General features: G+C 38.4%; 2 protein-coding genes and 1 long non-coding RNA gene across 4 annotated transcripts; 2 read left to right on the top strand and 1 right to left on the bottom strand.

Annotated features, from left to right (window-relative positions):
- Window positions 1-475: 475 nt before the first annotated feature.
- ap2s1 (adaptor related protein complex 2 subunit sigma 1) lies at window positions 476-8,294 on the bottom strand. The gene is made up of 5 exons (XM_027147925.2): window positions 8,124-8,294; window positions 7,464-7,613; window positions 4,896-5,009; window positions 3,149-3,208; window positions 476-1,958 (listed from the first exon to the last, which is right to left on the bottom strand). Exons 1-5 carry the CDS (start codon window positions 8,124-8,126, stop codon window positions 1,857-1,859), a joined length of 429 nt encoding a protein of 142 aa, XP_027003726.1. The 5' UTR covers window positions 8,127-8,294; the 3' UTR covers window positions 476-1,856.
- Window position 8,295: 1 nt separating this feature from the next.
- On the top strand, window positions 8,296-9,947 carry LOC113643593. The gene is made up of 2 exons (XR_007144354.1): window positions 8,296-8,469; window positions 8,821-9,947. It is a non-coding gene; the product is annotated as an uncharacterized LOC113643593 (long non-coding RNA).
- A 695-nt stretch (window positions 9,948-10,642) lies between these two features.
- arhgap35a (Rho GTPase activating protein 35a) lies at window positions 10,643-75,859 on the top strand. 2 transcript variants are annotated; one of them, XM_027147923.2, is made up of 8 exons: window positions 10,643-11,057; window positions 29,936-30,016; window positions 48,631-52,747; window positions 57,975-58,116; window positions 65,189-65,266; window positions 67,568-67,699; window positions 71,683-71,788; window positions 72,695-75,859. In XM_027147923.2, the coding sequence occupies exons 3-8, from the start codon at window positions 49,019-49,021 to the stop codon at window positions 73,119-73,121; spliced, it is 4,614 nt and encodes a 1,537-aa protein (XP_027003724.1). In that variant the 5' UTR covers window positions 10,643-11,057; window positions 29,936-30,016; window positions 48,631-49,018; the 3' UTR covers window positions 73,122-75,859. The 2 variants fall into 2 exon arrangements, with proteins under 2 accessions (XP_027003724.1, XP_027003725.1); XM_027147924.2 differs by lacking the exon at window positions 29,936-30,016.
- The last annotated feature ends 29,984 nt before the right edge of the window (window positions 75,860-105,843 follow it).

The following is a 105,843-nucleotide window of genomic DNA, read 5'->3' on the forward strand; positions in this document are numbered from 1 at the left end:
AAAAAATATTTCTTTTCTAAAAGATGTGACCTTGCCATAATGACTACTGACTACTAATGACTTTATACAAACACATTACACACACTGAGCTTGTAAATGTTCGTGTTAGTGTGCACTTATTTATACTGTATTAATGTTTATGGCTTATAAACTTTCTTATTTTTGTCTTGAATTTTCATGGGATGCTTTAATGGGAAGTGAGTAAATTAGTTTTAAGATTTTAAGTAATTATTTGGGTCATATTATGTATTTTATACTACCCACCCTCTTTAAACCTGACCTTGGAGGACAGCTATTTAAGATATTATACGCCTCCCTTCACCAGTAGATGGCGTTGCAGCACAATAATTGTTAACAATCCAGATTCCATACTCTGAGCAAATCATCTCTAATTGTTAATCTAATCAAAATGGGTTAAAATCCAACATTCAAAAAAAAACTATAGATATATACATCAAGAAACTCTTAATATTGCTACTTTTATTTCTTGTTCCTTTTATTGAGTACATATTGATCTGATACATACCTTCACTCCTCAATCTCACAGACAAGTGCACAATATATTTCAGATGAAATCAAAAACAATGAAAATGACACTGAAAAGACAAAAATTAAGACAGATTAAAAACTTTAAACATTTAATGGAGGAGAATCACAGATTCTGATCAAGCCATAAGAAAAGCTAAATGGACTAAGGAATGATCATTTCTTGCATGTAAATGTCCAGGTCTAAGCTTAACCAGAATCCAGAAAACCAGTCCAATGTGGCTCAAGGCTGGCCAGAGCTGTTGCTATGGAAGCACTAGTTGGGAGCAGAGCCACAGAATTTGGAGATAAAAAGTAGATGCAGTCTTTTGTTGTGTATTTTCCCTGTGAGTGCTGCGAGATCTGTTCAGCCTTGCTGGCTAAAAAAACCTCCCCATCACTGTCTGCCTTTGTTCACTCAGCCAACATGCCACAATTACTGCTAATAGCTCAACTTCTTCAAGGTGTCTTAGATGCTCATATAGCCAGTGGGCTAACGCTGAACAGTTTGGGTTCGACGGTGTGCATGTTGGTACTGGTAACTAAGCAAGGTTAGGGAGCGGTTTACCTTCTGGAATGAAGCTGTTAGATTCAGACTGTATGACTAAGCTAAAACACATGGATACACACGATAAAAAAATTCCCAGAACTAATGGTGTTAATCTGCAAGGGATTTTTTTTCTTTCCTTTTAACACGTATGATTGTATAGAGGTTTCACGTATTTTCTCAGAAATTCCAGTTCCATTGTAGGTTTTATGACTCAGGCTGGTTATTAAGCAGTATAGTGTTAATGGTTTAATAGGCATAGAGTCACTATCAAAGACAATACCGACTACCGAGGCCTCACAAAACTGCATGTTCAATCTTGAAATTCATTGGATAATAAACTGAATGCACCAAAAAATAGCAATGGAACAAAATAGGCAGTGCAGTTTTAACTGCAGTTACACTGTGTTATGAGGCATCTACAACATTTATACTCCTGTAGTCAGTTGATAGGGATCACTGAATTTGGTCTTAAATGAAAAAAAAAAAGGGCTACACCTGAACGTCTGAAAAGGCAGTTGAAGAAATCAGGTGCACGCTTTTATAACTGATTTTTCATTCAGTCATCTCTCTCAGCATTATAAAGCTGTTACACACTCAACCTCTTAAAATCTTACGTAGCACAGCTTTAAGAGGCTGAAATGTTGGGGGTTTATATATATATATATATATATATATTCATAATTGACAACATCTATACACAGAAATAAAACAGACTGGCTTTCAGCGGGTTCAAGAGGATCCTGCTGCGGTGGTGGTGTATGGCTGCAGTTCAGTGACATCTCTACTCCAGTGACTGCAGCATGAGCAGCTGCTTTAGGACCTTCGTCTGGCTCGTTTCTCGAATCTCTCCAGCCAGGAACATTTCGTCTACCACTGTGTACACCTGAGAGAGAGAGTGTGAGTGAGTGAGTGAGTGAGTGAGTGAGTGAGTGAGTGAGAGAGAGTAAGAGAGTGTGTGTGAGTGTGAGTGAGAGAGTTTGCAAAATAAATATAGTAAGTCATTGTGTGGAGGTGGCGGCACATTACATGCTAACATTACAAATATTTAAAATCATCATTTGTACAGAGTGAAATTATCATACAGCCCCCTGCAGCTGCATTTGTTATCAATTAAGAACTGGGAAGTATGCTGACCCAATAAAATATTTCACATTATATGTGCGTGTGCGCGCGTGTGTGTAACAAGTTAGTTCCTGTCATCACTGACCTTGCTATATTAGTGCTCCCCCTTTTTTTCTTCTCTCTTGGCATAAACTAATCTGTTAATAAGACTAAAACCCACAGCTTGTCATCTTATTGAGAAACAGGAAGCTTCACTCCATCAGAGATGTTTAAATAATGAACGTTTTAGTGTTCGATTATGTGGTGTCCCTGTTTGTGTAATGTTATTATATCAGAGCAAGTGCATAATATTAAAACTGTGAATTATAGCCAGAACTGACGTTGCACAAAACTGATCAACAGCTGACCATTATCTATCATGATGTGTTTTGTTTTTTTGCTTCATCACCCTGCCTTATTAGAATTTTCCTAACAAATATTTCATTAAGTGAAACCGCAGTCTGTTAGATCAGGCTCAGACGAGAGCTTCCAATCCAACACAACAGCCTAGGATATGATGTGAAGTCCTTTAGCGTCTGACCAGTAATTATGAGCGAACAGGCTAATTTTCGGCACCATGTTTATCACTCCTGCCGTTGCGGCTGTTAGCGTGGGTGCAGCTTTGTTAAGTCTCGTCCATTAGGCGGTTTTGTAAAAAAACAATCCGGCAATTAGCAGTGGAGAAGCTGAATGCAATTATCACAGGCTCTTCTTAATTGCTTACAATTTTCCCTTTATATGAAGCCTCCTCCAAGCTGAAACGATGTGCATGTGCTTAACTGTTATGATTGTTGTAATTATGCATCAAATACCAGTTGCCATGGTAATCCTATACTACAGGTTCAATATGTTTTTTTCCACTTCCTTATTTTCTAGAGTGCTTCATCTCGGGATCATCTTAGAAATTCTCCACCCTATGAATATCTCATCATTGTTAGTGTGTGGTAGGCCGTCATAGGGTTTTGTACTCACCTTGTAGAAATTGAAGACCAAATCTAATTCGCAGACATTGTGGAAATACTCATTTAAGACCTGTCGAATGGCGAGAATCAGAAGAAACGATGTGAAACAATGAACAAATGACTAATTAAAATGACAGTCTAGCAAATGCCATGACAAAAAAAAAATTCTCAATTTGAGGAATAAATCATGGGCTTATCCTTGCAGCATCCATTTTAAAGGTGTAGTGATTTTGGCAGAAGTGCGAAGGCTGTAATGCGCACACACTACACAAGATACTTGACTTTTCTGAATCGACAAAATATGATGATTGACAGGACGAGAAAGACGGCACCTTGTCCTGATCGGTTGGGTCTTTGTAGGTTTTTTTTAAATCTAGTTTTCAGTTCTTCTGATTTTGTTAAATGCATAGATTAAACCTATTACATTTGAAGAACTCAATAGGAAGTATAACTGTAATAATGGTAGCTTGTGAAGTCCACAGCTGTATTAAATAAATAGAAAAACCCTGAGTAAAGGTTATTACAGGGTGAATGGAACTGAGGAAGAGATCTGGGAGTCGTGTTTAGAGGACAGAGGAAGTGCCAGCATTTCAGGTCACTGTGCTCTTAAACTGCTGGACAGTGGACTCGCTCACCTTACAAATGCGGAAACACGCTCGTAAAACATTACTGCAATGATAATTTAATATGTTGTGTTGCCACAAATGAGAGTGGTTATAGATAGCGGACTTGACATAACTACTGCATTACTGTCATCCAAATCTACAATTCGGGTTTAATAAATGAATCGATGTCAATCACAGCTTCGGCTAGAAACGTAAAATGAATCAAAAGCGTTTTGAATTGAATCGACTGCAACAGTGAAAAGTTTGTAGGTAATTAGCTGCAGTTCGATCTTGTTCATTTTTAATAGACTTTTAATCACCTCAATCATTCATATGTTGAACTGATGTTTGGTTGCATACAGCTGCTGGCGTACTGAATGAGTCAGTTTCAGATTTAAAATTAGCGTTCGAAAGATTAAAAAGTTGTAAAAATTTTAGCCATTCTTGTGGTGTTATACATTGCGAGGCAGATCATGATGTCTGGTTGCCAGATATTTACGTTTGATACCATCAATAGTATCCATGCTGTTATATTGCTCGATTTTTATTTTTATTTTTAACATTTAAGCTTCAACATTGTTGTAGTCTGGTATTTGCTGTGGTCCGACTCACCTTTTTGTGTGTGTTGTTATGCACAGTTAAGGCATTTCATCTATTATGGTAAACATAGGTTGTGAAAACTAATAAAGTCATCATCAACACACACACACAAAAACACACACACACACTCAAAGGTTAATTTACTTCCTGTAGAATTGTAGACCCGAGTACGAGTTGCCTTCACGGGACGTTCCAGTGTAACCTACAGGCAGTCTCGGGTTCGGTACCACAAAGCGCTTCTCGGTCCACATGAGAGATTTCACATTACCAATTTTTACGCTAACTGTAAACTTTTGGATTAAGCTGCCCTTGTGAAAGCCACCTAAATCTGCAGCGAGATGCTACCTGCCGTGTTTCCTCAGCACTGAGCTAAACATTCTGCTCAGCCCTGCTTATTTAACTCCTCTTTGTTTCGCAAACAAATTTACGGTTTAACTCATGGAACCCAATTTGTAGTAATAAGTACTAATAATGTTTTAACCCTCTGAAACCAAGCAGATGGTTTCTGAAGTCACGCAAAGATATAGAGGTAAGCACTGATGTAAAACTTACCTCCACAAAGTTATGAATGCCCTCCAGATAAGCCAGGTTATTGTCAGTAACGTCCACACAGATGCAGAAGTACAGACCGGCATAGCGTCTGTAGATAATCTTGAAGTTCCTGAACTGCAGTGAAGAGAAACACATGGTCAGGGGATGAGCTTATTCACCACATACAGTACTCCTGATTTTGCTTATTGTTTTTTTTTGTGTGTTAAACTGTTGCATCATTTCAATTATGTAGATTGGTGTGTGTGTGTGTGGGGGGGGGGGTGTCACCATTAAGTTCCTGTATTAATTTATAACTGACTATTACTTCATTACTCTGTCCGTTTGGGGGTGGGGGATGAATAATCCTCTGAGCATTCTGTACAAGCTCAACTTGTGATCTTTTAGCTTCATCCCTTTACATCTGACGTATAAATGATTACACGATCATGTCATTGGCACCAGGACATTTTTAGCTGCATAACCAGCAAGCAAAGCTAACTTTGGGGCTATAAAGAATCTATAGTTTTGGTGCTGTGCTGTTTTGAACAGGTAAGCTAGTCTACAAGCTGTTAGGTGGCTGATTAGCTCTCTGGGGTCGCAGGATGGTGTGGACACGTGTCCCCATATTTCAGATCAAACCTTTGGTTATTGTGTTTATCCAGGATTTAAATGCACCCCACCTTTCTGCATACAGACAAGTAAAACTACTTTCAGTGCAAATCCTCCTCCCTGTTCTGAAGCTGTTTCTTTAACTGTACACACAGGTATATTCTGAGTCTATGGCAATGTAAATTCTGTTAAAGGAGTAAATATGTTCTTTTTTTGGTTCCTGAGCTTAAAAAGAAAAACAGTGCCTTCTACCATACAGCATGATGTGTTGGTCAGTACAAAATCCTTTGGACAATATTTGCTACAAGCACACAGTACAGATAAAAATCCTACCATAACAGTGCAATATTGTCCTTTATTCCTGGCAGCTTTAGGATCTTACACTTACTCTGATTCATGCCATGTTCACATTGGGCCAAATCATTAACTTCCAGAGTGCGTTTGCTCACTACATAATGGCACGGTAGCGTGCAGCGCACCACATGCCTCAGAGAACAAGATACGAGATTCAATCAAAGAGAAAGAGTGAATATTTGTTTGGATTTTGTTCTTATTTCAGTGTCAATAAGCATGTGTATTACCATTAAAGTACTAAATCTTCACTAAGTTTAATATTAGAGTTGATCAGCTATGATAGCTTCACAGGAAGCTTATAGACACTTTAATATACAATAAGCTGTAGTCCCATTTCTGTGGTCGTATTCTCCGGACTATTCTGTTTTCTATTTATATGTGCATAAAATGTGACATCATACAAAGGAAAATGCAAATCATGTGTGACCATTTGCATTTTCCTTTACATGACCGTACAACGTCTGACGAATTTCGAACCTAAAAGTAAACTCCACTTGCAATTGCATTTCCCATGTCTTATGAGTTATGACCTTGTCATATCAATAGCAGAACCTTTCTGCTGTTTCACTTCATCAGCACTGCGTATGGAGGCTGGCAAAACTCAAAGAGAATAGAAGATTCCCTTTGCAGTTACATTTCTATGCCATGCACAGAAACTTGTCCAACAGTGTTGGAGAGGGGTTTAAACTATTGGAAATCTGTGGTCCACAGCCAAAAAGTAAAATGTCATGAACAGATGACTGTTCTGACACCTTCTTGTTATCCTGATATATATTTTAATCTCTTATTCAAGAACAATGGCTTGGTTTTATTATTATATTTAAATTCATTTTCATGTAATGAACCTGAAAACAGTCATTTGCATGTTCATTTGAATGACGTCACAATTTATGCTTGAACAAACAGAATCCAATCCAATTTGCTATTAGTTTGAAAAATACTTCAATTCAGTTTTGGTCATTTGGATTGTAATAATGTACATCAATAGTTACCATCACACTAATTTCAAATGCCACATGCCCTTGAACCGTTGGAACCAAATTGAAAAATCATCAGGAGTTTCATCCGACTGGTTGGATTCTACAGGATTTCCAGGAGACTCGTGTGTCTTTTTTTAATTTTTTTTTTTTTACGTTTCCACCTGGAAACCGAACCGTCACAATGCTCTAGTCCCCTCATGAAAGACGGATGCTGTCGTGTTTACAGCTTTGACATCGATCACTTATGAAGAAGTCACGTGTCTCATCAACATTCTGAAATGAACGATCTACGGGTGCTTGCCAGTCTGTTTCTTTACTGACAAAACTTTACATTTTCATTCCCCTAAACGTAACGCTGGACAAAATGAGCTGCGATTGGGTACTTTAGATGTAGTACTGAGTACCGCTATTCTTACTCTGTTAATCTCTTACTTTCATAAGTATTATTAGATAGCGAAGTACAATCAACTCATGTGATCAGCTACAGACAGTCGTAGTTTGGCGGGGGGACGGGGGGAGAGAAATAACCAGGTACAATTATTCCCAAGATCTATTTGGAGCTGATTTGGATTTTATATCCCACGGCTCTATAGAGGATCAATTAAATCTATGTAGAGAGGCAGGAAATGAGTAAGGAGAATGTTACCTCTACAAAGTTAGTGTGTTTGGCATCTCGGACAGTGACTACAGCATGAACCTCCTCGATGAGCTTCTGCTTCTCATCGTCATCAAACTGCATGTACCATTTGGCCAGTCTGGTTTTTCCTGCTCGGTTCTGAATCAGAATAAAGCGAATCTACAAAAGCAAAAACAAACACATACAGTCCAGTGTAGAGGAATAAATGGGGTGTTATTCACTAACTCAGTTGTGTCACCACGTCAGACATCATCATGGATGTATAGTAATGTACACTAAAAGCTGGGGGAGTTTTCCTGCACAGGAAAATGTATAAAACGTCTCCCAGGATCCTTTAAATAATGACACAGAACAACAGAAGAGGACAAAGACAGTTACATTAGACAGGGAGGTCGTTTAGATGATTAGATGAGAGATAGTGGATGTAGCGTTGGTATGAATTAGTTCTCGTTATTTTAGACCATTTTAGCAAATTTCTGAGCAATTAATATTGTAATATATCAAATAAAAAAAGTAGAATTATATATTCGTTGTTTTATCGCTGTTTATTTATTATTTCTCCGTATTCTACTTATCGTTACATTAGTTAGCAAGGCTGCTAAAGCTAACTAGCCTAGCCACATTAGCTACACTGGATGCTAGTTATTAATAACACAGAATCGAACTTACCATGTTTAGAGATCTCCGGCCAGATAAATGACGCTAATTATTCAACAATTCGTTATATCTGTATAGAAATTTTTTTGTATTTTGAAGAAGACCTCCAATATGCTGGCTTTTCCTGCCACTAACCTGTTATTACTCCTGCTTACAAAGCTTTAGAGGCCTGGAGAACCTGAGGAATTATGGGTAATGACGTTTTTTAACGTCAGTCGTTTAACGGCAGTTTAAGAGAAAGAAGCATATAGAAAACTACAAGTACCATTCTTACTTAGCGCGGGGGGTGTGACGTTGAATCGTAGGATCATGTGAGAGGAAAAATGTTTGGACAAAAAAAAAATCTTTGGACTTTTATGTACGTTTGTACGTTTATATGAAATTATTTCTTATAATTACATAATTTTATTTATTTATTTCGAAAAGACTAATTCTAGTTCTAAGCTTTACATAGGGTGTGGTTTGGTCACTAAAAATGTGTAGGTCTTGTAAGCAAAAAATTATATATTATTATTATTAAAATTATTTTTTTTTTTTTATTTTAAATATTTAAAAATAAAAAAAACCTTTTGTTTTTTTACACGTTGTGTAACATTTTACAGTGTAACATGAAACTGCTGATCTTGTGTGTCAGAAAACAAAATAATCATAAGTATTGATTAAAGTAATGAAATAACAGCTGATGGTGTTAAAATCTTCCTTTTATCAGCAGCTTGTTTGGCTACAGACTGAGAGATTGTCCTGTGTACCATGACGTGGTTCAGTGTGGAGTTTCTGATTGCACAACTGAGTGCAGGAGGAATGCAGCTGCCCTCAAGAGATTTTACTGCTTTTTTTTACTCCTGTTGTTGTGTGTTGTTGTTGTTGTTGTTGTTGTGTGTGTGTGTGTGTGTGTGTGTGTGTGTGTGTGTGTGTGTGTGTGTGTGTGTGTGTGTGTGTGTGTAATATGCCTGTTTTAGAAGACAATTACTGTCAGGAAACTTATTGTAATGTTTTTGGTGCTCAGCTCACAGTATTCACGTCTGAGTGTCTACAGGCCCAACCATGTAATGGACCTTAATTGTGTTGCAATAGGATCTTTGTGCCACTTATTTAATAACAGTTTTCCTGAAGGTCATTGTGTGGTCAGTTTGATTAGCATAATTGTACCTCTGTTCTTCATTCTAGAATTTTATTTATGCCTAACCCAACGTTGAACACAAAAACAGACCCGGTGAAAGCGGAAAATAGTTAAAATAAAAAAAGAAATGTTGATTTCTAACAAATGTAGAGTGAACAAATAAATCAAACCAATCATTTCTGCACACACACAAGCAGGTTGAAAAAGGTTTTAAATAAAATGGGCAGCACAATGATTACACAATGATAACAATGATTTTGTCCTAATATATTCATCTGTGAAATAGCATTTTTATTTGTTTGTTTATTATTGCTGTTGTGTCATTGTATAATGTGGGTTTATGGTGTAATTCTATATGATCACTAATAGCCACTGGGGTAAAATGAATTATTACTCAGCAAGAATCCTATGACAGCTTGAAGACCCACAGCACTGCTCTCTCCAGTGCTCTCCAGAATGATTAATGTCCTTGGCTGTAAAACACATCTGAATTCAGAAACTTCATTTTCATAACCAACAGAGCCTTTGGGGACAATAATTCTGACCCTTGTTTTTTTTTTTTTTTTTTATCAATTGATTAAAACAGGATTTAAGTGCCATAATAAAGGCAGAATGGGTGTCTCCTGAGGCATACAATAAGTACTTAAAATCAAGGAAGTAAAGTCAAAGAAAATGTGTATACATGGATAAAAATAAATAAAAATGAAAAGCATACACATATAACATCAATACTGCAATTATTATTATTCATATTATTATTATTACTATAACTACTATTTTCATTACTATAACTATTATTCATAATTATTATTATTTTTTATTACTATAACTATTATTCTTATTCTTATTATTATCGCTGTTGCTGCTGCTAAATTAAAATAGGTTCTTTAGGTGGTCCATTTCTTAGGCTTTTTGAAAATATGCAGCATTTAATGGACTTTGTGTATTTGTGTGTTGCTGTGCCACACACCGAGGCTGCGCTGTCGTTGCCTATTGTGTGTGTGTGTGTGTGTGTGTGTGTGTGTGTGTGTGTGTGTGTGTGTGTGTGTGTGTGTGTGTGTGTGTGTGTGTGTGTGTGTGTGTGTGTGTGTGTGTGTGTGTGTGTCGGAGTGGTTGAAGGGAGGAGAGGCTGGGAACGGGAGAGGATCCGCCATTATTGGGAAGCTGAAAAACCCCGCACTTACGCACACACACGTTCAGGCGCACACACTCTTCAGAAATGATCGCCTTGCGCGTTGCGTCAGCTCCGTTGTGTTTTCCGCAAATAGAAATCTGCGCTTTGTTGCTGTAGAGTTTTATTACACCGTCCTGCCGAGACGCTTAAAAACACGGACACGGAAAAAGAAGTCGGGATGTTTTTTTGGGCACAACAAAGGAAATAAGAAGTGGTGGTGAAAAGAGCGTGCTGGACGCAGGGAGCACACGCACAACCCGATACCAGTCTCTCTCTCTCTCTCTCTCTCTCTCTCTCTCTCTCTCTCTCTCTCTCTCTCTCTCTCTCTCTCTCTCTCTCTCTCTACGCCCCCCTCCTTTCCCAGCAGAAACACAGGGAGAGATCCGGACATTCCGGCTTGTTTTTCTTCACTGTTTGATTCGCCTGTTTTCTGTTTCACTAACAATAACAGCAACTCGGGCGCAAAACAACAAAAAACGCGCAGAAAACTTTGTTCCATGGATTCATAATTGTGAGAAGAGTATTGTTGAGACTCCAAAAAAAAAAGGAAGAGAATTAAATGAACGTGACTACACGAAGTGTTAATTCTAGTGTTTCTGAATCTAAAACGAGAGAGAAAAAGGAGTGGAGAAGACAGACAGACAATGCTGTGGTATGTACCGGTTCTTTTCTTAATCTTGTTTATTTTTATTTATTTTTATTTTTCAATGGAACAAATAAACAAAACTCTAAACTCTATTGGACCAGTTTCACCATCACAATTCATTTTAACACCAGGTTGATATGAAGAGAATTGGATTAGTAGGAAAGTGAATGTAGCTGTAGTGCGCAGGAGAGACAATGTTAGAAGTGTGTTATGGGATTGGGATCAGCGATTCCTTCTCCTGGACAATTTGCAAGGCACTTTAAAGACATTTATGACCGTTTTACTTCCTTTTTGTGTGCTGTTTCTTTGTTTGATATGATCTTTTGAGTTACTGTTACTTTCAGTCATGGATGTCATGTGTACAAATGGGAGAAGGGGAGAGCCCATTGTTATTTCTAATGGAGTCCATTCTGATATAGTTAGATTATCCAGAGCTCAAAATAGACATGTGTATACGTACGTTGATAAATCTGTGTGTATATATACAGCAAAGTAGCTTTAGCCTTCGTTCATGTACATTGTCTGTTGGTTAATTTCCAGCACTTATCCTATATATATATTTTTTTTACTTGTATGATTATCAGAATTTCATTGCGTTGAGACGATCTGAACTGTTTGTCAATCCCATAGACAAACTCTTTTTTTTCTGCTAACAGAGTTCCCTATTTTTCTATATACACATCTGCAATGTTTGACTGACTTACTGAGTGAAATCAAAAATATAACCCCAGTGTAAAAAAAAAAAAACTACAGCTTTTTACACTAGGGGAGTAGAAAGGTCTAAGAATTTTCTTTTCTACAGATGCCACAAATTATAATATCCTACTTTCACTTAGCAAGGTCACTGTCTGTCGCTTGGAAAGTGCCACATCTCTTATCCTAAACATTTTCAATCATGGCGTGTTCTGCATTATGTTTCATGCACGTGTGTGTGTGTGTGTGTGTGTGTGTGTGTGTGTGTGTGTGTGTGTGTGTGTGTGTGTGTGTTTGCTCAAGTTAGTGACAGTAGCATGGCCTTAGACTTTGGATGTTGCTTATTAACTTGTATTTGGTCCAAAAGTCTTTTCAGGATGACAGAGTGTCATGTTCTTGTAAGCATTCATGTCATTTTAAAGACTCTTTGGCCTGCGCAGTATCTAAATATGGTTTACTGGCAGCCCTGCAACTCTGAGGGAACACAGAGAGGAGTTTTGCACGTCAAAGACCGAGGAATTTGTTGACTAGAATTAACGGAGCAGAAATGAGTCCATGTTCCTCGGCTAAGGTCATGCTGTCAAAAGTTTATCAAATCAGGAATGACTGATAAGGCAGAATGGAATGTCTGCCCAGTCGGCCTTTTTATTTATTATTTTTTTTAATAATCAAACAGCAGTTACTGTTAAGTTCCTTTTTTATGCAGATACTGTTAATTAGTTACTCTTCATCTGTTATTTTTCATGAGATAAATTTGTGCAAGTGTGTAGTGAGTCTGCTTAACCATATTCTCCCATCTGGCCAAGCATTCATTAAACAAGAAACTGTTGTAATACTTATGTAATTGTATGAAAATACAGCATAAGGTGTTAGGAATAGGTGTAATATCAGTGTGGAGAGGCAGAAAACATTCACTAGTAAATTCTACTTTCACCAAATTGATGATTGGGCATTATTCAGCATGTGCTCAAATATGAGTAGTAAGATGGATAAAGCAAGTATATTGTTTTTCATATTTTCATTCTGTCAGTTTAATCACATGCACATACAAAACCAAATATTTACCTCTAAAAATACAGGAGGAAGTTGAGTATTTTTTTTTTTTTTACATTTATGATTGATCATGAGTGCAAGCTCAGACTGGCTATTTACAGATTTGCTGTTAACAGTAAATGATTAGAAAAAAGCATGTGTGTATTCGATCCCGGAATATTATTGATTTTTTTGTACTTCAATATTATGTGCTGAGTTGCTTATACAAGGTGTAGATCTGCATTTCTTGACCACACCCATGCTTTTGGCAGGTTGTGTAAAATAGGAACAAAACAACATATGTCTGAAATGGTTAGTCTAAATGTCTCAGTTAAACTTTATGCTTGTTTTCCACTGAAATATTTTTGTCATATCTTTTATCTCTTTGCTTGGCTCTCCATGTTACTGCAAACACACAACTTTGAGCCACGAAGGTGGAATATTAACAGCATGTTCCTGTTTTATTGTGAACGACCTTCCAGGACTGAACATAGTTTGTACACTGTGTTCATTTTCAGAAATGATTTTCCTCCCAGTGATAAATAGGTTTCAACTGGGAATGTGAGTGTTGTTTTTTTTTTTTTTTTTGTTTTGTTTTTTTAGCATTACTTCATCTACAATTGTAATCAGTGTTCTAGGAGCAGCTTTTCTCTCTGAGTGGCCTGATGAAATTGTGTGATAAATTGAATCAAGGCTTATGAGAGTTTGATCTCTCATTCCTCAGCTTTATCTGTATCTTGCTTACATGTATTTCTGTTGTGCGCACTCCGGTTACAACTCAAATTTGAGTGTTTACAACTAGTGTTAGTGCTGCAAGGGACTTTCAGAGCTAATCAAATATTAAGGCTATAGGGATTGACTTGAGTATTAATTAAACCATTTGCTGGATTGCAGATCTTTTTATTTTAGTATAAATGATGTCATTTGGAAAGGCAGAAGCTGCTTAGATCACTTCATGATCTGTGAATAATCCTGTAAACCATTATTACAATTTTGAATTACCTGATCAAATGTCTGCCTGTTTATCTGAGTTATCTTTTTACTAATCATCTACCTACGTCCATAACCTCTAAACATTGTATAATTACTGACACGGTTCAAACTTCTATAATACCGGTTTTTTATGTTGTGTCATTCCGCCGCCACGTGAGCCAAAACCGCCTCATTCAGGTCATGGAGTCATTCGGTTTTCATTCAGTGAAAGCAGGTGGTAGCCTGTGAATCTAGTCCATACAAGTCTTGACCGCACCCTCACTCAGTCTTTGCCTAGTCTCAATTTCATCCAGTGTTAAACACTTCTCCTAATAAACTTCCATCATCATCAGATGCTATTAAGTATATATTTTTGATAGTTATTCAAAGAAATGTTTCTAAAACGGTTTACTTAATGTAAAATCTGACACATTTGATTTTTAATTGGCTGCTTGTGTTTGATAAAGTGAGGACCTAATATTAGTCGCTTTAGAATGTCTACCCCAGATTACACGGTTCCTGTTCTGAATGGCTGCCTTGTTCCAGAGTGGATTACACTAGAAGAAAGCTTGCATTTTGTAATGAGGAGCTGAATTTCCATTAAGAAATCTGCTTGCATTGAATGAGTTCTCCTGACACCTCCCAATTCCTCAAATCTTTTGATAACACTTTACTACCAGGGAGTGCCTTGCAACAAGGGGATTCGAATATGAACCAACATTAACAGTCGATAATGCTCCGAAAAGGCTACCAGAAAGCTCCGAGGACACTAGAATCAATACGTGATGGTCATACGACTTTAATGGGTATCACGGCCCCAATAGACCAGATTAGAGCTGGTGTACGCATTTACCACAAATGATCACATCTGCACTGGTCTTTTGGGGGAGGTGTAGCGAGCACTCTCTCTTCTAAAGAAAAGCGGCTATCCATTGTCGGAGTGTTTCAAATCACCCGCCATCGGTCTTTGCAACAATGGAGGGCCACGTTGTTTTAAAGAATGGTGTCCATGGTGATGTACTCGGAGGACGTTTGGACGTTGTGAAGTTATGGCCTTCTTTGCAGTGCTGTGTTTTTTGTAACATGTGTCAGCAAAGAAGTAGAGACATGAACAGGCCAAAAAACTGAAAGCAGTGATGGTGCTTTGGAGGGTAGTAAAGCCAGACACTTTCTGTGTTCCTATTTCCTGAATTTGTGCTGCTGCACTGGATTGGATAATGAGTTTTGTCAATAATCTGTCCCTTCTGCATTCATTTGATGACACAGAGTGTGTCTTATAGTGACTCAGCATTTCACCTGTGGACAAGAGGGGCTTTAATGGGTAGAAAGTGCAAGCGTGTGAGGAAAAGAGTACACAAAAAGGAGAAGGAGAAAAGGATATGCGCAGACACAGGCCAAGCCCTGGCTGCACCCCATGCAATAGAGCTCCGTTGCAGGTGTGTTGGGAATTTTGCTCACGCCAAAAATGTGATAAGGTATGAATAGACAGTTGTCATGGCCACATCCCATTTCCGCCCTGTTCTTAGGGTATAACTGCTGTGATTTACTTAGTCTTTGTATTATTCTGTTAAACATTTAAGCTCTATAGAAAGCTGTTCAAAGGTGTTCTTGCAATGGTTTCTTTCTCTTCATGCAATATTTCCTTCTTCTCTTTCTTGTTCTCTTGAGTTCCTCCTGCAATTTTGTTTGTGGTGGGTTTCCCCCCTTCAGCACCACCATTTCCTGCAGGATGTCCACCAAAGATGCCCCTGGTAAGGGGAGGTGGGAGAGAGACAGTGTGTTAGCCAGTATTCACAAGCAATAGACTGTAGTATGAGAGAGACTTAGCTGGATTTAGCACTCTCTGTGGGAGATATCCTCAACATTATTTCTTATGTCTGTGCTTTTTGCTTCAACATAAAACCAGCCCATGAAGACGAAACTAAATGGTTCTTTATTCCTCAAAATGGTGATGTTGATTTCACAGGAGTTGTGGTGAAGCAGGAGGTTGTTTGGATTCCCCATCTCGTCTGGTAAACGATTTATTTCTAATCAGTGATGAATTTGATTTGATGTAGATGAACAGTGGCTGTGCAGCATTCACATATTTACCTCTACAGTTTGATGACTTAATTGTGACTGTCACTCCCACCTGCCTGTGCAAGGTAATATGGTGGGAATGTTCGAGCGGAAAGTAATTAAAGATGGCAGGTTTAATCACTGGTAGATAGTAGGTAGTTATACGGGTATAGGGGGAATAGACAAGAAAATATTACAGAAATGAGATTAAAGGCTTTGGGAATGTTTGCCAAACATACAGGAATGTTTTTTGTGTTTACCTAGTTAGCTTAAAACAGTATAGAGAGCTACTCTTGTTGCTCATTGAGATAAACACAACAGAAATGCTAGACACTGCACAAGTGACAGCTGTAGCAGTTGACATGAGTGACTATCTTGCTGGTTTGAAGGCAGGGTCGGCCTATTTATCCTTTACCAGTCTTTTGACCAGTGTGGTTCGCTTTAACGCTGCCAGTGATTTCTGTGCCAATTCAACCACAAGGGTGGGGCGATTGCATCAGCATGGTATAAAAACAACCTCTCTCGAGCCCACAGTTTAATCAAATAAAGACTAGGAAGTATCTCTATATGCATTTTTTTATATACATTTCTGACTTCTTTGAATGAAAGTTTCCTGAACAGACAGCTATCTGCATGCATTAGTCACTTCTGTTTGCCGTCACATAAGCGAGAAATTTTTGACACATTTCTTATCTTGCGCCAGTCCAGGCCGCTGGTCGATGACTAAGCACGGCTGTGTGTAAGGGTGCCGGGCATGGCTGAATCGATCCACTCTGCAATGGTTTGTCAGCCTGGCACCATATAGCTAATGAGGTACTTGCTGTCGTGGGCAATCTGGGAAGGCAGCCATAAAGCCGAGAGGCACGGTGGCAAGGGAAGATGAATTGGCTTCATGTAGGGCAAAGAGTCAAGTTCTGTCTGGCAAAAAGCATTTTTCTATTTTTTTATTATTCTGTTTCTTCCAACAGGGCACGAGGAAATAGATTCCTGTTTATTTAGTTCCACCTCCATTAGCTGCTAAAATGTTATCTCTGCAGTCGGGCTTGAAGTTGCCTCTCTGGCATGGCTGTAACCTGCCCCCAATGACTTTATTCGGATACAGTATGTCCTTTAGTCTTGCTTTATTTATTTATTTGTTTTTACGGCTGTTTGTCTGACCAGTTCGACTTTATAGAGCGGCACAGCAAAATGCTATTACAAAAGGGAAAACAATCCGCAAACACCCAGTAGGTTTTATTGAAGCTGTATCAATACTGGTGGCTGTGGGCAATGAATTTTGTTATTATGCAGGATTTCAGAATTAAACCTACTTATAGCTACTTGAGTATTTACAAGTGAAACATTTATTGGTTAACGTGAGTGAAAAGCTTTGAAAGTGTACGGTACCTTCTTTCATCTACAGAAAAAAATGAAGAAATGGAAATGGCCTATTATTTGTACAAGAATCAATCACTAGCCAATCTTCACCCTTTCTGTGTACCATGCAAACATGTTGCAGACAAAATGTTTGAAGGAAAAGTTCAACATGTGGATTATCTTGTTTAAAATCTTGTAGCCTTCAGCCTTACTACAGTTCTAGCAATCACAAGCGGTGCACTTGTATAAAATAAATATACCTTAAAAAAAAAAAAGATATTACATCAAGTGATTGTAATGATGACTTCTTGCTAATAACAGCATAAAAAAGCAACGATTGGAGCAACATGACAAAAATGAGACGAGACAAGACATGTAAACATTTCTTCACCCATATCATGATGTACAGGTTTGTTAACATGATTAAAGCCAACAAAATTGTAGTATTGCATATTAAAAACCCTGTTTATAACTTAGTGCAGTGATATTTCTATTCCACAGCTTCAAAATACATTTACACCACGAAGGAATAAATAAACATAAAATAAAAGATTCAGTACACAATTTTAACATTTAATAAACTTAAGGAAAATGGTTTGTAGTTTTTTATGTAAAAAATATGAATAGATATAATAAACAGTGATATAATTAACCATAACAAAAATTGTATTGTGACATGATATATTACAGCATTGTCATTATATCATTTTATTACCCAGCAGCTCATTAACAGTTTCTTGCCAGGACAGTCAGGAAGCATAAACATTTGAAGGCTTTTATTGCTGTATGATCAGGAAAGTGACCATTGTTATTAGACTAGCAGGTATACAAGATCATCTAAAAAAAAGAATGCCTACCATCACATAAACATGTATACCAAGAGGAACTTTGGTTTTTGTCTTGCAAAAGCTATTACACACAACAATGACTGCATTATGTTTATTTGTTACATACAAGATTGTCGGGAACAACATCAGGTATGGCACAGAGTAGTATTAAAGCTTGCATCTTCTTTGACAGAAGCTAAAAATCTAAACCAAGCAGTTGCAGATATGCTTCTAAAAAATGCATGAACTATGTGCAATGCATGTAAATTTTATTTTTCAACGCATGAAAAACTTCAAGTAAAATCCACTCGTTAGTTCTGCAGGCTTTGAAAGCAGTTGTGTTAATATTTAGCACCTGGTGACCCGATGTTACCTTTTCTGTGTACTTGTCCTGCTTCGCCTTTTGTCTGGTCTCTTACGATAAATCTGGTTTCAGTAAATTATCAAAATTTGAAAAAAATTAAGCCAAAGATTAATCTCAGGATTCAACCCAGACCCTAGATGTATGCATTGTTATGTCTCATAAGTTAAGGGGGGGTGTCGGGGTCGGGGACGGGGACTGAGGTGTTTTATCATGTACCACAGCTTCGGAATGCTGATTGAACAGCAGTGCCTTTTGAGTGTTAATGCTTTTTACTGGGTTTGTCTTCCATTTATGTGTGTTGACAAAACGGGACAGAGTCAGAGGAGTTACAGTACAGACAACAATTATGTTGTCTTCATGTTGTCGTCTTCTCACAGTGAATGTGTGTAGCTTTTCCGTGACCCAAAGATGTGCTGATAATGGTAATATGAACTCTCTCTCTCTCTCTCTCTCTCTCACACACACACACACAAATACACACTGTCTTATCTCTCACACTTCCTGTTGTCTCCCATAGTGTAGGCCGTGCTGCTCAGCAGATCCTGGACTTGAGGCTTAAGAGGTCAAAGGTGACAGTTCTGTCCGTACTGGACCTGTAGTTATTCCGAAGGCGGCTAGCTGTCCTGGGATTAGGGCCGAACAGGAGGAAATAAACATTGTGTACTGGATTTGTTGGGGCTTTTTCCACATCAGTGTAAAAACCCAGGCATAAATCTCTGTTCTTGGGTTTGGATCTTGATGGGACTTTTGTTTGCCGGAAAGCTGGATTCCCCGTGGTACTTACTTGGCTTTAAGAATGGCTCCCAGTTTGTGTCCTATTCTGGCTCCTTTGACCGTGCAGCTGTAGCTTTGTATTCACCATGATTTGCCACTTCTGCTCTGCTGTTTTGTTCATACATTTATTTATTCATTTATTTTTATGTTTGTCAGATTTCCCTGCTTTTATCAGGTCTGGGTCTGATTCACTGTTAGATGTAACCTCATCTTATGTTACATGACATACACTAGTAAATAAAGCAGAGTAATACAGACTGGCATGATGAGTCTTTGTACTGCGCTGTGGAGGAATGTAGAAAACAGCATACTGAGAGAGAAGGAGGAAGAGAATGATACCGTGACAGACTACAAGTTTCTCTGTTGGTGCCAGTAGTCTGCTGCCTGAAGCAATGAAAGCATGTATGTTTCCATCGCTGGACTTCACAGCACTGTGAAAAAACATCACCCTTCCCTCAAAACAGAAATGCTACAACTTCCCCACCATAGTCAAATTTATGACATATTCTGTGTGTCTGGTGTTATTGTTACTCATTTTCAGCCGTTCCCTTTCATCTGTGGGTCAGTACTCTTCATAGCATAGCAATATTCCACTGATTGATCTTGTGCTTTGTGTGGACAAAAACAAACCCTGTTTGCTCGATGATTACTATGACATGCACAGAGGTTGGAAGCCTGACATTTTGACACTTTGACACAGAAAAGATCAATATCAAGCCTTGCTAATGCTCACAAGCAACCATGACTGTAATATTTGTAGTCTATTCACTGATTTGACAAATTAAAAAAAGCCCTGATTTATAAAAGTGTTAATTATTAGTCTCCCTCCTTTAGATGAGTCGGCATGTTTGTTTTGTTGCACGTTAAGGCTTTTTTTAGGCTGACAACCAGATTTAAACACTTATCCAAGACCTACACCTCTAGATGTGTACATTTTCATGTTGGATTGTGTGTTTTTGGCAGTTACAATGTGGGCTGACCAGACGAACCGGTTCCAAAACAGCCAACATGTTGTCAGTTCACCGTGATGTCAGTAGGCACTGTACTGTTGTCCTAAAGGCGGTGGTTAAAGCCTTTCTACTGTTAACACCCACCTTAGAGAACCATACAGGAATTTCACCTGCTTTTGCAAACAGGCTAAGCAGAAACTACCTGCAAAACCCGTGAAGAAAGAGCGTCGTCACTTACCAAGACAAAAAGAATGAATCTGAAGAAATGGCGGAAGCTCTGGGAAGCAAGGTGTGTCTGTTTTTCACCGCCCATTAAATTTGGGATAATTACAGATCTGAACACAGTGAGAATCCTTTTGCTTGTTTGTGTTAACACGTTAAAAAAAAAAAAATCACTTTTACGTAATACTACGCTTATCATTAGCATCTTGGCTGCTAAACAATAGCTGCATTATTTGCAAATGTTCTAGTGTACAAATTCATATTTCCTTAAATAGAAACAATTCTCAGTTGCTTATTCTAACACTGTGTGCTAAAATTGTGATCATATAATCTTTTATTGTTACATCTCTCATTCTCCTCTTCTGTATACTCGGAGATATTATCACAAGCCATTATAATACATGGACTTATAAGCCTGAGTATATTCTTATGTTCATTATAACATGTAGAGGTAGACAGAATGCTAGAAATTACTGTTTTTATGTACTATGAATAATATTATTTTGTACTGAACACATTTGCAGATATTCCAGTTGAGAATCATCTCTTCAAAGGGCCTTTTTTCCCCTAACATTAATGCTAATATTATGGCTAATATGTCTTAGCATTTTTTTGGCACTTCACTGGTCTTAGACACAGGACATGTCTTTAGGATTCAAGGGGCATGAAAGTCTGTGTGGGTAAAAGCCACTTTAAGCTACTTAATTAGCCATAATCTATAGACTTCTGTCTGAGGCGTAACTAATGAACTTAAACGTACAGAATTTGTTCCACTGTGTAGAATCGAAAGTGTTGAAATGGCTACATGTACATCTACATGTTTTGTGAATTTATGACAGCTGCAACAGAAAAAAAAAGGATTTATTTTTTCCTCCAGAAATTGAAGCTTCCCTCGCTGATGCACAATACATTTTGGCAGCACTAACTGTGTGGCAGAGAAACCAATTTGTTTTCCACAGCGCATCTTAACCCATGCTTTTTGTATATCGTTCCACGCTTTCCCACCCTCCAGTTCTAATCATGTTACTCGCTTTAGGTTCATGTATTGCTATCCCAGAATGCAGATTCAATCTGCAGACCGTAAAACTCGGGCCAAAAACTGTGACGACAAAATAAACAGACTTAATTACACTTATTAGGCATTAAATGTTGCCTGGTTTATTCTTCATTCTGAACAGACTGGAGATTTGGGAGGGGAGGATTTGGAAGTGTCACACTCTAAAAGAAATCTTGAAACAGAACACATGCCTTCATTGTGGATCACCACACACACACACACACACACACACAAAAGGCCCATTTAAAACAATGTAAATTTATTGTGAATGTGCTATAAAGTGTTTTTTTTTATTTAATTTTTTTTAAGTGATTGTCCTGACCAACTTTTGCTTCAGTGAGCTCTAGCCGAGCCATACCCCTTGTATGTACATAAGCTGGACTGTGTTCACTTAGTACGCAAAGGCTTAGGGGAGGATTCTGTGGTTGTATGTGTGTGGCTGGGAGATGTCCCACCTTTAGGACCTCAGGATGATTTTGTATGGCTTCTGTAATGTTCATTCCAATGTTAATAGCATTCGCCAGACTGTGCCATTTTATATAAACGGCCTGTATATTCTACCTTCTTCCGTAGATTCACTGTACTATAGAGGTTTATTGACTATTCTGTGAGTCAGTCGTATGTCCTTGTAAAAGTCAAACGCTTCAATGTTTTGTGTAATTGGCATATAGTACATGTCAGTCTGTAATTACACCCATCTCAGACACTTCCTTGAGAGCCTTATAAAGCAAGGGCATAACATAGTGAGCAGAATGTAAGTAATTGCAGACTATACCATTTCTCATGAGGTGGGTGAATCTTAGAAAAAAATGTATAATTACCCTTCAATTTAAAGGTAATGTATTCTTTTTACCTTTAATTTAAGGGTGATATTGTTTCATTTAAACCTTTTGCACACCTATTTTAGCAAGCCCTAAGTAATTGGACACTTGAATTGCCAATGAACTAAAGAATATCACTTCATCTGTGAAACCCTGGAAGCACGATCATGTCTGGCTGAAGGTAGATCAGGATTTCTTGCCGTGATTGATGTGATGCCAATTGTAGCAGTGGGCTAAATTCTGAAGTGAGTGTTATAAATCATTTTATCTCAGTTTTTATACACAAATCCAAAGAAATACCTCACATCTTAATGGATAATACTTTGGGTTAGGGTTAGGGTTAGTGGATAATACTTAATGGATAATATCAGTGCAGGGATATGCTACAAAATTAGCTATACTTTTGTATATTGATGGAATAGGTAGAATACTCAAATCAGATCAACTGATCCAAGTGGCAGTTCATTTCACTTTATAAATATAATGATAAAAATGGATTGCAAGACCATAAACTGTGGACTTTAGGGTGGATGATTTCCAGTTATTTATGGTCATTGTATTAAATGTGTTGACTGAAATATCATTCTTTCAGTATAAAGCATGGGCCAACAGGACACGGATTAAAGACCACATTATATAGGACTGCTAGCACACTGTTGCACTGTGTTTAGCACATCGTCTTAAATTAAACACAATTGAGTTTAAGTATGTGTTTATTTAATGTTTAGAGAAATACTGGTGGGAAAAAGGGGGGGAAGTACATTTCAGAAAAAACTTTCGTTTTAAGGTTCAAAAGGATAACATAAGCTGCCGTCAGTCAGTTTGTGATATTTATTTATTTATTTATTTATTTATTTATTTATTTATTTAAATGTGAGAAGCAAATATGTCAATTGCTCAAGATATGTTATTGGCTATTTTCTGGTTTCCTAGCTCTACAAAATAGATGTAAATGTGCTCAAATCAAAATAGAGTTTCTGTGCTAATGGGGTTTAATTTCAAATCCAGTATTAGTGAGAACAACAAAAGTCACTGTCCAGATGTTAATGGACATTATGACACTATCATGCAAGTGCATTAACTGGAACACCAGCATCTGTTCTGCAGTGGTAGCAGTAATGTCGTGGACACTAATTTTCATTACAGGCCACATAGTTTTAGTACCTGTGGCAGGCTCGATGGGCCGGGGGTTGTAATGCTTTCTCCAGTCAATAAGCCACTGTAGATTAGATGGTGCATTCATTCAGAATATAAATGGTTTTCATTGTAGATTGTTGGCTCATGATCTGTCTTAGACGGAATGTTTACTTGAAGTAAACGGAGCTTTTAATGTTAATGGCTCCTTGTCTCTCTCTCTCAAACTTCTAGATTACTTCTTGCTTCCTTGTTCTAGGTCTCCTCTTTCGTATAACAGCACACAGGGTTTCATACCCATACCCATATAACCAAAGGCTGTAGGGAGCAGAGAGGGGGTGGGATACTGGGTGGAAGTGGTTGATTAGAGTGCAGAGCGCTTAGGGCTGTTTTCTTTGGCTCGGGAATGGACCACAGTCTTGGGATGAGTGCCGGATCAAGAAAGACTGGGTGAAAGTGACCTCTCCCCTCATAGAGATGGAGCACTTTCCAGGAGTGGACAGAAGCCATATCTTCATTCAGCAAAACACCTGGTTGCCTGCTCTTTAGACAGAGAAAGTGAATGGGTGCACTTTTATACACCACAGTGTGCTTCTAAACCTGGTGATTGTGAAATGCTGATAATCCTTTGCATTTCCATGTGCTTTAACTTCAATACAGAGTGAAAAAGCTGAAATCTGACATTACTTTATTTGTGTAACGTAATAAAAGCAACAAAAGTCTGCCACATGTCTTTGTACTGTATATTCCCTGAATGCTGTCTAGGAGTGCCTAGTTTCACACATTTTGGCTTTGAACTCTCATTTATTTATTTTTTGCGCTATATCATGTACTTTATATACTTTGCACCCCTTTTCAGGGGTGGGCAAATCTCAAGCTGGAGCTCTTGTACAATGCAAATTGTGCATTCAAGGGGCTAGTCTATAGACCAGTCTAGACCAGGGGCGTCGTAGGTGGGGGGGTGACTGAGTACATAGGGCCCTGGCATCATGAGGGGCCCTCGACGATCATTTGTATTAATGTTATCTTATTATCTGCACGATCTATATGACAGTCGAGCTTATGTGCTACTTCTAGTTCTCTGCTGCTTTGACACGATTCTACGTAGACCCCTCCCACCTCGAGTGTGCATGCAGCAATGCACAGACTGGACATGATTTTATTGGTTGCCTAGAAGCGATGCAAAGCTGTGGCTTTGGCTGTGAGGGATAGTAGTGAGTGCCTGGACTTGGTGGATGATACAGGGGAGTTTGTGAGTGTTCCGCCACTGTTTATCACTGACGCGATAATCATGCTGCCGTTGCACATGATGTCAAAACCAAAATCTGGCTATCAGAAAAGAAAGGAGAGGGAGGAGAGAAAAAGTGAGAGCAAGTGAGATCTAAAGCACTGCACAATGTCAGTGCTAGCCAGTAAAATAAATGCTTGCTAAGTTGCTGCACAATTGTTTCTATTTCCATAAGACACAACTTGTTTCCAAGCATGTGATGAATGTTCTTATCATAATACTAAACTCTGAAGTAACACGGAAAGTGTGAAGTATTTTTAGAGATTAAATGTGAATATAAAACAATGTTTGCACTTTGTGTGTTTTTGCATCAAAACATTATGAACGTGGTCCAACATTTTACATGAATAATGGTATATAGAATTGTAAACTGGCAAAGTATGAATGAATTAAAAAATGAAGAACATAACACTCTGTTCCAGAAACAGCCACAGAAAGTGAACTGCAATTTTTTTTTATAAAAAGATATGGAGTTGTTCCATCTATTTTAAAGGTTAGGACATATTATGATCAAAATATGATATACAGTGCTGCTGCACTGACATGAATGCAAATAACACTTTGTTATACTATTTTATACATGATGTACGTCAATGCTGTAAGGCAGTAATTCACAAGTGGTTACTAAATCACTGAATCATATATCCTGTCTATAGTAATGCAAATTTTAATATAATAATTGCTATTCATTTTACATTATCATAAAAAAAAAGTGAAATAGGGGCCCCCAAACAGTATCTTTGCATAGGGCCCACAATCCTGGTCTAGGCTATTTGTTTCTATTCATATTTGCCCGGGGGAAGAGAAGGTCCAGACTATTTTTTATTTTTTTGTACAGAATATCGGATAATCTTTTCAGAATCAGAAACATGGAGTTCTGTAGCAGCACTAACAAAACTGGAAAAAAAAAAATTTGTGAAAAAAGTCATATAAAACAATATGCGATCATATCATGGTTAATCACGTTGACGTAAAATTTGACTGACTGGACTGTCGATAATGTGACGTCTCTAATGACTACTCTGCTGACTTCTTGTCTAGGGTGCAAGCAATAAGCTCAAAGCTACAAGCATTATTTAAAAGAGGATAATAAACATATCTGTCTGCATCCCCTAGTTTGTGCTAAGGCATTTAACTAGTGAACTAGCTCAGCACACATTGATATAATATTACCAACCACATTTTAGCATAGCTTCCAGGCAAAAAAACATGGGATGGGCAGCACTTTGACAGATCTGTCCAATGATCTAGCTTATTAATTTCTATTATGTCCCTCTCTGTAAAATAAAATTGATGACTTTTATCCATCTGTTTAAATTCTGTATAAGCATAGGTTCTAGCCAGTTATGAGAAAATTGAACTCTGTGACTTCTTGTGTATTCAAGAGACAAACAGAAGTCAGATAATACCATCTTACAATAATAATTACCAATATGGTGGTGTTAGAGTACATGTAATAAAATAATCTCTTTAGTGTCTAAATCTATTCCACTCCTAAATCTTATTCCATTCTATTCCTGTATGTTGGAAACCCTGAATATGTCTTTAAATGTTCAGTATGTGTACAAGATGTTTTTGAAGAGCAGTTCATTCCCCTTTCCCCCAGATAATTTCGCTTTCATTTAACCCTGACCTCCAACTATAAACAGCATTTCAACATAATTTGTTTGCTTACAGCTACATTTCTGCTCACCGTCCAGGTTAATATGGATTAACCGAATTACACACCTGCATGTACTATCAAATTCGTGTGAGAAATGTGTGTCGGGGCGGAGTGAGGGAGGGCATAACCTTGAGCTTGAACTTTAAGAAGACTTTTTTGCAGCAACCAGCTTTCATTTCTTCCGCTCATTCCAGAGCTGACAAGTTTCAGACAGGCCTCGTTAGCGTGACAGAGTTCAACTGAAACCTTTATGACACTAAATCTAGATGCATGACTATAGGATCTTTCTCTCCAGGTCCTGCCTGCTTTATGTCACTCCCACCATTTGCTACGTCTCATAAGCCCTTCTTCGTGTATCACATATCCCTGAAATTATTATCCACCCACAAAAGTCAACTTCAGATCCTTTTGTCTCCACTAAGGGCTGTTTACGGGGTCTATATTGTTAGTATTCTATAAGCTGTCCTCTCAACCCTGCCAAAGCATAATCCCTGCGAGCTTTCTTATTCATCTCTGCTTTGCATTCAGCAATGGACCAGAATTCCATGTTATGTTTTAGAGTGGGATTGGAAAAATAATCGATCCCTGGATTTTTAGGTGTCACTTTCTCTCTTGAATGGGGCACAGAATGTCATAATTAGGCTTGTACATGGGCTTATGCGTAAACTTTTATTAATATGAAAACTGCTGCTAAGGAAAATACATGCAATTAAAAATGCCATTCAAATTGTAATTACTTTATTACAGTGTATTTAGTTGATTTAAGTGTATTACAAATGTGCAAAAATCTAGCCAGATTAAGTATATTCTTATCATTTAATCATTCATTTAAACATAATTCTGTATCTGTCTATCTCTTTGTCTGTCTTTGCATATCCCAGCTTGTTAGGATATTGGGGGTCTTGCATGATACAGGGTCTTGCATGATACAGCCCCACTGGAGCAGAGTGGTTTAAGGGCCTTACTCAAGTGCCCAAAAGTAGCAACTTAACCTTCTGATCAGTAGCCCAGAGCCTTAACCAATGAGCTGCTATAATACAAAAAAAAAGTGTCACAAAAAGAAATGCATGGTTTGGTCAACTTGGCATTATGTGAGTAGAAGCAGGTTACTTTTTTTTTTGGTGTCGCTAAAACATGCATATGAAAAATTTTTGAGCAGTGAAACATGCTGTTAGCCCTAATGGAAATATAAAGCTTAGCATTTTTTTTTTTTAACGCAGCAAGCTATTACGTAAGAAAGAAAAATCATAATGTGGGCTATAAAAAGAAAAAAAGGTGAATAAAGAATCGTTTTATAATAGCATAGTGGCACCCTGAATTGAAATCAGATTAAATTGTGAACTCCTGAGATATTTCTATGCCTAATGACGGAGTGCTCTGCTTATGGATGATGATGAGGGAAGTGAGTTTTGGTGTTGTAGTAATGACTAACTCCTAGTTATTAAAACTCTGCAGTGATGAGGAAAAAAACTGGTGTATGTTTTTTTTCTAAATGCTTAATCAGTGGTGCTGGTAATATTGATTAGTTAACCTTATGGCGCACACATGGCGCTAACGTGTCCTAGATTGTAACATCTGCACTGTTGTTTTCATCATCCCCTCTCTCCAATTTGTAGTCCCATGTGGTATGTTAGAATGTCAGACTGGCTTTATTATCTGTTCTCCTATTTGCTGTATTTGTCACTTATGTATACGAGTCTGAATGAAAGGAAGCCTTATCATCCAAACCAGACTCGCACATCGTTTTTTGCAGTTTCATGCAAATGAATAAATGTTCAGTGTTCCTTCAACTTGCTGATACACACACACTCAGTGGGAGGTGCTGTCAGGCAGTCATGCTGTGGTTGATGAATGGTAGCGTTGTCACCGCAGTCAGGTTTAGCTCTTTTGTGGTGTATGTTTTATGCTCGTGTCCCCACACAATACAGCCAGACGTTGTTGCTCGATGTGGGGGTGTGTTTGTGTTTTCATCTGAGTGACTCTTCGTTTGTTTGTGCTTGGGCAGAACTATTTAGATCAGAGCACTCATTTCTTCCCATGCTAGTGCCTGTGGCTATAACCATTTGATCAGATAAGTTGCAATGTTTATATGAATGGGAACTATCTCAATTACAGCCCCTGCCTACCGTACATTTACTTTCTGGGGTTTGGAATCGCAACATTGAAATTAGTCCATGTTGCTTTTTGGCGTCCACAGTCTTATGAATGATGGACTGCTAGAAACCACCCTGATGGCAAAAGGCGAACAGGAGCCCACGCACAGGTTCACTCTGTGTGATTAATGAGCAGGATCGAGGCAAGTAATCCGAGAGACTCCTCCTGTTCTCTCTCTCCCTCAGGACCTGCGTGATGCATATGCTACGGTCTATATATATATATATATATATATATATATATATATATATAGAGAGAGAGAGAGAGAGAGAGAGGTAGAGATGGAAAATACACCTTGTTGCCCTAGTAGGAATTTATAATAAATTTGTCTTGTAAATATTTTTTTATTCAAACTTAGTTACACTGGTAAATAATATATGAGCTTGTTTAAGGGACTCGACTTAAATTCCTTCTCAATATTTTTTCTTAAAATGCTGTCAAAAATCTTTCTCTTTTCTATGTCTTTTTAGCTAACGCTTCTTTTCCTGTAGAGCCTGATCCTCATCAGTGCTGATGGCAAAAAGAAGGAACTTGTTTATAAATCAGAAATTTTCTCTAACACAGTCAACCATTTTCAAGCAGTTTTAGTGTCTTATTGCTTATTACTGCAGCAGTCAGTCCTTCTTTATAGCTCAGGGGGAACTATGAAGTCTCCCTCAGTCACTTGAATATTAAGGGTCCTATGAATCAGAATAGAAGTGAGACATAAAAATAGATATAAAATCGGATTGTGTCTTCGATCTTTTTGACAGCTTGACCAATAAAATAAGCAAGTATTACAGTACTGGGGTTCACAGGGGATGGTGCAGAGTTGATCTTTCAGTGACTCTGTGCAGCCGATAACGTTTGCCAGCAACCGTTTGGCTAATATTTTTTTCTCTTTCCTGTGTTCTCAAAGCTCTGATGGCATCTTCCTTAGGCCTGTCAGAGATTTCAAGACCTTCATTATTTCTCTCTATTTTGGTCATTGTTTCTATATTGCTGAGAAATTCTGTCAGCACAGACATCATTAGTTATCTCGTTATTCTGGTGTTGAAAAAGTTGCAACACAATTACTTTTATAGCCTTTAGTCATCTCCAAAGCTGTTCACGATATTTGAATACCAGACTAGCCGTTTGAGGCGCCAGTATGCAAATAGTGTAATCAGGTATTTGTTATGCCCTGCATGCAAAAGTGAATCTCAACATGATTATGAGTCAAACATATTTCCAAGTCAACACCAGAAATCTAAAAGAAACACAAAAACTTATCCAGTGACTAGTTTGATCTCTGATTTTAAACCCTGCTGAAAACCTGGGGTGTGTATTGAAGAAGAAACTATAAGATTATAAAGGATCAAATGTTTCGATCCCTCTGAGTGTCTCCAAACATTAGACTATAGAAGACACTCCGCGCATGTATTCTCTCCAAGGCAGGCATCATAAAATTGTAATTATTCAATTTTCTTATGGCAAAGCTCAAAATATCCCATGTGGTGCTCATTTTTATCTCTTATTTCTTTTGCTCATTTTTATGAAGGTGCTAATAATTCTGGAGGGCAATTGCGGCAGAAGGGAGTTGGAGGAAGAACTGAAGAGACAGCAACTAAAGACAATTGGAGTAAGTGCTAGAAGATAGGCATGCTTCTGATATTGGTCATAAAGCAGCCAATTAACCTACACATGATGTTAATAATGCTTGATTAAACATAATGAGAAGAATAGATTATATATGATAACTGTAATTTGCAATATATACGGATAGATAAATGTATACGTAGGAGCACACAAATGGAGGGAGTTGTGGTTATTTTCACAATTGTATTCAAGTGCTTCATGTGTTTGTCGAAGATGTCTATCATCGTTTGATACGCCAAGGTTGCTGTTATTAGTAGTGCTGATGAAGACTCATTTAAAAGTGTGTTGTGGTTTTTTTGTTTGTTTGTTTGTTTTTTAAATGAACAGGGCTTTAAAGAAAGAAAGAAAGAAAGAAAGAAAGAAAGACAAAAACGAACATTTGAAAAAGGCTTAACGTCGCAAATGCGTCTCTGCCAGAGGGTTTACTGCTGCCTTCACACTGCTTGCACTGACTTTTTGCTGTGTTTAACTTGCTCTTCACATTCTATGACACATACTGCTTGACTGTATGATATCTCTTTTTCTGGAGCCTTTCAAAATGGCAGTTAATGTTTCAGTTCACCCTGACCCATTGAAAACCTCAAAACTCAACACTCGGACAATCCGGAGCCAATGACTGATTAATAGAAATGACCAGTGCATAAAAATACGTAGTTATGGATACACCATTACCGGCTTGGCAAGCTTTATCAGAAGCAGATTGAATTTGATCTATTTTCTGATTTGATCCACTGACACATTTTATACCATGAAAGATGATGACGTCTGATGCAGCACAGATCATTCACATGAACCTAGAATGCTTTTTGAATGTCATCTTTTTCACATGAACCTAGACAATGTTTAACAGAAAATAATCTTGCAGAGAATAAGCTGAGGGCTAGCCAGGGTATAAAGGGGATGAGGAGAATCTCATGGTTTAACTGTATTAAAACTGTATCAAATAAATTCAGCAGTATAAAAACAAGAACCGGCCAATTTTGCTAAAGTGACCACTTCTAACTACAAATTCATAAATCACATTTGGTTCCAAAATAGCATAAGGAGCAGTTTTTACTGGGTTTAGTTCCTGCTTGATTACATTTTCTGCACCACTGCTGTCCCACCTTAAGGCATATCTTTAATCACATTTGCAGCTGTAACATTGTTAAGGTTTTTTTTTTTTTTGTCGGTTTGGTGCTCTGCGGGGGTTAAATTATGCTGCGCTGGATTCTGACAAGCATTTGAAAGTGAGCAGAGAATATAACAAGCAAAAGGCAATCAAGCACCCACCAGGTGGGCTAAATCTTCACTTTATATCTATTAAACCTGACATATCTTTGGGTTTTTATAGCTTTTGCTAAAACTCAAGATTTCTGTCCTAAATTTCTTCTCCTTATCCTTTAACGCACACCTCCATTTTCTCTAACATTCACGTTTTGGTTTTTCTTTCCATAATTGCTTTGGAACAGTGATGGCAGAAAGTTGGACCAGTCTTTCTGCTGCTCTCCCTTTCCACTTCCTTTTGATGTTTATACTCCAAAAAGACAGTATGTGTAAAGGTTTATCAAAGGCTTTTGCTACTTTTTCCTCCTCCCTTATATGAATGGAACTATAAAAATAGCCTTTCAAGGTCATTGTGCTCAGGAGGGCTTTAAGGGAATTTCTCTGTATCTCAGGAAAAATCTAGAAACCAACTTGTCTCTTATCCCTCCCCTTTCTCTGATGCTTCATATCAGATTCTGAACATAAACCATTTACCACCACCAGAACCCAGCCAGCTAACAGATGGCATAATCCTTTTAGATCCACCACGATGATCGCTGACTATGAGAAATGTTAGTTATGGAAAGCATAACATCTTTGGCTGGACAGCGAAAACCAGTGAAAGCAGATTGATTGAAGAGAGATGAGAAAAGCGAGATGTCGGCCTACACAGCAAAAAAGTCTGAAGGTTTCTGGACAGCGTTACATTTCTTTCTTCTTAAGAGCACAAAAGATATAATGCGATTAGCTTCTGGAAAGCTCTGGGTCTTTGAGGGTTCTTTATAAGTGCATGAAATGTACTTATAAACCTAATTCTAGATGGGGGTTACAAAACTGATCATTTTAGTCAAGGTGTCCGAAACCCTGCCTCATAAAATATTCTGATCTTCTGAAGTGATAAAGAAAATATGGGCAGCCTGGCTAAAAATAAGGCCTGGGAAAATTGGTGGTTGTGGGAGGCAGTGCCAGTCAGGAGCTTGTAAAAGCGTGCTGATAGAATTAGGAGAGGCATACTAAAGCTATGCAAAGGAATTTAGCAGGATAAACCTCGGATTAACACTGTAAAATGACACCTTTTTTCCTTTTACTCACTCATGTCCTACAAATGGGGCAAAATTTTTCACCAACTCTCCCAACAGTGGCACATTGACCTACTTTAACTATTGCGAATCAGCAAAGCTAGCACTTTCTATAATAAGTCTCTTTACAAGGTGTAGCTTATGTAGTCCTTATGTTTGGTAGTGGCTCGGGAAAGTGCTGATTTGAGTCTCTGTACTCCTAATGTGTTGGTTACCGACGGCTTTCATGTTTTTCTGGATTAGAATGAAGCGGAAGCGTTGTGTGGCAGAATGCTGTAGCTTGAACAGAGCAGAGTTTGAGATCTGCCTTGTTTGCCTGGGTTTTCATTCCGGTGAAAGTTTTCCTGCTTTTGACACTAGGGATCCAAACATGTGGGACTGATAGTGTCGTTGTTATTAAACTTGCAATGTTCCTGAACAGTTGAGATTCTCTAATTGGCTTCCATCTTGTTAATATTCTCCTCTGCTGGGGTGGTCAAGATTTGACTTGGAGTGGTGGTAATGGTTTCAGTAAGTCTGTGGGCAGCGCTCTGCTGTGGTAAGGAGACAGCAGATGGGCCTAATGGTATTCCCCATTTGACTACCCATTTAAAATGGACAACGAAGCACAAAAAACCTCCAACCTCTGGCCGCCGCAGGGCAGTTTTTGCAACAGCTGAAGCCAGTGTCTAGAGTGACGGGGCAAGAAAAACACTCGCACACTCCTACACACACACTATTCTTGCCCTTTCACTTTTAGTTTCTGTCTTTTGGCATACAAAATGTATAAATGCAGTGCATGTAATGATGGAGAAAAAAACATTCTCCTGCATGATTCACACTCTAAATCAAATTAATAGGAAACATTTTTGCAGTTATCTGCAGTAAGAAATGGTTACTGTGGCAACAAGTAAAAAGTCACTATCTTTAATTGACACTGTGGCTTGTTTAGTTTTTTCAGGTGTATTGCTTGTAATATCTCCCACAAGCATGACTCATTCATCTTTATCTTGCTGTTAGAAGTTTTCAGCCCTCTCTTAACCTCTTGCACTGTACTTAACTCTAGTTTTAGGTTAGCATTGAATGGACTTTTGAACTATAACCCTGTTTTGAATCAATATTTGATCATATCACATAATAAGTGATGGATAATCCATGTGTGCCCCAATATGTCTCCACTGATGACTTGTGATTGCATTTTGTCACTCGGCGTTTCCAATTCAGTCATCACTTTAAATCCAAACCAAAATTAAAAATGAATAGAAAATCTGACTGTTTATATTGAGCCATTGAACTATTTCCTAATTAAATCATCAGGCACTTGGATCAGTTGATAAAATCTTTACTCATATCCTCATTCTGGATTTTTGTGCAGGATTTGTTAATCTAATGACTTTTTGTGCTTTCAGCAGTCACTAATTTAAAAGAGAGATTTATTTGCATGCTTTCTGTTTTCCATTTGTGTGCTTGATGGCTTTTATATGGCCATTCTAACATATTATATTAATGTTAATGGTTTCTTTTAGCAGTGAAATCCTGTATGCCTCCAAGCTCAGAATTTGCCCTTCCCACAGTCTAAATACTGTTTTAAAGCATCAAGATTATCATTGCAAAATGAATAGTAACAATTAGTAATATCATTCATTGCTTCTTAATGAAGCTTCATTAGGTAGTAAAATGGAATAAATAAACAATATCTTGAGAATGAGCAGGTCAATGATCTTCAACTAGCCTGCATTCAGGTAGTAGTATTTGAGTGTTGAGAACAGTAATATAAATATAAATTATATGAGAGTAAGCTGTGTAGCCTGTATGTACAGCTGAATATAAGGTTTAACCAAAATAACGTAGCCACTTTAAAATTCAAAATCCACTAATAAGACAATTAAGCTGTGCATGCATTACAGAGTGTATCAACAGTGATGGTGGACATTTGGACAAGTGCCTTGTTTATGTGTGAAAACAACAAACTGGTCATACTAGCTAGTCTTTTGATGTCAGGGAAGTATCAGGATGCATCACCAGTCACACTGCAAATGCAATGTGGCCACTTACATCCTAAATTAAGTGTGAGTGGTTGGATCACAAAAGTGTTTGACCGTGTTCAGACCTGCATTTAGCGATGTTCACTTGTGATCTGATCACCCGAGACGCATGTTAGTACGAAGTGTGTACAAGCCTTATGTGAAGTCTTGCAGCCTTTAAGAATCCCTGTGCTTTTAAAAGGTAGGTGAAGGCTCAGAGTCATCGACCCTCCACCTACCCCCTTAAAAATGACAGCATGTCAAGACATGTTCACACAATCCTCAACACTCCTTAAGGAGTCAAGACCCATTAGTGAGCTACTGCTGCTGCTCATCTGCTCCTAAAGCCACGTTAACCCCCATTCAGATCATTACGTTCTCACTGTTCGTATCCAAGTCACTTTCTCCACAGTTTTCGAGTGCTTCTTTTCTCTCCACAGCAGGGGTGTCTCACAATAGCCCTGGGGGCCATCGCACTGCGCAGTGTGATGTTTTCCCTGCTCTAACACATCTGAATGAACTCATGAAGACCATGTTAATTAACTGAGTTCAGGCAGATGTGGTAGAATACTGTTTCTGGCACACTGTAATTAAGCACCTATAATACTTTACCTGGGCTGCAATACCATTAAGCAAAGGTGCTTGAGCAGAAGTGTGCTCATACAGAATATTGGCACGGCTGTAATTTGGCCATAAGTACACGTCCTGAAATCCCGTATATATTCTACATGGTGCAACAGTGATATTTCTTTTATACAACAGCTCTAAAAAACAAGAAAAGTGTTTTTTTCCTACTAATGCAAATAAATCCTGAAGCAGCCGCACACTGCATGTATAGCATGTTGTTAGCTTGCTAGCTCTTTATTTTTAACCAAGACATTAAAAATAAGATATTCAAGACTTGTATTAAACCCTCTCTGTTGTATGGATTTAATCTTAAACACAATATATCAAACACACCATGATTGTTGTCTTGGATTTGTTCAGATGTCGTCAGGAGAAATACAGTCCACTATGAATTACCTGTGTGTGTAAGGGCCTTTTTACACCTGGTCACTTCCTGTGTTTTCTCTGATCCGATAGCTATCTGATTTGTTAAAACTGTTCCATTTACATTAGGCCACATAAATGCGTCTTGGCGAATCGGATATCAATCCGATCTTTCTACTCCCGCCCAATATGCAAATATATTTCACGTCATTTCTGGGGTAATTGAAATGGAACACATTTTGGTGTATGCGGTTGCTACAAAAAACAGCATTTACTGTTTGCTGCATTTTTGCTGGCAGCAGCAGTGCATTTTAAGACCAAACGAGACACCTGGGTGAAAGATCAAAGCCAGCGCTGGTGGGAAAACATATTTGTTTCTGGTGCGATGCACGACTCGTGAGTCACCTGCGAGTGACGTACTTCTTTTTGGGAGGAGTATCGCACTGACGTATGTGGCTTGAACAACCACATGCATTTACACCTGTCCAGTTTCATCTGAAATGTGTCCCAGACCACCTCCTGAAGTGGTTTGAACAATCGGATTTATATCCGTCTCAAAACCGTTTCGGAGGGCATTTACACCTGGTCTTTTTACGATCGGATAGCTATCGGATCACAGAAAACGCATGAAAGTGGCCAGGTGTAAAAAACCCCTAAGAGTGGAAGCGTAACACCAGCCACACTTCATGCTGAACTCACCGAATAAGAACTTGTTTACTTGGTGCTGGTTTAAAAGGACATGGAAGAGAAGAAAACTTTGGTTTGACCAAGCAGTTGCATTATTGAATCGTAAGCAGTTCAGTTCCATACCAGTTTTACTTTACACTTAAATCTCTCATTGTTCTGTATGCAGGTTGTGAGTTTAAGGCCTATAACCACTGCAGCGAATTTGATGGCTACAATCAGTAGAGACCACTGAAATCCATAATTTTCTCTAAACCAGCCTTGTTTTTTCAGTAGCTGCAATTATTCACATGGGACATTGCTATTGATTTTCTTTTTAAAAGCAATTGTTACATGTGCTTTCTCTTTGATACATAATACTGTGTTGTTCTGGATTTGTGTTAGAGCAGCAACGTGTGTGTGTATATACTTCTTTTACTGTGTGATATTTGTTATAATAATCTTCCAGCGTACATTAACAGCATTTAGGGAGATATTTTCTTTATAGACATCTAAAGGATCAAAGGTAAAATCATATATTGTCTTTTCAGTACACAAAGTGTTACGATACACAAAAGCTCTTTGAAATCTCTTTCAATGAGTATATTAGAGTAAATATACCAGGAGTCTAAAACTCTGTTGGGAAGAAATATAGCACTATATATATATATATATATGCGCCCAAACAGTGCATTCAGAAAGTATTCAGACCACATTCACTTTTTTCAATGTTGGTATTTTGCAGCCTGATACAACAATCGTTCAAATATAACTTTTTCTTATTAAACTACGCTCATTACCCCAAAGTAACAAAGTGAAAACAGAATTCCAGAAATATGTGTAAATCATTACATTTTCTTGTAAAAGATAAATTAATGTTTTGATGATGGTGATGGTGGTGGTGGAGAGCGCTATCTGTAATTATTACGTCTTCCCTGTGTGATCTGGTGACTGCAATGGAATTATTTTCATATTCATTAAACTGCCGTGTAACCCACAAACGTGCATTGTGGGTGGTGCAGGATCATCCTAGAACAGACCACTCTTCTCAGAATACAGTTGTTTCATCATAGGATAAAGGTGATCAGTCAGAAGAACTTATAATTGACTTACAAGTAAGCTATTTATTTATTTATTTATTTTTATAAACCTGTGTAGCAGGAGACAATGGCACATTAGTTTTAGAATTACCATGAAAAAGAATGATTCTCTCTCTCTTTTTTTGGCCTTAATGGTTCACCTGTCCGTATCTACAGCGATGTGATATTCTAATCTATTGAAACTAGCAGTATTATGTGTTTTGGAACTTAGCAACCATTTTCACATCACTGCGAATCTGTTAAAATGGCTTAAATCTTATAGTTAATATGTATTACTTAGTTTTTTCGTTAATAACATTATTATTAAATAAGCACAAGCAGACAGATAATAAGCAGAAAGTGGATGTGTGTGTGATTTTGCTTACTGTACTTGTCTGGGTTACTCTGTGATACATTGATTCCCTTGATATTCTATGAGGAGCACTAACAAAGACCAACTGATACAGAATGTAAATTAAACTTTCGGGCAGAAGTTGGCCGTTGAAACTCTGTACTGTCTTACAATCGTCTTGGTTTGGCTCTCTAAGATTCGTAATAATGGAAAGGTGACAAAGCCCATGATTTTTATGTCTCATATCTTCCATTTTCATGAGAAGACTCGCCTTCTGAATGAAAATGTTTGTTTATTACCAGTGGCTTAATGTCCATGTTCAGCCATTTCTGGAAATTTTGGGTAGGCTTATGCGCTCTTTTGCCTCAGTTACTGTTCTTGGCTAATAGAAGTTGAATCTAATGTGGTCTTCTGCCTCAAGGTTTGGCATATTGTCCATTCTAAGATGCTTTTCTGCTCACCACGGTTACAAAAAGTGGTTGAGTCACTGTAGATTGCCTGAGGGAGTCAGGAACCAGTCTGACCATTCTCTGACCTTTCTCAACAGCATTCTGTTTCCACCCACAGTACATGCATGAATGTTTTTGTTTTTCTTACCATTCTGTGTAAGTTCTAGAGAATGTGTGATAAAGTCATTGAGATCACATTTTTTTCCCTAGTCTGATGTTTGATGTGAACATTAGCTGAAGCTCAGGATTGATTTGATTGATTTTATGCACTGTGCTCCTGCCACATGATTGGCGTTTTCATCTCTGTTGACTGTGACTTGTGTCTGTGTGAATGTAAGGTGTTTGTGTATGTTTGCTGTCACTACTTGACCATATGTTTTGGCATAAGTGTCGGTGTGTGGAGGCCATCTGTCGTAGAGTGCTGTGTGCCTTTGAGCATGCGTTTGTATTACATAACATACCTGGCTTTATATATTTGTCTGAGTTGTGATTAATAGTGACAGAATTTTAGGATCATATTTTAGACCCAGGTGATGGAAGTCATATAGTAACCAGTGACCCTTGTGTACTACTCGTGCCTGGCAATCCATAGTGTAAATGTAGATAATTAACACCTGCAATATCTACCCAATTAACAGGCCAATTAGAATTAATCTCTGCCACAAGCATGAGAAATGGCATCTGGGAATTGAGAGCTTGTTTCTGAAGGAGGAAGCAGCACTGCTTTCATAATTGTAGCTTTTTGTTCTCATTTTTGATGTGCACAAGTGTGTGTGTGTGCGTGTGCGTGTGCATGTGTGGGCACGTCGTGGCCTAATGGTTAGAGAGTCTGACTCGTAATCCTAAGGTTGTGGGTTCGAGTCTCAGGCCGGCCATGACTGAGGTGCCCTTGAGCAAGGCACCGAACCCCCCAACTGCTCCCCGGGCGCCGCAGCATAAATGGCTGCCCACTGCTCCGGGTGTGTGTTCATGGTGTGTGTGTGTTCACTGCTGTGTGTGTGTGCACTTTGGATGGGTTAAATGCAGAGAACGAATTCTGAGTATGGGTCACCATACTTAGCCGTACAGTATGTCACGTCACTCATGTGTGCGAGAGATGGAGGGAGAGAGGGAGATGGAGGAAGAGAGAGAGAGACTACTTTAAGTGAATTTGTGTACTTGCACCTGCATTGTTGAAAATGACTTGTTGAGACGGGGTGTTTGTGTATGTGGAAGGGAGTGTGTTTGTTATTTGGGCTGCTGTCTACTTGCAAAGTGTTTCTCCTCGATATGATAAAGAATCTTACTCTGTTTGTTTACAGTTTGGTAAAGAAGAGACCACTTGGACAGAAGAACCAAAAAAAGAAAATCCAAACAGAAAATTCTCAAGATTCTTCTATTCCCGTATCGTATTGAACGCTAGCTAATAAGAACTTTAAGCAAGGGTGGCTGTAGAGACAGCAATGGTGATGAAAACAAAATCTCTTTAATAATGATTATAGCCATGGAAACCAAGGTCACTAAGAAACTACTCTAACACTATGACAGAAGTGTGTAGGAAATATTGCTTAAAAAGTTGAGAATAATGGTTTTAACTAATCCCAGAGATAGTGTTTGGTCTTGTACCACATTTTATGCGTCTTGAATCAAATTGCTCTGAATTAATTGAAGAAATAATAAAGTTTTACATGCATTTATGAGTGCAGCTCAGTGTTTCTTCCAGTCTTCGGAGCTGTCCTTGGACCTTTGGTAAACTGAACCGTATCATGGAGATGCATTGAGTAGTCTGTGACTTCAAGAGAATATAGTATGAAAAAAGGGTGAAGGTTGTAGTAAGTGTGAGGTCACTGTGAAGTGCTGGAGTTTGCCACTGATAGCTGAAAGAAGGGGTCTCAATTGCTCTTCGTTACAAGGCGCTATGCACTGGTGTGACGGATTAATAGCTGTCATCACACTTCTCTCCCTGTGGAGTTATATTTAGTGTCCTTATCACAAAAGTCCCACAGTGGTGTAAAGGAGTAAAACCAGGTAGTAGCTGCCTGCTCTGCCATTTGGACTCTCTTTCTTTCTCAAGTTGAGCAGGACTTGTGCATTAGCATGGCCGTAGTATACTATCCTAGTATCCTAGGTAGTGTCCTAGGGTAGTAAAAATATAGTGCCTTGAGAATTTGATATTCAAGTCTAATCAAATTTTCTGTAGACCTGTCCAAAGAGTAACATTAACACAAAAATAAAGATAAAGAAGACAACAACCGCAAAATCAGTAAAAGTACCAAGTAACACACCATTAAGACCTTAACTTCTCATTAAACAGGGAAAATGTGGCATGCCGGAGGGGAGTTAGAAGGATAAAAGGGGTATGACTCTGCTTTCTATGGTTTCCTCTTTTTTTCTTTGTCAGTGTCATTATCTGTCTTTCTTCCCTTTTCGTTCTCTGCTTGTCAGAGCAGGCCAGGCTCTCTTGTAACTCTCTGCCTCTCCCAGGCCTTGGGCTGAATTGATTTTCAAAACCAACTTTTTGTTTGCCTCTTTCATCAAGAACATAACATTGGTATGGCAAAAAGGCTCCTGTCCAGTGTAAAAGGAAGGGTTTTACGATTGGAAGAGATTAGAGAGTAATCACTTTAACACGTTTGCAAAAACAATAGAAATGGTGTGTGTCCCCCCGCACGTGTGTGTCCCCCCGCACGTGTGTGTCCCCCCGCACGTGTGTGTCCCCCCGCACGTGTGTGTCCCCGCGTGTGATGTAGGAAAGAAGCCAGATTGGGCTGAGCCAAGTAGCTCAAATCTACTGATAAAACCCCAGCCGCTCCAGCCACTGCAGATTTTCAGCACGAGGAAATGAACTTGTGCTGCTTCCTGCACTCCGAACTGCCCATTCAACTGAAAATTTCTGTCATTACATGATCAGCAGGAGGGCACTGATATTTGCTGAGGTTTGAAAAAAGGAACAGTGTCTCTTGTTGGTGAAGGGATTGGCAGAGAATTCAGGCTGAATTAAAATCTCTGTGCTCATGAGTGCTGCGTTTCTCTGTTGAACTTCATCAGATTATCTTTTACATGGCCAGAGATAGAAAACACAAACATTTCTGAATCCAGACATGGAGATAATCCAGGCAACAACTGTCCCCAGTCTAGCTAGCCATCTGACACAGAGCTGTCAGATGTCAACTCATTTGAGTGACACATGTGATGTGGATTATGTCTGTATGTGCTTTAAGCTGTCCTTTAGAAGTGAATGTAAATATATGAGTGCATAATGCATAAATGCCAGTATGAATAAGTGCACTGTTTGATACCTTTGAAAGCTTTAAAGTCACTCTGCAGTTTAAGACCATTTTCTATAATGAATAATACATTTCAACATGGCTGGTCTGTGTGTGTGTGGGGTGGGGTGGGGGATCATTAGAGAAAGAGAAATGTGCAGCTTTTCTATAAATCCAGATTGTATGCACTCATAAACCCAGTGTATCATTTGCATTTCAGTCATGTACTTCAATAGTGCTTCAGTAATACTTGTCATGTTCAACTTAAAATATCTAAGGACATTTTTACAGTGTATCTTAAAAGAAGGCAGGAAACCAGTAATTGCTGCTTGTAATAGTAGTTTTGGGGAGGTACAATCTGATATCTACCAGCAACTCAACAAAGAAACCGTTAGGGTTGAGAAATTCATTATTTCATGCGGTCTCTTCAGGCATAGTAGGATTGATTCGAAGCAAAATATTGCACACACTGGCTTAATGTCATGTTTCCTCCAAATACCAAGCATGATAAACTCATAACCCTTAGCTCAAACCAAAAAACACATGCTTACATCTGTCCTTTTGTGTAATGGGTTTGGACTCTGTGCTTAGTCTGTCTAGTTTTAGTTTTGTCTTCCAAAGACATTTTTTGGGTGAAAAGGATGTTGGTGTAAATAATCTATTTATTTCATTCTCATTCATTACACTCATTAGTCAGTACCGCAGTGTATCAGCTGTTTCACTCTGTAATCACCTGTCACTGATGACATGCATGGATGTACAGTCTGGACTTAAGACATCAGCCCCAGCCTTGTGAATTCACAAAAATCCAAAGAAAATCTACTTTTGCTGTTAAACATTTGTTAACTGTAAGCAATCTGATGTCTGTTTAATAAATGCTAGCCCGTTTCCATCAGCCACCCTTGTGCACTGCAATGACTTTTTTCATGTTTTGTCTAGCCTGTACACTTAAAGTAACCATGTAATCACAAAGATGTTGTTTTCTAAAGTTTAAGGTCACTTTGTTGGCTGTAACCTTGTAGTTTATGATTTGTCTTATGGAGTAATAGTACTAGTGCTTAATGAATTGCTGCATTCATGAATTAAAGGGTTGTTTTGTTGTAAGCCACAGTAACAATAAGGTTCTGGTCTCCTTGAACTGCATATAAATAACACTGTGTCTCTCTTCACTAACACTCTCTACAGCTGCACTGAATATTTCATGCCATCTTTCCAATCCATTCCTCTCTCTTATACTCTTCCCTTCCCCCATTCTTGTCTGTCCGTCTTTCTCGCTAAGCTGAGACCTCTTCTCGTGCAGGAAGTGTTGTCCGTGCGAGGGCTCCGTTCCTTCACTGCCCCTGGCAACACTCTAATGGAGTCCAGGTCTCTTGAGAGTGAACACGCGAGAGAGTGAGAAAGGAAGAGCGAGAACGAAATGGAATAAGAGAATATCCTCCTTTACCACCACATTAGTACTGATTCACTGAGAGGAATGGGCTGGAGAGAAACATCCATCAAGCTAAAGTGTGTTTGTGTCTCTGTTGCCTTAGTTTGTCATCATCACTATCATTTTTGGTTAGATTCTTTTATGAAATATAGCATTGCCAAGAACAGGCCGGAAATGGAAGGAGCCACTGGAGTGTTTGAATGGCATCTCATTTTCTGCACTGTATATATTCCAGGAGATAACACAGAGCAGGTGCTGGCAGTATTTCACCACAAACTGATGACTCGTGCAATAGCATCATCATTTTATTACAGTGATATGTTAGTGGGAATAATGGTCCAAGCAGCACATTATTACTATATGTTAATATCCTCTTATTCACACTGACATCCTCAGCACCTTTACAATACACTTCATTGGTTTTACTGATGCTCCACAACTTGTTGAGGTAAACTAAGAATAAACTAACATCCTATTATCTGTGATTATGTTGGCAAGCATTTGTTTGAGAAGACCTTTAACCAGAAATTAATGGTAGTTTTAAGCCTTATTGGTATTTTTATAGTACCTATATTGGTATAATTATAGACTTTGAAGCATTTCTTGTCTTCAGAAAGGATTGTGAAGTTGTCACCCAAAGATGCCTTTGTCTTTGTCATTTCATTTTTGACTGGCATCAGTTCAGTTTATATTGGCTCATACACTTTGTGATTTGAAAAGCAATGTGAAGCATAATTGCTTGGCTTGCAGGGCAAAAGGCAATAAATTTGTGCTATGTATTTGGGCAGATAACGGAGACCCTGATGGTGGCTACAGCTGTCCGATTTAACAGCAACGCAGATGCTTAAATTGCTTAAATTTAAGCATTGTGGTATTTGGAATTGTTAAGCATATTAAGGAATAAACTGTGTGTTCCTTCTTATTGTCCATTCTGTGAATTGCTCTGTTTCTTTTTCCCTTAACTCATCTCATAGCTCTTTCTCCCTGTCCTTTACTTATTCAGTCATTCATGCTATTTGAATGCACCATTTACCCTTGCGGTGCATTAACCCCTCTGTATCATGTCACTAAAAGCATGAAGTTCAAGCTGTAACACAAGGTACTCATCTCAAGCTGTCAGGATTTGAGTCCAGCTCTGTGAGTGGTGTCCAGCACAGTCAGCGGACAGCATGACCTTGATGACTTGGAGTGAAGCGTGTGCAAATTCCAGTCTCTGTTCCACTTGCCTCGGCCATTTTAACAACTCTCATGCACATGTGCAGGCCAGGCTGAGGCGTATGGAATGTGACCTGTGTTTAAGAGCAGCCAAAGGCTCCAAAGGCCATCCGGAGTTGTCTCTATGATCACGTCTTTACTGTGTTTTAAACTGCAGTGGTTCCTTTTAATGAAGCTGATGGAATACACTAATCCTGCATTAATGTTTCCTCTCTGAATTTTTAGCACCTATTAATCCTGATGCCCACTGCTAGGCACAAACTTGTGTGACACTTATTGCTCTTCATTATGGTTTTCAGCCTGCTTCTGGCCACACGAGTCTTGTTTGTCCAGTGGCTCTTTCTCAGGGGACATGATTCAGCGGGAAAAGTGACACATGCCAGTTCTTTTCACTTTGCTGCTCTGCAGGTGAGCTGCAGGTGTTTGCTAGCCCAAAGCTACTCTCATACATAAGCAGACGTGTCTGAGGTGGTTGGACACTCTGAAGCCCCCAGGCCAGCCAGCTGACTGTAAGTCTATCTTTGGCGGGCCGGATACAGTTCAGCTATATCCAAATATGTTTATGAACGCAAAAAATTTCTGTCTCTGATTGGTGAATAGTGCATTCCTGATTGACAGGTTTAGTGTTCTGACTCCTCAGGCTTATACTTCAGCACACTTCTGCTGTGCTGAGGAAAACATATTTGCTGCAGGTTTCAGAGAATGAAAAAGATGAGCTTTTTTATCAAAGCCAATTTTACGGTCTCTGAGTTTGCTATTAAGAGCCAGCATTCATAGATTAATTCTGTATTGATTCAAATAATTCTGGCAATTTGAGCTAAGATAACAGCAAAGTAGATGTCTTTTTGTGGTAGCAAGAACTGCTGTCAGAGGGCTAAATGAAAAAGTGATTCAGTGCATCAGAGAAGTTTATTGCCCCAGTAATCAGCAATTTATCAAACCAGCAAGTATGAATTTAACAGAACTACAAAATATGTAAATCTTCTAATAACAGATAATTCATATTAATAAATAAGCATTACTGGTTATTTGTTAGATATTTCTTATTGTTTCTTAAGATTTTAGTGTGGCAACAAAACAGAGTAAAGAGCTAAGACATTTTGTTTGGTACTCATTTTTATAAAGTTTCCTGATTATTCTTTTGCATGCCAAATATGAATGTTGCGGAAAACCGTGCAAACACTCTACCGGGAGTGATCAAGCAGATGTGACTGTGCTTGCTTACACTGAACTAGCATTTGCAAATCTCACTTGTGGATGGCACATAATTAAGATGGGTTTCCTAAACTAGACAAATGACTTAGTGGATTGATTGTGAACCTATAAGCGTTGCATAGATTGTTTGCTTTGGCTGCCCTAATTGACTGCTCTCATATTTAAGCTGGGCCAAGAGTGTGTGCGCGTGCGTGTGTGTGCGTGCGTGTGCGCGTGCGTGCGTGTGTGCGTGCGTGCGTGTGCGTGCGTGCGTGCGTGCGTGCGTGCGTGTGTGTGTGCGTGTGTGTGCGTGCGTGTGTGTGCGTGCGTGTGTGTGCGTGCGTGTGTGTGCGTGCGTGCGTGCGTGTGTGTGTGTGCGTGTGTGCGTGTGTGTGCGTGTGTGCGTGCGCGTGTGTTTGTGTGCGTGCGTGTGTGTTTGTGTGCGTGCGCGTGTGTTTGTGTGCGTGCGCGTGTGTTTGTGTGCGTGCGCGTGTGTTTGTGTGCGTGCGCGTGTGTGTTTTTGTGTGTGCGTGCGTGTGTGTTTTTGTGTGTGCGTGCGTGTGTGTTTTTGTGTGTGCGTGCGTGTGTGTTTTTGTGTGTGCGTGTGTTTGTGTGTGTGCGTGTGTGTGCGTGTGTGTTTGTGTGTGTTTTGTGTGTGCGTGTGTGTTTGTGTGTGTTTTGTGTGTGCGTGTGTGTTTGAAAAAAGGAATTTATATTATTCTTTTTGATTATTTCTTTCTTTATTTTTAAATAGATCCGTTATAAATGAGCAACTTTGCCACCTTTTTCCTGACACGGAATAGGGTGTTTCTATGCCTTCAGTCTGTCTAGATGGTGTAATCAAATCCTTAGAGCCTAGTAATTGATAAACACTTCTCATATGTATGGTATTACTGCTTGATGATGGTTACAGTGATAATCAGGAATATTTTACAGTTCTTCTGCCAAATTTTGAACAAAATTGAATCCTAATGAGTGATTCTTAGTCTTATTAATCATGTTACATTTTTAAAATAAACACATCAGGAAATTGTTGTAGTTGTAGATCTTGCCTGCTTGCCTAGTGATCTTTTTTCATAACTGTAAAATTGGAAGAAAATAAATGTCCTACTGTGATTTGTTAGACAGTTTAAAACACAGGAATCAGGAGGCGGCGATTTAACATGTCAGAATCAATAAACACTGATATTTAGTTAACCAATTAGATGACTTTAGCTTCTCACACCAGCGATGCAGTCGGCTATGGTCAATTAATTAAGGAAGACAAAATTTGTGATCACAATTAAAATGATTTATGAAATGCAGTCTCAGTGTGGAACAGAAGTGGGTCATGTTGTGTACGGGGAGAAGAAAATGGGCACTGATATGATTTGTAGTCTCAGTGGCAGGAGGTTATTGAGCTGAACAGATTTTTTTGCTGTGTTCCTTTTCTGTTACCAGAGCACAAATAAATTGGGAATCAGGGATAAAAACCTACATGTAGCAATTAAAGGATTATAATAGTACAGGCAATTATTATAACAAAGCTAACAATAACTATTTCATTATTAGTGTGTATTTTCTTAATGTTTCTTACCAGACAACTTAGTGGTGAATGTCAGCAGTCACTTTCATACAGTTTTTTCCCCACCTGCATTCTTAAGATAACACTGGCTTGTCCCACCCCTGATACTGCACCACATGGAAGCTTCTCTCCTTTATTCTCCAGGGAGTGGGTGGAGGCAGTAGAACTGCAGTTACAGGCCTTTCAGTCGTACGTCTGCAGGTGAGGCCACTAAAGCTCACTTTGTGTTTGCTCAGTGTTCATTGATTGCTGGGTAATCACACAGCAACATAAGACTTCTGAAAAGCTTTGTTGGGAGTCCTGTGTATGAATAAACCATGAATCCCTTCGCCTTATCACAAATCTTGAATTGACCTGCAGATTGCCAGTAATGAACCATGTGTTGTTACGGGGCTTGTCAATATTTTACAGAATAAAGTGTTTTGGTTCATGTTTTTTCTATTAATGATAAAACCATGAATGGCTGCATTTGATATAGATTTTCCTTTGTGTTGCTATGAAATTCTGGCTATAAATAGAAAAGATTTTGCTGCATGCTATATTTGTTATGGTGTCAAAAAATCACTTCAGGTTTTCAGCAGGATTTCAAAAATTCAGTCCCAGTAAAGTTTTGCTATTTATTTTTTTGAGAATTGGATTTTAGAGAATATTTTCACTGCCAACCTACTTTGTATTATGACGAGTGCTTATTGAGTTCTGCTTTATGTATTTTGGAAGTTCTGAACCATCATAAACTATTGGAAAGCAGTACTCATGATCCACAGCGCTTTCGTTGAAATATTCACTAAACAAATGAACAGGGCATAGAATCTTGATTCTGTCTGACTGTTCAGTGATTATACCCCTTGTCTGTGTTATTCAGCTTCTTGTTGAGCTTGGCAGGCTATTGTGACTTCAGCCAGAGTATAAAGGCCTATTCATGCTGAACATAAATGTTTGCACCAAAAAAAAAAAAACCTTTTGAGATTTAAAGAGAAATTAGTTATCTATATGAGCACCTCAACAATGGGGTTCTACATTTTTCATAAATTTCTTGCGATATAGTCCTTTGTGTCATGGACTCCTCTGATAACCGTGAGCATCAGTAAAACTCTGCTTTACAAAGAAATATATATGTAAATATATGTGGGGACGACACAAATGTTAACTTGACTGAAAGTAGTGCTGAGCTATGCCAAAACTGGCAAACAGTGTTTTAGGGGAAATTCCAGTGAGGTATTATGGCTCCAAATAATTTTAAATTAAACTCCGTAGACAATAAGAAAGGTTTAGACAAAAATCTAACAGTGCAGCCAATTGGTACTCGGAGTTGGTCAGTTTCTGGTAATTAGTTTGTTGTATATTTAGAGATTGTGCAGCACACTCAGTAGCACTTCGAACTTGCCCACAGTCATTCTGATGTTCACAGCACATTTTTTTTTTATTCCACTTTTGGTTGGATGAACAGGTACTGCATATTTTCATTAATCTGGTGTTTACTTAGAAGAGAAATTATCATCCTTATTGCTGCTGTCTGTGGTGAACCCTTGCTATTTATTTTGGATAGCAAAAGTAAACATCAGTATCGTTAGGAAGCACTGTGGTTAAAAATGGTTGGGATTATTTTAATGACATTTACCTACATGATAAACTTCTCACCTATCTAGTCATCTCATTTGAAAAAAGAGCGCTCACGTTAAACTCCATTGTCTAAAATTTTGTTCTGTTTTTTTTTTTTTTTTAAATTCATTTCAGATTTCGGATTCTGGAAAGGATCCAGGTTGCAGTTTTTGAAAAGCCATTTGGCCTTCCTAGTTGCTTAATTAGTCCTAAGTTGCTTAAGAAATCTTTCATCTTTGTATTGTGTGTATGTACCATGTACACAAACAGTTGATATCCAAACAAATGTTGCCACACATCAACCATGATTTGCCATGTCTTCTAATTATCTTTTGTACAATTGCATCAATTTGCCATGTAATTATTGGTATCCTTATTTCATTTTTTGTTTTGTGATTATGGAAAAAACCTGCTGGGTTAATACCTGCATTGTTATACAAAAACACAAAGTGATGAAAATTTACTCACACTTGTTTTCTTCTTTCTTCCAGGCATATATTTCAAGGTGGAAAAACCCAAGAACTTGTTTCTGCTACAGAACACTTGTGAAGAAATGGGCTGGAATTGTACTGCCTCCATCACAGCATTCTAAACACACGTTGGAGCTTCTCATCTTCCTCCCAATCACCCAACCTCCCACTCACAGGATTTTTGCCTCGTTGCTCTACAAAGATCCTGCATTTTAGCTCTAAGTGCACAAATGACACTGTATTTAAGATTTGGTCACTAAGAGTATTGAATACACTGTACCCAACCCTAAACAATTAAGAAGTTGAGGACCTTTTTATGTTCTGAATGTGCTTGGATGGATTAACAACCCAGTAGCTTTCAAACTAGAGCTTCTGGGAATGGCAAGATGAGTGGCTTCAAACGATAATTATGGCAAAAAAACAAGATCCCCGGGCACCAACCTACAACCTAGTTGTAGTAGGTTTGTCCGGGACCGAGAAAGAGAAAGGGCAGTGTGGGGTAGGAAAGTCCTGCATTTGTAATCGCTTTGTACGGCCCAGCGCTGATGATTTTTATTTGGACCACACCTCCGTTCTGAGCACTAGTGATTTTGGTGGTCGAGTGGTAAACAATGACCATTTTTTGTTCTGGGGTGAGGCAACACGAACATTGGAGGAGGGACCTGAATGCCGAATACATGTGGTGGAGCAGACAGAGTTCATTGACGACCAGACATTCCAGCCACATCGAAGCACTGCACTGCAGCCTTATATTAAGAGGGCAGCTTCCCCCAAACTGGCCTCTGCTGAAAAGCTCATGTATTTCTGTACTGATCAGCTGGGTCTTGAACAGGACTTCGAGCAAAAACAAATGCCTGAAGGAAAGCTTCTTGTAGATGGGTTTCTTCTTTGTGTTGATGTAAGCAGAGGAATGAACCGTAATTTTGATGACCAGATGAAATTTGTTTCCAACTTGTACAACCAGTTAGCAAAGACTAAGAAACCAGTTGTACTCGTGTTGACCAAGTGTGATGAGGGAGTTGAGCGATATATTAAAGACGCTCACACCTTTGCCCTGGCCAAGAAAAATGTGCAGGTAGTTGAGACTTCAGCACGCTCTAATGTTAATGTTGAACTTGCCTTCCTCACCCTAGTGCAGCTGATAGATAAGGGTCGAGGAAAACCGAAGATCATCCCTTACTTTGAGGCTCTGAAGCAGCAGAGCCAGCAGATAGCATCTGCTAAAGACCGCTATGAGTGGCTTGTCAGTTGCATTGTGAAGAACCACAATGAAACATGGCCCAACATCAATCGCAGAATGCAAAGTTGCACAGAATACAAAGACTATGTCTTCCTTGAGGGTACTTCCAAAGCCAAGAAATTATTTCAACAACATGTGCACAGGCTCAAACAGGAACACATAGAAAAACGACGCAAGGTTTATTTATGTACACTTCCACAGGCTCTATTTTCTTTGGTACCAGCTTTAGATGAGATTGACCACTTGAGCTGGTCAGGGGTACAGAAGGTTTTAGAGACGAAACGTGGGTTCTCAACCTGGTTCGTTATTTTAGATGACACACCATGGGAAACTACGCCACATATAGACAACATGGAAGATGAGCGCATACCCCAGGATCTTTTGGAAACCCCAGCTGCAGAAGTCATCTATGAAAGTCATCTAGAGCACCTGAGAAATGAGAGGAAACGAGCAGAAATGCGGAGAGAATTCAAAGAGAAACTGGTTGCATCTCCATTTGTCACTCCTGGCAAGCCTTGGGAGGAGGCTCGCAGCTTTATAATGAATGAGGACTTTTACCAGTGGCTGGAGGAACCGGAGTATCTAGATATCTACAACAAGCATCAAAAGGAGATTATTGATCAAGCCAAAGAGGACTTCCAAGAGCTTTTGCTAGAGTATTCGGAGCTGTTCTATGAGCTTGAGGTGGATGCCAAACCCAGCAAAGAAAAAATGGGTGCAATTCAAGAGGTTCTTGGAGAGGAACAGAGATTTAAGGCCCTCCAAAAACTTCAGGCTGAGAGGGATGCTCTTGTACTCAAGCATATCCATTTTGTCTACCATCCAACAAAGGAGACCTGCCCTAATAGCCCTTACTGTGTGGACAGCAAGATTGAGCAAATCTTGGCCTCAAGATTTCCTACTCGGTATGCATTTGATGGCACCTTAAAGTCACAGTATGGTGAGGGAAAAGTGGACAGGATTAATCTTGTAATCCTCGGAAAAGATGGACTTGCAAGGGAGTTGGCCAATGAGATTAGAGCAATGTGCACCAGTGATGACCGATATACTCTAGATGGAAAAACGTATGAACTAGCGCTTCGGCCTATAGAAGGCAATGTACGCTTACCAGTTAACTCTTTTCACACACCTACTTTTACCCCACAGGGATGCCTTTGTCTCTATAACTCTAAAGAATCATTATCCTATGTCGTTGAAAGCATCGAGAAGCTTAGAGAATCAACCATAAGTCGAAGGGATAACAGCATAGCACAGCTCCCCATGTCACTTCTACTGGTCACCAAGAGAGGAGTTGGATCAATTGGGGATATTGGAGGAGAAACTGCCCAAAGTTTAATAACACAAGGGCAACAAGTTGCTGGTAAACTGCAGTGCACTTACCTTGATCCTGCTTCTCCAGGTGCAGGCTATGCACGCAATCTAAATGAAAAGCAGATCAACCAAGTCCTAAAAAGCCTCTTAGATATACAGAGATCATCTAGCAGTCTTGGAAGTAGCTCTCCTCCTTTGCCAGCTCCACGTGCCCGTTTTAGAGACTCTCATGCTCAACAGACTTTGGAGGCTGATTTACATGTTGTAATGTGCATCATGTGTGGAGACGTGTATGATGTAGACCAACTTTTATCACCATTCTTACATTCTCAGCACTGCAGACCTTCTGCCAACCTAACAATTGGCACATCAGTGTTGTTGGACCTTACTATTGGTAGCCAAAGACAAACCATTGACCTAGCTGTGCTATCATATCATTCTGCTTTTTCTTTACGCAAGAGCCGCTTAGTGCATGGATACATTTCAGTATACTCTGCAAAACGCAAGGCTTCCCTAGAAACACTTTGCGCCTTCCTTTGTGAAGTGCAAGACATTATACCTGTGCAGCTGCTGGCAGTTGGGGAGAGTCAAGCGGAGCTAACCGAATTGAATGTAGCACGTGATCAACTGCTTGAAGGGGAGGAGTTGGCTCATGAAATTGAGGGCCGTTTCAGTTCTGTTGTCTGTGGACCTGGTGGGGTAGTGGGTGGCTTACATCGAATAGATCTCTTCCAGCCCTTCTTAAAGGAGGTAGTTGAAAAAAGGACAATTGTAGAGGCCACACATATGTATGACAATGTAGCAGAAGCCTGCAGTACCAATGAGAGTGTCCATTCACCTCGTTGTGGGTCACCAAGTATTCCCTTGCTGGACTCTGAAGATGATGTCGAGCCCTCACCACCTTGCCCCATCTATAGAGATGATAGCACTTTGACTCATGGCTTTAAGTTTTCTGAACTGGAAAGTAGCGATACCTTCAGCGTTATTTCTGAAATCAGTACCTTTGAAAGCAAGCTTAACAACAAAGTTCCGCCACAGGTGCGACCCAAGCCTACAGTTACATTTGGGAAAGTTAGTCTCGGCTCCTATATGGACCATGGAGGTAACAGACGTTCATTACCTTCAGTCACATGGCCTCCAAGCAGTGATGGTGGTTATGATCCTTCTGATTATTCTGAGCCAGTAGATGCTGTACCTAAGCACCGCCCCACAGAAGAGGAAAACATTTACTCAGTCCCACATGATAGCACACAGGGTAAAATCATTACCATTCGCAATGCAAACAAGAGCCATTCTAATGGTGGGGGAAATGGCTCAGACAGTGAGGCAGACAGCAGTTCACTAGAGCGCAGGCGCAAATTGTCTGCTGTTGGAGTCAAGCCACGATTATACCGGGATCGCTCTAAACGTCTGGGGAAATTCAGTAATTTCCGCACAAGTTTTATTGGCAGTGATGATGAGCTTGGAGGTCCACCCAAAGCCAAAGAAGATGACATCGGGATACAGAAGGGGGATAATTCTTTGAACGAAGAGGGTGAGGACCCTAAGAGAAACAAAATATTGAGGAGTCTACGCAGAACTGGCAAGGTACGTTTCAATCTGTGAATATATATGGTTTTAAGGATTAAATAACTGAGTTCTGCTCATTTGTGTTTGCTGAGAGTGTTATGATGAGAAAATATGTTCAGTATAAGCTTTTGTTTTGATGAAGCTGTAAACTATAGCGGTTTGAATTAGGCCAGGTAAACAGGGTTTTGTTGAAATCTGTGTTATAGCTTTGAAATGGCATTTTTACGTTATCATTTGCAACATTGTCTGTTCATTTGTCCCATATTTTGTCATTAGCCTAAGCATGCTGTGCAACACACTGCTATTCGGTGAGTTGAAAAGATGTAAGGCACAGGAAAATATTTTCCCTTTCTCAGGCATCTGGACATATGCTTAGAGTGAACTAATATTGGCCATGTGTTTGAATTAAAAGGTATTATCTTTACTCATTACCTTATAAACAAGGCAGTAGTTTGTAGTTTAAGGTTGCATAGCCTCATGGCTAAAAAAAAAAAAAAACATCTGATATCAACAACAATGTTTAGTTCACACCATTGATCTCCATTTCTCCAATGAAGTTCCACTTGCATAATCAACAGTACCAAACCATTTTAAACAAGAATTTACTCTTTTTTTTTTTTTTTTTTTTAACAAAAGCAGTAGGGTGATAGTGATGCAACAAAATGCACCAAATGCATTTAAAGCAATTGAACCTTCTTTTTGACTGGAGGTCATGATGTACGTTGTGCGTATCTAACAGTTGAAACATATAGAGCGCATGCTCGTTATGTGATTTCTTTCATTCATTGGAGAGCCTTCGCCATTACCAGTAATCTTCACTTGTCAGGGGACCACCTGATTCAACACCCAAAAGCATTATTGGTTATATGGTTATAAAATCATCTTCATCAATTAAAACAAGCTCATACTTTATTCAGACATAAATGCACATATATTTGTATTTATTATAATTCAGAAATTCGTCTTTTCAATCATAATTTTCTTCATATTCATAATTTCTTATTATTTTAGAGCTTAATTGTTTTTGTAAAAAGTAAATGGTTGCTTTTACTTATTGTAAGAGTTCAATATTAAATATATCTGTCTTTTTTTGCTCTTCCTCTCTCTCTCTCTCTCTCTCTCTCTCTCTCTCTCTCTCTCTCTCTCTCTCTCTCTCTCTCACACACACACTCACTCGCACACAAGCAAACTGCATTGCTTTATCCTGGATTAAGGCAAAGCTTTGACCCATGTTCTAATCACAAATTACAAACCTGGCGCTGTAGCCGTATAGTCCGCTCCCACTCCCCTGCCCCCAAAATTACCTTAGCAAACCAGTTGCCATTTTAAATGCCTCTAAGGTGTGACACATTATTTGAATCCTGAAACTGGTTTGTCTGACTTTGTACCCATGTCCAGCCCAGTCAAGCATTATTCTTGGCTTGGGTTGAAGTACTAAAAGTGTGGTGAGTGTTGCATGACCAACCTCGGCTTTGTGTTTTAGTTGTTGTTAATCTGAAAATGCTTCAGGTTGCCCGAGGCGAACAGTAGAAGGAAATGAGTAGGACAAGAGAATTGTAGTGAAGTGAATTTAGTTAAAAAACTCAAATGCATATCAACACTCAAAACTGATTTTTGTAGCTGTGCCCTCCATTCAGGGTATGATATAATTCAATTATAACTGGAATGCTTATACAGCCAGTTATACAGCAGTTTCTCAGACCATCTGTCTGAGAAGCTGCCGTCATGGGTCTGGATAAGCCAGCTGTTACAGTCATGAGTGTAATGTCCAGCAATGCTCTTTTATATAATTGAGTTATAATTGTGCCACTATTTAAATTGTCATTGTTGCATAAATACCCTTAGGAAAAAACATCTAGTAGCTTGAAGGAGCTGTATTTGTTTAGTCTGTTTATCCACCCCCTGAGCCTTTCCTGTATTGGGTTGTCATCACTCACACATGCGCGCGCACACACACACACACACACACACACACACACACACACACACACACACACACACACACACACACACACATACATACATGCATAATAATAAATTTTTTATATATATATATATATGTGTGTGTGTGTACATATACAGTATATACACACACAACTTCTCTTGCTCACTTTTTTCCTCTCATTTTAATCTCTTGATAGGCCGGAAATGTTTGTTTTTCTCCTGCTCCCAGCCAGGGGAATGTTTTAAATTCCTGCATCCCCCTGTTCCACACTAATGCCCCATTAGTATGAGGCTGCAGTAGAGAGAGCTTAAGTAGTGAACCTCCTTACACCAGCAGGAATTTATTCAAATATTTTGGTGTGTGTGTGTGTGAGTGATATTCATGATCTTGTCATATAGCTTTCGATGTTTGTCTTTTGCAAACACATTTTTTTTACTAAGGCTTTACATGATATGAATGGGGGAAAAAACTTAATATGCTTGATCTAGCAATATCAAGGATGAGATGCAATAAACTAAGACTATTTTAATGTCTTATTGGATGTGAAGCAAAACCTGACGTCTAATGCTAACATTTCTCCTCTTAAAGCAAAAAAGAAAATTCTGCTGACATTATGCTGAGTGTATAATAAAAACATCGGCAAGACATCTATTGGCTTCATTTTTCAATGTATGCACTCTGTATATAATAATTTTATTAGCCATAGAAAAATTTACATATTTATTCAAGAAAAGCAAAATTGGTCCATGCTTTTACTTCTATTCATGCAATATTTCTTTACTTATTTATGCAAGTCACAGACATGGCCCTGAGTTTCAGTACCAGTTTCTCATCCACATTCTTGTTGCTCATAGTCTTTTTGGCATTTGACCTAAATTTTTTTCAGTCTAATAGCAAATAATAGTGTGTTTGGCTGACCCTGTGTGTGGCTGTTCGTGTCTCTCTGTCATGTCACGTGTTAAACGTCTACATTTGATGTCTGCACCGAGTCTTCACTGCAATTTTGATGTCTAATGCTACAAAACATTACAAAAATAATATTTAAAAAAAATAAATAATTGCATCTCTCCATACATCACGATAAATATAAAAACACGATTCATTTTGTAGCCCTTATTTATACATTATACTATGATGACACTAATGCTCCCAAAAATGGATTTATAAGGCAGGGTTATTTATACCAAAATCCATAAAGGTCAAGCTACATAAAAGAGTATTGCTTGCAAAGGTTCAGATACGTAACTATGGTGACTGAATGGTGGCAACAAATAATAAATACTAAAGCATTAGTGAATAAATAAGAGAATTTGATTGTTTTGATTAACGTCACAGACACAGATGAGCCATGTCAGTTTTAAATTTACACAAGCAAAAATAAATATAGTTCTTTGTCTATTCGTTTCTAATTCTGTTTGTGTCAGTTTAATCATCAGAAAAGAGAAGGTCTGAACTAATTTTTTAATTAATTATTTCTTTTTTAAAAATCTGGATGTTTTGCTTTGATAAACTGGGGCTAGTTTTCTCAGAGTTTTATCAGTTATACTACAGTATTTTTTGTTTTTCAGTACTCAGTTCAGTCTGCTGAAATATTTTTGCTGCATCAGAACCGTGAGCCCCCATGTGACAACCCCTCTTAAAAAGGCTTGGAGCTGCAGTAGTTATTTTGCTGTTCTCTTAATATGAGACGATGAGATGGACTGAATTCATATCACACTAGAGGAAACGTATAAAGTGGCTATGGCTAGAGTGCTCTGTGATGGTGCATATGAAAATATATCACTACTCATAATCATTGATTTTAAAGTTGCAGAAGACATGAGGCTAAGACTGTTAATGCAGGTTCTAGTCTGATGAGCATCAGGCTCTCATGCTCTCTGTCCTCCTCTCTCCCTTTGCATTGACTGACAGTGCTGCAGACACAGTGTGACGCTCTGCTGCAGAGCTTTCAGAGACGGCAGGGTAACTGGACATCCAGATCATTTCGAAACAGAACCTCAATTATGCATGAACCGTCTATAGCCGGGAATGTCAACACATTCAGTTTGATTTGTGTAGCACAAATAGATTTAGTCACAAAGAAACTTAACAGGAATAAACGAATTCCGAAGATACTTTTTTATTCATCCCTAATTTTTATTTTTAAAACAGAGGCAACATTTGCAAGGAAAATCTTCCAGAGATGATGGAAATTTTTGGTCCAGGTTTCTGTGTACTGTATCTGTATCACTGTTTCAATAATGAAGCCCTATTTACTATAAAATCTGTTAAGTAATAGTGCCCAAAAAAATAAATAAATAAAATACCAGTGTACTCGTTAATTCCCATAGGTAGGGTGTAAATTATATACCCTAGCGTTTAGATTTTATAATCATTAAGTAATTCATCATATTCTGTTTAGTTTATGATTTTTTCAGACAATGTTCTGATGTCATTGTCTGAAATGGTTTATTAATCATGATTTTTTTAGTTATTTTTTTATAATTGTTTTCTTTGAATTGTTCCATATTTTCTTGGTCTTTCTCCAATCATTCCAAGTCTATACATTATTAACCTCTTAGTTGGCAAATATATTTCTATATTAATAACTATCAGTATTGAGACAATATTGACTTGAAATGCTTGAATGTTATCAGATCAGACATGATGTATTTTTTATTCAATCCAGTTTGGTGTATTTTTTGAGTGTTGTGAGCATATATAGTGTTTAAGGCCATGATATGAATCATGCATGTGAACACACCACATGGACATGAAAATGTATGTAAATTTTGACAGAACTTGGCAACATGCACTTGTTAGTCACCTTGCATACTAAGATGATGTCAGTTTTAGATCAGTATCTGGTATCAGCCAATGCTCAGAGTGCTGAAATTGATATTGATAACTGATAAAGCTACATTGATGGATCAATAGTTTATTGATGTACATCCTGGCCAGCAGAACTCCCAGCTGTAATTTGCTACTCAACTGTTAGGAGTTCATGATGGGTTAAGATGCAGTGTTAAGTTTCTCTGCTCTTGTACAAAGTGGTAGTTGATCTCCTTTCTTAAATTTTATTTCCTGTAATGCATGATGGGGGGGGGGGTGTAAGCATGATGGAGATATCTGATTTCTGGTCAAATTTCAGATGTTTGAAATGAAATGGACCTTCCATACATTCTGTACATTTGTATTCTTTAACATTTATCATTACGTAACAATCTTTTTGATATGTTCATAGGCTGGTCACAGATGCAGTTGATGATGGTTCTTCTTCTCTTATTTATTTTGTTTTATTTATTATTTATTTATTTGCAGAAAACCAGGCCAAAGCCACGCCAGTCCATTTCTAAACCACTGGAGAGTAACTACTTTGGTGTGCCGTTGGTCAACGTTGTCACACCAGAGCGTCCCATCCCACTGTTCATTGGGAAGTGCATCCGTTACATCGAACTGACTGGTGAGCCCCATTTATTCCTTAACAGCAACCACAAACAACAGGCTAGATCACATCGCTCATACTGACAGCACAAAGATTAAACGGTAAAGATGGAGCTTTTAAGAAAGAGGAGGAAAGAGCTAAGCATATCTAGAGTACATTTATCATTATACATTAAAATGTGACAAACTTCTAAGAAATGTCCCCCAGTGTTGACTTATAAACAGATTCATCTTGTCAATGTAATCATGAAAAGTCCTGATCAGAGATTAGCACTCTTGCTGATTAGGTAAAGGCTGCCAAGGTTAGTGAGGCAGTGTGACACAGCAGATGGTGTTGAAACTCCATTCAGACATGATGATGGAGATGAGGATACAGTGCTTGTGGGATCATTACTCTGTGGATAACAATGTTTGCTTGTAATTTCATTTCCTCCTCCGCTTTCTCTTCGTGTCCGGTTCCTTATTGGAGTAATTTTGATCCTCCACTCACCTGCTTGAAGCTATTCAACTTCCTGTCTATTATATCATGTCGGACATGTTGCTTTTTCTTAATTTATATATTCCTTTTTTCATGCCCTTGCCTTTTTTTTCTTGTTAATTCACACTTGTTCCTCATGTTGATTGTTTTCAGTTGGATCAGTCAGCTTCGTTTTGGCAGTTAAAATCTCATCGGCTATACACACCATCGTGCGTACACTCTTCCCTCCTCTGGTTTTATCAGTCGTTCAGGAAACATTTGAACATTGTGACAACAAGCTTTTTCAGAGCAAGATAAAGTGGCTGAAATAGCTTACTGTCCTTGTTACAACCTCAGACACTCTGGAAGTCTGGCTTGAGAACAGCTCACACAGCTGCTGTTTTTTTTTTTTGTCATGCATCTTATAATAAAACGTATACCTTTCCTTTTTACAAACAAATTAACACAGCATTTCAGTTAGACATGGCGGTCACCGTGCTGCCTTTTTTTGTTTTGTTTTTCCCTCCTTCATTTAAAGTGTCCATTTGGAGTGTCCGTTTGCACCTAGGTGACAATAGCATTGACCACACAGTATTTTATAAAGCTATTTTTAAATATTGAAGTATGCATGCATAACATTGGGGAAAAATATTTTTAGCAACATTAAATAACATTAGTGAAAGTAGAGCACTGTGCTAATTTATTAAGTTTTCATATTTACTAACAAGCTAGCTAGCTTAAATTTAAGCATTATGCAGTGCAGTTAAAACCAATCACTAGTGAGCCAGCTAATATTACAATTTGTAAATCTTTTACAAAGGCCATTAGCATGTTTACTGACCTTAGGCTTGTTATTGTGTAGATCAGTTGCCAAAAGCCTAATAAACAATTGGCTAATTACTTGATTGAATAAACCAGTAGCGAAGTTTAATAGCATTCCGATGAACCTTAGGCTAACTATTATATTTTACAATTTTACAAACTAGTAATCTAATTTGCTAACAAGTGTGAGCCCTCCAGCTTGATGACTGAATCAAATTACAGGGTAGGAATTTTTGTCCACTTAAGAGAAATCAAAGCTTCATACAAATCTCATACTTTCCATACAATGACTTTGTGACCCTGTAACTGCAAAATGTGTTTTTTTGGGTAAAATACTTATAATAAATATGCTGTTTAGCTCAGTCCCATTGTTTCATGTAAGGTTAAACAAACTGAATTGTAATTACAGCTGGCTCAACATACTGTACATAATGCTGGTGTAAATGCACAAACAGTGACTTACACTTTGCAGATGTTTTGCATACGTGTCGCATCAAATTGTGAATTCAAGATAATTGCAAGCCATGATGTTTCCAGATGTTTGTGAGTGTTGCTTGTCGTGAGCCTCTTTCACAATCCACTTTCCCTTTCGTCACACAGATTGCAGCCTAGAGTTTGTCTCTGTCTGTTAAATAGCATCGTTCTGTGAAAACACGTTTCATTGACATGCTAAGGGACAAAACTACCAGCTATGGTGAGAGCTTTTCAGCAATCAGTCACAGTGAGGTCTGATTATTATGGTGTAGGATGTTTTGAGATGATGAGCAACATACATCCTCACAGATTGGGATCTGTAGTAATGCTGTGTTCCTGTAGCTTTTGGTGGGGAATGTACAAGTGTTATTAACATCTGTTTGAGCAGCCAGCAGAGATTTGATTTGGGTCAGCACCGTTAGCATGGTTAGGGATTAGGGTTGTCCATGGGGAATTGGCTCTTATATGTGACTATAGTGCAATTCTCTGTGTTGTTGGAACAGATAGCGATTCCTTTGGGAAGGCAGATGTCCAGCACTATCTAAAATGAAGTCGTAAACTGTGAGCCATGCACAAACGTTGCTCCCGTGGTTTTGTAAAACGTAGCTGAGGATGGTGCATAGACAGACACTACACTCTGCATGCACAGTTTGTAGTCTGTGTGTTTATATCTCTGAATAGAAATAAAAAAATCTTTAACTTCAATGCTGGTGTTGCTTGTGAATGTAAACCCCACCCTTTGGACCAAACCTTTTTACCACTAGGGGGCATAAAGACGTATTGATGAGATGTATCCCTGTGTGTGTTTCTTCAATAGCAGTGGAATGCAAGGCTCAGCAATGTAATTTTCTGCTCAATAGCTTCCCCATAGAGATCGATATCTGAGACCCGGAAATGAGTACAATCTTTGGTCTCAGTTCATTTCTGGAGTCTCTGGGTGGAGCCAACTGCTACAACTCACCACACACTGATGCACTGATAGCAACAATAGTGACAAGCTCACTTGAATTCACTTCCTTGCCTTCTTAATTACCGCATCTTCCACATCACTGCAAGCAATTTGGATGGGAGTTTAAATTCTTTTATAGCAACTCCATGACTGTGACAGAATCAGACATCCTTCTGGCTGTTAGGATTGTAAATTAATACAAGTCCGAAAGAACATGAAAAACAAAAAAGTGGGGAAATCGGTGAAGAAGTTCAGATGTTCAGTGATGTTCTCTAAATCCGTTTTTTTTTTTTTTTGTTTGTTTGTTTTTGTTTTTTTATAAAAATCAGCCATATGATTTGCAATAATTTGGACCTTTTACAATTAAGTAATTACAGAGGACACAGATAATGATTAATGTGCATTTAATTCTATGGCCCATGTTTTGCTCCACATCACTCAGGCGAACCACACTACCCACTCTGAGAGCTGTTACCCTTTTTTTTTTTTTAATGATCACAGTTATGTAGCCAGATGTGCTTAGTCACAGTTGCCAAAGTGTATTTTTAACACACACCAGTACTAGTTCTCTTTCATATTCATTAGGAAAGTAAGCACAGACCCTGGTAATGAGTCATTACTAAACCCTACGATTGGAAAAAATGTGAAAATGAAGACCTCTGACCACCTGACATTACCCCTAGAATGGCATACATGTTATGTGTTAAGAAGCGTTTGCAGTCTGACTTTTATTTTGCTCACGCGTGCACCCATCTTTTACGCTACCAAGGCTTTGTCCACCAATTGTTCTTTAGTCTTCCTGTTTGTCATATTTTTGTACCCCTATCTTATACTCTATTTTCTTTATCCCTTCATTTCTTCATCTTCACTATCATTCTATTAACATGCTCTAGCATGTCTGGGCATGCTTTATGCAGTCTGGTATTCATGGTTGACATAAAGGCCAGCAGGCTTTGCCATTCTTTCAGCCTGGTGACCTTGTCACTACTGCAAGAAAGTGTAACATTTAGACATTGCTTTGTATTAACATGCATTTCAGGTGATTTGATTAGAAGTGATTAGTGTTAAATGCAGCTGTGAACGGGGTCAAATCTTTTGAACCTAAGAATGGAGTCACGAAACCTTTATTAAGCAAAATACTCGTATTAAAAATTGCATATCCAAATGATAACAACTTAAGGAAGAGTAAGAGTATCCAGGCATACAGGACTTTGTGAATAGCCCATCACTTATTGTACAGAATTGTATTATTACTATTTTAATTAGTTTGTGGATGCTATATGAAAGGTGCATTGTGATTAAAGAAAACAATGAGAATTATAAAATTATATACTTTGGTAATGTTCCATCTTCAGCCTGTCTAGATGCATATTAATAGATGAATATGTTTTTGTTTGATTTTAGCTCCTCATATACAGTTATACCAAACTCCAAATGTCTTTACACACTACACATGTTCACAGAATCTGTGCACTGTATACTCCATAGACTTTAATTTGGGTTTCGGCTACAGAAACAAATACCCTTATGTAATGAAGGAAAAAGGAAAATAGCACAGGATTGCGTGGTCAGCAGAGCTATTTGTGAAATCCGATCCCAGCAGACATGATTTCTACACATGACAATACCAGGTATAAACAGTTCTCAGTGGTGTATTTGTGATTTAATACAAGCTCTGAAGAAGACCATAGGTGTTGGATGTATTACAGGACGAAATCCACTCTTACATATGAAGAAGTGGTGTACAGATGAGCATGCTTCTGTGCGATTTTGCATAGTTCACATTTGTGTTATACTGCTGAAATGCCAGTGTAATGCATAGCTCAGAAAGGATATGCATAACTTGCCTACAGGAAATGACCTCGCTTTGGGGGTTACAAATGCTGCTCAGGAAGCTGTGCATCAGTGGTGCTAAGGGCATAGTGAGCATTTGACCTCTGTGCTTTGACCCCTGTGTGAGCATGGAGACTTCTCCTTGTGTGAGTGTGTGTGTGTGACCTTACATTCACTGATATTTGGAGAATAATAGACTGTGATTATGACATGAACTCACAGAGCAAGAGAGCGAGAGCTAAAGATATGAAGGAGGACTTCCTTGTATTGTCCTCGCCCCGACACTTTCAAGCAGGATGCAGTGTCTCTTCCCCTCTGTTCTCTCTCTCTCTCTCTCTCTCTCTCTCTCTCTCTCTCTCGCTCTCGCTCTCTCGCTCTCTCCCTCACTTTTTAGAATGGTTAAGCTTTTGAAAACCTCTCCTGAAACACTAGGAAATACCATTGTTATGGTTATTGAAGACAGTGTAGAGAAATATGAGTAATTCTAGCTAGTGAATTGGGCTTTTTTATTTTTAAAAGCTTCGTGAGGCAGTCTTTTGTCCCAGCTAAGTACAGAAAAGAGAATCTGAGTTTAGGGTTTATTTTACACTCTGACAAGTACTTGTTTTGAGTTTTCATAGCAACACCATTCTCAGTTGTGTCCCGAGTTTAGACTGGTCCTAAACAATTATCTTTCTTATATTATCCTGTGGTCTGGGATGTGGAAATCCAACCTTAACCTCTCACAGACCATGTCCAATAAAAAAAAGAATAGAGTCAACATCCTGGGTAGATCACTGGTCACTGAGGCAATTGGTAAAAAGAAATTCACGAATCCAAGAAAAGTCATTGTGTGACGACAAGAGCTGTTATGGGGGAACAATTTATGAAACACTGTATTTAACTGATCAGGAATTTTCATTTTAACACAATGTTTGTGATGTTTTTAATTTCAGCAAATTTTCTAGCGTGGAGGGTTCGATGAAAAAAACAACAATACAGCATAGCAAAAGTTAAATGTTTTATTCTTTGTGTGGGATTGATTTTCTTATTTTTTTTGGTTGGCATTGTAAAAAATGTAATGTGTCCCAAGCCCATTTCTGCTAAAACTTGTTTAAAGGGTGGTTAAAGTTTGGACCATCAGTTGGTGCGGTCAGACTTTGTTGTCATTTTCTCCACCTCACCACTGCTTTAAATTAGTTTTGGCTGGATTTAGAGTTAAAATAATAATTCGGCTTGACATTCAGATCTGGAGTATGTGAATCAGTAGAGGAAATGTTCATTAATGAAAATAAGGGATAATGAACTGTGAATTAGTCATTGTGGCAAATGATGTCCCGGTATATTATATTCACTGATGTATTGCTTTGTGTGACTTCATGCTGCATTGTAAGCTGCATTGGCATTCAGTCTAGTAATCACATCACATGAGCATAAAAAGCAGTCAGATCTTAATGTCATGGTTGGTTCACCCTGCTGGGCGTTATTCTGCCACAGTGACTCACACTGTTATTTTCCATTGCAATTTGCCTCACTGCTTTTTCTGTCACTGTCTTGCTCTGTCTTGCATTCCTTTTCTCGCTCATTTTTGCCCTTTGTCTTCTGTTATGATGTATACAGATGTGGAAGAGACCCTATCTGTCTGCTCATACACAGAAACTCGTAGAGCCTGAGGCTCCATAGAAAGGAAGTTCACTTAGGAGCAGGTGGCAAATCAATGTGCTTCACTACTATGCCAAGCTGCCTTGTTTCCGAGGTTGTCTTGAGCTGTCCATCACTGCAGAAGTGTTGTCAGCATCTGTAGAATGAGGGTCCAGGCTGTAAATGCCTGGGAGAAAAAAAACAAAATGATATCATGTTTGTGTGCTGTTGGTGGTTGACATCCTTTTTTTATTGACTTGTTTTGATTGGCTAAACACCGCAGGCAGGTTTTTTTTTTTTGTGATTAGATGAATGGAGCCTTCTGGGGTATCACCTTCCCGTAATAAGAACCTCGGGCATCTGTAGTGCTTGACAGAAACAAGGAGGAAGTTGAATGAATACTCTGGACTGTTTAGACTTTTGCATTAATACTGTCTGAGTGTTTGCTCTGTCATTTAGTTCTTATATATTTCGTTCCCAGGCTATCTGTGACTGAGATTTCAGGAGAACTTGACCTTCTCATCCTTGGACAGAACTTAGTCATCCTAGTGATACAAGCCAATCACGGTTATCTCTTGACACATGTATACAAAATTGGTGTGCCAAGCATTGTGAGATCTAGCTTTACACATCTTGGGCCTCCCATCCAAGTGTTTTGTTCAATAGGAAAGAACTTTGTCGCTCCAGGGACATGGGTCTAATTACTGTCTGTGCCGATTTGCTTGTTTTACCCATGTCACTCTGGGTTTTTGCTGGGATCTCAGGTTTCTTCACCTATTCAAAAAATATACCAGTCAGGGGATTGGTTTCTCTAAATTGCTCCAAGGTGTGAGTGACTGTGATGGTCTGCAGTGGACTGGCATTCAGTACATTGTGTTTTCCTTCCTTGCAACAAGATCTGCATCAAAATTAATAGGTTCTCTCATTTATTTCCAGGGCTGACCACAGAGGGAATCTACAGGGTGAGTGGCAATAAGGCTGAGATGGAGAGCATACAGCGGCAATTTGACCAAGGTGAGTCGTTATTCATTAGTTCACATACATCAACATAGTTGGGTTTTTTTTTTAAGTAAACAAATTTAAAGTGGCTTGCAAATACCACTGAAAACATGAAATGAAAGAGACTGGGTAGAGCATTTACTATTGCTTGTATTGTGCTAGCTGTTATACAATAGCTGTTTTAGCGTTAACAATTAAAAATAAAGGGAAAACTTGCAGAACTTTAAGTGAGGCTGATTAACGTGTGGACCAAAATCTGACTGCTGAAAAAGTTCGTGCTGGTTATGACTGAAAGGTGTCATAACACAGTGCATCACAGAAGGCTCATGCTGATCCCTGGAAGGAGGCCCACCTCAGTATTAATATAGTTGTTGCTAACAAAGTGCTCTGTAAGTGCCTGTACCTTATATCCAGTACAAGACCACTACCACTATGCCCCTGGAAACATGAGCAATGTTGAAATGCCAGCACTGTCAGCACTGTTTGTGAATTCTGGCTCTGAGAGTTCCTCAAACTCCTCTACATCAGAGTACAAGTTAATAAAAGGTCACTAGAGATGCATTGAGCTGTTTTGTTGAACTCCAATGTTTTTGCTTGTACCCACGAACAATGTTATTTCTAATTTATTTGGTTCTACTTCTCAGTATATTTAAAAAACTATTAGCCTAATTTGAGTGACTGCACCCCTGATCAGACAGTTACTAAGGATGAATGAATAAACGGTGCAACTCTTGTCTTAGCCGGATACACTGTGAACCTTTCTGGCAAGCTTTCAGGCAAGCCTTTCAAATGTGCTGAATATTGAACTTGTTTATTGCCAATGATATATTAATATTTAGTCAGATACCTAAAGCCGTGTTGCTAAGTAGTGTAAATATTAGCATCCTGACCCAAAAACTGTTCTGTCATTAATGATAATCGGCAGAAACGCTTTTTTTTCTGTGATTATACATATGATTATACTTATACATGTGCTCAGTACAACAAAATAATACAGCCTGGAGTTAAGGCTTGGGTGCTGCAGGAACAGTGAGGGATAAGGAGTCTGTTCAACAGCCCAGAAGTGGCAGATTTCAGTTTTAGACTCATAGAATAAATGACTCATGCACACACAGCATATGGTTGCTTTGCACCTTGATATAATCTGAACCGAGCACTTTCGGGATCTCCTGTATTTCCAGCCTTCTGTTATGAACAATTCACATTCATATTGACAAGAGCATCGTGCAGCAGTTCTGCTTAATTAACCTGACGTTTTCTACAGCTATCGATTCAGCTCCAGAGTCTAGATGGATCATTATGCGTATTATGAGTGTGAGTGCATTACAGTGCCAATATTGAATTGAAATTCTGAAAACTTTCTGCGTATGCATCCATATACATTTGTTGTGTGCATTGACTGTGCTTTGGCACCTTTGTGTCTAGAGAATAGGGGAAGAGGGTCAGTTAATTATTCGCGTATTGGTTTTTCGTAATTAAGCATGTGCAAATACATGCGCTGATGCACTGCTGGGTTCTGTCAGGGTTGGTTCGGTCTGGCGTGAACTAATAGGAGATGAGGATCGGAGTAATAATAAGAGTTTAATCGATTATGCCCTAGCACAGCCGTGTTTCTACAGAAGCTACTGCATGCAAGTAGCAACTAGCATGCGGACAGTGTGACCTATTCTGACCTTATAAAACACTGTATATTTAATGATTGTTGAATAATGTATCGGGGGTGGGGGGGGTGGGGGTCATTAGCTCCCTATCTCTAGCACTGCTTCTGGTCTCTGTATAGAAAAGCAACAAACCCTAATCAGAAGGCAACATTTTAATTAAGTTTTGCTTTTTCCTTCTGCAGTCAGTAAGCAGCCTCACACCATTGATTTGTTCTTTCTTCTGCAGAATATAAACTACATTCTTGCAGCGGATTCAAATGCTCTGATAACACTTGCATGGTTTTAATCAGATCGCTTTTCTTTGTCCTTGCATCTGTATTTTTTCTTCTCTGTCTCTATTGTTCTTTTGTACACAAAACTCTTCTCACTTGGTATGTGAGTCCTCCAATGAGACACACATTCCATGGGAATATGGGTAATTTAGCAATTTACAGAGACTGCACCGAACACAATGGTTGTTTATCGCACAGGTTTTGAAACAAAAGTGCTGTCCTAATGTCTTGTCAGCCAGTGGGTGGCTTCTTCATGTTAGCATACCAGCTTCTTTTCTTGTAGGTTGTATGTGATGAACTGTGTTTGCTATTACTTGTATTGTTTGCTGAAATTGTAATGAAATCTGTGTATTATCTGACTATTCTTGATTTCTGATTGTTAGATCCTTCCTTGGACCTGGTGGAGAAGGACTTCTCTGTGAACACTGTAGCTGGAGCAATGAAGAGCTTCTTTTCTGAGCTGCCAGACCCTCTTGTGCCCTACAACATGCAGGTGGAGCTGGTGGAGGCCTTTAGTAAGTACTGCCATAAAGTTACAAAAAGAAAAATCATTTATTTGTAAAGAAAATATTTTTTGTCATTCATTGAAGCTGTGTTGCATTTTTAAATCTGAAGCTGTATCTCAAACACCATACTTCTCATAATTTGGTGTTCACACTAGAGAACTCCGATACATAGTGCACTGTTAATGCCCATAGGATGTGCTAAACCTGTTTAAAGATTAAATATGAACTGGTGGACACTTTTTCCATTCGGTGGCCTTAGCCTGCACTGTGTTATGGAAGAGGTGCTGCGATCAGAGGGTTATGTGTTCCACGTTTCGCCAAATAGCTGACACACTATGGCAGGGATTTGAATTCAGCAGGTCTCCTTGCAGTAAAATAAATGTCAAATATAACTGGAAGCACCTTCTCAGTGCAGACTGTTGTATGAATTTTATCCAGCTAATCATATATTAGGTTCACTGGTTAAACATGTGCATTATGTCTATTTAATGAAGCAATACAGCTTTCTAACACATCAGACTCCTGTAGGTATGATTTTGAGACCTTTAGAGAGTTAATTGTGGATTAACTTGAAATTTGATCAGTTAAATTGTTTAACGGCTGTTAGAGCTAAATATTAAATACAATAATTTTGTGAGTAGTCAGGGACAGTGCTCTACACTACCTTTTGAGTTTTAAAATAGACTGTTTGTTTATTCGGGCAGTTTTGGTTAGGTTCAGTGATGAGATCTTCTTATTCATTTCCAGTTAGTGCAGTATATTGTCAGTTTCTCTCATCAGTAAGATGAAGAATTTACTCTTCACTTTTGTAACCTGATTAGTCTAATGGTGCTATATACCATCTGCGTTCGTTTTGTCGCTATTAGTCTACTAGTTATCAAATCTTGCCCAACTTCCTTATGAAGAATCGGAGAAGGTGGTCAAAGAGGGTATTTCTGTGCAGCCGAGGTTTGTGTGAGCTCTAATGCACAGTGATTTCAATTCCACAACTGTATAAAAATAGCAATGCAGAACAATGCTGCTTGCATAGCTGCTGCATCCACATGCATAGTCATGGTCTAAATATGCTCCGTGCTGGCTTGTTCAAAGGGCTGTATATTAAAAAAATGAAAGGGCGAGGTTTTGTGTAATGAGGGCTATCTGCAGTGGGGGGTTGTTTTGCTCACACAGCACTGAGCTTCATCTTCATGCGGTGTGAAATTCTGTGTTAGGTGCTGGGCATTTCTCCAATTCCAGGATGCACCAGCAATTAGACTGAAACTGCAGCTTATGCCTGTAGTTAGCCTGCTACTTGGGAACATTTGAGCATGTTACCGAAACACTTTTAAGCACTTCAGTCCTTTGGAGAAACACTCCAGCACGATGTCATTCTGCCAAGTAGAAGACTGAGAGCAAGCCCAAGCAGTGTGACCGGCTTTAAGTGCATTTTTTACATGCAGTACTCTTAGGCTGTCAAGGATGTCTTAGTATATGTTAACGTAATAGAAGCTAGTCGAGCTGAAACCATAAATGCAGCCCTTCTGCCTTTTAAGACATTTATTACTCCCAACACTCAGCAGGAGACAGTGAGGGGAAATATGCACTTATCAAGCATAGAACACTCTAGAAAAAGCGTACACATAGTGATTGTAGTGTTCTTGAAATGTTGTTGGGGGGATGATGAGAGAGACTGAGGGGAAAAGGACAGACGGCAGGTTACGTGATTGCAGAGTCACTCCCTGCAGGTGGTGGGTGGAGCTCCAGGCTGGCCCGTCTGTCACTGAGCGTCATGGCAACAATGCAGCAGGCTTGTTCAGTGTCAGCGGCTGTGAAGCTAGATGTCTAAAATGTCTGCATTGTACCAGCTTTTACTCAATACCTTTGGCCATGAATAACGGATAAGCTATCTCAGGGAGTTCAAGATGGGGAGTTTGACATATTGCGTTAAACATAGATGAATTGCCTCGGCAGACGAGTGTACAGTGAAGTTTGTCTGTTGTGATCTGATTCCGATTGATTACAGACTGTTAATATCTTTTGAAGATGAAATCACAGCAATGCTGGGAATGTTTACGCTGGTGTTACTATATTAAATTGTGCATCAGTGGATGTGTGAGGGTGTGTGTCTGTGTGAGGAATAGTGGAGTGTTAAACTGACATCAGTCTGTGTGTCTGTGTTTGATACTCAGGAGCAGCACATCTGCCATAGTGGTCACGTGTTTTGATACAGAGCTCTCTGAGGGCTGATGTAAGCCGATCTGACTCAGTGCATCCATCGTTCTTGCACCCAGGGGACGCACGTGTGTGCGTATGCGTGTGTGTGTGCGCGCTGTTTGTTTTTTGCCTCATCCTGTAAGCATCTCTCTGTCTCCCCTGATGACAGTGATGGGAAGTCAGGCACCATATGCAGTTCTAGAAGGACCCACCCTTTCTTAGTGCTAGAGCTGAATATTTGCTCATGACCTTTCATTCGGGTGTGTATCAGGGCTGGCAGAACAAATTCGCCTGTTTGAAAATGACTCATATGTATGCGCGCGTGTGTGTGTGGGTTAAGGCAGAAAACTGTTAATGTTTTAATACGGGTAAATCGTATTTTATTGATTTTATTTAACCATATTAAAATGAGTGTAATATGGACTGCTTGTGGTTGTCTAACACAATATTAAATATTTGCTAATATACACAATGTAGGTCTATGAATAAATGGATGTCATTTGTGGCATACTTCATTTTAAATTTATTTAAATTAAATATTAAAAACAAACAAGCATTGTATCAAAATTGATGTTACATCGAATTAGATGGATTTATAGATTTCCAGCCATCACTTACTGGAGCAGTTCTCTCTACTGCTTTTTATTGAACCTGTAGTGCATTAGGTAGCTTTTACAACATTATAGGATAGCCTTTGCAGTAATTAAATATAGTCACAGGCCTCTTAAATATGAATACTATGCTATCGACCCTTACTGATTCAGCAAAACCAATGCATAATATCATGCAGATACAAGTCAAGACATCAAGATCAAACATCTTTACTGAGGAAAAAATGTGATCTCAGTGAGTCTGAACATGACATGGTGGTCAGTTAAAGACTGGTTTGGTTTGACTATTTCGGAAATATCTGGGGATTTCACACACAGCAGCATCTGGAGTTTGGACAGAATGTGCTTCCATCTAATATCACTGATTGACGTTTTACAGTTTTATTAAGTCAATGTAGCTCGAGTGAATGTGAAAACTGACATGGTCTCCTGCAGTTGTAACTCATCCTTCTTAAGTTTCGGATGCTTTTCTTCTTTTACTGTTGTACTGTTGAGTGGTTGTTGGAGTTATCGTAGACTTCCTGTCAGTTTAAACCAGTCTGGCCATTCTCTTCTGACTTAATCAACGAGGCATTTCAGCTCAAAGAACTGCCCAATGTTGGATTTTATATTTCCCACTGTTCTGTGTGCTGCTGTTTGAATTGTTCACTGATTGGATAGTGGCTGGTTTAGTTAATACAACATTATTTTGGGTAAATCAAGAGAAAAAAAAAATCTGCCAAGTACCTTTTTATGAACAATAGTTACTTTCTGTGTCGCACTACTGCTGTTTGCTTTGGCAATATTTAACCCTTAAGGTTGAAATTATGCTGCAATCTACATTTATTTTTATGTAGTAATTAAAATAGAAGATCAATTTTAATTTGTGTACGCATAAATGTTAGACATGTGACCACATAAAATTTCAAATCTAAACTGGTAATTTTATTTCTAACTATAAAATCCAGAATTTTACATTAAAATGTTTGGAGGTATATTTCTTTGAGCGTGTATGTAAGTCTTTTTGCAGGATGAACTTTATCATGCTGTTTTCTGTTTGTCTGCCTTCTCTTTTCTCCTTCACCTTCGGCTGCTTGCCCGAGTCATTACTTGTGTTGATGTGCCAAGAGGCTGTATCTGGATGGGTGTCTTATTTTTGTGTCACTTTGTCTGTGTGTCTCATTTTCATCTGTGTCTTGCCTCCCACAGAGATCAATGATCGAGACCAGCGGTTCCTCGCCATGAAGGACGTGCTGCGCAGGTTCCCCCGAGAAAACTACGAAGTCTTCAAATACGTCATCAGCCACCTGAACAAGTGAGACTTATTACTTTGCAGCTTCACACACAACCCTGTTTTTCTCATTCCACAGAGGATTAAATTGCAGAGCTTTAGAAGTATTTAGTAAACCTTTCACAGTTCAAATTCTAGATTATCCTTCATATTTGGTGGCACAGAATTATTTAAGATTTAATTTTTTATTGTTTTAGGTCATTAATTCGTCCATCTTGCTTTTTCACTTTATCCTAGGCAAAGAAGTGTCATACTTTTTTATATTTATAATATTTTTTTAAATGATGTACCAGTTTTCCTATTTTTTCATTGTTTTCCTGTCAATGAATATCAAGTAACTTTCTGTCAGATTGTAGTGTATTATTATTTTGGCTGTATAGTGTCTATAGTTATAACATGTATAGTGGGCATATACATCAATAAATAACGGTCTGAGAGAAAGAAACCATAAAACGTTAATTTTGGTAAAATTGAAAATATTTTTTCGCACTCTTTTTACCTTTCACCTTAATCGGTTTCACCTTATGAAATGTGACTATATGGAAATACAGGCAAATGTTACATTCAAATTTCTAGCATTAAGAAGATAAGCACTCTTATCAAAAGTGACTTTGCAGTGAAATTGAAAATATCCTCACAGTAGTACAAATCTTTTATGAACTAAGAATACCTTAAGGCTAAAACCTTGCTACATAAGAGTTAATGCATGAGTAAAAGAAGAAGGTACAAGTATTTTATTTAAATCTTAATGCTTGTTTAAGTGCTTAGTGAAGAGAGACTAATATTCAAATGCGTTCTGGGATCTCTGTCAGTTTCAAAAGAATTTTGTCAGCCTAAAAGATTTCCATGCTATAATTTAAAGATTATTTTTATAGATTGTTTGTTTTCAATTACATTCCTTGTAAGTCTTTTTGTTTTTCTCTGTCTCAGGGTGAGCCAGAACAGCCGTGCGAATCTGATGACCAGTGATAATCTATCCATCTGTTTTTGGCCCACACTGATGAGGCCTGATTTCACCACCATGGATGCGCTGACAGCAACGCGCACTTACCAGACAATCATCGAGACCTTCATCTACCAGTGTGCTTTCTTTTTCTACAATCAGCCCCTGATTGACAACCCGAGCAGCCTGTCTGCGCTCCCAGGATCCCCCACTGCTACCCTGTCCTCCACTTCATCCGTGTCCGGCTCCGCCTATTCATCCTGTTTTAGCCCGGCCCAACACGTAGCCACGCCCTTCAGCCTGTCTCAGCAATCCCCACCCCATTCTCCTCCCCCTACTCCCCAATCACCTATCCAGAGTCTACTGCCTCCAATGCACCCGCACCACGCACCGACAGAACAACACACACTGTGAAGCAGAGAGGGATGTAGAAAGAGAACGAACATAACCAAGAAGTTCTGAAAATTGGGAAAGAGTTGAGTTGAAAAGTAGCATTTACAGAGATTACATAAATGGAAATTGATTTTTAGAAAAAATGAATGAGATTTGAGGAAATGTGCCTGCAAGTGATAAAGAATGCAAAGAGGGAAGATAGAGAGTGTTAGACATGGCGAGAAGGTCAAGCCACTTCAGCTGTGAGACTCTCCGGTGACGCTCATCTTCCTCATTTATAGATCACTGCACTCAACTAATTTCTCTTCATAATATAAATGAGAATCATACACACGTTTTTACCTTATATACACAAAATAGGTCTGAGAGCATGGGTCAGCACAGCACAGACATAAGAGGAGTGTGTGGCTGAAGCCTGTGGTACCTGACCCATACTGATTTACCGGAGAGGTTTCTGAGTAGAAGCAATTGATATGTGGGGGGAAAAGATAGAAATCTGAACTAAAATCTCCACACAGTCGATTATCTGCTCTACCTAACCTCTCAGGCCCTTGTCCTGTCACCACCAATAGGAAGAAAGCTAAATCTGGCAGGAAGCCATTCTTAGCATTCTCAGCATTTTTTCACCTTTCAGCCACTATCATCACATTTTAAAGACTTATTCCAGCAACTGAAAACACAACAACTCTGTCAACCACATTCCTCTTTTTTTCTGTCTGAACGAGTCTCATTTAAAGAGGAACATGGTTAAAGAAAAGTCTGAACAAGAACTTGATAAACTGGATCTGATTTCATTGGCAGTGGACTACAGTAAACTTTGGTACTTTTTTTTTTTGCATAGCAATCTGAGATTTGAAGTCTTCTTAGCATCTCTTTGCCTTTGCAATGAACCAGAATCTCAAGAACATGTTAGGAGACCAGTTTTTGTTTATGTTCTGGAAGAAAAAAGAAAAAAAAAGAAACTGTGTTTCTTGATCTGGAGTGTGTTTTCTTGATGCGTCAGTCAGGGTTCAGTTTGTGCTCCACTTCGATAACGGATCTCAGTGAGATTCTTCATTAGAACTGATGTGGAAAGATAATGCAGTAGTGAGCTGAAACATTAATGTGTCTGTGCGATTATGCGGTCATGTGCATACCTGCCTGAATGTACACTTTATGCTTGTGAAATATCACAGTGAGATTTTGGCAGCTTTCAAAAGTGTGTCCAGTAGATTGGTTTTGACGGAGAGTATGAAAGAGATGTGAACGTTTAAAAGTATAAAGGTGGTGATTTTGGTTGTCTGTGTGTTACCATTGAAAGGAAAGCTGCTTTGTCTAAAACATACTTGCATCACTCATTCCAAACTCTGCTGCACTATTCCTTTTAAGAAACTTCCAAAAAGATTTTAAATCGACTTTTGCTCAGTCAGAAATGTTTTGTGTCTGAAGGAGAGTAGTAAGGAAGAGAGAGACTTAAAGGGAAAGACCCTCAGTGGTTTGGTTTTATATTCTTTCTTTCAGATTTCATCTTTGTGCTCATACTTGGGTGTGCTACTGCCATCTCCTGTGCCAACAAGGTACTGCACCTCAGACTGAGGCAACCTGCAGTTTTTCTATCTACCTTAGACAGAGTCCATTCCCCATCTTTTTTTTCCCTATCCCATCAGAGAAGAGCTTCACACAACATCACAGAGATATCTTTAAGAACCTGCGTTCCTCAACAATACTTTTCACCGCTTCATGTTCTACTGTGTATTCTCAGGTCACTGCAGTGATAATGGCTCATTAACCATCAATTATTTCTAATTGTCCACTTCACAAAATTTTCTGTCGTGCCTGATGTAAATTCTATAAAAATCATTATGCTGATGTACTCAACAGACTGAGTTTTGGAACTAAACAGGAATTTTTAGGACAATAAAAGTAGATATTTTAATTGGAATTTGTAGGTCTGTAATGAATCTGACCTGAACTGCTCAGTACATTCGCCCTGCCAGTCAGCATCACATTAAGCGACTGATCGGCTGTTTGAAAACTCAACATGATTTCTGCCCACTCTTATAGCACGACTTGCACCTCAGCTATTTGTCTTCTTTTCAGTTAACATGGTATTTTTTGGGAAAATAGGTAGAAAGATCCAAACTCTCCTGGTACTTTGCAGTTGATTGCTGTCTTGCCACTTTCTCTGTGAAAATCATACATTAGCGTCATAATACAAAGTTTATCCTTAGCAGCCAAAGAGCAAAAAGGGTGAGAGACGAGGAAGGGCATCAAATGGGAATTAAAATGTGATGTTTCAGCAATCTTATGTGGCTGCATTTTTTTTTTTTGCAACAGTGGTGACCAATTAAGTTAAACAAGATGCAGACAAAGCTATATTCAACATGGTTGTTTATTTGTATGTTAGGGGGTCTAACACTTTGCCCTGTAGTCAATGGTGATAGAAAAAAAAGGTTTCTTTTTATGTTTTATTTTAATAATTAAAAAAAGACCATTTTTAACAATTTTGTGAATGGTGTAAAGGCCATATGATGTAGTGCATGATTCAACTCCAAGTCTGGGGGTTGGGACCTTCACCTCTTCGTATTTAATGGAGAAAAAAACAACATTAAATGAACAAAAAGGAAAAAAAAAAAAGAAAAAAAATCATGAAGTAAACTGAGAAGAAACAAAAATCATGACTTTATTTGCTATGGTCATTTGTCTCAGTGGGAATGGTGTACAAACTGTAAGGCCTTATGTGAGCTGTATTATAGTTAATAAAACAATCTTGTAATATGTTTCTTGTCTCTTACATCAAATCTGCTCTTAGATGTTTTAAAATATTCTCTATCTATCTATCTATCTATCTATCTATCTATCTAATAGTCTAAATTCTAATAAGATATTCGAAAGCTTCACAGTATGTGAAAAATGTTTAAATGTCATATGGATTATATTGAATCTTTATGCAGTACTTAAGTTTAAAATATAGAAGAAAATGATCACACTCTCTTTGCATATTTTTCACCATAACAAACAGCAAAAGATTGGAATATTCAAGGAATATTCCAGTGCTATTCCAGCTAATCTCAATTGACTGAATTTCACTTATTTATTTTGTGCTTCTGTGTTTTAATTTGAGATCAGTTGAATTATTCAATGAATCAAACAAAGCTTTCAAATGTAATGGGCTTACTCGGTTCTTGTTCGTTTCAGATTAAATGATTTTAAAAGCTTTATGCTGTGCTTACTCAATCTGGATAAATAGTGCTCATTTTTTTTCCAGTTTATGTGATTGAAATGTGTAATATTTCAGCACAATAGTGTAATTCCTGAGGTACTCGAGTAAATGTATAATTAAGGTTGTTTGTTGTGAGCAAGTAATCATGTCGCTGAAAAGATTAACTGTCAATAGCTGAAATAGATTATTGATCGATACTTACTGACTAAATAATTGCCCTTAGTGAGTTTTGAGTAAACAGGTTTTCCTTTTATTTTCACAGTACAGAAAATGGTGTCAGGATTGTTGTCTGTGGTAATTACACAGCCTACAGATACAGCAGGCTGAGATTTGGTTGGAAATCACTGGAATAATCCATTCATTCATTTTCTACCGCTTATCCGAACTTCTCGGGTCACTGGGAGCCTGTGCCTATCTCAGGCGTCATTGGGCATCAAGGCAGGATACACCCTGGACAGAGTGCCAACCCATCGCAGGGCAACTGGAATAATCCTTTAAGAAAACACTCATTCAGCACTTGTTTGGTTGAACAGTAAAATATGTTTTATACCATTTGAAACAAATTGATCATTTTAAATTAAATTTGTATAGTGTCCTCTGACACTGTATATTTTAAAGACAGATATTTATTCAACACTCTGTCATGTCCACACAATTTAGCTATATTTAAAAGCTAGCTTGCAGGCTAACATTTGCTATACATAGATAGATACAACTTTATTGTATTGTACAGGTACACAGCAACGAAATGCAGTTTGGCATCTACCAGAAGTGCAAAATGTAGCAGTCATGCAAAAGTGCAGATAAATATCTAGTATATTTACAGCAAGTGGAATATACAGTATGAAAGCGTATACAGTAAATAAATATTACAGAAATGGTTATGGTTACAGAAAAGGCTATGGCATTGAAGAGGAATGTGCAGAGTGAAAGGTGTATGCGTGTGTGTGTGTGTGTGTGTATATATATATATATATATAGACTGTTTATTCAGCTTGCTAACTCCTTAAGTATATACATACATACACACTTTATATACACATAGATGAATGTAAAATGTTGGGCAGAATGTACAGTAATGATATAAAGATACATATAGGTTACAAAAATAGTACAGATATACATAATGCTCATGCTGTTGTAGGAACTAGTGGCTATTAGAACTGTTATAGCATCTTAAAAATATTGATAAAAGGCATTGTGTTTGTCAGTTCTTGAAGACCTTAATCCAGTCTACATACAGTATCAATCTTACCTGGTTTTGCTCAACCGATCCACTCAACTAAAATTAGCTTGTGTGTTTGTATAGAAGGCATTTTAATAATCAGCAGAAAAAACAGTATAATTGGTGTAATGGAAGCAAGGCAGATGATCCTTTTTAAAAGTTATTGTTCCATAACAGGTGTAAGTACTGCTGATGAAGTTGCTGTCATTGGCAGAGCATGTCATCATCTGATGCTGTGACCCAGGACATCTCTTAATGGAGGTCAAAAGACAATGACTAGATCTTGGATGACCATCTGTCCTCCTGTTCTGTTTGTTTACAGTGAGGACACATTTGAGCAGCTTTACTTTAGTGTCTGGCAACAAAGTGCACATGACATGCCTGCCTGTGGCCTGCCACTTGTGCTCATCGATTGCCAGGAAACTAATTTATATCATGTGGTTATTTTTATTCAGTGACCAAAACCTTTTGAAAGGTCATCAGATAAAAGCATAATCTAAAGCCATTACATATAAATGACAAACATGATTGTACTCATGGTAATATGGATAGAACAAACTTATCTACCAAAATTCTCTACTAAAATTCTCTACCAGTATGCACAATATAACCAACTATTGTACTGCAGAACATTGATCCAGCTCCCAGTTTACACACCCCAAGTAAGTAATGTTTTTTGTCTGTATAAGAATACATAAAGTACTACAAAATACATAAATAAATAAATAAATAAATACATAAATACTATAACTGGAGGTGTTTGGGCTAGAGCAAAATGTATACAGTATGTGGCTACTTTCCAAGAATATAATGTATATTGTTCATCCATTTTCTGTTCCCTTTATTGTACAAAGAGTTGCAAGAGGCCTGGGATCAATCCCAGGGCACAAGGTGCCCAGACCACTGCAGGGTTACACACACGCACACACACACATACTCAGACACACACAGAAACACAGACAGTCAGCCGACAATGCATGTCTTTGTACTGGAGGAGGAAGTTCCTGAAGCTGAAAAAAATGTGAACTCCACACACACAGGGCAGAGGCAGGAATCAATCCCCCAATCCTAGAGGTATAGGTCAAACATGCCACTAAACTTTGCCCCCCTGTATAATTGTGTGTTCAACATCGGGGTTGAGAAACAAAAACTGAGAAAGCAACCTAAGAAAAATGTTTCAATCACTACAAGTGTCTTAAATAGAAAGAGGTTAGTGACTAACTAGTAGTTTCTATGACAGGTGTTAAATTAGGTAGCTAGCTAGTTAAATGTGTAATTTGACTATAACAAATGAATCATCTTCCTTTTTTCGAAGGTTTCTACATATTTTGTGCATTTTTATTGGTATTTAGTCATTTTAGCATGCTAATTTAAACCATGTTAACGGTACCATGTTTGCTAGGTGCAGTGCATGGAACAGGTTCTTATTTTTGGATCTGTATTCTATATAATTTTGCTGCTGTTATTACAAAAATATTTCAGAGTTTCAGAAGAGCAACCTGATTCATGTAAATTCAATGCCAAATTCATGTCAATTCAAACTCAAAAGTAATGGTTAAAGGAGAGAAAAATGTAGCTTTTGAACACAACTGATTTAGTGACACCTACAAACGTATCACACAAAAAAGTTTGCTGTTATTTTTCCTGAAAGAAATGTAATGCTAAAAAAAACTAGCTTGGTCTACCATCTGAAAGAAACCATCTTTCTTGCCTTCTTTAAGGACAGACTGTACTTAATCTTTCTACCAAAGACTCTTCCTTTAATATGGTGACATTTCTTTTGTAAGAATTAAATGACTTGTTTAGACTATGATTATTTTTATGATTATGATTGTTTAGACTATAGACTATGATTACTGAAAGCTACTCTCTCAAACGGTAAACTCTAATAACGACTGTGTTGACAAGGAATGACCACTAGGCGGCTCACTTGTCTCATATTAATTCCTTTAGTAGAACAACTTTACAATCTCTTTTAGGGTCATGTTGATAGGGTTAACAGTTCTATTAATCCAGGTGTTTATAGTAAATACAGCAATATAAGTATTGCTGAGGTGCAGATAATCACAGTATGATATTTGTATTTCAGCAGCAGAATTGAAATAGTTTAAGCAATAATGTTGAATGATGAATTTAAAGAGCCTCCTGTCTCTTATTGTAACAATTCCCTTCTGTTTCTTTGTTACATGTGAAAATGAATTTTTCATGTCCAGTTTTTAGTTCTATAAATGGCGTGTCTCGCTTCTTATCATGTCTTTGTCTAGTCTCTAGACATCAGATGTAGTTGAGCAGCCGCGTTTAGGGACGTTGTGATCAGACTCACCCTCTTGTGCCTCGAAGCCCACCATTGATTGTCTGGGTGATTGTGGTATTTTTATATTGATACCTACACTGATGGCAGAGCTGGCAAAAGATGCACTATTGATCATTTGAAAGTAAGATTGTCAAATTGATGAATGTCTTTATAAAGAGGTTTAACACACAGCTGCTAAAGCCATAAGTGGGTAGAGCCTAAACCATGATTTTAAATGAGGACCTGAAGACAGATATGGGGTGTGTGTGTGTGTGTGTGTGTGTGTGTGTGTGTGTGTGTGTGTGTGTGTGTGTGTGTGTGTGTGTGTTATGAGTCAAGGTTATTTATTAAAAAAAAAAAAATAAATTCCAAACTTTGAAGATGTTAGTTTGATATAATTATATCACATTTCTTTATGGTGTAAACAAACATGGCTATACCTTGTGAAGGCCATCCACCAAACTAGTAAATAAGGCATTAGTTAGAGAAGAAATCAGGTTTCAGAAGCAGGTTTATTGGTCAAGTTTGTTTTTACACGCACAAGGAATTTGGTACGAGCTGTTGGTGACCCTCAAAAATACAGATAATAAATAATGACACTATATATTTAATTTATAGACAGTGGTATACAGTTAAATAAAGACAACAGTGGTGGCTCAATCAGTTAAGGCTCTGGGTTGTTGATCTTAGAATTGGAGTTCAAGCCCCAGTAGGCCTACTGCCGTTGTTGCTTGTTTGAGCAAGGCCTTTGACCCTCTCTACTCCTGGGGTGCTGTATCATGGCACTGACCTTGAGCTCTGACCCCAACCTCCGAAGTTGGGATATGTGAAGAAAGAATTTCACTGTGCAGTATTGTATATGTAGCTAAATATATGCTTCTATTCTAAAATATACAGAGTATGAGACAGGTTAACAATGTATAAATTGTGATAGTGCATAGTGCAAATAACAGTAGTGTATTACACATATGACAACTGTTTGTACAATACACAACATACAGTACAGAATGTGTGAGTAGTGCAAGCAGCATTAGTGTGTGTAACATATGGGCTGAAGTGATGAGTGACTGTTCTTACAGTACACTGTTTATGGATGGACAGTAAAGAGCATGTTGGTGCTTTTAAACGGCAAGATGGATATACAGTAGTCTAGGTCAGCTGTTTATGATGGTGATTGCCTGTGGAAAGAAACAGTTCCTGGCTGTTTTGGTGTACAATGATTTGTAGTGCCTGCCAGAATAAAGTGCTCAAGTGTAACTCTGGAGAGATCCACAGCTCAGATGCGAGAAGCTGTTCCTTTTTAACCATGACTGAAACACATTTAGAGAAAACCGAACACTGCTTCACGCCTGTGAACATCAGTAAAGCTAACAATTAAGCCTGGTGGTGTGAGCATCATCTTAAATGTTACCCTTCACCTCTTGGTTAATTCTGTGATGAATCCTTACTTTACCTGTTCAGTGATGGCGGGTGGCCTTATTTTTGCGGGTACAGTTGTACAGCCATATTCTTTACATTTTTTAAATAAAAGATTTAATGTTTGTCTGCAGGATGTGCAAAGCTTGGATCTTGTATAGAATCTTTAGGATCTTATTCTCTTATCTTGGAGTGCATTCTTGAATTCGTTTTAGTCAGAGGTGTTTGTATATCAGTGTAACGTGTTGGGTTATGTAGCAACATTCTTTAAATTGAAATTTGAAGAATCTAACAATTTTCCTAAGTCTTCTATTTTCAGCAAATTTTGAATAAACAGGTTTTCCTCAGTACAGAGAAACGTCAAAATTATTGAGCATGGTAATCACACATAAGCTACAGAGGCAGTAGAAAAAGATTAGGTTGGAAAACCGCTGTAGTATTCTTTTAATAGCTTCTTCTTGCAAGAGCCCAGTATCAGTTTCCACACAGTCTGTAAAACTGATCAGAATTACACAATTTTATGTTTATTGCCAGATTTAGGAAAAACAGAGGTACAACTTTTAATTAAACAAGCTTATACCAAAACATTCTCACTTCTTGCTTTGATATGCATCGTTTAATAGAATATGTCTTCAGGTCAGTAGTTTTTTGCCACCTGATTGGCCTGCCAGCTGTGTGGCACAGATTACTCAGACTGCTGATTGCATTTCCTGATGTGGAAAAGAAATGCAATTATTAGTAAGTGTATGAGCAATGTGCTTGTTTCTTAGCATGATTAATTATGCTGTTTAATTCGGAGATCCACCGCAGCTTTGCTGTAATTTCCCAGTGGTCTTCTCATACTTATTTATTTATTTATTTATTTTACTCTCATTTTGTAATGAGCCATGAATCTGAGCGCCAAGTTCACTCCTGGGACTTGGGAGTAGAAATGATTGCAATGACCAGATATTCAAAACACCAATATGGATGCGTGGCACATACTGTAGGATGCTATACAAAGAAGAACGGAGCAAAGAGAGCACACCTAGTCTTCTCTGAGACAGCTTCTTCTTCGACTTCTGATTCTTGCACTTCTGTGCCTTCCATAGAATATTGAATAAGGTTGCCATGCTGTTTTGAGCTTATGCAAGCAGCGCCGCGCATTGAAGCGGTCCCTGCAAATGTCCTGCCTGGATTTCCAAAGCCCTTTGCACGCATGCACTTGACAGTTCCAGGTTAGCTTTTCTTTCCCTTCCTCTGGTCCCAGGGCTCCTGAGGAGGATAGAGGAGAGATCCAGGCCTTTGAGCCCCAAAGCCTGGCCTTAATCCCTACCATCGATCGCCCTGAGAATTTCCTCCAGGGCACAGTGCGCTGCCCATAGCTCCAAGCTGCACTGTACCTATGCACTTCTTATCTGACTGACTTCTGATATAGTCTATGGACTTTTGCTCATGGAGCAGATTTTCTTTTTCACAGTAACCTTTTCTCCTACTCAGAGAGTGATCAGGATTTTACGTTCTGTTACAGTTTCACTGACAAGAAGATATATAAGATTGTACCAGCAGGCAATGAACATTCTATATAGAATGTACAGTTACAATAATCATGCGATGTGTATTTAGAGCTAGTATTTATGTCACTTTAGATAATTGTCACTTTAAGCTACAGTGTACCAAAAGAAGCTTTCTTTTTTACAGTACACTCAATGCATGCAGCCAAGATCTTGCATGTTGAGGATGTCTAACACCAGAGATAGTTAATACTACTCGTTCTATACTAAATCCTGTCTCAGTTACAACAAAATGAAATGTATGAACATGTCAAGGGAAATGAACCTCCTTGATTTTTGAAATTATCTTCTCTTAAGTATAGGATTTTTAACCTTTCGACAAGAACCGAATGGGAGACAGTGGAACCAGTACGTTGTATATATCATATATTTTTCATGTGCATGTGAATAATAAAGTGATCATATATATAAAAATAAAATAAAGCAACATGTCCAACAATTTTATGTCAAAATACTGTACATGATTAATGTGAAAATATAGTCTAATGTGTACTGTCTAACAAATAGCATGTAAAATCCACACCTGAATCTTTTTTATGTGACGTTTCTGTATTGATTTCCAGCCACAGGAAAGACAACGGTCATACTGATCAGTACAAGTTAATACATCATCATTCTGGGACACAATATCAACACGGTATACTGTGTTAAATGTTCCAGGGAAGAAAATGCTTAAATGAATCTGATCTGATTAGTGATGTCTATTGGTGGGCTGTAAGAAACTCAGTCATATGGCCTCCTGCTGTGAAAGTAAATGATTCTTATTTAGAATAGACATATTTAGAAACAAATGCTTTTAAGACCAATCAAATGACTACGTGCATCTGCATTTCCTCACTGATCTACAGCACAGCCACTAAATATACACAGTCTGAAGAATGTGTTTTGCGTTGTCGGTATGTGTTGTTGGTATCTGATATTGCACATGTGATGTAGTGTGTGTAACCAGTCAGAATGCAGAATGTTGCAAACTTTTATAATCATGTATGAAAAATTCTTTCATGTGGTATCATTACTGGTCAGCAGAATGCAGTAAATAAACTGGGCAGAATGATGATGCATAAGACTGCAGTGCTCTAAAAAACATACACTTTCTCCCATAACATTTTAATAATTCATTATCACACCAGAGTGCAAGGTTATGCTGGAAGAGTTTGAACTTAGAGAAACATACACATTCACCTCCAGATATGTTACACGCAAGAACTGGTACTCAGTGAAAAATAATGCAGTATCTAATCATAAAACTTTTTAACTTATTTACTTTTAGCACATTTCAGTCCAAACTAGAGTGAACATATCTACTGTGTCTGACATACCTGATTGCGAGTTTTGCAAAAATATACCTGGTCCAATTAGATGCTGTATCCTCCTCCCTCTTGCATCTACTTTATTCATTTATGCTGCTGTTATGCAGGCAGTGCGGCTGCACTAATGAAGGCTTGTATGCAAATGAGGGTCTGAGGTCGTCTCCCGGGCAACGCTGCTCTGTCTGACCCGACGACCTCCACTGCTGCTCTTTGACTGCCACAGGTCAGTGGCAGCTGTCAATCACCTGATAGGTAAAGACACACACACACACACACACACAGTCTGGGTTAGATGCATTTTTTGCATACAGTATATGCTTAAATACACACACACACAGACACACACACACAGACACACACACAGTCAATGATGGTATATTAAAGATGTCTTGCAGTTTGGTCACATAGGTAAATGTGATTAACATTGTTAAAATAAACACATTAAGTACACAAAGCAAATACACGTGCCCACTCACATCTTTCCAGTGGCACACGGGCTGTCAGAATCCTTTAAAAATGCATTTTAATTACTTAAGTGGTTTAGTATTTGAATGCATTTGAATATTAATCAAGCTGTAATTTTATACTGCCAAAGATAAATATTAGCAGCACTACACTATGCATTCATATTGAATAAACCACAGAAGGTGGTGCCTTTGGAAGAAAAGAAAATCACATCAGACAATATCACAATTAAAAAATTTGAAACGGGTTCAATTTTGCTTTTCGTACCCCACACAGAAATTTGCCAGCTTTAATTTGGCTTTACGTTGGGATAATTTGAAAGCTCCAATGCAGCACAAAATTGGCAATATTAGGTTGTGTGGGAAAATTTGGGTGTGTGTGCTCTTATTCTATGAACTATTACCACTATATGGGGGTAGGCCGGATGTTGTAATAGTGTTGAGCTATAATATTGTATATCGGCATTAGGTCGTGTACGAGTTATAGGGAGTATAAGAGCTATATGGACTATGATATAATAATATAATATAATAATAATATATATATATATATATATATGTATAATTATGTATAATATTTCATTTCTATATATAGATATCTGAATAGATGACGCGTGAGGCAGAGATAAGGGGTGTAGTTGGTTTATTGAAGTCATAGAACTCAATAGGCAGAGCTAGGCCCAGGCACAGGAGACGTAGGAGAGTAGTCAGGAGATCCAGGAGGTGGGGAGGAGGAGGTTGAAGGAGAAGAAGGAGATTTTACTTATTTTACTTATTTTAGTATTAAGTGTGAAGTGTATTGACTATTATCTATTATTGATTATTAAGTGATTATTAATTTGGCTGTAATTCACCCCTGGCATATGTCCACTTGGAGGGTGGCTCTCCAAAAAAATTTTCGACAGTTGTCCAAATAGATTCCTATTCACTTTATGTGCTCACTACATAGGTGCAACATTAAGGTGTTGTAGAAGCTACATACTGCCCAATGTGCATCTGATAATCAGACAGAAAATGTGATTCAGGCCAGAACTTGCAGGAAATTGTTACCTACTTACAAGCAATATCACTTTTGCAACATATTGTTTGATTTTATTTAATTTTTTAAATTATTTAAATATTCTTAGACAAATATTTAAAAATATAGCAATCCATGAACAACATCGTCAAGTGATATTTTGCATACAAATAACAATTGTTAAGCAAATAATAGTGAAACATTAAATCAGAACTATAGATCTGATGACCTTTGTAAAAGTTAATATTTGAACAGTAAACTTCATTCTGACAGACCTAACACACACAGGCACTAATAATTAGAGCATGCTGAAAGAGACCCACAGTTCAGTAACACTCTTTGTCCTCTGCCTTTGCCCAAGACCTGCTTTCTTTAATGTCCCACACAGGCCTCCGTTGGGTCCTTAGAGTCTCACCCTGATATTGTGAATGTCGCAACACTCAAATTCAAACTGCCTATAAGGTCATGGACCCACATTTCACTCTCTGTGCATGTATTCTAATGCATTTGCGTGCTTCAAAGTGCTCTAGGCTGTGCTGTGCTACTCTGTGTGTGTGTGTGTGTGTGTGTGTGTGTGTGTGTGTGTGTGTGTGTGTGTGTGTGTGTGTGTGTGTGTGTGTGTGTGTGTGTGTGTGCATGAGAGAGAACACATATCACCTCCTGTATCTCTATTAGCAGTACAGTGGGCACCCTACTCTTCATCTGCCGCTCATATCTATGCAAAGCCAGGGTCCTGCCAATCAGTGGCCCTGTGACACAGGGCTCCACCTCTCCAATTAGACCTGACAGGGCAGGATTAGGAGCAGGGCGACCTGCCTGCGTGTCAATCACGCACAAGGCATCCGCCTGGCTGTTTACTGTCAGATCCCATCTCCGTCTGTCAGCCCAAGAGAACTGCCTGGGGAGGGGGGTGTAGGGGTGGGTGGGGGGTGGGGTAAAGGATCTGATCGGAATTAACTATGCCTCTCCCTGCAGACCTTTTAATTCATGAAAGAGGGTGAGAAGAGAGGGTGGGAGAAAGGAAATAAGAGGGGAGGAGAGCGACTAAAATCTTAAGCAGGCTCAACCCTGCTTTTAAAAAATTTGGGATCTGCTGTTTGTAGGATTTGAGTTCTTTGTAGGAAGACTGAGGGTAAAGTTAGCACTGTATGAAACTAACTGAAGGTCACTTGTCACTTACCATTGTACACTTCTGACAGTGTACAATGGTCCTGCACATTTATCTTTTATGGAAGCACTTTACATAAGCACCATTCAGTGCATATGAAATGAAAGATGTCAATCAGTTGAGATCAAGTGTTACCTGTATACCGTATGTTTAGTATACAGGATAAATAGGGTGTTTTGCAATGATGCTGTGTATCTGGGCATGGCCTCAACCTCAGCTACATCACTGGAGTTCATAATTGCTAGAAACAGAAACTAGAGATGTTTGTGGGACATTTTCTTTGTTTGTTTCATTTCACCTGTGTGGTAAATAATAAAACTATATTGTTAGAACAGGAATAAAAATCGGGATGTGTCAATAAGGATAAGGACGATGACGACCAGGGCCAGTATGATGTTGTGGCTTTCTCTCAGGTTATCTACAGATCAGCAGATGATCTTTATTTGGAGCCATTTTACATAAACATAAAAATAGAAAGATAAAGCATCACTAGTGGAAATGATTAAAGTAAAATGTCGGTGGAAATAAGAAGCAGGCAGCTGGTGAAAAATTCCAGAGATGTCTAACTCCGAACTTCTGAAGGCCAGAAATCTTGTTAGTTTTTGCAAAAATGTGTCTAACGATATTATATTAGTCCAACTGTAGAGGAGCAACATCGGCATCCTAATAAAACTCACTCTTAACTCTTGACAAGTCTACTACAGATTCTTTGTTAGTGCAGGTTGTGATTACATATTTCAAGCCCCCTTGTAATACCCTGTAAGGAAATGGAGTGATTCTCCATAATCTCAACATAGTGACTGATTAATATGTGTGCTTTTGATGCCAAAGCTGATACACATTCCCAAGTAGTTGCTGGCTTTCCTCATGGTCCTCTGAAATGACTCAGCCAATTATGCTATCTTCAAAATGCCTTTTGGAGCATTAATAACATACATTAATTGTATCTAATTACCATTTGATAATCTACTTCTCTTTCTGTGTCACTGTGAATAATTATGAGTATTTAAAAATCCATTACATGTTCATTTCAAATATAAGGTTAAACATACCCAACTATAGTAGGTGTTGTAGAGGTGGCTTGTTGTCGTTCCATTAGGTTTGGAGCTACTTTTCTAATGATGTGTTCTAATTCATTCTGAGATATTAAGCAAATCAGTATATGTTTGAGGGGAGTAACTTCAGCATACTGAGTAATCTACTGAAAATGGGAAGTTTTTAATAACATACTTAGCAACAACCACTAATATTTCAGGCATAATATATAGATTATATAAAAAGAAAATGTTCTACTTCTTCTTTACCGTTTGGCTTTCCTTTTGATGTCGAATTCAAAACAGTTATGTCAAATGTAGTCTTACAATAGTTTGACATGCAATTCATACATATTTAACAGAAATACCTGAATATATGATATTACCACAGCAAAAGAGGTTCACTGCAACCACCTTAGCTGAATCAAACCTGCCATGATGAAGATAGTCCAATTGAAATTAGTAAAATAATACAATGGTGAGTCCTGACATTGTAGAAGTTATGCTACTGTATGATTGCTAACCTATAAACCGAAATATGTTTATCACCTGTTTATAGGTTCAGCCATTCTTTTGGTCTTCTACTTACAGTAGTTATCCTTTTCTTTTAAGGATGTTAAATACATATGAGATATTGAACTTCCTGCCTAGACATCTTTGTAGATGTTTGAGCTAGATTTTCAAATCTCAGAAGATGAGATGAGATGATTTGAAAATCTTCTGTCCTTTGGCTCCCTCTCCAGTGTCACCACAGCAGGCCATCCTATTCGCATGTTTTGCTTTGGCACAGGTTTTATTTGGATGCTATTTTTGACACAAGCCTACCATTTTATCCGGGTTTGGGACTGGCACTGAAAGTTAATCCCTCAGTGGCTGGGTTGGTTATCTGTCTGATAATTGGGACATTAAGGGGGAGATTTCCCAACCCACAGTGGACTTACTAGATGACCTCATCATCACAATTTGATCATGATGCTCCTCATCATAATTTGTTTTACATGTTTTAATGACTGTACAATCCCTCTGTTTAGCAGTATTGAAAGAGCATCCGTCAAGGAAAACACAATCAGTTCTCTCTGCAGTACTGATCCAACAACATAATGATGTGCTACAAACTTTGGACTAACTTTCTAATGTCATCACTGAAGCAAGCCTACAATGCCTGCACAACATATGCTGTATAGCAGACAACCCAACAATTTGCTTATGTAACTGTATCTGACAAGACCATTTTGCTCTTACCACACACGAGGGGAAATTACAGCTAAAAGACTTTGAAAAAGGCAAAGGAATGCAATTTCCCATGTGGTAACTTCTCTTGCATAACAACTTTCAATGTGGGAAAGAACAGAATTTCTGTGTTAGGCCAAATTGATGCTCAGAGATAAATGAATCTCTTTGATATATCAGACGATGTGAGAGTCTCCTCTAAAGGTGTAACACAATGCCACTAGGTGTATCTGGATATGGATTTAAATGTGAAGTGGGCATGGCCAAAACAAAAAGGGTTGTTTTTTTTCTTAACTAGACACCCCGTTAACCTTTCTTGTTTTCTGAAAGAAAATACAGCTCATATTTGTATCAATATTTGTATCTTTTTAAAGAACGCATTATCTGATTATACTAAATAATGTACATTATACAGACATAAGCATATGGGCACCTGATCATCATACCCATATGTCACTCTTCCCCAAACTGTTGGTACAAAGTTGGAAACACATGATTGTCTAGAACATCTTTGTATACAGTAGCTTTACAATTTCCCTTTACAGGAACTAAAAGGCACATGTTGCTACATGATAATGCCCCGTGCACAAAGCGAGTGCCATGAAGACATGGTTTGCCAAGGTTGGCATGGAGGAAGAGTGGCTGTATAGAATCAATCTGTTCAATCATCCTATTGAACACCTTTGGGATTAATGTCCATCACTGTCTTTTTGTCCAACATCAGTGTCCAACCTCGCAAGAATAATAGGGGTTATAATACCAGCAAAAGGGGACCTAATGCATATTAATGCCCATGTTTTTGGAAAGAGCTGTTAAATAAGCACATCTAGTTTTGAAGGTCAGCTTTACATCATGAAGGCAGTTTGAAGCTAAGAACATTCAGAGTGTTAGTAGAATCTCTGTTTAATGAGCTACACAAAACATCAAAATGCTGGGAATAAAGCAGAGATATCATGTAACATACCAGTCACAATTATCACAGTGTTGTGGAAGGCTGAACTGAAGTGGTAACACCAGCTAAGAAAAAGATCTAACCTGTTGGATGATTTGACTATTATGCAGACTGCAGACTTTGTTGATTCATGACAATAGATGGCACATCTTTTGCCATTTTTTTAAAATACTAGATGTTTATAAGACATCAAGAAATTGAAGCAAGTTGCTAACTACTGTGAACAAACAGCAAAATAACAGGCTGTACTAGATATAAAGTCAATATATAAAGTTGTCAGTGGGATAGTGTGTATAAAAGTTAATGCAAATTGGGCAGCACTTTTTTATATAATAGCTAAAGGGAGTTCTATCACTATACAGAGTAAAATTACAAATGAGGAAGAGCTGGATAAGTGGGTTTATGCTTCTGCTTGTACCTCCTTGTTCCCAACTAATAACAACTACCAGACAAGACATCAAGAGATTGAGAAAAGTGCTAGTAATCACTCCTAATAAATTAATGTTTTGTAATGTAACTTTGTTCTGATTATTCATCTCACTTGATTAGCTTCTGCTTATGTTGTCAAACTGCTGTGTTAATTTTTACTAGATGTTATCTCAAAACAAGTGGGAAACAACATGCCACATCAGAAATTAGTCCTCTTAATTAACCAGATTAATTTTGCATCAATTAATTGCTTAAGAACCAAACACAAGTGAATGAATCAGCAGGCATCTTTTTTTTTTATTAATTATTTTATGAATATTACCATTTAACCTCTCGTACTTGTAACTGTATTGTTTGCAAGTCTGTTTTTTACTCCTAGGGGACATGGATGAATACTGTATGCTTTGCAAGGTATTATATTCTTATCTTTTTCCTTGCATTGTATTCATATGTTTTGTTTTTTCCTCACTGCCATTTATCTGAATCGGATTCCTTTTTAGATCACCCCCAACAGTCTTTCTATGTTTTATAGATAGATAGATAGATAGATAGATAGATAGATAGATAGATAGATAGATAGATAGATAGATAGATAGATAGATAGATAGATAGATAGATAGATAGATAGATAATTCTGCTTATCAGACTTGTATGTTCTGCTGTTACCTGTAACCTATTATGTACAGTATATGTATGTAGGAATGCTGTTATTTCAGAAGAATTTTGAATCACCAAGAAGAATTAAAATTCTTGCCAGCGTGGAGCCACAACATAGTAGGGTAATTAGAATAAAAATCAGTTCTTCTCCCTCTTTTTTACTTTTATTTATTTTAACTTCACTTGAAGCTGTTTCCCTCTTGTGTGATTCATGCAATTCATAATATATGAATAATATATGTAACTATTTTAAATCATTATTAAGCTACTGTTGTTTAATGTCTTGGTAGAATACTAGGGTCTATATACATTTGACTATTTGGCTATATAATATTAGCATATGCTGTATAATATATAATGTATAGCATATGCTGCAAAATATAGAGGTTTCTATGCACATTTTAAACATCTTTACATTCCCCTTAAGAAATTAGTTCTAATCAATTTCTCGTAATTCTCCAGGTGCATAGGCAATGTGGTATCCACTTTTTGGAGGTGAATCAGTACCACTATGAAAAATTTGACATATTAATAGATAGATTAATATCGGATATTACATTGCACAAGAATTGTTACGGTTCCCAATAATTACAATTATCTGTTGCAGGCTTTTGGGTTAATATTGCTTACTTGCTTTCCTACACAAATCCCCTTCAGCCAACATCTCATAAACCCCTTGGCCCATGCCCTCTGTGGGTCAGTGGGTAACCATGGAGACTTGGTCCTATGCCCCCAACTCTGTTCCTAATCCAGGAGCAGACCTGCTTCATTGGGGATTAGAAAGTGATCAGCCTCCAGGAGAGCCAAGAACCACCAGGAACAAGTAGCACCCTAACCTCTGATCTGACACACACAAAGGTTTAGAAAAGAGAGAGAGAAAGAGAGAGCAGGGTTATGAAAGTAAAATCTGTATGTATGCATTTACATTACAGTAAATGTTAGAGTAGTTTAGTGTATCTGCGGTCTCTGGTGAGTATGTGTATTATACATTATCCACTCTGAGTGTTGTGAACATGAAGCCAATATAGAATGGAAAATATATATACTGTAATGTATAATGTAAAGTTATTTATTATTTATTTATTTAATTTTTTGTTTTCAACTTTTGAGATTAAAGTGTTTTGTGTATGGTTCTGACATTACAGTACAATATTGTAAAATTCTAAAATATACTGTACGATCTCGGATCGCAAAACCCTGCAGCGGATAGTGAGGACAGCGGAGAAGATCATTGGGGTCTCTCTTCCCTCTATCATGGACACTTACACCACACACTGCATCCGCAAAGCCAACAGCATTGTGGATGACCCCACACACCCCTCACACACGCTCTTCACAAAAAAGATACCGAAGCATTCTGCATAATAGTTTCTTCCCACAAGCCATCAGACTTCTCAATAACTGAACTGTACTATACTGAGCACAACATACACACACATCATCTTTATGGACTGCATAGACCCTCACAAAACACACACACTGTTTTGCACACTTTTCTGCTGTTTTTGCACATACTGTCCAACACTTCAGCTGCTTTTGCATATATTGTGCAATATCTCAGCCATTACGCACATACTATACAATATTTCAGTCATTTGCTATTTTTTGCACAACTCTATATATTATCCAAAGGACCTGCTGCTAAGAAACTGTGTTCATTCATGCTACTGCACAAAATATTGTTTGAACATTCAGTATTTACACTGGTCGATCAGCGCTGTTTCTGTTACTGTTTATTGTCTTTTGTGTATTGCATTTTTTGGACTTTTTGTATTGTCTTGTAACTTAATGTCTGCACTGTCTTTTGTCCTGCACTGTCTTGTTTGTCTTGTCCTGCACTGTTTGCACCAGGTTGCACAGTTGCACTTTATGTGGCTAAGACTAATTACATGTCCTTAGCCCTGTCTTTGTTTTATGTAGCACCTTGATCCTGGAGAAACGCTGTCTCATTTCACTGTGTACTGCAACAGCTATATATGGTTGAAATAACAATAAAAGCTTCTTAACTTGACTCTTGACTTGACCTGATGACAAATATGGCTTTTTTTTATTTATTACTGAAACTTCAGTACATGGGTCATTCGTTTTTATGCATTTTGGACCTCAAGAGTTTAGATTTTTTTTTAATTATTATTATTATTAACTTATGCTATTATTTTTGAGAATATTTGAGAAGAACCTGGTATGTGATATTGTGATATTGCACATATGTGATATTGAAGCATAGACTAATAGAGAGGAATATTACAAGGAGAAAAACAAAAGCAAGATTAGGCCTTGTATGAACAAAATGTTTCATTGTGGTGGAATAATGTTTGACCTTTACCAGGGTTTTAAATATCCATATTTGACATATTTAAAAATTCTGAAAAAAAGGGTTTCCTGTGATTTTCTATAAAAAATAAATAAATAGTTGAACACACGTAAAAGAAATATACAGACTGAAAAGTTAGGATTTAACCAGATTTGTTCATTCATCCTTAGTAACTGCCTGGTCAGGGCCATAGTAGGTTGAACAAATTTACTAGTTTCTTTATATTTTGGGAAACATAATAGAAATAATAACTTAAAGAACAGGGTTTAAAAACATATTTGTAATCTATAATGAAAAACACTCCTGCCATTTTTACACTTTGGGTATTTCATTCATATTAATCAAATTGTTGTTTCATATATAAACATAAAACTAAACATTGAACTAAAACAATTAGGAAGCAATTAGAAATCATGCTTTACAGTTCAAATCAGATGTTTTTTTTATTATTAAAATAAATTACCAAATTTTTAAAGACATTTATGATTTTTTATAAAATTCGAATGGTTCTCACAGCTGCATCTAAAAAAAGAAAAAAGGATCAAAAACCTCTTAACACTAACACACAGCTAAAATAATGGGGGGGGGGGGCATTTGGGAAAACTTCATAAAGGGTAGAAAGATGATGGCTTCTGTGTGTTTCAGGGGAGTTACATCATGCAAGATATGCCAACCAAAATGCGTAGTATTTTATACTGAACATTTATACTTATGTAGTGTACATTTAAATATGCTTAAAGGGTGAATTCCATACTTTACTCCAAATTCATCTTTTCATATTAATTCCAGTTAAAGCTGTTTTTTTTATTACCTTAATCCTCATTTTTACAGTAAATCCATGCAATCAAAATAACAAGCAATGTTTTTTAAATGAAAACAATAGTTTTTGTATTGCCACAAAATCAATGCTGAACTATGGGCTGTGTAATGGAACCAGAAACCCAATCTCACTGGCACGTTAAGAGAATGAATATCAGAGACGCGGATCTGTGGTTTCACAAAAGATGTTAACAAGTCACCACTTTAGACCAGAGGGCAGAAAACAGGTCACATCTCTCAGGAACATTCTTCTTCTTATGTTTGTTTATCATTTGTTTGTCAGCTCTTTTTTAATCTAGCTGTGTGTTTTGCATGTAATTGGTCTCCCTTTGCAACAATTTGCTTACTTTATTATTGAACAAGACAGCCTTGGCCTAAAGGGCTTGGCTGAGTTCTTGTACAAATTAAAGTGTGCTTAGCTGTGTGATGTTGACATTTGATTTTACCGAAAAATGGCTGACTTAAATCAAATTTCACTCCCTCTGCCGGAATCAACCTTGAGATAATTTTCTGCAAATTAATGTTTTTCTTTTTTTTTTTTTTTGGCAACAGCTTTCCTCTATTTTGTGATGGTCTAATAATAGCTCCTTCATGTGCTCTGTTTGAATGAGTATTCTGTGTATGAGTCACCGCTCCAGTCAGGCTGGTAGCATTAGCCTAAGATAGGGACATCAAGTTAATTGCTTTGTATATTGCTAAGCAGTCAGCCATGTCCATTCGCATTCGCTGCATATAACATACAATCAAAGCAGCATCCCAGTCAGACACACTACACGCAATGCTAATAATGACTCACGTAATGTCCTGTCCCCCATTCTGTTTGGTATTATGTCTCTCCCTGTTTATTGTGGGTCTGATTCATCAGCAAGTGAGTAAATATGCAATAAAATTTCTGAATATCTGCAATGAAAAATCTGAATATAAGGAAACCTGGTATAAAGAGTCTATAAGGATTAAGCCCCCCCCCCCCTTTTTTAGCCTTTTTTAAGTTAAAAAAGACAGCAGTGTAAAGTTTCATTTTTTGGCATCCCAATACACTTATATTCTATTATTATTATTATTATTATTATTATTATTATTATTATTATTATTATTATTATTACAGCACCACTAAATATATAAATGGTATGAAAAAATGAAATTACACAAAAGAAAAATTCTACAGCATATGTCTCTGGATTGAGGAAGGAAACAGGAGTTCCCAGGGAAAACCCCAAAACACACAGAGAACTCTGTGCATACAGGGCGTCATTGCTATACTAAAAGATATAGAAGTTTGGGGAATCACACAGTCAAAATGCTTGCTTGACTTTTGGTCGAAGAGGACAGACTATTGAATGAGAAACGATATCCACAGGAGCAGTGAGATGGTTTTAGTTTAATGGTCCTGGCAGAAGAGAGGAAAGCTAAAGGAAGTTGTCATCCATCATGGTTTCAGATGTACTCTTTCTGATGCCACTCAGACTCCATGATTGATGTGCAGAGAAAAGAAGCATGAGTAGTGGGGGAGGATGACTGAAAAAGACAGAGCGTTTTTTTTTCCAAGAGGTTAAGTGTAAACCCCTGATGATCAAAACGTGTTCACCGTATATAATTTTTTTTATTGTAATATAATACATTTACTTTGTTGAAATATATATATATATACAGCACACTGTATGCTGTTGTACACTTTTATATGTTTTCACATGCTAGTTCAGATAAAGCCTACATCACTGCCCCTGAAAGAAATACAGCCAAGGACACACTCCCAAATTTCTGGTACAAGAAATAGCCAAAGCCAGAGGCATCAAAAAACATAGAAGCTTTTCACCTTTAACAAGACTGTCCTTTAGCTAGCTAGGTAATGTTAAGCAAATAGCTTGTGATAATCAGTATCAAAGACACAGAGACCCACTTAGAGCTTCTAAATTCATTCCACAAGCCTATATGAGCAGCACACTGCCAGATCTTTCCCTTCAACAGGGCCTTGTTTCTTAGATGGCTGGCTAGCATTAGCAGGCCAGCTTCTCTGTGTTGTGTTCTTATCTCATGGAGTTAAATCAGCATTGGCAGCCAGGTCAGTGATTCACAAACAATGCTCAGGGACCTATTACACATAAAACAGCCGATGGTAGTGAGCTATGAGCTTGCTTTAGTACTAAGTAACTGTGACAGTCACATTGTACTACTAAATTAAACAGTAAATCAGTACAGAATTGTGTCTATACATTTAAGGAAACGTATTAGAGAGGATAGTATTCCCAAATTTGAAATTTAATCAATGTTTAGATTTGACTTTATAAGATATATGATGTGTTTTATCTTATCAGAGAGAATATATTTATATATTTGGCAGACACACTTACCCAGAGTGACTTACATTTATTTAATTTCAGCTTATACAACTGAGGGTTAAGGGCCTTGCTCAGGGGCAGCTGGGTGGACTTAGGATTCAAATTCAAGACCTTCCGATCAGTAGTCCAACACCTTAACCACTGAGCTACCACATCCCAGAGAGGGGATGTGTTTAGTGATGTTTTCTTCAAAGATGCATGTTTCTAATTGTATTTCTTTCAACTGATGCATTTGTCTGTGTCATTGTATTTCCTTTCAGGGTAAACATGTACCCAAGTTAATTCTTCAATTAACGTGAGCTAGATATTCAAAAGAGATTGGAGATTCTTGACAATCGATGTCTAATTAGCTAGGGTCTTTTAGCAAATGTGCATGGGGGTTGGGTGTAAGGCTGTGTCTCTAGTGGAATCTTCTCCAGCAGATGTTATGGATGCTGTGTTTTTCCAACAGACCTGGCTTGGAGGGAGCTATTAATCCAATGCAAATGCCAGATTGTAGATAGGCTCAGCCTCAGATGCTCCGCCCATGGGATAAGAAGCACCTGAAACCTTTTGTACACTTTTCTGTCCACAACCTTAAAATGTTCAGCATTCAGGTAATCTCACTTCAGTAGTCTTTGCACTTTGTGTGGTGTATGTTTTGTGTGAAGTAGAATCTTATATTTGCTGACAGGCTATGGGAAAAAATCTGTGATTGGTCATGTGCCATGTCAGACAAATGGCCTCTTTCTGTCAATGTTGGTGGGTCTTAACTACGTTTATTGATTACATGTTAAAAAAAAATCTAGTGAAAGCTTTTGAGTCTAGAATGTAGCTGATTTTGGGAATATAACTGCATATGTGGAGAAAGAGCATGCTAAAAACTCCCAATCGCAGTTAGCAGAAACATCATTCACGCCTTGTGTTTTTGCTGAAAATGAAGTGCATGTGTTTTGTTTTGTTTTTCACATTTAGTTGATGTTGTTTCTGGTAAAACTTCTGATGATATTATATAATAAACAAATTGTTTTTACCATGTAATGTATGCCAAGTTAAAGTGGGTTACAGTTCTTGAAAACAGAGAATTTCTCTTTAGAGGTTAGGTAAATGGGAGACCTTTTAGTATAAGGTGGCACCTGGTAACTATAGGAACCTAGTGAGCTAAAGTTAGCAATGTGTGCTACATTTGACTGGAGGTTATACCTGTTAATTCCTGACCTCTAATCAGTAAAAGCATAGAAAACAACAAGTGACTTCAAATCAACATATGATCATCATCGCTTCTTACCTTTTAATTAATTATGCTTTATATACAAGCATTTGCCATTAGTGCTGGCCCCCTGAGTGTTAATCAAACTATTGAATGTGGCTGTTCATTTACACTCTTGGTTAAACATTTCATGACAAAGTTTCAGACGAATAGCAATAGCTAAAATATGTAAGCATTTACATTTGTGTCTGTTGTGCGATGGGGAGAACTAGACATTGGGTGTGAACTTGCACTGACCAAAGTCAAGAAGAAAAATAAAATAGAAGAAAAAAGGTATTCGCACACTTTTTTTTAGACATTAACAACATATTTAAAAAGCTGTTATTCTATACAAATAAACGTATAATCAATAGTGTGGCAGTACATATTTATGCAAAAAGGGGGGGGCTGGCTTTTTATTTATACAACTGGATTGTATAAATGTTTTCAGTAATAAAATATATGGAATTGTCCAGTGTTTAGACACGGTGTTACTGGCAATCTCTGTTGTCTGATGTATTCAGAGTGACTGTCCCATTTATGTGGGAATGACATTGGCAGAGTGAGAGAGAGAGAGAGAGAGAGAGAGAGAGAGAGAGAGAGAGAGAGAGAGAGAGAGAGAGAGAGAGAGAGAGAGAGAGAGAGAGAGAGAGAGAGAGAGAGAGAGAGAGAGAGAGAGAGAGAGAGAGAGAGAGAGAGAGAGAGAGATTTTGCTTGTCTCTCACTCTTACTCTACTGCCATAGGCACCCAGACGGCTCTTGCGTTCTGGGAATGCTAATTCTTTTGTTTCAGCTTCTGTTTTTTTATTCCTGTCTGGGAAGTTGAGGCCATCACAGGACATGTTAAAGGCACAGGCAGGGCGGTCAGCGGCAGACACAGTCCTGCCACATCTCTCCAGCCTGACTGTGTGTGCGTGCGTGTGTGCATGCGTGTGTGCGTGTGCGTGTGTGTGCGTGTGTGTGTGTGTGTTTATGGCCAAGCTGTCCTCCCTATCCGACCCCTCCCCCAGCCGCTTATTGCCTGCTCCTTTCTCCTCCTTCCTCGTGGATGACATCATACATGTTTGTGAGTAGGTATCCATGGTGACAGTCAGGGCACTTGGGGCAGATCAGCAGGGAGCAGACACCGGTGACCTTTTTGACCTATGCTGTCTGTGTCACGGGTTGTCACCTCTGACCTCTGATCTCTCTCCTCAGAAGCAGCAACAGCACAAATCAGGTATATAATATACACATATATGTTAATAGTTTTGATTATATTAAAAGCAACATCATGTATCGTTCATATTAATTCCCACGTTTAGTTTTTCTCTATCTATTTATTTTCAGTAACATATCAGAAATAGAACAGCAGGATGGTTTTCTGTAGAAGGGCTTCTTGCGCTTTGGTTTATTGGTTCTGTGAACATGCGAAAGTGGAGAAAAACGGTTGCAGAGGCCTGAAGTGTGATCTATTTAGATAGCACAGAGTCTCCCTCTTTCTGTCTGTCTCTTTTGCCTGATAAGCATGAGTGACAGAAAGTAAATATTTGACAATGACTGGCTTTGGCCAAAATACTCCCTTTCTATTACTGTGTTTAGATAAACCCTGATTTTCATGTTTAAATAATAGCATTGCATTATTGTTTATTTTATTGTATCTCCTCACATCTAAAGGCTTGCCATTTACACTCAATAATGTGTGCTTTGTCATGGAATTATCTGAAATTACAGGTTTTTCCCCTCTAAAACGATTACATTTCGTCCCTGCAGTCCACTCAGTCTCAAACATTTTATTTTGTTCCAGTGTGAACTTAATTATTTTATGTGTATTGTATTGTGTCTTCGTGGCTTTTTATTAGTTATTCCAGTCTTGTTTACTGTCTCTCTCATATTCTAGGCCCGTGGCTCCCGTGTCCCCTCCTTCTACTTTCTTATCTGTTTTCTTTTCCTCCCTGTTTTCCTTTCACCCCCACCTCTCTCCTTTCCTCCTCCACCTCTCCTCTCTCTCTCTCTTTCTCTCTCTCTCTCCCTCTCTCTCTGTCTCTCTCTTCCATTCTCTCTCATTCATTCTCCCACTCCTCTCCCTGTCCCCCTGTGGCACACCATGTCATGTCCCTAATTTATTTATAATTAGTGCTCTTTGTCAGAATGCAGGGGGAATGTTAAAGTACATGCTGCTTCTGCCTGAGTACAAATGGCCCAGTCTTCGCTCTCTCTCTCTCTCTCTCTCTCTCTCTCTCTCTCTCTCTCTCTCTCTCTCTCTCTCTCTCTCTCTCTCTCTGTCTCTCTCTCTCTCTGTCTCTCTCTCTCTCTCTCTCTCTCTCTCTTTCTGTATTTTCCTTTTGCACCTCAAGCACAGCACACTTAAGTCTCCTTCTCCTCTTCTATCTTTTTCTAATCTTCTCTTTCACTTCAGTATTTCTTTAATTTGCTTCTTCCTTTCTCACTCTCTCTCATTCAGTTTGAGCATTACCTCTCTCTCTCTCTCTCTCTCTCTCTCTCTCTCTCTCACTCTCTTTCTCTCTTTCATGCACCATCAGAATGTTGCTTCTTTTGAAGCACCCAATTGAAACTCATCTGTCTTTCTTGATATTGTGATCACAATAAATATCAGCCATTTAAAATGTGTAAGAGAATGTAGCATGCTGACTTTTAGTGTGATGGCAGCACAACTACATGAGTAAAGGACAAAAATGTAAAGCCTCAAACAAAGTTGGATAAAACACAAAGGCTGAATGCCTGTTACCTCGTATGTGAGCGATCAAGGACAAAAACCTTTCATGAGGTACTCATTGATAAGTCATACCCTTTTCATTTTAATTTTGTATGGTGTTAAGTGTGGTGGAATGCCATTCAATGTCATGGCAAGTTTTAAAGCTGAGTTTATTTTAATACACCAGTGGAATGAATGACCAGTTCTACCTTGGATTTGTAACCATTAAAATATAATTATGCCTAAATATAAATTTGTGTGTATGAACTATATATGCCAAAACTAAGTAAATGAAATAATCCTTAGAGGGACCATTACAGGAGTGATTTTTTTAAGTAAAAGACAGCACTTAATAGGCTCTAATAAGAGAAGTGGCGGCTCAGAAGTTAAGACTTTGAACTACTGAACCGAAGGTTGTGAGTTCAACCACCGAGCTGATACTGCTGGGCCCTTGAGCAAGCCCTGAACCCACAACTGCTCAGTTGTATAATTTTTTTTTTGCTCTGGATAATGATATCTGGTAAATGTAATAAGAATAACAAAGCTGCATTTCAATGAGAATAGTCTATGTTACATTCAGCTCAGCTTGAAGCGATTTACAAACAGTGGAGAGAGCCCAGTAATGGAGAACCGATTTGTTGATATTTCTGGTAATACTTTACTTAACAGCAGGCAAATTGGATGCAGTGAAATTGTTCAGTTGACAAAGAGAAAAGAAAATTGGCTATGGGCAATTTGGCTTAAGAGCAGTGTATACTTCAGTCCTACATAAAAGCCTAAGCTCTTCATGACAAATTAGAGAAACCTACATAAACATTTCTGAAAGCTTTTTTCAACAGGTTTCAGCTGTCAAAGACTTCTTTTTTCAATTCTTATATTAAGCTAATATTACACTTTAGACAAAAAAATATTTGTAACATAATTGACATAAGGCTGTTTAATGACACGTTTATAGCCTTATCAGTAATACTTTATTACAGACTGGTGTTAATAAGGCTTTTTGAGTCCTACATAAGCCATTCATGTAAACGTATCTGTCTACATAAACACAGCTAAAGCACAGTGTTGTCAGTTTATTTTCATCCTTAACTTTCAGTATCCCAGAATGTGTTTGTGGTTTACAGGAAATGGGGATAAAACCATGTGTCCCACATTCTTGCACAAACTGACTTAAACACTGATTTGCTATACGTTGGACTTTGAACTATTAGTGTCTTTTGAGCTACAGGTTGTAAGAAGATTGTGTGCTGTAAGACTCATGAGAATCCATAAGTAAGATTCAAAGCATGTATGTTGTGCATCAAATTACCAATCAGTGGCTTGACTAACTGAAATCATCTCTTTGCCCTTGGAGTGAGGAATCACCTGGGTCTTCGCTATGCTCTCCTTGTGATCTCTCTATTCGTTCTTGTGTGCTGCATCCCCCTGCCTGCCCCTCTCTTCCTCTACTCCTTCACCATCGATCCCTTCATCCCTCACTCCCGCTCTCCACTGCCCACGGCAATGCCGTCCTGCAAGCTTTGATCACAGGGCCAGGGAGGAAATAGGAAGTGGGTCAGAAAGTTGGGCTGGAGACTGCAGGAGAACAAGGCTGGCATATCGAGTAGGTGAACAGAGAGAAGGATGGAGGAAGGGATGAAAGGCAGGGAGGAGGGAGGAAAGAATGATGAAGGAGAAAGGGGGACAGGAGACACAAATCGTCAGAGCACATAACATGACAAAAATAATAAAACAAAAGGATCATGTGAAAGTCATGTGATGCGTTATTTATTTATTTGTTCAGTTTTCACGATGGCATAAAAAGTATCATGCCAAGTAGCATAGCTGACAAATCAATACGGGTTTGATAGATGTGCCTATTATTTAAGCAGTGATGATCTTGCAGGTTATGTATTTGGACTGTTTTCTGCCGCTGTCTGCATGCACTTCCCAACTCATTGAATTGCATATGTTATTTGTATTTAAAACAGCTCATTAATATTCAGAGCTCGTTAAACCTCCTGATGTCGTCAGCTAACCTGGGACCAGGTTTGTAAGGAAGCAGCTCTGGGAGCAGCCTGGTCAGGGAATGGTGAAGGGGCATTCACATGGGAACATGAGGTTTGTGCTTGAGGTGGGGAGGGTTTATGAAGGGATCGAGATTAAGGGGTTTTGGGTCGGAGGTAATTGGACCAGTGGGAGGTTAGCCAGGTACTATCATGCAATATGAGCACACATTTATATGTGCATTTACACACACACAGAGCTGGATACAAAATCGCACACAACACACAGCCTGGCATGTTCACTAAAAGAAGAGTAAATTATGGTGGTAATTACTTTTTGTGCTGACAGAGCTGGTGAAAGGTACGAGATGTGGCGCAGGACAGCAATGGGTCAGTGCTGAATAGAGAATGAGAGAGTGCAGGAAAGGTCTAAATTAATCCAAATAAAATGCATCAGAAGAAGTGCTATGCTAACATGTCTGATTTTGGCTGCTTGGATGTTCTTGTTTGTATTAGTAAAAAGGCTCTTCAGTATGAGGATGTTGTGAATAAGATTTCCAGAATAGGCGCAGGATAGTCTTTACGATTTTAGCAGCAGTTCTCAGGTACAAATCTACAGCGTCCAGGTGAGATAAAAAAAACAGTTTGCATTAATCACAGAATACTTTTGATTTAACATTCAGGAATACCATTTTACTGCAGTCCACTACATAAAAAAGAGTACATGACATACAGTTTCAGCCGAATTACCTACAACATTTGAGTGTTGACTCATTAAATCTCGTTTGCACATACTGTATATGAACAATTGAGATGTGATAAGATATGGATCGTTATTGATCATATATCTGGATGATTATATCGTTTGGTTAATTTAGAATTCTTAGCTTCCTAAATGAGCTTACTTACTCTGATGAGGGAGCCGTAAACTGTATTAACTACAAGAGATAGAAAATCTAGATTTAAAACTGTATTTATAATGTACTGAAAGTGTGTCAATTTAGAAAGTAAAAATACTTTGAGTAACATACTTTCTAGAATCTAATGTAGCATGTTTTTTTAGAACTGTGCCTTTAAAAATACTGAAATAATGAATTCAATTAAAGACAAAAGAACCGATATACAATATATAAATCCTGCTGAATATCATTCTTTGTTTCTTGAAATACATCTGTCATTTTTGTCTGTCAGTATTTGTCAGTATGATCCTTGCAAGTGTTACAGTGGAACTGGAGCCACACTGAGGGCAAGGAAGGAACACACACTGGATGCCAGTCCATAACTGGGTTACACACATACACACACTAATAGTTCTCTCTCTCTCTCTCTCTCTCTCTCTCTCTCTCTCTCTCTCTCTCTCTCTCTCTCTCTCTCTCTCTCTCTCTCTCTCTCTCTTATGCACTCATTCACCAGCTGCTCACTTCCTTTGGTCCATCAATATAAAGTAATTGTGGGAATCCTGCCTGTTGAAAGTGATCATTTTAGTTATACTGGTGTTTAAAGGGGGGGGGGGGCACGGTGGCTTAGTGGTTAGCACGTTTGCCTCACACCTCCAGGGTCGGGGTTCGATTCCTGCCTCAGCCTTGGGTGTGTGGAGTTTGCATGTTCTCCCCGTGCCTCGGGGGTTTCCTCCGGGTACTCCGGTTTCTTGCCCTGGTCCAAAGACATGCATGGTAGGTTGATTGGCATCTCTGGAAAATTGTGTGTCCAGGGTGTATCCTGCCTTGATGCCCGATGACGCCCGAGGTAGTTCGGATAAGCGGTAGAAAATAAGTGAGAGTGAGTGAGTGAGTGAGTGAGTGGTGTTTAAACTGAACAATATATAGATCCTGATGATTACAGCACAGTTTCTAGTTAGAGTGTTAAAATTGTATTGTTTTCTATTAAAACTTTGATCTCTAGACAGTGATCCAAGGACAGTCATGAAACAGTGCTAAGAGTATGTGATCACATGTTTTTTCTTCTTGTGTCTTCTGCAAAAAAAAGATGACTCATGAACCCCTGTCACACAAATACATACACATTTACCCGAATAGACTGTCCCACAATATGACAGTTTTTCCCTCTCTGTCTCCGGTGTGATTATAACAAAAAGAACAAGTTTAACATGAATCTCTATAGTAAGTGTAACTCATTCATAAATGTGTCTGTCAGATGTGTCTATATTAAAGTGTATCTTCTGTCCTTTTAGAGCTTTTTAATAAATGTGTGATTCCACATAAACATGGATTTGCAGCAGTTTTACCCTGATGGCTCATGAATACCACAAAAATGAATTTGTATTGAATTGCTGGAGGGTGGCAGGTTGGCACAGCAGGTAGCATTGCTGCAACACAGCTTCGAGGTCCCCAGTTTGATTCTGAGCTTGAGTTAATTTCTGGGGTTTCACATGTTCTAATCATGTCCTCATGGGTTTCCTCCCAGAAGCATGCTATTAATTGGACTGGGTATTTTCTGTGTGTGTGTGTGTGTGTGTGTGTGTGTGTGTGTGTGTGTGTGTGTGTGTGTGTGTGTGTGTGTGTGTGTGTGTGTGTGTGTGTGTGTGTGTGTGTGTGTGTGTGTGTGTGTGTGAGCATGTGTTTGAGCGTGAGCGTGTGAGTGTGTGGTGTGTGTGTGTGTGTGTGTGAGTGAGTGTGTGCGTCAGTGTGTGTTTGTGTGTGTGTGTGTGTGTGTGTGAGCGTGTGTTTGAGCGTGAGTGTGTGGTGTGTGTGTGTGTGTGTGTGTGTGTGTGTGTGTGTGTGTGTGTGTGTGTGTGTGTGTGTGTGTGTGTGTGTGTGTGTGTGTGTGTGTGTGTGTGTGTGTGTGTGAGTGTGTGTTTGAGCGTGAGTGTGTGGTGTGTGTGTGTGTGTGTGTGTGTGTGAGCGTGTGTTTGAGCGTGAGTGTGTGTGTGTGTGTGTGTGTGTGTGTGTGTGTGTGTGTGTGTGTGTGTGTGTGTGTGTGTGTGTGTGTGTGTGTGTGAGCGTGTGTTTGAGCTTGAGTGTGTGGTTTGTGTGTGTGAGTGAGTGAGTGAGTGAGTGAGTGTGTGTGTGAGTGTGTGCGTCTGTGTGTGTTTGTGTGTGAGTGTGTGCATCTCTGTGTGTGTGAGTGTGTGCATCTGTGTGTGTGCATCTGTGTGTGTGTGTGTGTGTGTGTGTGTGTGTGTGTGTGTGTGTGTGTGTGTGTGTGTGTGTGTGTGTGTGTGTGTGTGAAGGCAATTATTTACTACATAAGATCAGCTTTCTCACATGTGTATCTCATCCTGTTTAGTGACACAGATACAGTTTTGAATGGTTGTTATATCATAGATCCATATTCTGTATATTTAATGGAGTTTCTCAATTTCTAAATTTCTACATTCATATCTTATTTCTCATCTATATGCTACATATGCAGGAGATGATAATTTCCTGGACTAGTGATGGCCTATACGTTAATG

Source organism: Tachysurus fulvidraco, chromosome 11 (genome assembly GCF_022655615.1).
Source record: "Tachysurus fulvidraco isolate hzauxx_2018 chromosome 11, HZAU_PFXX_2.0, whole genome shotgun sequence".
In the NCBI taxonomy this organism is placed as follows: Eukaryota; Metazoa; Chordata; class Actinopteri; order Siluriformes; family Bagridae; genus Tachysurus; species Tachysurus fulvidraco.

Coding starts and splice junctions, on each gene's coding strand:
- ap2s1 (XM_027147925.2), bottom strand. Junction 5,010..7,463: donor AACACACTAACTTTGTAGAG/GTAACATTCTCC, acceptor TCTTCACTGCAG/TTCAGGAACTTCAAGATTAT. Junction 1,959..3,148: donor TGGTCTTCAATTTCTACAAG/GTGAGTACAAAA, acceptor TCTCTCTCTCAG/GTGTACACAGTGGTAGACGA.
- arhgap35a (XM_027147923.2), top strand. CDS start 49,019: ATGGCAAAAAAACAAGATCCCCGGGCACCAACCTACAACCTAGTTGTA. Junction 67,700..71,682: donor GGAGCTGGTGGAGGCCTTTA/GTAAGTACTGCC, acceptor TGCCTCCCACAG/AGATCAATGATCGAGACCAG. Junction 71,789..72,694: donor GTCATCAGCCACCTGAACAA/GTGAGACTTATT, acceptor TCTCTGTCTCAG/GGTGAGCCAGAACAGCCGTG.